Source organism: Myxine glutinosa, chromosome 1 (assembly GCF_964187855.1).
Source record: "Myxine glutinosa chromosome 1, kmMyxGlut1.1, whole genome shotgun sequence".
NCBI classification, from domain to species: Eukaryota; Metazoa; Chordata; class Myxini; order Myxiniformes; family Myxinidae; genus Myxine; species Myxine glutinosa.
In genome coordinates this window covers 324,781,611-324,925,789 of record NC_136261.1, presented here as the reverse complement: position 1 = coordinate 324,925,789, position 144,179 = coordinate 324,781,611, and the positions used below count along the sequence as shown (strand labels likewise).

Genomic DNA, 144,179 nt, shown 5'->3' with positions numbered 1-144,179 from the left:
CGACATCATATAGTGTGTATAGACTCAATAGACATCATATAGTTTGTATAGACTCAATATCGACATCGTTTTGTTTGAATAGACTCGATATCGACAACATATAGTTTGTATAGACTCCATATCGACATCAAATAGTTTGTATAGACTCGATATCGACATCATATAGTTTGGATAGACTCGATATCGACATCGTATATACATATAGTATAGATTGTATAGACTCGATATAGACATTATATAGTTTGTATAGACTCGATATCGACATCATGTAGTTTGTATAGGCTCGATATCGCCTTCATATAGTTTGTATAGACTCGATATCGACATCATATAGTTTGTATGGACTTGACATCGACATCATATAGTTTGTATAGACTTGAAATCGACATCATATAGTTTGTATAGACTTGATATCGACATCATATAGTTTGTATAGACTCGATATCGACATCATATAGGTTGTGTAGACTCGATATCGACATCAGATAGTTTGTATCGTCTCGATATCCACATCATATAGTTTGTATAGCCTCGATATCAACATCATATAGTTTGTATGGACTCAGTATCGACATCATATAGTTTGTATAGACTCAATAGACATCATATAGTTTGTATAGACTCAATATCGACATCGTTTTGTTTGAATAGACTCGATATCCACAACATATAGTTTGTATAGACTCCATATTGACATCATATAGTTTGTGTAGACTCGATGTAGACATCATATAGTTTGTATCGACTTGATATCGACATCATATAGTTTGGATAGACTCGATATCGACATCATATATTTTGTATGGACTCGACATCGACATCATATCGTTTGTGTAGATTCGATATCGACATCATTTAGTTTGTATAGACTCAATATCGACATCATTTATTTGTATAGACTCTACACCGACATCATTTGTTGTATAGACTCGATATCGACATCATATAGTTTGTATAGACTCGATATTGACATCATATCGTTTGTATACACTCGATATCGACATCATATAGTTTGTATAGACTCGATATCGACATCATATAGTTCATATAGACTCGATATCGACATCATATAGCTTGTATATACTCAATATCGACATCATATAGTTTGTATATACTCGATATCGACATCATATGGTGTGTATAGACTCGATATTGCCTTCATATAGTTTGTATCGACTCGATATAGACATCATATAGTTTGTATGGACTCGATATCGACATCATATAGTTTGTATATACTCGATATAGACATCATATAGTTTGTATAGACTTGATATAGACATGATATAGTTTGTATAGACTCGATATCGACATCATATAGTTTGTATAGACTCGATATAGACATCATGCAGTTTGTATAGACTTGATATGGACATCATATAGTTTGTATAGACTCGATATAGACATCATATAGTTTGTATAGACTCGATATAGACATCATATAGTTTGTATAGACTCCATATAGACATCATATAGTTTGTATAGACTCAATATCGACATCATATCATTTGTATAGATTCGATATCGACATCGTATTGTTTGTATGGACTTGACATCGACATCATATCGTTTGTATAGACTCGATATCGACATCATATAGTTTGTATAGCCTCGATATCGACATCATATAGTTTGTATAGACTCGATATCGACATCGTATTGTTTGTATAGACTCGATATCGACATCATATAGTTTGTATAGACTCGATATCGACATCATATAGTTTGTATGGACCTGACATCGACATCATATCATTTGTATAGACTTGATATCGACATCATATAGTTTGTGTAGACTCGATATCGACATCGTATTGTTTGTATAGACTCAATATCGACATCGTATCGTTTGTATAGACTCGATATCGACATCATATCGTTAGTATGGACTCAATATCGACATCATATAGTGTGTATAGACTCAATAGACATCATATAGTTTGTATAGACTCAATATCGACATCGTTTTGTTTGAATAGACTCGATATCGACAACATATAGTTTGTATAGACTCCATATCGACATCAAATAGTTTGTATAGACTCGATATCGACATCATATAGTTTGGATAGACTCGATATCGACATCATATATACATATAGTATAGATTGTATAGACTCGATATAGACATTATATAGATTGTATAGACTCGATATCGACATCATGTAGTTTGTATAGGCTCAATATCGCCTTCATGTAGTTTGTATAGACTCGATATCGACATCATATAGTTTGTATGGACTTGACATCGACATCATATAGTTTGTATAGACTTGAAATCGACATCATATAGTTTGTATAGACTTGATATCGACATCATATAGTTTGTATAGACTCGATATCGACATCATATAGGTTGTGTAGACTCGATATCGACATCAGATAGTTTGTATCGTCTCGATATCCACATCATATAGTTTGTATAGCCTCGATATCAACATCATATAGTTTGTATGGACTCAGTATCGACATCATATAGTTTGTATAGACTCAATAGACATCATATAGTTTGTATAGACTCAATATCGACATCGTTTTGTTTGAATAGACTCGATATCCACAACATATAGTTTGTATAGACTCCATATTGACATCATATAGTTTGTGTAGACTCGATATAGACATCATATAGTTTGTATCGACTTGATATCGACATCATATAGTTTGGATAGACTCGATATCGACATCATATATTTTGTATGGACTCGACATCGACATCATATCGTTTGTGTAGATTCGATATCGACATCATTTAGTTTGTATAGACTCAATATCGACATCATTTATTTGTATAGACTCTACACCGACATCATTTGTTTGTATAGACTCGATATCGACATCATATAGTTTGTATAGACTCGATATTGACATCATATCGTTTGTATACACTCGATATCGACATCATATAGTTTGTATAGACTCGATATCGACATCATATAGTTCATATAGACTCGATATCGACATCATATAGCTTGTATATACTCAATATCGACATCATATAGTTTGTATATACTCGATATCGACATCATATGGTGTGTATAGACTCGATATTGCCTTCATATAGTTTGTATCGACTCGATATAGACATCATATAGTTTGTATGGACTCGATATCGACATCATATAGTTTGTATATACTCGATATAGACATCATATAGTTTGTATAGACTCGATATAGACATGATATAGTTTGTATAGACTCGATATCGACATCATATAGTTTGTATAGACTCGATATAGACATCATGCAGTTTGTATAGACTTGATATGGACATCATATAGTTTGTATAGACTCGATATAGACATCATATAGTTTGTATAGACTCGATATAGACATCATATAGTTTGTATAGACTCCATATAGACATCATATAGTTTGTATAGACTCGATTTAGACATCATATAGTTTGTATCGACTCGATATTGACATCATATAGTTTGTAAAGACTCGATATTGACATCATATAGTTTGTGTGGACTCAATATCGACATCATATTGTTTGTATATACTCGATATAGATATCATATAGTTTGTATAGACTCGATATCGCCTTCATATAGTTTGTATAGACTTGATATCGACATCATATAGTTTGTATAGAATCGATATTGACATCATATAGTTTGTAAAGACTCGATATAGACATCATATAGTTTGTATAGACTCGATGTAGACATGATATAGTTTGTATAGACTCGATATCGACATCATATAGTTTGTATAGACTCGATATCGCCTTCATATAGTTTGTATAGACTCGATATCGACATCATATAGTTTGTATAGAATCGATATAGACATCATATGGTTTTGTATAGACTCGATATAGACATCATATAGTTTGTATAGACTCGATATCGCCATCATATAGTTTGTATGGACTCGATATCAACATCATATAGATTGTATAGACTCAATATCGACATCATATAGTTTGTATAGACTCGATATCGACATCATATAGTTTGTATAGACTTGACATCGACATCATATCGTTTATATAGACTTGATATCGACATCGTATTGTTTGTATCGACTCGATATCGACATCATATAGTTTGTATAGACTCGATATCGACATCATATAGTTTGTATAGACTCGATATCGACATCGTATTATTTGTATGGACTTGACATCGACATCATATCGTTTGTATAGACTCAATATCGACATCATATCATTTGTATAGATTCGATATCGACATCATATAGTTTGTATAGACTCGATATCGATATCATATAGTTTGTAAAGACTCGATATCGACATCATATAGTTTGTATGGACTTGACATCGACATCATATCATTTGTATAGACTTGATATCGACATCATATAGTTTGTGTAGACTCGATATCGACATCGTATTGTTTGTATAGACTCAATATCGACATCATATAGTTTGTATAGACTTGACATCGACATCATATAGTTTGTATAGACTCGATATCGACATCGTATTGTTTGTATAGACTCGATATCGACATCATATAGTTTTTGTATGGACTCGATATCGACATCATGTAGTTTGTATAGACTCGATATCGACATTGTATTGTTTGTTTAGACTCAATATCGACAGCATATAGTTTGTGTGGACTCGATATCGACATCATATAGTTCGTATACTCTCGATATCACCTTCATATAGTTTGTAGAGACTCGATATCGACATCATATAGTTTGTATAGAATCGATATAGACATCATATGGTTTGTACAGACTCGATATAAACATCATATAGTTTGTATAGACTCGATATCGCCATCATATAGCTTGTTGAGACTCGATATCGACATCATATAGTTTGTATAGACTCCATATAGACATCACATGGTTTGTATAGACTCAATATCGACATCATTTGTTTGTATAGACTCGATATCGACATCATATAGTTTGTATAGACTTGACATCGACATCATATAGTTTGTATAGACTTGATATCGACATCGTATTGTTTGTATCGACTCGATATCGACATCATATAGTTTGTATAGACTCGATATCGACATCATATAGTTTGTATAGACTCGGTATCGACATCGTATTGTTTGTATGGACTTGACATCGACATCATATCGTTTGTATAGACTCAATATAGACATCATATCGTTTGTATAGATTCGATATCGACATCATATAGTTTGTATAGACTCGATATCGACATCATATTGTTTGTATAGACTCGATATCGACATCATATAGTTTGTATAGCCTCGATATCGACATCATATATTTTGTTTAGACTCGATATCGACATCGTATTGTTTGTATAGACTCGATATCGACATCATATAGTTTGTGTAGACTCGACATCGACATCATATAGTTTGTATGGACTTGACATCGACATCATATCATTTGTATAGACTTGATATCGACATCATATAGTTTGTGTAGACTTGATATCGACATCGTATTGTTTGTATAGACTCAATATCGACATCATATAGTTTGTGTAGACTCGATATCGACATCGTATTGTTTGTATAGACTCGATATCGACATCATATAGTTTGTATGGACTCGATATCGACATCATATAGTTTGTATAGACTCGATATCGACATTGTATTGTTTGTTTAGACTCAATATCGACATCATATAGTTTGTGTGGACTCGATATCGACATCATATAGTTCGTATACTCTCGATATCGCCTTCATATAGTTTGTAGAGACTCGTTATCGACATCATATAGTTTGTATAGACTCGATATAGATATCATATAGTTTGTATAGACTCGATATAGACATCATATAGTTTGTATAGACTCGATATCGACATCATTTAGTTCATATAGACTCGATATCGACATCATATAGCTTGTATATACTCAATATCGCCATCATATAGTTTGTATATACTCGATATTGACATCATATAGTGTGTATAGACTCGATATCGCCTTCATATAGTTTGTATCGACTCGATATTGACATCATATAGTTTGTAAAGACTCGATATTGACTTCATATAGTTTGTATGGACTCGATATCGACATCATATAGTTTGTATATACTCGATATAGACATCATATAGTTTGTATAGACTCGATATAGACATGATATAGTTTGTATAGACTCGATATCGACATCATATAGTTTGTATAGACTCGATATCGCCTTCATATAGTTTGTATAGACTCGATATCGACATCATATAGTTTGTATAGAATCGATATAGACATCATATGGTTTTGAATAGACTCGATATAGACATCATATAGTTTGTATCGACTCGATATCGCCATCATATAGTTTGTATGGACTCGATATCAACATTATATAGTTTGTATAGACTCAATATAGACATCATATAGTTTGTTGAGACTCGATATCGCCATCATATAGTTTGTATAGACTCGATATCGCCATCATATAGTTTGTATGGATTCAATATCGACATCGTATTGTTTGTATAGACTCAATATCGACATCATATAGTTTGTATCGACTCGATATCGCCATCATATAGTTTGTATGGACTCGATATCAACATTATATAGTTTGTATAGACTCGATATAGACATCATATAGTTTGTTGAGACTCGATATCGCCATCATATAGTTTGTATAGACTCGATATCGCCATCATATAGTTTGTATGGATTCAATATCGACATCGTATTGTTTGTATAGACTCAATATCGACATCATATAGTTTGTATAGACTCGATATCGACATCATATAGTTTGTATAGACTCGATATCGACATCGTATTGTTTGTATGGACTTGACATCGACATCATATCGTTTGTATAGACTCAATATCGACATCATATCATTTGTATAGATTCGATATCGACATCGTATTGTTTGTATGGACTTGACATCGACATCATATCGTTTGTATAGACTCGATATCGACATCATATAGTTTGTATAGCCTCGATATCGACTTCATATAGTTTGTATAGACTCGATATCGACATCGTATTGTTTGTATAGACTCGATATCGACATCATATAGTTTGTATAGACTCGATATCGACATCATATAGTTTGTATGGACCTGACATCGACATCATATCATTTGTATAGACTTGATATCGACATCATATAGTTTGTGTAGACTCGATATCGACATCGTATTGTTTGTATAGACTCAATATCGACATCGTATCGTTTGTATAGACTCGATATCGACATCATATCGTTAGTATGGACTCAATATCGACATCATATAGTGTGTATAGACTCAATAGACATCATATAGTTTGTATAGACTCAATATCGACATCGTTTTGTTTGAATAGACTCGATATCGACAACATATAGTTTGTATAGACTCCATATCGACATCAAATAGTTTGTATAGACTCGATATCGACATCATATAGTTTGGATAGACTCGATATCGACATCATATATACATATAGTATAGATTGTATAGACTCGATATAGACATTATATAGTTTGTATAGACTCGATATCGACATCATGTAGTTTGTATAGGCTCGATATCGCCTTCATATAGTTTGTATAGACTCGATATCGACATCATATAGTTTGTATGGACTTGACATCGACATCATATAGTTTGTATAGACTTGAAATCGACATCATATAGTTTGTATAGACTTGATATCGACATCATATAGTTTATATAGACTCGATATCGACATCATATAGGTTGTGTAGACTCGATATCGACATCAGATAGTTTGTATCGTCTCGATATCCACATCATATAGTTTGTATAGCCTCGATATCAACATCATATAGTTTGTATGGACTCAGTATCGACATCATATAGTTTGTATAGACTCAATAGACATCATATAGTTTGTATAGACTCAATATCGACATCGTTTTGTTTGAATAGACTCGATATCCACAACATATAGTTTGTATAGACTCCATATTGACATAATATAGTTTGTGTAGACTCGATATAGACATCATATAGTTTGTATCGACTTGATATCGACATCATATAGTTTGGATAGACTCGATATCGACATCATATATTTTGTATGGACTCGACATCGACATCATATCGTTTGTGTAGATTCGATATCGACATCATTTAGTTTGTATAGACTCAATATCGACATCATTTATTTGTATAGACTCTACACCGACATCATTTGTTGTATAGACTCGATATCGACATCATATAGTTTGTATAGACTCGATATTGACATCATATCGTTTGTATACACTCGATATCGACATCATATAGTTTGTATAGACTCGATATCGACATCATATAGTTCATATAGACTCGATATCGACATCATATAGCTTGTATATACTCAATATCGACATCATATAGTTTGTATATACTCGATATCGACATCATATGGTGTGTATAGACTCGATATTGCCTTCATATAGTTTGTATCGACTCGATATAGACATCATATAGTTTGTATGGACTCGATATCGACATCATATAGTTTGTATATACTCGATATAGACATCATATAGTTTGTATAGACTCGATATAGACATGATATAGTTTGTATAGACTCGATATCGACATCATATAGTTTGTATAGACTCGATATAGACATCATGCAGTTTGTATAGACTTGATATGGACATCATATAGTTTGTATAGACTCGATATAGACATCATATAGTTTGTATAGACTCGATATAGACATCATATAGTTTGTATAGACTCCATACAGACATCATATAGTTTGTATAGACTCAATATCGACATCATATCATTTGTATAGATTCGATATCGACATCGTATTGTTTGTATGGACTTGACATCGACATCATATCGTTTGTATAGACTCGATATCGACATCATATAGTTTGTATAGCCTCGATATCGACATCATATAGTTTGTATAGACTCGATATCGACATCGTATTGTTTGTATAGACTCGATATCGACATCATATAGTTTGTATAGACTCGATATCGACATCATATAGTTTGTATGGACCTGACATCGACATCATATCATTTGTATAGACTTGATATCGACATCATATAGTTTGTGTAGACTCGATATCGACATCGTATTGTTTGTATAGACTCAATATCGACATCGTATCGTTTGTATAGACTCGATATCGACATCATATCGTTAGTATGGACTCAATATCGACATCATATAGTGTGTATAGACTCAATAGACATCATATAGTTTGTATAGACTCAATATCGACATCGTTTTGTTTGAATAGACTCGATATCGACAACATATAGTTTGTATAGACTCCATATCGACATCAAATAGTTTGTATAGACTCGATATCGACATCATATAGTTTGGATAGACTCGATATCGACATCATATATACATATAGTATAGATTGTATAGACTCGATATAGACATTATATAGTTTGTATAGACTCGATATCGACATCATGTAGTTTGTATAGGCTCAATATCGCCTTCATATAGTTTGTATAGACTCGATATCGACATCATATAGTTTGTATGGACTTGACATCGACATCATATAGTTTGTATAGACTTGAAATCGACATCATATAGTTTGTATAGACTTGATATCGACATCATATAGTTTGTATAGACTCGATATCGACATCATATAGGTTGTGTAGACTCGATATCGACATCAGATAGTTTGTATCGTCTCGATATCCACATCATATAGTTTGTATAGCCTCGATATCAACATCATATAGTTTGTATGGACTCAGTATCGACATCATATAGTTTGTATAGACTCAATAGACATCATATAGTTTGTATAGACTCAATATCGACATCGTTTTGTTTGAATAGACTCGATATCCACAACATATAGTTTGTATAGACTCCATATTGACATCATATAGTTTGTGTAGACTCGATATAGACATCATATAGTTTGTATCGACTTGATATCGACATCATATAGTTTGGATAGACTCGATATCGACATCATATATTTTGTATGGACTCGACATCGACATCATATCGTTTGTGTAGATTCGATATCGACATCATTTAGTTTGTATAGACTCAATATCGACATCATTTATTTGTATAGACTCTACACCGACATCATTTGTTTGTATAGACTCGATATCGACATCATATAGTTTGTATAGACTCGATATTGACATCATATCGTTTGTATACACTCGATATCGACATCATATAGTTTGTATAGACTCGATATCGACATCATATAGTTCATATAGACTCGATATCGACATCATATAGCTTGTATATACTCAATATCGACATCATATAGTTTGTATATACTCGATATCGACATCATATGGTGTGTATAGACTCGATATTGCCTTCATATAGTTTGTATCGACTCGATATAGACATCATATAGTTTGTATGGACTCGATATCGACATCATATAGTTTGTATATACTCGATATAGACATCATATAGTTTGTATAGACTCGATATAGACATGATATAGTTTGTATAGACTCGATATCGACATCATATAGTTTGTATAGACTCGATATAGACATCATGCAGTTTGTATAGACTTGATATGGACATCATATAGTTTGTATAGACTCGATATAGACATCATATAGTTTGTATAGACTCGATATAGACATCATATAGTTTGTATAGACTCCATATAGACATCATATAGTTTGTATAGACTCGATTTAGACATCATATAGTTTGTATCGACTCGATATTGACATCATATAGTTTGTAAAGACTCGATATTGACATCATATAGTTTGTGTGGACTCAATATCGACATCATATTGTTTGTATATACTCGATATAGATATCATATAGTTTGTATAGACTCGATATCGCCTTCATATAGTTTGTATAGACTCGATATCGACATCATATAGTTTGTATAGAATCGATATTGACATCATATAGTTTGTAAAGACTCGATATAGACATCATATAGTTTGTATAGACTCGATGTAGACATGATATAGTTTGTATAGACTCGATATCGACATCATATAGTTTGTATAGACTCGATATCGCCTTCATATAGTTTGTATAGACTCGATATCGACATCATATAGTTTGTATAGAATCGATATAGACATCATATGGTTTTGTATAGACTCGATATAGACATCATATAGTTTGTATAGACTCGATATCGCCATCATATAGTTTGTATGGACTCGATATCAACATCATATAGATTGTATAGACTCGATATAGACATCATATAGTTTGTTGAGACTCGATATCGCCATCATATAGTTTGTATGAATTCGATATCGACATCGTATTGTTTGTATAGACTCAATATCGACATCATATTGTTTGTATAGACTCGATATCGACATCATATAGTTTGTATAGACTTGACATCGACATCATATCGTTTATATAGACTTGATATCGACATCGTATTGTTTGTATCGACTCGATATCGACATCATATAGTTTGTATAGACTCGATATCGACATCATATAGTTTGTATAGACTCGATATCGACATCGTATTATTTGTATGGACTTGACATCGACATCATATCGTTTGTATAGACTCAATATCGACATCATATCATTTGTATAGATTCGATATCGACATCGTATTATTTGTATGGACTTGACATCGACATCATATCGTTTGTATAGACTCAATATCGACATCATATCATTTGTATAGATTCGATATCGACATCATATAGTTTGTATAGACTCGATATCGACATCATATTGTTTGTATAGACTCGATATCGACATCGTATTGTTTGTATAGACTCGATATCGACATCATATAGTTTGTAAAGACTCGATATCGACATCATATAGTTTGTATGGACTTGACATCGACATCATATCATTTGTATAGACTTGATATCGACATCATATAGTTTGTGTAGACTCGATATCGACATCGTATTGTTTGTATAGACTCAATATCGACATCATATAGTTTGTATAGACTTGACATCGACATCATATAGTTTGTATAGACTCGATATCGACATCGTATTGTTTGTATAGACTCGATATCGACATCATATAGTTTTTGTATGGACTCGATATCGACATCATGTAGTTTGTATAGACTCGATATCGACATTGTATTGTTTGTTTAGACTCAATATCGACAGCATATAGTTTGTGTGGACTCGATATCGACATCATATAGTTCGTATACTCTCGATATCACCTTCATATAGTTTGTAGAGACTCGATATCGACATCATATAGTTTGTATAGAATCGATATAGACATCATATGGTTTGTACAGACTCGATATAAACATCATATAGTTTGTATAGACTCGATATCGCCATCATATAGTTTGTATGGACTCGATATCAACATCATATAGTTTGTATAGACTCGATATCGCCATCATATAGCTTGTTGAGACTCGATATCGACATCATATAGTTTGTATAGACTCCATATAGACATCACATGGTTTGTATAGACTCAATATCGACATCATTTGTTTGTATAGACTCGATATCGACATCATATAGTTTGTATAGACTTGACATCGACATCATATAGTTTGTATAGACTTGATATCGACATCGTATTGTTTGTATCGACTCGATATCGACATCATATAGTTTGTATAGACTCGATATCGACATCATATAGTTTGTATAGACTCGATATCGACATCGTATTGTTTGTATGGACTTGACATCGACATCATATCGTTTCTATAGACTCAATATAGACATCATATCGTTTGTATAGATTCGATATCGACATCATATAGTTTGTATAGACTCGATATCGACATCATATTGTTTGTATAGACTCGATATCGACATCATATAGTTTGTATAGCCTCGATATCGACATCATATATTTTGTTTAGACTCGATATCGACATCGTATTGTTTGTATAGACTCGATATCGACATCATATAGTTTGTGTAGACTCGACATCGACATCATATAGTTTGTATGGACTTGACATCGACATCATATCATTTGTATAGACTTGATATCGACATCATATAGTTTGTGTAGACTTGATATCGACATCGTATTGTTTGTATAGACTCAATATCGACATCATATAGTTTGTGTAGACTCGATATCGACATCGTATTGTTTGTATAGACTCGATATCGACATCATATAGTTTGTATGGACTCGATATCGACATCATATAGTTTGTATAGACTCGATATCGACATTGTATTGTTTGTTTAGACTCAATATCGACATCATATAGTTTGTGTGGACTCGATATCGACATCATATAGTTCGTATACTCTCGATATCGCCTTCATATAGTTTGTAGAGACTCGTTATCGACATCATATAGTTTGTATAGACTCGATATAGATATCATATAGTTTGTATAGACTCGATATAGACATCATATAGTTTGTATAGACTCGATATCGACATCATTTAGTTCATATAGACTCGATATCGACATCATATAGCTTGTATATACTCAATATCGCCATCATATAGTTTGTATATACTCGATATTGACATCATATAGTGTGTATAGACTCGATATCGCCTTCATATAGTTTGTATCGACTCGATATTGACATCATATAGTTTGTAAAGACTCGATATTGACTTCATATAGTTTGTATGGACTCGATATCGACATCATATAGTTTGTATATACTCGATATAGACATCATATAGTTTGTATAGACTCGATATAGACATGATATAGTTTGTATAGACTCGATATCGACATCATATAGTTTGTATAGACTCGATATCGCCTTCATATAGTTTGTATAGACTCGATATCGACATCATATAGTTTGTATAGAATCGATATAGACATCATATGGTTTTGAATAGACTCGATATAGACATCATATAGTTTGTATCGACTCGATATCGCCATCATATAGTTTGTATGGACTCGATATCAACATTATATAGTTTGTATAGACTCAATATAGACATCATATAGTTTGTTGAGACTCGATATCGCCATCATATAGTTTGTATAGACTCGATATCGCCATCATATAGTTTGTATGGATTCAATATCGACATCGTATTGTTTGTATAGACTCAATATCGACATCATATAGTTTGTATCGACTCGATATCGCCATCATATAGTTTGTATGGACTCGATATCAACATTATATAGTTTGTATAGACTCGATATAGACATCATATAGTTTGTTGAGACTCGATATCGCCATCATATAGTTTGTATAGACTCGATATCGCCATCATATAGTTTGTATGGATTCAATATCGACATCGTATTGTTTGTATAGACTCAATATCGACATCATATAGTTTGTATAGACTCGATATCGACATCATATAGTTTGTATAGACTCGATATCGACATCGTATTGTTTGTATAGACTCGATATCGACATCATATAGTTTGTATAGACTCGATATCGACATCATATAGTTTGTATATACTCGATATCGACATCATATAATTTGTATAGACTCGATATCGACATCATATAGTTTGTATGACTCGATATCGACATCATATAGTTTGTATAGACTTGACATCGACATCATATAGTTTGTATAGACTCGATATCGACATCGTATTGTTTGTATAGACTCAATATCGACATCATATAGTTTGTATAGACTCGATATCGACATCATATAGTTTGTATAGACTCGATATCGACATCGTATTGTTTGAATGGACTTGACATCGACATCATATAGTTTGTATAGACTCGATATCGACATCGTATTGTTTGTATAGACTCGATATCGACATCATATAGATTGTATAGACTCGATATCGACATCATATAGTTTGTATAGACTCGATATCGACATCATATAGTTTGTATAGACTCGATATCGACATCATATAGTTTGTATAGACTCGATATCGACATCATATAGTTTGTATAGACTTGACATCGACATGATATAGTTTGTATAGACTCGATATCGACATCGTATTCTTTGTATAGACTCAATATCGACATCATATAGTTTGTATGGACTCGATATCGACATCATATAGTTTGTATAGACTCGACATCGACATCATATCGTTTGTATAGACTCAATATCGACATCATATCGTTTGTATAGATTCGATATCGACATCATATCGTTTGTATAGACTCGATATCGACATCATATTGTTTGTATAGACTCGATATCGACATCATATAGTTTGTATAGCCTCGATATCGACATCATATAGTTTGTATAGACTCGATATCGACATCGTATTGTTTGTATAGACTCGATATCGACATCATATAGTTTGTATAGACTCGATATCGACATCATAGAGTTTGTATGGACCTGACATCGACATCATATCATTTGTATAGACTTGATATCGACATCATATAGTTTGTGTAGACTCGATACCGACATCGTATTGTTTGTATAGACTCAATATCGACATCATATAGTTTGTGTAGACTCGATATCGACATCATATAGGTTGTATAGACTCAATATCGACATCGTATTGTTTGTATAGACTCAATATCGACATCATATTGTTTTTATAGACTCGATATCGACATCAAATAGTTTTTATAGACTTGACATCGACATCATATAGTTTGTACAGACTCGATATCGACATCGTATTGTTTGTATAGACTCGATATCGACATCATATAGCTTGTTTCGACTCGATATCGACATCATATAGTTTGTATAGACTCGATATCGACATCGTATTGTTTGTTTAGACTCGATATCGACATCATATATTTTGTATAGACTCGATATCGACATCGTATTGTTTGTTTAGACTCAATATCGACATCATATAGTTTGTGTGGACTCGATATCGACATCATATAGTTCGTATACTCTCGATATCGCCTTCATATAGTTTGTATAGACTCGATATCGACATCATATAGTTTGTATAGAATCGATATAGACATCATATGGTTTGTATAGACTCGATATAAACATCATATAGTTTGTATAGACTCGATATCGCCATCATATAGTTTGTATGGACTCGATATCAACATCATATAGTTTGTATAGACTCGATATAGACATCATATAGTTTGTTGAGACTCGATATCGCCATCATATAGTTTGTATAGACTCCATATACACATCATATGGTTTGTATAGACTCGATATCGACATCATATAGTTTGTATGGACTCGATATCAACATCATATAGTTTGTATAGACTCAATATCGACATCATTTGTTTGTATAGACTCTACACCGACATCATTTGTTTGTATAGACTCGATATCGACATCATATAGTTTGTATAGACTCGATATAGACATCATATGGTTTGTATAGACTCGATGTAGACATCATATAGTTTGTTAAGACTCGATATCATCATCATATAGTTTGTATGGACTCGATATAGACATCCTATAGTTTGTATAGACTCGATATAGACATCATGTAGTTTGTACAGACTTGATATGGACATCGTATTGTTTGTATAGACTCTATGTCGACATCATATAGTTTGTATAGACTCGATATCGACATCATATAGTTTGTATGGACTTGACATCGACATCATATCATTTGTATAGACTTGATATCGACATCATATAGTTTGTGTAGACTCGATATCGACATCGTATTGTTTGTATAGACTCAATATCGACATCATATAGTTTGTGTAGACTCGATAACGACATCATATAGGTTGTATAGACTCAATATCGACATCGTATTGTTTGTATAGACTCAATATCGACATCATATTGTTTTTATAGACTCGATATCGACATCATATAGTTTGTATAGACTTGACATCGACATCATATAGTTTGTATAGACTCGATATCGACATCGTATTGTTTGTATAGACTTGATATCGACATCATATAGTTTGTATAGACTCGATATCAACATCATATAGTTTGTATAGACTCGATATCGACATTGTATTGTTTGTTTAGACTCAATATCGACATCATATAGTTTGTGTGGACTCGATATCGACATCATATAGTTCGTATACTCTCGATATCACCTTCATATAGTTTGTATAGACTCGATATCGACATCATATAGTTTGTATAGAATCGATATAGATATCATATCGTTTGTATACACTCGATATCGACATCATATAGTTTGTATAGACTCGATATCGACATCGTATTGTTTGTATAGACTCGATATCGACATCATATAGTTTGTATAGACTCGATATTGACATCATATAGTTTGTATGGACTTGACATCGACATCATATCATTTGTATAGACTTGATATCGACATCATATAGTTTGTGTAGACTCGATATCGACATCGTATTGTTTGCATAGACTCAATATCGACATCATATTGTTTGTGTAGACTCGATATCGACATCATATGGGTTGTATAGACTCAATATCGACATCGTATTGGTTGTATAGACTCAATATCGACATCATATAGTTTGTATAGACTTGACATCGACATCATATCGTTTGTATAGACTCGATATCGACATCGTATTGTTTGCATAGACTCGATATCGACATCATGTAGTTTGTATAGACTCGATATCGCCTTCATATAGTTTGTAGAGACTCGATATCGACATCATATAGTTTGTATAGAATCGATATATACATCATATGGTTTGTACAGACTCGATATAAACATCATATAGTTTGTATGGACTCGATATCAACATCATATAGTTTGTATAGACTCGATATAGACCATATAGTTTGTTGAGACTCGATATCGCCATCATATAGTTTGTATAGACTCCATATCGACATCACATGGTTTGTATAGACTCGATATCGACATCATATAGTGTGTATGGACTCGATATCAACATCATATAGTTTGTATAGACTCAATATCGACATCATTTGTTTGTATAGACTCTACACCGACATCATTTGTTTGTATAGACTCGATATCGACATCATATAGTTTGTATAGACTCGATATAGACATCATATGGTTTGTATAGACTCGATGTAGACATCATATCGTTTGCTAAGACTCGATATCATCATCATATAGTTTGTATGGACTCGATATAGACATCATATAGTTTGTATAGACTCGATATAGACATCCTATAGTTTGTATAGACCCGATATAGACATCATGTAGTTTGCACAGACTTGATGTGGACATCATATAGTTTGTATAGACTCGATATAGACATCATATAGTTTGTATAGACTCGATATAGACATCATATAGTTTGTATAGACTCGATATAGACATCATATAGTTTGTAAAGACTCGATATAGACATCATATAGTTTGTATCGACTCGATATTGACATCATATAGTTTGTAAAGACTCGATATTGACATCATATAGTTTGTATGGACTCGATATCGACATCATATAGTTTGTATATTCTCGATATAGACATCATATCGTTTGTATACACTCGATATCGACATCATATAGTTTGTATAGACTCGATATCGACATCATTTAGTTCATATAGACTCGATATCGACATCATATAGCTTGTATATACTCAATATCGACATCATATAGTTTGTATATACTCGATATCGACATCATATAGTGTGTATAGACTCGATATCGCCTTCATATAGTTTGTATCGACTCGATATTGACATCATATAGTTTGTAAAGACTCGATATTGACTTCATATAGTTTGTATGGACTCGATATCGACATCATATAGTTTGTATATACTCGATATAGACATCATATAGTTTGTATAGACTCAATATAGACATGATATAGTTTGTATAGACTCGATATCGACATCATATAGTTTGTATAGACTCGATATCGCCTTCATATAGTTTGTATAGACTCGATATCGACATCATATAGTTTGTATAGAATCGATATAGACATCATATGGTTTTGTATAGACTCGATATAGACATCATATAGTTTGTATCGACTCGATATCGCCATCATATAGTTTGTATGGACTCGATATCAACATTATATAGTTTGTATAGACTCGATATAGACATCATGTAGTTTGTTGAGACTCGATATCGCCATCATATAGTTTGTATAGACTCGATATCGCCATCATATAGTTTGTATGGATTCAATATCGACATCGTATTGTTTGTATAGACTCAATATCGACATCATATAGTTTGTATCGACTCGATATCGCCATCATATAGTTTGTATGGACTCGATATCAACATTATATAGTTTGTATAGACTCGATATAGACATCATATAGTTTGTTGAGACTCGATATCGCCATCATATAGTTTGTATAGACTCGATATCGCCATCATATAGTTTGTATGGATTCAATATCGACATCGTATTGTTTGTATAGACTCAATATCGACATCATATAGTTTGTATAGACTCGATATCGACATCATATAGTTTGTATAGACTCGATATCGACATCGTATTGTTTGTATAGACTCGATATCGACATCATATAGTTTGTATAGACTCGATATCAACATCATATAGTTTGTATAGACTCGATATCGACATCATATAATTTGTATAGACTCGATATCGACATCATATAGTTTGTATAGACTCGATATCGACATCATATAGTTTGTATAGACTTGACATCGACATCATATAGTTTGTATAGACTCGATATCGACATCGTATTGTTTGTATAGACTCAATATCGACATCATATAGTTTGTATAGACTCGATATCGACATCATATAGTTTGTATAGACTCGATATCGACATCGTATTGTTTGAATGGACTTCACATCGACATCATATAGTTTGTATAGACTCGATATCGACATCGTATTGTTTGTATAGACTCGATATCGACATCATATAGTTTGTATAGACTCGATACCGACATCATATAGTTTGTATAGACTCGATATCGACATCATATAGTTTGTATAGACTCGATATCGACATCATATAGTTTGTATAGACTCGATATCGACATCATATAGTTTGTATAGACTTGACATCGACATGATATAGTTTGTATAGACTCGATATCGACATCGTATTGTTTGTATAGACTCAATATCGACATCATATAGTTTGTATAGACTCGATATCGACATCATATAGTTTGTATAGACTCGACATCAACATCATATCGTTTGTATAGACTCAATATCGACATCATATCGTTTGTATAGATTCGATATCGACATCATATCGTTTGTATAGACTCGATATCGACATCATATTGTTTGTATAGACTCGATATTGACATCATATAGTTTGTATAGCCTGGATATCGACATCATATAGTTTGTATAGACTCGATATCGACATCGTATTGTTTGTATAGACTCGATATCGACATCATATAGTTTGTATAGACTCGATATCGACATCATATAGTTTGTATGGACTTGACATCGACATCATATCATTTGTATAGACTTGATATCGACATCATATAGTTTGTGTAGACTCGATATCGACATCGTATTGTTCGTATAGACTCAATATCGACATCATATAGTTTGTGTAGACTCGATATCGACATCATATAGGTTGTATAGACTCAATATCGACATCGTATTGTTTGTATAGACTCAATATCGACATCATATTGTTTTTATAGACTCGATATCGACATTAAATAGTTTTTATAGACTTGACATCGACATCATATAGTTTGTATAGACTCGATATCGACATCGTATTGTTTGTATAGACTCGATATCGACATCATATAGTTTGTATAGACTCGATATCGACATCATATAGTTTGTATAGACTCGATATCGACATCGTATTGTTTGTTTAGACTCGATATCGACATCATATATTTTGTATAGACTCGATATCGACATCGTATTGTTTGTTTAGACTCAATATCGACATCATATAGTTTGTGTGGACTCGATATCGACATCATATAGTTCGTATACTCTCGATATCGCCTTCATATAGTTTGTTTTGACTCGATATCGACATCATATAGTTTGTATAGAATCGATATAGACATCATATGGTTTGTATAGACTCGATATAAACATCATATAGTTTGTATAGACTCGATATCGCCATCATATAGTTTGTATGGACTCGATATCAACATCATATAATTTGTATAGACTCGATATAGACATCATATAGTTTGTTGAGACTCGATATCGCCATCATATAGTTTTTTATAGACTCCATATACACATCATATGGTTTGTATAGACTCGATATCGACATCATATAGTTTGTATGGACTCGATATCAACATCATATAGTTTGTATAGACTCAATATCGACATCATTTGTTTGTATAGACTCTACACCGACATCATTTGTTTGTATAGACTCGATATCGACATCATATGGTTTGTATAGACTCGATGTAGACATCATATAGTTTGTTAAGACTCGATATCATCATCATATAGTTTGTATGGACTCGATATAGACATCCTATAGTTTGTATAGACTCGATATAGACATCATGTAGTTTGTACAGACTTGATATGGACATCGTATTGTTTGTATAGACTCGATGTCGACATCATATAGTTTGTATAGACTCGATATCGACATCATATAGTTTGTATGGACTTGACATCGACATCATATCATTTGTATAGACTTGATATCGACATCATATAGTTTGTGTAGACTCGATATCGACATCGTATTGTTTGTATAGACTCAATATCGACATCATATAGTTTGTGTAGACTCGATAACGACATCATATAGGTTGTATAGACTCAATATCGACATCGTATTGTTTGTATAGACTCAATATCGACATCATATTGTTTTTATAGACTCGATATCGACATCATATAGTTTGTATAGACTTGACATCGACATCATATAGTTTGTATAGACTCGATATCGACATCATATAGTTTGTATAGACTCGATATAGACATCATATGGTTTGTATAGACTCGATGTAGACATCATATAGTTTGTTAAGACTCGATATCATCATCATATAGTTTGTATGGACTCGATATAGACATCCTATTGTTTGTATAGACTCGATATAGACATCATGTAGTTTGTACAGACATGATATGGACATCGTATTGTTTGTATAGACTCGATGTCGACATCATATAGTTTGTATAGACTCGATATCGACATCATATAGTTTGTATGGACTTGACATCGACATCATATCATTTGTATAGACTTGATATCGACATCATATAGTTTGTGTAGACTCGATATCGACATCGTATTGTTTGTATAGACTCAATATCGACATCATATAGTTTGTGTAGACTCGATAACGACATCATATAGGTTGTATAGACTCAATATCGACATCGTATTGTTTGTATAGACTCAATATCGACATCATATTGTTTTTATAGACTCGATATCGACATCATATAGTTTGTATAGACTTGACATCGACATCATATAGTTTGTATAGACTCGATATCGACATCGTATTGTTTGTATACACTCGATATCGACATCATATAGTTTGTATAGAGTCGATATCGACATCATATAGTTTGTATAGACTCGATATCGACATTGTATTGTTTGTTTAGACTCAATATCGACATCATATAGTTTGTGTGGACTCGATATCGACATCATATAGTTCGTATACTCTCAATATCGCCTTCATATAGTTTGTATAGACTCGATATCGACATCATATAGTTTGTATAGACTCGATATCGACATCATATAGTTTGTATAGACACGATATCGACATCGTATTGTTTGTTTAGACTCGATATCGACATCATATATTTTGTATAGACTCGATATCGACATCGTATTGTTTATTTAGACTCAATATCGACATCATATAGTTTGTGTGGACTCGATATCGACATCATATAGTTTGTATACTCTGGATATCGCCTTCATATAGTTTGTATAGACTCGATATAGACATCATATAGTTTGTTGAGACTCGATATCGCCATCATATAGTTTGTATAGACTCCATATAGACATCATATGGTTTGTATAGACTCGATGTCGACATCATATCGTTTATGTAGACTCAATATCAACATCATATAGTTTATATAGACTCAATATCAACATCATATAGTTTGTATAGACTCAATATCGACATATAATTTATATATACTCCTTATCGACATAATATCGTTTATGTAGACTCAATATCAACATCATATAGTTTATATAGACTCAATATCGACATCATATAGTTTGTATAGAATCGATATAGACATCATATCGTTTGTATAGACTCGATATCGACATCATATAGTTTGTATATACCCAATATTGATATCATATCGTTTGCATAGACTCAATATAGACATCATATAGTTTGCATAGACTCAATATCGACATCATATAGTTTGTATAGACTCGATATAGACATCATGTAGTTTGTATAGACTCGATATCGACATCATATAGTTTGTATAGACTCGATATCGACATCGTATTGTTTGTATAGACTCGATATCGACATCATATAGTTTGTATAGACTCGATATCAACATCATATAGTTTGTATAGACTCGATATCGACATCATATAATTTGTATAGACTCGATATCGACATCATATAGTTTGTATAGACTCGATATCGACATCATATAGTTTGTATAGACTTGACATCGACATCATATAGTTTGTATAGACTCGATATCGACATCGTATTGTTTGTATAGACTCAATATCGACATCATATAGTTTGTATAGACTCGATATCGACATCATATAGTTTGTATAGACTCGATATCGACATCGTATTGTTTGAATGGACTTGACATCGACATCATATAGTTTGTATAGACTCGATATCGACATCGTATTGTTTGTATAGACTCGATATCGACATCATATAGTTTGTATAGACTCGATACCGACATCATATAGTTTGTATAGACTCGATATCGACATCATATAGTTTGTATAGACTCGATATCGACATCATATAGTTTGTATAGACTCGATATCGACATCATATAGTTTGTATAGACTTGACATCGACATGATATAGTTTGTATAGACTCGATATCGACATCATATAGTTTGTATAGACTCGATATCGACATCATATAGTTTGTATAGACTCGACATCGACATCATATCGTTTGTATAGACTCAATATCGACATCATATCGTTTGTATAGATTCGATATCGACATCATATCGTTTGTATAGACTCGATATCGACATCATATTGTTTGTTATGACTCGATATCGACATCATATCGTTTGTATAGCCTCGATATCGACATCATATAGTTTGTATAGACTCGATATCGACATCGTATTGTTTGTATAGACTCGATATCGACATCATATAGTTTGTATAGACTCGATATCGACATCATATAGTTTGTATGGACTTGACATCGACATCATATCATTTGTATAGACTTGATATCGACATCATATAGTTTGTGTAGACTCGATATCGACATCGTATTGTTTGTATAGACTCAATATCGACATCATATAGTTTGTGTAGACTCGATATCGACATCATATAGGTTGTATAGACTCAATATCGACATCGTATTGTTTGTATAGACTCAATATCGACATCATATTGTTTTTATAGACTCGATATCGACATTAAATAGTTTTTATAGACTTGACATCGACATCATATAGTTTGTATAGACTCGATATCGACATCGTATTGTTTGTATAGACTCGATATCGACATCATATAGTTTGTATAGACTCGATATCGACATCATATAGTTTGTATAGACTCGATATCGACATCGTATTGTTTGTTTAGACTCGATATCGACATCATATATTTTGTATAGACTCGATATCGACATCGTATTGTTTGTTTAGACTCAATATCGACATCATATAGTTTGTGTGGACTCGATATCGACATCATATAGTTCGTATATTCTCGATATCGCCTTCATATAATTTGTTTTGACTCGATATCGACATCATATAGTTTGTATAGAATCGATATAGACATCATATGGTTTGTATAGACTCGATATAAACATCATATAGTTTGTATAGACTCGATATCGCCATCATATAGTTTGTATGGACTCGATATCAACATCATATAATTTGTATAGACTCGATATAGACATCATATAGTTTGTTGAGACTCGATATCGCCATCATATAGTTTGTATAGACTCCATATACACATCATATGGTTTGTATAGACTCGATATCGACATCATATAGTTTGTATGGACTCGATATCAACATCATATAGTTTGTATAGACTCAATATCGACATCATTTGTTTGTATAGACTCTACACTGACATCATTTGTTTGTATAGACTCGATATCGACATCATATAGTTTGTATAGACTCGATATAGACATCATATGGTTTGTATAGACTCGATGTAGACATCATATAGTTTGTTAAGACTCGATATCATCATCATATAGTTTGTATGGACTCGATATAGACATCCTATAGTTTGTATAGACTCGATATAGACATCATGTAGTTTGTACAGACTTGATATGGACATCGTATTGTTTGTATAGACTCGATGTCGACATCACATAGTTTGTATAGACTCGATATCGACATCATATAGTTTGTATGGACTTGACATCGACATCATATTATTTGTATAGACTTGATATCGACATCATATAGTTTGTGTAGACTCGATATCGACATCGTATTTTTTGTATAGACTCAATATCGACATCATATAGTTTGTGTAGACTCGATAACGACATCATATTGGTTGTATAGACTCAATATCGACATCGTATTGTTTGTATAGACTCAATATCGACATCATATTGTTTTTATAGACTCGATATCGACATCATATAGTTTGTATAGACTTGACATCGACATCATATAGTTTGTATAGACTCGATATCGACATCATATAGTTTGTATAGACTCGATATAGACATCATATGGTTTGTATAGACTCGATGTAGACATCATATAGTTTGTTAAGACTCGATATCATCATCATATAGTTTGTATGGACTCGATATAGACATCCTATAGTTTGTATAGACTCGATATAGACATCATGTAGTTTGTACAGACTTGATATGGACATCGTATTATTTGTATAGACTCGATGTCGACATCATATAGTTTGTATAGACTCGATATCGACATCATATAGTTTGTATGGACTTGACATCGACATCATATCATTTGTATAGACTTGATATCGACATCATATAGTTTGTGTAGACTCGATATCGACATCGTATTGTTTGTATAGACTCAATATCGACATCATATAGTTTGTGTAGACTCGATAACGACATCATATAGGTTGTATAGACTCAATATCGACATCGTATTGTTTGTATAGACTCAATATCGACATCATATTGTTTTTATAGACTCGATATCGACATCATATAGTTTGTATAGACTTGACATCGACATCATATAGTTTGTATAGACTCGATATCGACATCGTATTGTTTGTATAGACTCGATATCGACATCATATAGTTTGTATAGAGTCGATATCGACATCATATAGTTTGTATAGACTCGATATCGACATTGTATTGTTTGTTTAGACTCAATATCGACATCATATATTTTGTGTGGACTCGATATCGACATCATATAGTTCGTATACTCTCAATATCGCCTTCATATAGTTTGTATAGACTCGATATCGACATCATATAGTTTGTATAGACTCGATATCGACATCATATATTTTGTATAGACTCGATATCGACATCGTATTGTTTATTTAGACTCAATATCGACATCATATAGTTTGTGTGGACTCGATATCGACATCATATAGTTTGTATACTCTCGATATCGCCTTCATATAGTTTGTATAGACTCGATATAGACATCATATAGTTTGTTGAGACTCGATATCGCCATCATATAGTTTGTATAGACTCCATATAGACATCATATGGTTTGTATAGACTCGATGTCGACATCATATCGTTTATGTAGACTCAATATCAACATCATATAGTTTATATAGACTCAATATCAACATCATATAGTTTGTATAGACTCAATATCGACATATCATTTATATATACTCCTTATCGACATAATATCGTTTATGTAGACTCAATATCAACATCATATAGTTTATATAGACTCAATATCGACATCATATAGTTTATATAGACTCAATATCGACATCATATAGTTTGTATAGAATCGATATAGACATCATATAGTTTGTATAGACTCGATATCGACATCATATAGTTTGTATATACCCAATATTGATATCATATCGTTTGCATAGACTCAATATAGACATCATATAGTTTGCATAGACTCAATATCGACATCATATAGTTTGTATAGAGTCGATATAGACATCATGTAGTTTGTATAGACTCGATATCGACATCATATAGTTTGTATAGACTCGATATCAACATCATATAGTTTGTATGGACTCGATATCAACATCATATAGTTTGTATAGACTCGATATCAACATCATATAGTTTGTATAGACTCGATATAGACATCATATAGTTTGTATAGACTCGATATCGACATCATATAGTTTGTATAGACCCGATATCGACATCATATAGTTTGCATAGACTCAATATAGACATCATATAGTTTGCATAGACTCAATATCGACATCATATAGTTTGTATAGACTCGATATAGACATCATGTAGTTTGTATAGACTCGATATCGACATCATATAGTTTGTATAGACTCAATATCGACATCATGTAGTTTGTATAGACTCGATATAGACATCATGTAGTTTGTATAGACTCAATATCAACATCATATAGTTTGTATGGACTCGATATCGACATCATATAGTTTGTAGAGACTTAATATCGACATCATATAGTTTATATAGACTCGATATCAACATCATATAGTTTGTATGGACTCGATATCGACATCATATCGTTTGTACAGACTCGATATCGACATCATATCGTTTGTGTAGACTCGATATCGACATCAGAAAGTTTGTATAGACTCAATATCAACATCATATAGTTTGTATGGACTCGATATCGACATCATATAGTTTGTAGAGACTTAATATCGACATCATATCGTTTATATAGACTCGATATCGACATCATATAGTTTGTATGGACTTAATATCGACATCATATAGTTTGTATAGACTCGATATAAACATCATATAGTTTGTATGGACTCGATATCGACATCATATAGTTTGTATAGACTTAATATCGACTTCATATAGTTTATATAGACTCAATATCGACATCATATAGTTTGTATGGACTTAATATCGACATCATATAGTTTGTATGGACTCTATATCGACATCATATAGTTTGCATAGACTTAATATTGACATCATATAGTTTGTATAGACTCAATATCGACATCATATAGTTTGCATAGACTTAATATCGACATCATATAGTTTGTATAGACTCAATATCGACATCATATAGTTCATATAGACTCGATATCGACATCATATAGTTTGTATGGACTTAATATCGACATCATATAGTTTGTATAGACTCGATATCGACATCATATAGTTTGCATCGACTTAATATTGACATCATATAGTTTGTATAGACTCAATATTGACATTATATAGTTTGTATAGACTTAATATCGACATCATATAGTTTATATAGACTCGATATCGACATCATATAGTTTGCATAGACTTAATATCGACATCGTTTAGTTTGTATAGACTCGATATCAACATCATATAGTTTGCATCGACTTAATATCGACATCATATAGTTTGTGTAGACTCGATATAGACATCATATAGTTTCTATAGACTCGATATCGACATCATATAGTTTGGATAGACTCGATATCGACATCATATATTTTGTATGGACTCGACATCGACATCATATAGTTTGTGTAGATTCGATATCGACATCATTTAGTTTGTATAGACTCAATATCGACATCATTTGTTTGTATAGACTCTACACCGACATCATTTGTTTGTATAGACTCGATATCGACATCATATAGTTTGTATAGACTCGATATAGACATCATATGGTTTGTATAGACTCGATGTAGACATCATATAGTTTGTAAAGACTCGATATCGTCATCATATAGTTTGTATGGACTCGATAAAGACATCATATAGTTTGTATAGACTCGATATAGACATCCTATAGTTTGTATAGACTCGATAAAGACATCATATAGTTTGTATAGACTCGATATAGACATCATATAGTTTGTATAGCCTCGATATAGACATCATATAGTTTGTATAGACTCGATATAGACATCATATAGTTTGTATAGACTCGATATTGATATCATATAGTTTGTATGGACTCGATATCGACATCATATAGTTTGTATTTACTCGATATAGACATCATATAGTTTGTATATACTCGATATAGACATCATATAGTTTGTATAGACTCGATATAGACATGATATAGCTTGTATAGACTCGATATCGACATCATATAGTTTGTATAGACTCAATATCGCCTTCATATAGTTTGTATAGAATCGATGTCGACATCATGTATGAATAGTTTGTGTTGACTCGATATCGACATCATATAGTTTGTATGGACTTGACATCGACATCATATCGTTTGTATAGACTCGATATCGACATCATATAGGTTGTGTAGACTCGATATCGACATCAGATAGTTTGTATCGTCTCGATATCCACATCATATAGTTTGTATAGCCTCGATATCGATATCATATAGTTTGTATGGACTCGATATCGACATCGTATCGTTTGTATAGACTCGATATCGACATCATATCGTTTGTATGGACTCAATATCGACATCATATAGTGTGTATAGACTCAATAGACATCATATAGTTTGTATAGACTCAATATCGACATCGTTTTGTTTGAATAGACTCGATATCGACAACATATAGTTTGTATAGACTCCATATCGACATCAAATAGTTTGTATAGACTCGATATCGACATCATATAGTTTGGATAGACTCGATATCGACATCATATATTCATATAGTATGGTTTGTATAGACTCGATATAGACATGATATAGCTTGTATAGACTCGATATCGACATCATGTAGTTTGTATAGACTCGATATCGCCTTCATATAGTTTGTATAGACTCGATATCGACATCATATAGTTTGTATGGACTTGACATCGACATCATATAGTTTGTATAGACTTGATATCGACATCATATAGTTTTTATAGACTCGATATCGACATCATATAGGTTGTGTAGACTCGATATCGACATCATATAGTTTGTATGGACTCGATATCGACATCATATCGTTTGTATGGACTCAATATCGACATCATATAGTTTGTATAGACTCAATAGGCATCATATAGTTTGTATAGACTCAATATCGACATCGTTTTGTTTGAATAGACTTGATATCGACAACATATAGTTTGTATAGACTCCATATCGACATCATATAGTTTGTGTAGACTCGATATAGACATCATATAGTTTGTATAGACTCGATATCGACATCATATAGTTTGGATAGACTCGATATCGACATCATATATTTTGTATGGACTCGACATCGACATCATATAGTTTGTGTAGATTCGATATCGACATCATTTAGTTTGTATAGACTCAATATCGACATCATTTATTTGTATAGAATCTACACCGACATCATTTGTTTGTATAGACTCGATATCAACATCATATAGTTTGTATAGACTCGATATTGACATCATATAGTTTGTAAAGACTCGATATTGACATCATATAGTTTGTATGGACTCGATATCGACATCATATAGTTTGTATATACTCGATAAAGACATCATATCGTTTGTATACACTCGATATCGACATCATATAGTTTGTATAGACTCGATATCGACATCATATAGTTCATATAGACTCGATATCGACATCATATAGCTTGTATATACTCAATATCGACATCATATAGTTTGTATATACTCGATATCGACATCATATAGTGTGTATAGACTCGATATCGCCTTCATATAGTTTGTATCGACTCGATATAGACATCATATAGTTTGTATGGACTCGATATCGACATCATATAGTTTGTATATACTCGATATAGACATCATATAGTTTGTATAGACTCGATATAGACATGATATAGTTTGTATAGACTCGATATCGACATCATATAGTTTGTATAGACTCGATATAGACATCATGCAGTTTGTATAGACTTGATATGGACATCATATAGTTTGTATAGACTCGATATAGACATCATATAGTTTGTATAGACTCGATATAGACATCATATAGTTTGTATAGACTCGATATAGACATCATATAGTTTGTATCGACTCGATATTGACATCATATAGTTTGTAAAGACTCGATATTGACATCATATAGTTTGTATGGACTCGATATGGACATCATATTGTTTGTATATACTCGATATAGATATCATATAGTTTGTATAGACTCGATATCGCTTTCATATAGTTTGTATAGACTCGATATCGACATCATATAGTTTGTATAGAATCAATATTGACATCATATAGTTTGTAAAGACACGATATAGACATCATATAGTTTGTATAGACTTGATATAGACATGATATAGTTTGTATGGACTTGATATCGACATCATATAGCTTGTATAGACTCGATATCTCCTTCATATAGTTTGTATAGACTCGATATCGACATCATATAGTTTGTATAGACTCGATATAGACATCATATAGTTTGTTGAGACTCGATATCGCCATCATATAGTTTGTATGGATTCAATATCGACATCATATAGTTTGTATAGACTCGATATCGACATCATATAGTTTGTATAGACTTGACATCGACATCATATAGTTTGTATAGACTTGATATCGACATCGTATTGTTTGTATCGACTCAATATCGACATCATATAGTTTGTATAGACTCGATATCGACATCATATAGTTTGTATAGACTCGATATCGACATCGTATTGTTTGTATGGACTTGACATCGACATCATATCGTTTGTATAGACTCAATATCGACATCATATCGTTTGTATAGATTCGATATCGACATCATATAGTTTGTATAGACTCGATATCGACATTATATTGTTTGTATAGACTCGATATCGACATCATATAGTTTGTATAGCCTCGATATCGACATCATATAGTTTGTATAGACTCGATATCGACATCGTATTGTTTGTATAGACTCGATATCGACATCATATAGTTTGTATAGACTCGATATCGACATCATATAGTTTGTGTAGACTCGATATCGACATCATATAGGTTGTATAGACTCGATATCGACATCGTATTGTTTGTATAGACTCGATATCGACATCGTATTGTTTGTATAGACTCGATATCGACATCGTATTGTTTGTATAGACTCAATATCGACATCGTATTGTTTGTATAGACTCAATATCGACATCATATTGTTTTTATAGACTCGATATCGACATCATATAGTTTGTATAGACTTGACATCGACATCATATAGTTTGTATAGACTCGATATCGACATTGTATTGTTTGTATAGACTTGATATCGACATCATATAGTTTGTATGGACTCGATATTGACATCATATAGTTTGTATAGACTCGATATAGACATCATATGGTTTGTACAGACTCGATATAAACATCATATACTTTGTATAGACTCGATATCGCCATCATATAGTTTGTATGGACTCGATATCAACATCATATAGTTTGTATAGACTCGATATAGACATCATATAGTTTGTTGAGACTCGATATCGCCATCATATAGTTTGTATAGACTCCATATAGACATCACATGGTTTATATAGACTCGATATCGACATCATATAGTGTGTATGGACTCGATATCAACATCATATATTTTGTATAGACTCAATATCGACATCATTTGTTTGTATAGACTCTACACCGACATCATTTGTTTGTATAGACTCGATATCGACATCATATAGTTTGTATATACTCGATGTAGACATCATATAGTTTGTTAAGACTCGATATCATCATCATATAGTTTGTATGGACTTGATATAGACATCATATAGCTTGTATAGACTCGATATAGACATCCTATAGTTTGTATAGACTCGATATAGACATCATGTAGTTTGTACAGACTTGATGTGGACATCATATAGTTTGTATAGACTCGATATAGACATCATATAGTTTGTATAGACTCGATATAGACATCATATAGTTTGTATAGACTCGATATAGACATCATATAGTTTGTATAGACTCGATATAGACATCATATAGTTTGTATCGACTCGATATTGACATCATATAGTTTGTAAAGACTCGATATTGACATCATATAGTTTGTATGGACTCGATATCGACATCATATAGTTTGTATATACTCGATATAGACATCATATCGTTTGTATACACTCGATATCGACATCATATAGTTTGTATAGACTCGATATCGACATCATATAGTTCATATAGACTCGATATCGACATCATATAGCTTGTATATACTCAATATCGACATCATATAGTTTGTATATACTCGATATCGACATCATATAGTGTGTATAGACTCGATATTGACATCATATAGTTTGTATGGACTCGATATCGACATCATATAGTTTGTATATACTCGATATAGACATCATATAGTTTGTATAGACTCGATATAGACATGATATAGTTTGTATAGACTCGATATCGACATCATATAGTTTGTATAGACTCGATATCGCCTTCATATAGTTTGTATAGACTCGATATCGACATCATATAGTTTGTATAGAATCGATGTAGACATCATATGGTTTTGTATAGACTCGATATAGGCATCATATAGTTTGTATCGACTCGATATCGCCATCATATAGTTTGTATGGACTCGATATCAACATTATATAGTTTGTATAGACTCGATATAGACATCATATAGTTTGTTGAGACTCGATATCGCCATCATCTTGTTTGTATAGACTCGATATCACCATCATATAGTTTGTATGGATTCAATATCGACATCGTATTGTTTGTTTCGACTCAATATCGACATCATATAGTTTGTATAGACTCGATATCGACATCATATAGTTTGTATAGCCTCGATGTCGACATCATATAGTTTATATAGACTCGATATCGACATCATATAGTTTGTATGGACTCGATATCAACATCGTATCGTTTGTATAGACTCGATATCGACATCATATAGTTTGTATAGACTCAATAGACATCATATAGTTTGTATAGACTCAATATCGACATCGTTTTGTTTGAATAGACTCGATATCGACAACATATAGTTTGTATAGACTCCATATCGACATCATATAGTTTGTGTAGACTCGATATAGACATCATATAGTTTGTATAGACTCGATATCGACATCATATAGTTTGGATAGACTCGATATCGACATCCTATCGTTTGTATAGACTTGATATCGACATCATATAGTTTGTATAGACTCAATATCGACATCATTTGTTTGTTAAGACTCGATATCGCTATCATATAGTTTGTATGGACTCGATATAGACATCATATAGTTTGTATAGACTCGATATAGACATCATATAGTTTGTATAGACTCGACATCGACATCATATCGTTTGTATAGAGTCGATATCGACATCATATAGTTTGTATAGACTCGATATCGACATCATATAGTTTGTATAGACTCGATATCGACATCATATAGTTTGTGTAGACTCGATATCGCCTTCATATAGTTTGTTTTGACTCAATATCGACATCATATAGTTTGTATAGAATCGATATGGACATCATATGGTTTGTATAGACTCGATATAGACATCATATCGTTTGTGTAGACTCGATATAGACATCATATGGTTTGTATAGACTCGATATCGACATCATATAGTTTGTATAGACTCGATATCGCCATCATATAGTTTGTATGGACTCGATATCGCCATCATATCGTTTGTATAGACTCAATATAGACATCATATAGTTTGTATAGACTCGATATTGACATCATATAGTTTGTATAGACTCGATATTGACATCATATAGTTTGTATCGACTCGATATCGACATCATATGGTTTGTATGGACTCGATATCAACATCATATCGTTTGTATAGAGTCAATGTCGACATCATATCATTTGTATGGACTCGATATCAACATCATATAGTTTGTATAGACTCAATATCGCCATCATATAGTTTGTATGGACTCGATATCAACATCATATAGTTTGTATAGACTCGATATAGACATCATATAGTTTGTTGAGACTCGATATCGCCATCATATAGTTTGTATAGACTCCATATAGACATCACATGGTTTATATAGACTCGATATCGACATCATATAGTGTGTATGGACTCGATATCAACATCATATATTTTGTATAGACTCAATATCGACATCATTTGTTTGTATAGACTCTACACCGACATCATTTGTTTGTATAGACTCGATATCGACATCATATAGTTTGTATATACTCGATGTAGACATCATATAGTTTGTTAAGACTCGATATCATCATCATATAGTTTGTATGGACTTGATATAGACATCATATAGCTTGTATAGACTCGATATAGACATCCTATAGTTTGTATAGACTCGATATAGACATCATGTAGTTTGTACAGACTTGATGTGGACATCATATAGTTTGTATAGACTCGATATAGACATCATATAGTTTGTATAGACTCGATATAGACATCATATAGTTTGTATAGACTCGATATAGACATCATATAGTTTGTATAGACTCGATATAGACATCATATAGTTTGTATCGACTCGATATTGACATCATATAGTTTGTAAAGACTCGATATTGACATCATATAGTTTGTATGGACTCGATATCGACATCATATAGTTTGTATATACTCGATATAGACATCATATCGTTTGTATACACTCGATATCGACATCATATAGTTTGTATAGACTCGATATCGACATCATATAGTTCATATAGACTCGATATCGACATCATATAGCTTGTATATACTCAATATCGACATCATATAGTTTGTATATACTCGATATCGACATCATATAGTGTGTATAGACTCGATATTGACATCATATAGTTTGTATGGACTCGATATCGACATCATATAGTTTGTATATACTCGATATAGACATCATATAGTTTGTATAGACTCGATATAGACATGATATAGTTTGTATAGACTCGATATCGACATCATATAGTTTGTATAGACTCGATATCGCCTTCATATAGTTTGTATAGACTCGATATCGACATCATATAGTTTGTATAGAATCGATGTAGACATCATATGGTTTTGTATAGACTCGATATAGGCATCATATAGTTTGTATCGACTCGATATCGCCATCATATAGTTTGTATGGACTCGATATCAACATTATATAGTTTGTATAGACTCGATATAGACATCATATAGTTTGTTGAGACTCGATATCGCCATCATCTTGTTTGTATAGACTCGATATCACCATCATATAGTTTGTATGGATTCAATATCGACATCGTATTGTTTGTTTCGACTCAATATCGACATCATATAGTTTGTATAGACTCGATATCGACATCATATAGTTTGTATAGCCTCGATGTCGACATCATATAGTTTATATAGACTCGATATCGACATCATATAGTTTGTATGGACTCGATATCAACATCGTATCGTTTGTATAGACTCGATATCGACATCATATAGTTTGTATAGACTCAATAGACATCATATAGTTTGTATAGACTCAATATCGACATCGTTTTGTTTGAATAGACTCGATATCGACAACATATAGTTTGTATAGACTCCATATCGACATCATATAGTTTGTGTAGACTCGATATAGACATCATATAGTTTGTATAGACTCGATATCGACATCATATAGTTTGGATAGACTCGATATCGACATCCTATCGTTTGTATAGACTTGATATCGACATCATATAGTTTGTATAGACTCAATATCGACATCATTTGTTTGTTAAGACTCGATATCGCTATCATATAGTTTGTATGGACTCGATATAGACATCATATAGTTTGTATAGACTCGATATAGACATCATATAGTTTGTATAGACTCGACATCGACATCATATCGTTTGTATAGAGTCGATATCGACATCATATAGTTTGTATAGACTCGATATCGACATCATATAGTTTGTATAGACTCGATATCGACATCATATAGTTTGTGTAGACTCGATATCGCCTTCATATAGTTTGTTTTGACTCAATATCGACATCATATAGTTTGTATAGAATCGATATGGACATCATATGGTTTGTATAGACTCGATATAGACATCATATCGTTTGTGTAGACTCGATATAGACATCATATGGTTTGTATAGACTCGATATCGACATCATATAGTTTGTATAGACTCGATATCGCCATCATATAGTTTGTATGGACTCGATATCGCCATCATATCGTTTGTATAGACTCAATATAGACATCATATAGTTTGTATAGACTCGATATTGACATCATATAGTTTGTATAGACTCGATATTGACATCATATAGTTTGTATCGACTCGATATCGACATCATATGGTTTGTATGGACTCGATATCAACATCATATCGTTTGTATAGAGTCAATGTCGACATCATATCATTTGTATGGACTCGATATCAACATCATATAGTTTGTATAGACTCAATATCGCCATCATATAGTTTGTATGGACTCGATATCAACATCATATAGTTTGTATAGACTCAATATCGACTTCATATAGTTTGTATAGACTCGATGTATACATCATATCGTTTGTACAGACTCAATATCGACATCATATAGTTTGTATGGACCCAATACCGACATCATATAGTTTGTATAGACTCAATGTTGTCATCATATAGTTTGTATGGACCCAATACCGACATCATATAGTTTGTATGGTCTCGATATTGACATCATATGGTTTGTACAGACTCGATGTTGACATCATATGGTTTGTATAGACTCGATTTCGATATCGTATAGTTTGTATAGATTTCATATCGACATCATATAGTTTGTGTCGACTCGACATAGACATTATATAGTTTGTATATACTCGATATCGACATATAGTTTGTATGGACTCAATATCGACATCATAAAGTATGTGTAGACTCAATATCGACATCATATAGTTTGTATAGATTCGATGTCGACATCATATAGTTTGTATAGACTCGATATCGACATCATATAGTTTGTATAGACTCGATATCGACATCATATAGTTTGTATAGCCTCGATATCGACATCATATAGTTTGTATAGACTCGATATAGACATCATATAGTTTGTTGAGACTCGATATCGCCATCATATAGTTTGTATAGACTCCATATAGACATCATATGGTTTGTATAGACTCGATATAGACATCATATAGTTTGTATAGCCTCGATATCGCCATCATATAGTTTGTATAGACTCGATATAGACATCATATCGTTTGTTTCGACTCGATATCGACATCATATAGTTTGTTGAGACTCGATATAGACATCATATAGTTTGTATAGACTCGATATAGACATCATACAGTTTGTATAGACTCGATATAGACATCACATAGTTTGTTTAGACTCGATATCGCCATCATATTGTTTGTGTAGACTCGATATAGACATCATATGGTTTGTATAGACTCGATATCGACATCATATAGTTTGTATAGACTCGATATCGCCATCATATAGTTTGTATGGACTTGATATCGCCATCATATCATTTGTATAGACTCGATATCGCCTTCATATAGTTTGTATCGACTCGATATTGACATCATATAGTTTGTAAAGACTCGATATTGACATCATATAGTTTGTATGGACTCGATATCGACATCATATAGTTTGTATATACTCGATATAGACATCATATAGTTTGTATAGACTCGATATAGACATGATATAGTTTGTATAGACTCGATATCGACATCATATAGTTTGTATAGACTCGATATCGCCTCCATATAGTTTGTATAGACTCGATATCGACATCATATAGTTTGTATAGAATCGATATAGACATCATATGGTTTTGTATAGACTCGATATAGACATCATATAGTTTGTATCGACTCGATATAGACATCATATAGTTTGTATCGACTCGATATCGCCATCATATAGTTTGTAGGGACTCGATATCAACATTATATAGTTTGTATAGACTCGATATAGACATAATATAGTTTGTTGAGACTCGATATCGCCATCATATAGTTTGTATAGACTCCATATAGACATCATATGGTTTGTATAGACTCAATGTTGACATCATATAGTTTGTATGGACTTGATATTGACATCATATAGTTTGTATAGACTCGATATCGCCATCATATAGTTTGTATGGACTCGATATCAACATCATATAGTTTGTATAGACTCAATATCGACATAATATAGTTTGCATAGACTCAATATCGACATCATATAGTTTGTATAGACTCGATATATACATCATATCGTTTGTACAGACTCAATACCGACATCATATAGTTTGTATAGACTCAATGTTGACATCATATAGTTTGTATGGACTTGATATTGACATCATATAGTTTGTATAGACTCGATATCGACATCATATAGTTTGTATAGACTCGACATCGACATCATATAGTTTGTATAGACTCAATGTTGACATCATATGGTTTGTGCAGACTCGATATCGACATCATATAGTTTGTACAGATTTTATATCGACATCATATAGTTTGTATAGACTCGACATAGACATCATATAGTTTGTATATACTCGATATAGACATCATATAGTTTGTATGGACTCAATATCGACATCATATAGTTTGTATAGACTCAATATCGACATCGTATTGTTTGTATAGACTCGATATCGACATCATATAGTTTGTATAGACTCAATGTCGACATCATATAGTTTGTATAGCCTCGATATCGACATCATATAGTTGTATCGACTCGATAAAGACATCATATAGTTTGTATAAACTCGATATCGACATCATATAGTTTGTATAGACTCGATATCGACATCGTATTGTTTGTAGAGACTCGATATAGACATCATATAGTTTGTGTAGACTCGATATCGACATCATATAGTTTGTATAGACTCGATATCGACATTGTATTGTTTGTATAGACTCAATATCGACATCATATAGTTTGTATAGACTCGATATCGACATCATATAGTTTGTATAGACTTGATATCGACATCATATCGTTTGTATCGACTCGATTTCGACATCATATAGTTTGTATAGACTCGATATCGACATCATATAGTTTGTATAGACTCAATGTTGACATCATGTAGTTTGTATAGACTCGACATCGACATCATATCGTTTGTATAGACTCGATATCGACATCATATAGTTTGTATAGACTCGATATCGACATCATATAGTTTGTGTAGACTCGATATCGACATCATATAGTTTGTATAGACTCAATATCGACATCGTATTGTTTGTATAGACTCGATATCGACATCGTATTGTTTGTATTATACTCGACATAGACATCATATAGTTTGTATAGACTCAATATCGACATCATATAGTTTGTATAGACTCGATATCGACATCATATAGTTTGTATAGACTCAATATCGACATCATATAGTTTGTATAGACTCAATATCGACATCGTATTGTTTGTACAGACTCAATATCGACATCATATAGTTTGTATAGACTCGATATCGACATCATATAGTTTGTATAGACTTGACATCGACATCATATAGTTTGTATAGACTCGATATCGACATCGTATTGTTTGTATAGACCCGAAATCGACATCATATAGTTTGTATAGACTTGACATCAACATCATATAGTTTGTATAGATTTGACATCGACATCATATAGTTTGTATAGACTCGATATCGACATCGTATTGTTTGTATAGACTCGAAATCGACATCATATAGTTTGTATGGACTCGATCTCGACATCATATAGTTTGTATAGACTCGATATCGACATCATATAGTTTGTATAGACTCGATATCGACATCGTATTGTTTGTATAGACTCGAAATCGACATCATATAGTTTGTATGGACTCGATCTCGACATCATATAGTTTGTATAGACTCGATATCGACATCATATAGTTTATATGGACTTGACGTGGACATCATATAGTTTGTATAGACTCGATATCGACATCGTATTGTTTGTATAGATTCGATATCGACATCATATAGTTTGTATAGACTCGATATCGACATCATATAGTTTGTATAGACTCGATATCGACATCGTATTGTTTGTATAGACTCGATATCGACATCATATAGTTTGTGTAGACTCGATATCGACATCATATAGTTTGTTTGGACTTGACATCGACATCACATCGTTTGTATGGACTCAATATCGACATCATATAGTTTGTATAGACTCGATATTGCCATCATATAGTTTGTATAGACTCGATATCGACATCATATAGTTTGTATAAACTTGACATCGACATCATATAGTTTGTGTAGACTCGATATCGACATCGTATTGTTTGTATAGACTCGATATCGACATCATATCGTTTGTTTTCGACTCGATATCGACATCGTATTGTTTGTATAGACTCGATATCGACATCATATAGTTTGTATAGACTTGACATCGACATCATATAGTTTGTGTAGACTCGATATCGACATTGTATTGTTTGTATAGACTCGATATCGACATCATATCGTTTGTTTTCGACTCGATATCGACATCATATAGTTTGTATGGACTTGACATCGACATCACATCGTTTGTGTAGACTCGATATCGACATCATATAGTTTGTATGGACTTGACATCGACATCACATCGTTTGTATAGACTCAATATCGACATCATATAGTTTGTATAGACTCGATATTGCCATCATATCGTTTGTATAGACTCGATATCGACATCATATAGTTTGTATAGACTTGACATCGACATCATATAGTTTGTATAGACTCGATATCGACATCGTATTGTTTGTATAGACTCGATATCGACATCATATCGTTTGTATAGACTTGACATCGACATCATATAGTTTGTATAGACTCGATATCGACATCGTATTGTTTGTATAGACTCGATATTGCCATCATATAGTTTGCATAGACTCGATATCGACATCATATATGAATAGTTTGCGTTGACTCGATATCGCCATCATGTAGTTTGCCCGCTTCAGTTGCTTCTCTTCCAATTACTTCGAGTTTTGTTTCACAGATGCTGAGAGTGAATCCAAAGTGTATATTGACTAATCCGTTTATTTCACGGCTCTCTCAACATTGTATGGGTGTAGATTCAGAAGCTCTTGCTGTCATTCTTGTATTTCAGATGTATTCTCACTTCTACACCATGAATATTTGGTCCTTCCATCTCTTTGACTTATTTCAACATTGCACAGCCAGGTATTTATAAAAGTTTAATGGAGTAATTGGCATGCAGTGTGCATGTCTCAGGCCATTGTTCTCTATCAGTGTCATCTATGATCATGCCATTTCAAGCAATACTTGGCCTGCATTATTTATTGAACAGATTTGATGGAGTATCTCCATTGTTGGATGAGTCGCTCCATTGTTGGAAGAGTATCTCCATTGTTGATGGAGTATCTCCATTGTTGATGGAGTATCTCCATTGTTGATGGAGTATCTCCATTGTTGATGGAGTATCTCCATTGTTGGATGAGTAGCTCTATTGTTGGAAAAGTATCTCCATTGTTGGAAGAGAATCTCCAATGTTGGAGGAGTATCTGCATTGCTGGAGGAGTTTCTTCATTGTTGGAGGAGTATTTCCATTGCTGGACGAGTATCTCCATTGTTGATGGAGTATCTCCATTGTTGATGGAGTATCGCCGTTGTTGATGGAGTAGCTCCATTGTTGATGGAGTATCTCCATTGTTGGAGGAGTAGCTCCATTGTTGGAGGAGTAGACGACTATCGAGTAGCTCCGAGTATCTCCACTGGTCATACCATGCTGTCTACATCGCAATACATGGCACGTCGTTGAAGGCCTCTTGAAGTCACTGAAGAAAATAACTCTTTTTGTTCTGTGCTCCGAAAGCTTTTCTTCCAGTTGGCAAGCAGTCAAATCATGGCTGAACATGGCTGCCTTTTTCTTAACCGCTTGAGACGCAAACAGTTCTTCAAGCTAACTCTTGTAATATCTTCAGTAATATCCTTGCAAACATTAAATCCCACAGTAGAATGACCTTCGATTTGTCCCATCTGCTCGGGTCTACTTTTTTTTTTTGTGGTAGCACATGTGGCTTTGTGTAGTTACCAGAACAGCATTAGTCACCCCTTTGGAGACCTTATTGTCCCATCACATTTTGTGTGAGTTCTCAGTCTCGTAGTCGGTAAAGGAAGTCAATCACACAGCATAATGCCTTCATCCATCTAAGAGAGGATGCACGATTTGCTCCCAGACTATATACTCATCCATTTCCCAACAATCATCTCTTCTGATTTCCACAACACACACATACACACATACATGCACACACATACACACACACACACACACACACACATACACATTTACGTCCGTCCCCCCGTCCCCCCATCCCCTTCCAGCACTCCACACCCAGAGATAGAGAGATTCTTGCCTTTTATGGGTTGAAATATATATATATATATAATGTCGACAGAAATATTTAACAAGTTGTCAAAAAGAGGGGGTTAAGTTATGTTAATGTTACACACTTTTAAGAGTTTATTGAGCATGTCTTCAGTAATTTCCGAATATCCATTTCATTTGTGGCATTTTAATTTGACACCCAGGTATGCTTACTTTTCATATCAGAGATTATATAAAAACAAATACCATACATAAGCCTGTATTTTCTGAATTAAATTTCCAATATAAGAAAATGGACAAAGGTGCTGGTCATATATTGTCTTGAACAAGCTACGACAGTTCAGAAAATGCAGGTAAATGTGTATTTTGCAAATAATTTATCACTGCATGTGTGGTATTAATGGGAAACATTCCTGGTGTCAAGATATATTCCGATATTACATTTGCATGGTCCATTGGCTTGAGACATACATGAGACATTTACAGAAGCAATGGAAGTGCTTACATTCATTCGTTGATGCAAGTGTTTGTTGGTTGCACAACTTGAATCACTCATGAGATTGCATGATTAAAAAAAAAAACTAGCGCAATGCAACTGCATCACCAATATGCCTCCGCATAGTCCCTGCCCTCGTTGCCCTCGTTGAGGTAGATGGGTAGATGCCCTCGTTGACTGTCCTAAGAATAAATAAGTTTGATTTAAATCTCTTCAGCTGTTCTCGGGTATCACATTTTTACCAGACATGACAGGTTTCACATTGATCGGTGAAGCGGTTTTGGAGAAGGTTTTTTTTTAAATATCAGCTTTCAAGGTAATATGGCTGCAAAACCATGTGACCTATGACATAAAAATGTACACTCTGCATATGTGTGGGTAGTGGATCACGGTTGTGAAGTTTCGTGTTGTATTGATCGGATAAGGTTCGTTTTTCTATCCAAGATGGCTGCCAAACCACGTGACCTATGACATCATTTTCAAACTAAATGCAGCAATGGTGTTGGATGATATTTGTAAAATTTCGGTTTCAGAGATATAATTATTTAGTATTTTCCTTCAATCCAATATGTCTGCCACACCATGTGACCAATGACGTTTTCATGATAAACTTTTAATCGCCATGCCTAGTCAATGACACCCGCAAAGTTTCGAGTCAATTGCTTCGGTGGTTTGGTAGAAGATGTTTTTTAAGTTTTACGTTAAATCCAATTTGGCTGCCAAACCATGTGACCTATGATGTCATAAATGTAATATTTCAATACAAATGGGTCATAAATCATGTGCATGCAATTTCTGATTTTTTGGATAAGGCATTCAATTAAAACATCTGTAGCTGGTATACCTCTTCACCGATGATGTCATCATTATCATGCTTTTGTTCCCCATTCGGAGTACTTAATAATGTGCCAAGCTTAAAATTTTCCATTCAGTTGTTTCTGAGAAATAATTTTTTAATTATCTGTCTTTATTCCAAGATGGCTGCCATATCACGTGACCTATGACGTCACAACTATAAAAAAACATTCCATGGATGTTGCTCTTACCCTGAAAGTTTTGTCTCAATCGGACATGTGGTTGCTGAGAAAAACGAGGTTTAGCCAGTAAGTATGGACGGAAGGACGGAAGGACGGACGGACGGACAACCCGAAAACATAATGCCTCCGGCCACCTTCGGGGGCAGAGGCATAAAAATAGGGGCAATACCCCTGGGCGCTCATCTGGTAGAATAAATCGGTATACTACATGACTAAAGGTATTTTAAACCAATTTCAATGGTTGCTAGAAGACCGGGCAGCATGTAGAACCATACTAACAAAATCATAAGACTTTAAACAAACAACCAAAAAAATACCTATTTTGGGGGGCCAACTCCCAATCCCCTCTCCCATATACCTCCTTCGACCCCGATTTTTTAAAATGTCTTGAACAAACATTGGTACATCACGGGTGATGAAGGTTGGGGTCAAGTTTCATCGAAATAGGTATGTAGTTTCAGAAAAAGAAAGCAAATACCTATTTTGGGGATCAAATCTGGATCCATTTTGACCCCCGGTAGACCCCCTTACACCTCGATTTTTTATTTATTCTGTGAACAAACTTGAGTTGCAACATACCAAATATCATTTGTGCCAAGTTTGGTTACAATCCCATCAGCGGTTTCGAACTACATTCCAGGTGAGGCAGGTGAGATTCATCAATGTGTGTGCCGTCCCTCGGATGGACGTTGAACTGGGTGTCCCGTCTACCGGCATTAGTCGGTGGAAGTTAGGGATCCAACGGTGTCCTCCGGAAAGAGTAGGCGAGCTATCGCTGGCACCTGGGCCAAATTCTAAATTCCTGTCCTAACCTTAGTAAAACGTCAGGCCTGGCCAGCCGGTTCCTGAAAGACTTGGAGCAAACTTTGGGGAGGAGCTAGAGCAAAAAACCGGATCAGTAGGTATAAGAACAAAATGAACAACAGAAAGAGAGGGGGAAGATACCAACAGCAGGATTAAGAAACAAAATAGAGAGACTTGGTCAATTAGTGGATGTGGGGAAAAATGAGGACTCAGGGAGGACTGGACAAGGTGGATACAGTCGAAAACTTTCAGGAAGGAAAAATTGGAAACTTGGAAAGTGGTGGGCGTGAGGAAGGGTAACTGGGGTCGACATGATCTTGGTTTTGGATGAGCGTAATCTAAGATGGTGGTGAACAGCTGTCTTAAAGACCTGGAGGGAAGAATGATATTGAAGAGGTGGAAGTTGATTCTGTCGGTGGGAAAAAGGAACAATTGATTGGAGGTGACCAATGATTCTGGATTTTGGGAGTTTCACCAGAAGGGGGTTTCTCGCAGACCATGTGCATCTTCCAGAAACCATGGGGGGACGAGGAGGAGTGGTGAATGCATTGTGGAAAGAGCACAGGGTGCAAGACCAGAAAGGAGGTCATAGAAGACAGAGAGACCACCGTGGTGATTGTCTGTGATGTTAAAGTGATAGGCCCAGAGACAGCTTCATCGCGGGAGATTCCAATGATCTTCAAGCCCTTGGTTTCCATGACGGCAAGCTGAGCAAGGTGTGAGGTAGGAGTGCCAGCCCAGAGGGGAAAGCAGTACTCCATTGAGCTGTGGATGAAAAACTTGGAGAATGTCGGTGGATAAGTGTTGAGGTGTGCCAAGGAAGGACTTTGCATGTTGGAGGATGCCCAGTCAGCGACTGGCTTTGGAGGGCAACTTGGAAATGTGGTTTGTCCAAGAAAGATCATGGCTAATTTGAGTGACAAACCCAAAATAGTGAGGCCCAAAAGTCTGAGAGACTGAACCTCATCATATTGAAAGACTGAACTTCTTCAGAGACTGTAATCTATTGCTTCCACAAATGGCTAGAAAAACGTTTTTGCGCTACCCAATTGCAAACTACGTGGAAATGGTTCTTTCCCATAAATTTTGATGCGCTGATTTAAAAAAATTACTTCCACAAGCGATATTCCCTCATGCAGAGGAGTTATTCGACTTTCAATGTATTAGGGTGGTGGCTAACTAATTTGTCGAGTACGGTAAATGTGCTTTTGGCCAAGAAGAAACATTTTTTTTTTTTTTTTGTATACAAGATCGAGGCTCGTGTGAGAGCTAACATTAATCACAAAAAGACAAACTGACACATAAAACATAAGATAAAGGGAGCGGGAGAACAAGATGGAGAGCAGGGACATCGGGAGATCTGTGGGAGGGTGAGGGCTTGGGGGGAGGAGGAATGGGAAGCAGGGGGTGTGAGGTGGGGGGGGGGGGGGGAGAGTTTAAAAAAAAACACATGGACACTGCTAGGACTTTTAGGAAAGAAGTCGGTATTTCAAAAAAGTGGATCTGGGGTGAATTAACGGGGGTAGAAAAGATCAAGGTCAAAAAATCTTTGCATTGACAGAGCCATTTGTTGCTGTCTGATATAAAGTAATAACCGTACCTGTACTAAAAGTATCACTTTTAGTACAGTACCGAGAACCGAGTACCAAGAATATACAAATGTAATGAATTGCACCATCTGGTGAGAAATTTCATGCCAAGAATCTTCCTCACTGTTGGACAAAGTATCGACTCCATCAGGGTCGTACTGCTCAGCCAAGTTTTCAAGTGGTATTTTTAAAATATAATTTATATATTTTATATTATTTTCAAGTTTTCAAGCCAACATCTCAAGTGGTACCCAAATTCTTCAGGATCTGGAGGTGAAGCTGAGAAATAGGGCCATAGGTCCTGGAGCACATCTGGATCACGAGCAACAGTCACTCAAACACCACGCTTTTTAATGCATTTTTAATGCTGTGAACAAACTTAGGTCCATCACGGGTGATGAAGGGTTTTTATATGCTAAGTCGAGGTTCGTGTAAGAGCCAACACATAGAACATATAATAAAGAGAGCCGGAGACAAGACGGGGAGAGAGAGGGAATCGCAACAATAGTAGAGAACAGGGACATCAGGAGATCTGTGGAAGGGAGAGGGCTGAGGCAAGGTACACGGGATCAACAAGATGGACACTTCAGGGGATTTCAGGAAAGAAAACAGGGAATTTGAAGGAGGTGGATTTGGGGTGTATTAACAGGGGTAGAAAAGATTAAGATTTTGGATGGGGGAAGATATGAGATGGTGGTGAACATCTGTTTTGAAGACATGGAGGGAGGAGTGGGATTGAAGAGAGTGAGGGAGTTTGTTCCAGAGGCGGGAAAAAAACAGGAATGAAAGAGTGCCAGCAAGCAGAGTCTTGCTTATGTAGTTTCATCAGAAGAGTGTTTTTGAGAGATCTTGTGCATCCTGCAGGAATGTTTGGGGGACAGAGCACAGACATAGCAGGGGGTGCAAGGCCAGAGAGAAGTCGGTTTTTTTTTTTTTGTATACTGAATCGAGGCTCGTGAAAGAGCTAACATTTATTTCACAAACAAATCAACCAGACAAACAAAACTCACAAAAAGAGGGAGCGGAAGACAAGATGGGGAGAGAAGGGGAAGCACACAACCACAACATTTGAGAGCCACATAGAAAGACCACCAACCTGCCTGTAGAGAGAGAGTGAAAGGCCCTCAGAATCAGCTTCATCACGGGAGATTCCAATGATTCTGAAAGCTTTGGTTTCTACAGCGTGAAGCTGAGCTAGGAGAGAGGCAGGAGCACCAGCCCAGAGGGGAGAGCAGTATTCCATCAAGCTGCAGATGAAAGCCTTGTATGTGGTGATTAGCTCAGAAGTGCCAAGAAAGGTCATCGCACGACGGAGGATGCCCAGTCGGCGACTCGCTTTGGAGGCCAGATTGGAAATGTGATTTTCCCAGGAAAGATCATGGCAGATAGTGAGACCCAAAAGCTTGAGTGTCAAAAAGTGCCCGTCAAAAATCGAAAGAGTATGGCATGGGCAACATCTGGGCCAAATTTGGTGCTTTTGGAAGAATTTGAACCAAACGGCCCCAAAATATCCCTAAGGGCCCTGACTATGCTTGACGCTCAGCATTTGAAAGCATAGAGCACATCAGGCTGGGAAGGCAATGGCAAAACATCTTATTATAATAGAGCAAACGTATATGGTTATGTATGTCGCTATGTATGTATGCGACGAAAACGTCTTTTTCTTCAAATAAAATTACCACCCTCTTAATTAACCCTCTTAATTGCGTTAAGACTGCTGAGATCCCTCAGACCTTTGATGACCTTTTAATTCCCCCAAGACCCTTCAGATCACCAAGACCCCTGAAGACCCAAAATATCCCGAAGACCCCCAAATACCCCAAATACCCAAAATACCCTTCAAGGCCCTGAGGCTCAAAAAGACCCTGAATACCCAAAGACCCAAAACACCCCGAAGACGCAAAACACCGCGAAGACCCAAAACATCCCGAAGACCCAAAACACACCGAAGACCCAAAACACCCCGAAGACCCAAAATACCCCGAAGACCCAAAACACCCCGAAGACCCAAAACATCCCGAAGACCCAAAACACCCCGAGGATCCCAAAACACCCCAAAGACCCAAAACACCCCGAAGACCCAAAACACCCCGAAGACCCAAAACACCCCGAATACCCAAAACACCCCGAATACCCAAAACACCCCAAAGACCGAAAACACCCCGAAGACCCAAAACACCCCGAAGACCCAAAACACCCCTAAGACCCAAAAGACCCTGAAAACCAAAAAGACCCCGAAGACCCAAAAGACCCCAAAGATCAAAAAGACCCCAAAGATCAAAAAGACCCCAAAGACCCAAAATACCCCGAAGACCCAAAATACCCCGAAGACCAAAAAGACCCACGAAGACCAAAAAGACCCTGAAGACCCCAAAAGACCCCGAAGACCCCAAAGACCCAAAAACACTTAAAGACCAAGAACCAAAAGAACCTTAAGACCCAAAAGCCCCTGAAGACCCCGAAAACCCAAAAGACACCGAAGACCCTTAAGACCCAAAAGCCTCTGAAGACACCAAAAGACCCAAAACACCTCAAAGACCCAAAATACCCTTAAAGGCCCAGAGGATCCAAAAGACCCCGAAGACCCAAAATACCCCGAAGACCCAAAATACACCGAAGACCACAAAGACCCACGAAGACCAAAAAGACCCCGAAGAGCAAAAAGACACCGAAGACCCAAAAGACCCCAAAGACCAAAAATACCCCGAAGACCCAAAATACCCCTGAAGACCCAAAAAGACCCAAAGATCCTTAAAGACCAAGAAGAACCAAAAGAACCTTAAGACCCAAAAGCTGCTGAAGACCCCGAAGACCCAAAAGACACCGAAGACCCAAAAGCCTCTGAAGACACCAAAGACCCAAAAGACCCTAAAGACCCAAAACGCCTCAAAGACCCAAAATACCCTTAAAGGCCCAGAGGATCCAAAAGACCCTGAAGACCCAAATGGCCCTGAAGACCCAAAACACCATGAAACCCAAAAGACACCGAAATGGTCGAAGATGCCTACTCCTCTGAAACGACGTGTGGTGAGGCACGCGGAGCGCGCCGAGTCACGCTAGTCCCCTGAATAACCGTTGTCAAGAAACTGCTTCAGCAGCACCAACGTGCACTGTAAAGAGTATGGCACATCATCATCACTTATGCTGGTTTCAAAAATGCGGAATTCCTTCTTTCAAGTATTGGTGTTACTGCTTGTAAGCTTTCATAGTTGTTGCTTGTTAGTAACTCGAGATATTATTTGCACTGTTTTTTTTTTAATGCCTCCGCCGACGAAGTCTCCGGATGCATCGTTTTCGGGTTGTCCGTCTGGCTGTCCGTCCGTCCGTCCGTGATAGGTTTTCATTACCATGATAACTTGAGAACGGCTGAATGGATTAAAATCAAACTTGGTACAAGTGTATGTATAATGATGTAATAATGTGGGCTGAGGCATGTCGGTTGACGTCACAACGTCGAAGAGTGCCGCTCTAATTTTACAATTTCCTTTCTCTCTTTTCTTCTTGTCTTCTCCCCCTTCTGATTAGACAACGTTCAGACATAAATATGGGTGTGGAGCCGCTGTATAGAGAGGTTCTGGAAGTGAAGAGTCGAAAAGTCGATGATGGACAGTTGAACCATTGCCAAATGATGGTGTGGTTAGCCACTGAATCAGGCATGTAGCGGTTCCCAGAGGATGATGCGAAGATCCACTGAATCAGGCAGGGTAGCTGTTCCCAGATGACGAGGCGAATAGCCACTGAATCAGGCAGGTAGCGGTTGCCAGAGTATGATCGGAGATCCACTGAATCATGCAGGTAGCGGTTCCCAGAGTATGATCGGAGATCCACTGAATCAGGGAGGTAGCGATTCCCAGAGGATGAAGCGGAGATCCACTGAATCATGCAGGTAGCGGTTCCCAGAGTATGATAGGAGATCCACTGAATCATGCAGGTAGGTAGCGGTTCCCAGAGTATTATCGGAGATCCACTGAATCATGCAGGTAGCGGTTCCCAGGGTATGATCGGAGATCCACTGAATCAGGCAGGTAGCGGTTCCCAGTGTATGATCGGAGATCCACTGAATCATGCAGGTAGCGGTTCCCAGAGTATGATCGGAGATCCACTGAATCAGGGAGGTAGCGATTCCCAGAGGATGAAGCGGAGATCCACTGAATCATGCAGGTAGCGGTTCCCAGAGTATGATCGGAGATCCACTGAATCATGCAGGTAGCGGTTCCCAGAGTATGATCGGAGATCCACTGAATCAGGGAGGTAGCGATTCCCAGAGGATGAAGCGGAGATCCACTGAATCATGCAGGTAGTGGATCCCCGAGGATGATGCCGTGATCCACTGAATCAGGGAGGCAGTGGATCCCCGAGGATGATGCGGAGATCCACTGAACCAGGGAGGTAGTGGACCCCCGAGGATGATGCGGCGATCCACTGAATCAGGGAGGTAGGGGTTCCCAGAGAATGATGCAGAGATCCACTGAATCAGGCAGGTAGCAGTTCCCAGTGTATGATGTGGAGATCCACTGAATCAGGCAGGTCACGGTTCCCAGTGTATGTTGCGGAGACCCACTGAATCAGGCCGGTAGCAGTTCCCAGTGTATGATGCAGAGATCCAGGGAATCAGGGAGGTAGTGGTTCCCAGTGTATGATGTGGAGATCCACTGAATCAGGCAGGTAGCGGTTCCCAGAGGATGATGCGGAGATCCACTGAATCAGGGAGGTAGCGGTTCCCAGTGTATGATGCGGAGATCCACTGAATCAGGCAGGTAGCGGTTCCCAGTGTATGATGCGGAGATCCACTGAATCGGGCAGGTAGCGGTTCCCAGTGTATGATGCGGAGATCCACTGAATCAGGCAGGTAGCGGTTCCCAGTGTATGATGCGGAGATCCACTGAATCAGGCAGGTAGCGGTTCCCAGTGTATGATGCGGAGATCCACTGAATCAGGCAGGTAGCAGTTCCCAGTGTATGATGCAGAGATCCAGTGAATCAGGGAGGTAGTGGTTCCCAGTCTATGATGCGGAGATCCAGTGAATCAGGCAGGTAGCGGTTCCCAGTGTATGATGCGGAGATCCACTGAATCAGGCAGGTAGCAGTTCCCAGTGTATGATGCAGAGATCCAGTGAATCAGGGAGGTAGTGGTTCCCAGTCCATGATGCTGAGATCCAGTGAATCAGGCAGGTAGCGGTTCCCAGTGTATGATGCGGATATCCACTGAATCAGGCAGGTAGCGGTTCCCAGTGCATGATGCAGGGATCCACTGAATCAGGCAGGTAGCAGTTCCCAGTGTATGATGCGGAGATCCACTGAATCAGGGAGGTAGTGGTTCCCAGTGTATGATGTGGAGATCCACTGAATCAGGGAGGTAGCGGTTCCCAGTGTATGATGGGGAGATCCACTGAATCAGGCAGGTAGCGGTTCCCAGTGTATGATGCGGAGATCCACTGAATCAGGCAGGTAGCGGTTCCCAGTGTATGATGCGGAGATCCACTGAATCAGGCAGGTAGCAGTTCCCAGTGTATGATGCGGAGATCCAGTGAATCAGGCAGGTAGCGGTTCCCAGTCTATGATGTGGAGATCCAGTGAATCAGGCAGGTAGCGGTTCCCAGTGTATGATGCGGAGATCCACTGAATCAGGCAGGTAGCAGTTCCCAGTGTATGATGCAGAGATCCAGTGAATCAGGGAAGTAGTGGTTCCCAGTCCATGATGCTGAGATCCAGTGAATCAGGCAGGTAGCGGTTCCCAGTGTATGATGCGGAGATCCACTGAATCAGGCAGGTAGCGGTTCCCAGTGCATGATGCAGAGATCCACTGAATCAGGCAGGTAGCAGTTCCCAGTGTATGATGCGGAGATCCACTGAATCAGGCAGGTAGTGGTTCCCAGAGGATGATGCGGAGATCCATTGAATCAGGCAGGTAGTGGTTCCCAGTGTATGATGCGGAGATCCAGTGAATCAGGCAGGTAGCGGTTCCCAGTGTATGATGCGGAGATCCACTGAATCAGGCAGGTAGCAGTTCCCAGTGTATGATGCAGCGATCCAGTGAATCAGGGAGGTAGTGGTTCCCAGTCCATGATGCTGAGATCCAGTGAATCAGGCAGGTAGCGGTTCCCAGTGTATGATGCGGAGATCCACTGAATCAGGCAGGTAGCGGTTCCCAGAGGATGATGCATAGATGCACTGAATCAGGCAGGTAGCGGTTCCCAGTGTATGATGCAGAGATCCACTGAATCAGGCAGGTAGCAGTTCCCAGTGTATGATGCAGAGATGCACTGAATCAGGCAGGTAGCGGTTCCCAGAGGATGATGCAGAGATGCACTGAATCAGGCAGGTAGCGGTTCCCAGAGGATGATGCAGAGATGCACTGAATCAGGCAGGTAGCGGTTCCCAGTGTATGATGCAGAGATCCATTGAATCAGGGAGGTAGTGGTTCCCAGTGTATGATGCGGGGATCCACTGAATCAGGGAGGTAGCGGTTCCCAGAGGATGATGCGGGGATCCACTGAATCAGGCAGGTAGCGGTTCCCAGAGGATGATGCAGAGATGCACTGAATCAGGCAGGTAGCGGTTCCCAGTGTATGATGCAGAGATCCATTGAATCAGAGAGGTAGTGGTTCCCAGCGTATGATGCGGGGATCCACTGAATCAGGGAGGTAGCGGTTCCCAGTGTATGATGCGGAGATCCACTGAATCCGGCTAGTCAATAAGCTGAAGGATCACGCGCCGTCTCCCTCTCATCCTCGCCTTACCTCGCTCTCCTTCAAAAGCCCAACCCCATAAATGGTTGAAGGACGTAATTAATAGATGAGCCTTGGCCCCTGTTTTCAAACACTCCAATTTGACGCAACGCTGCCCCCCACAGGCAGAGTATCGTCCGATTGTGTTTGATCAGTTTGTTTCGACATCACTTTATTTAAACTAAGATCGTTTATTTAATGCCAGATCGCTTTATTTATCCGCATTTAGATTGTTGAAAACATAATAAATATGTCCGAGAAGAAGAAGATCAAGAAGAAAATGTATTTTATTGAAAGCAAAGCTTCCTAAACAACAACAGCGAAATATTAATGCCTCTTCAACATGTAATAAAACTAACAAGTAAAGTTTGAATATTTTGCAATAATCAGGAAAAAATACTTAGGAAGTAAAACGATATTTGCGAAATCTCGCGCTATTTGGAGTCATCGTCTTCTCGCGCCGCGCATGGCATTGTGGGATAGAGTGATCGCCATTTTGCTGGAAGTGGGAAGCGAGGTGTTGAGTCCGTCTTTGTGGTCTCTGAACTCTGAGAGTGCTGGAAGAGTGTTTGAGACACAAGCCTCGTGTATAAAGGGCTGCAGAGAGTTCAAGGCGTCTTGAGGATAATGGAACGGGCTCTTTGAAAGGCTTGAATTCGCTTTGTTTACCTCACTGTCGAGGGAAGGCCTCGGCCTTGTCGCCTAGTTCTATTGGTCGGTCGTTAAGGAGCTCCCACAGAGGCGATTCTGTTCCGATTTTGCGCTGCCTAGCACTCCATTAATCCAGGTGTCTTTATACCTTCGGTGCGTGTTGCTGTGACCAGCTAACTGCTCGATCCTCATTCGGAATGCGTTTTGTTGCCACTCGCTAGCCCCCTCGGCTTACGGCTGCCTGCTTCGCGTTTGTTTTGCCTTCCACGCGTCTTGGCGCCTGCGTTCCAGAATATTCCAAATTCGATTGTATTTCTCACGTTCGGTATGTATATATATATTTGTAATTAGTCGAGGGTACGTTTTGGGGTGTTCGACGGGCTTGGTAACTAACTCAGGGTTCCTGATTAATTTTGCTGGAAGTTTCAATAATTATTTTTCGAAGATTTGGGTTTGTTGTTGTTGTTGTTTTTTGCAATTTGCATTTCTCTTGTTGACACGTTTTTCGAGCCTCTTCTTCTTCTTTCCCCGAACGAGTGCCGTTTTTGTGCGCTTGTTTATGCCTCGTGACCCGAACTTGGTGGTCTTGCTTCGTGGACCAGCGAAAGGATCACAGTGACCCATTCCATGTTTCTCTGTGGTTGTTCCAGCTCTAGAGAGGACGCCGCTTTGATTAATGGCGACTGCCACGCAAATGTAGCCGTCACACGGCCACACCTCTTTGCATGAGACGGTAAAGTTTTGTTGACAAACGTCCGAGTTTTGTGTTTGTAAGTGTCACGTTTTCGTTGAGCAGCACCGACACACCTCCCATAGGAATCTGACGATATCCATGTTTTGGATCCGTGTTCGAGTTGTCAAGGTCCTCGATTCACGTGTTCGGGTAACTCCGTCGGTCGCTCTGTTCTCTTAGTGCAGACCAATCGCAACCTCTGATGCAGTGACCAGCCAAGGGTGTTGCACATGGTGTCGTGCTTTGCGCACACATGGCGTAGCTTGTTTGAATTGATCTCGTGGACTGAACTCGAATCGCTTTTCGTGGTTTTCTTTGACTTTTCTTGCATTAGCTCGAACGAGGATGCTGGGATGATTCGATTCGACCTCTTGCGTAGAGGGGGCAAATCGTGACTGCCCTCTGAACTTGGCGATTTGTTGTATATTAAACGTGGGTTTAACGAATAAAAGGGATAACAGAATAGCAAGAGGTGGGGGGGTTTCCGGTAGTGTGGGCGGGGGGGGGTTGGGGTGGGATGAGGTTCACAGCCTGAGTCCCTACATCAGTGGGTCTTGGCCTCACCTGAAACCAAGCGGCGAGAGTCACTCGGGTTTGTGCCTCTTCTGGCTGAATCTTCTCTGCCTACTGGTAGGTTGCCACCCCCTGTTGGTGCACTTTGTCTCATCAGCAAAATATTTTATAATTGTTACACTTGAGAATCGAACGCAACATGTTTTGCTGTCTTTGTGGAATTGTTGCTGTCCGAAATCTGCCCATGTGTGGCGGCCAAGTAACTTTGATTTTTGCTTTCACATGCTGCACTTCTGTTTTTGTTTGTTTGTTTGTTTTTGTTTTTAATGCCCTCTTGAAAGAAGTTTCAGGAACTGAGTGGTGTGCTGACGAGGAGGGGAGTGTCGTCGAAGCTGAAGGGAAAGGTGTATGCTGCATGTGTGAGAAGTGTTATGATTTATGGGAGCGAGACATGGGTAATGAACGTAGAGCAGCAACGAAGGTTGGAAAGGGTGGAAATGCGAATGGTTCGGTGGATGTGCGGAGTATTGTTGAGAGAGAGGAAGACAAATGATGAATTGCGAAAGATGATGGGAATAGAGCCTGTGATGGATGCTGTGAAGAGAAACAGGTTGAGATGGTTTGGTCATGTGTTGAAGGATGAAAGTGACTGGTTGAGAAGAATGATGGAAATGAATGTAGAAGGAAGTAGAGGACGGGGAAGACCGAGAAAGACTTGGCTAAAGGTGGTGGAAGAATAAATGCGGGCAAGGGGGTTAACAAGGGGAGATGCAGAAAATAGGGCAAAATGGAGAAGATTGTCATGGGGACCGCAAGGCTAACCGTCACTTTCATCCTTCCTTGATGGATGAAGGACCATTGCGAGACTGTCTGGAGTATATTGCCTTAAAATGCCGGTTTTAAGGCAATAAACTCCAGACATGTAGCAGGGTAAATGCTACATGTCTGGAGCTAACTCGCTTTAGCTAACTTAACCCCCGGTAAATTGCCTTAAAATGCCGGTTGTTGTTGTTGTTGGTGGTGTTGTTTTGTTGTTGTTGTTTTAATGCCCTCTAAGTTAGGGCAGGAATTTTGAATTTGGCCATGGTGCTGGCGAAAGCTCACCTACTCTTTGCGAAGGACAACATGGGATCTTTAATATCTACCAACTAATGCCAGCAGACGTGATGTCCCGTTTAACGTCTTTCCGAGGGACGTCACGCACACATTTAGGAACCACCCTGCCTTGTGAAACACCGGGATGACCGTTTATAGCTGGATTAGGATTCAGACCCGGGCTAGACAGCTTAGAGGCGAGTGTACCACTAGGTCAGCCTTTTGTTTTCCATCTGTGTCAAAAGCCAATAGAAAAGCAAATAGACTACTACTAGTCTAGTAGGAAGACTAGGTCCCCCTGCACCCCCCGGAGATATACTTCTAATCAGTGTTTCTAGATTGGAAAAAATGTGTAGAAAATGACTAGCTATGGCCCCAAGCTGAAAAAATGTCCCACATACCATTTTTATGCAAATTACTGCTGCCATTATCAAAAAAAGACTAGGTCCCCCTGCACCCCCCGGAGATATACTTCTAATCAGTGTTTCTAGATTGGAAAAAATGTGTAGAAAATGACTAGCTATGGCCCCAAGCTGAAAAAATGTCCCACATACCATTTTTATGCAAATTACTGCTGCCATTATCAAAAAAACGATTTTTGACATATCTCAGCCAATATTGCAGATAATTGAAAAATGAAGGTGTCTAGACCCATGTTTTGAAGGGCATAGATCATGATAGAACTATTCATAACATGATTACATGTGTCTATGGTATACTAGTATGCTAATTAGTGCTTTATTTACAAAATAATCACAGTTTTACGAAATAATAGACTCATATTAAGGTCCGTCTACACAGACGTTAACACAAAGTTTTATTTTTCTAAATACCCTGTGAAATTCACCGAATGCCCTGTGAAACCTGGGATTCTTCTCCAGCTTTTTCAAGGGCCCGACTTTTCCCTTCCCTTTGAAGGCACTGGTGCAGTCTTCTCCGCTGAACACATAGTACCCCAGGAGAGTGGCACAGTAGTCCTCTCCCAGGGATTCTGCCAGCTCAGAGACGTTGACAAGTTGGCGATGCTTCCCTGACCCTGTATCCAGGTACACCGTCAGCTTGATGTTGTGGGCATGGTGGAGCAGGATCAGGAGGATGTCTGTGTCCGGTGTTCTGACTACAGCGTTCTTGTATCCGATGGTAGCAGCATGATGGAGGTACAGAACCACCCTGGTATCAGTCTCTTCCTGGTTGCTGTAGATCGTGGGGAGTTCACGTACCTCGACCTGAAACACAAAAAGGCACCGCATTTCAATCACCAGTCACTGCCAGTTTCAGTATATCTCCGGGGGGTGCAGGGGGACCTAGTCTTTTTTTGATAATGGCAGCAGTAATTTGCATAAAAATGGTATGTGGGACATTTTTTCAGCTTGGGGCCATAGCTAGTCATTTTCTACACATTTTTTCCAATCTAGAAACACTGATTAGAAGTATATCTCCGGGGGGTGCAGGGGGACCTAGTCTTTTTTTGATAATGGCAGCAGTAATTTGCATAAAAATGGTATGTGGGACATTTTTTCAGCTTGGGGCCATAGCTAGTCATTTTCTACACATTTTTTCCAATCTAGAAACACTGATTAGAAGTATATCTCCGGGGGGTGCAGGGGGACCTAGTCTTTTTTTGATAATGGCAGCAGTAATTTGCATAAAAATGGTATGTGGGACATTTTTTCAGCTTGGGGCCATAGCTAGTCATTTTCTACACATTTTTTCCAATCTAGAAACACTGATTAGAAGTATATCTCCGGGGGGTGCAGGGGGACCTAGTCTTCCTACTAGACTATACAGACTCGAGTAAATGCTTAACTTTACCCTCACGCTGCATATTTAGCTTTAAAAAAACAAAAACATTTTTCAGCCAAGCAGAGTGTTCCAACTTTTAGCTGAATCAGCCAAAAACTAACTTTCCTGTTTAGGTCATCTCGATTCTCAAACAGATGAATTAATTTATAAAATGGATCATGATGTCCGGATGTCTGTCCGTCCTTCCCTCTGTTAACTTTTTGCTATTTTTGTTACTCCTCCCTTATCACCCAGCTGATTGTCCTGAAGCTTGACTAGTGCATATCTCAGTCCGATTATATAGCACGATATCTCAGTCGTGGACTGATTCGAATGAAATTTGGTGGACAGGTTGGGTGTGTGACGAGGAAGAAATGATTCGATTTTGGTGACAATCTGAATCTGGTTCTGGATGCGATATTTTTTTGTGATTCTTCCCCATTGAGAGATGGGGCCAAAATCGATATCTAGCACGATATTTCAAATCTGGTCTGGAGGGAGAGGAGGGACATCCTTGATACTGAGAGGGCACCAACAGATCACCAAGCCACACAGCTTTAGCTGTCCATCCCCAACCCCACAATTGCTCAGTTAAAAAGCTATCCAATCAGACAATGGGAACACACCTCCACCAACTAAACCTCTCTAATACTCTTTCATACCCAATTACATTCAAACAACATCAGGACCAAGATTGATGCTGTTACTCAAATCAGCAGTTGGAGGCTGCAGTCTTTCAATGATGTTATTTTTGTCTTATCCGAGTTGTTAGTTCTACAAGAAGTTCCACAATTCTACAGTAAGTCAATGAAAGATAATTTTCGCACGGGATGAAGGCATTACATGGGATTAACCAAAGCTCAGTACAGCACTTTGCTTCCAATAATATAGCTTTGCACTTGAAGGTTAAACGATGTAAACCTCCTGTGATCCTGCCTCATTCCATCCAGGTTGTCCAGCTGACCCCAATCTCAGTTGATTCATCCAGCAGAATATCTCATGTAACCCCGTTTGGACACTTGTAATGTAGAAAAAGCAACCTCTGCCGCCATGTATTCCGTCCTCCTGGACCTAATCTATGACCCATGCTGCTTGGACCAGATCCACTGGACATATACTCCAGACACTCACAATGGGCCTTTGCATTTTTGGTGTGAACATATGGTGTAAAGCGACACACATGTACACATACACACATCACACATGTACACCGACACACATGCACACACATGTACACACACACACATGTACACCGACACATGCACACACACATGCACACTGACACACATGCGCACACACATGTACACTGACACACATGCACACACATGTACACTGACACATGCACACACACATGTACACTGACACACATGCACACACACATGTACACCGACACGCACACACACACACACGGAATAGCTTGTCCCTTCGCTTTCTTTAAATAATCCAGTCTTTTGGTCAAATTTTCACAAAGCTTCTTGCACTGAGAAATGTCAACATTGTCTCATTCATGTTTGACAGCTTCCCAAAGTTGATCAGAATTTGCAAACTTCTTCCAATAAGTTTGTGCTGAATATAATGGTGCCAAAGATTCTCTATGGGGTTCAAATTGGGACTCTGACTAGGCCAGAACATGAGTTTCAGGGACTTTTTCTCCAACCACATTTTGGTGGCTTTTGCAGTATGGGCTGGGCATTATAGTGTTGAAAAATGAATTATTTGCTTTTCTCTCCAGGAAAGAACTTTTGGAGGCTGGGAAGTAATCCTTTCTCTAATATTTTCTGGTATTTCTTGGCAGAAATTGACTGTTCACACCTGATTGGCTCACCAACACCAGCAGATGTAAATGCACCCCAGACTATGATTCCACCTCCTCCATGTTTCGCAGTTGTTGAAATGCACTCGGGGTTGAAGCACTCATCAGATCTGCGAAGGCAACGTTCTGGTGCATCACTGCAAAGTTGAGATCTTGATTCATCACTCCACAGAACTCTATGAAACTAGTCTGAATCACAGTGCCCATATATGGCCAAAAAGGTGCAATCTGTCTTGAATGTTTATTTTTGATAATAGAGGCTTCTTTCTTAGCTCATCTTCATGAGGCTAAACCAGCATCAGTCAACCGTCCTGTGATGGTCCTTCTGGAAACGGTCTTGTTTCAGCAGTTCTGCGCTCTTTTTTTTTTTTTTTTTTTTTTTTTTGTTGAAATGCACTCGAGCTCCTTTGACAGTTTACACAGGTTTTTCTTTCTTTCCTGGAGAGCTGCAATTTTCAATATGGCCGCCACGGCAGCCATCTGGGAGTCCATCAACTTTTGGTTTCCGTCAATTTCGAGCAGAACGGCTGTCTGATTAAATCCATTTTTGCAGTGTGTTGGGGTTGAGTACAGGAAGGTTCCTTTCGAAAATGGGCGTGCTGCAATTTTCAATATGACCGCCACGGCAGCCATCTTGAAATTGGTTTCCACCATGCATGGGCTGAGGGGTTTACGCCTGCTTTGCGGTGCTATTTATTTGGAACTGTTGACCAAAAATGGCTGCCTCTTCGTTAGGCAGAGAAATAGGGATGTTCTTGTTCCGGAGCTTGTGGATTCCAGAATATGTCGTGCCCACTTGATGAAGACAAGCAATTCGATTTTTAATATCCCCATCAGCATGGAACTTCTTTCTTTGGAGGCATCTCCAAATTGAAACACAAAAACTATGACCTACATGAAATGTGCAAGTCATAAAGTAGAGCAATTTAGGCATTGCATATGCACTAAACATTACAACACCTTAAAATGCATTGCTGATCTTAAGTATACTTCGAACAAGATTGTTTTTATATATATATTTTTTGTGACACAGAGCACCTCAAAACGGTCTTATCTTCCTTTTTATGTGTCAAATAAAAATTCTATTTTGTCTTGCCTGATATATTGGCCTTTACAGATGAAAGGTGAAAATACGGAAATGTCATATTTTCTGTTTTTGTGAGAACAAAACCTCTTAAAACACAACTTTTTTCATAAAAATTGCTGTAAACCGTGCGGAGGGCTTTTAGCTACTGTAGCATGGGTAATTAATTTAAACTGGAATATGTACCCCGCATCTATGGCTCCAAATCTGAAAAACAGTGGCAATACCCCGGGGCGCTCACCTGGTAGTATAAAGCAGTATACTACACAGACTCAAGGTATTTTAAACAGTATCACGGTATTTTAAAACAATATCAGTGCCTGCTAGGAGACGGGCAGCATGTAGAATCGTACTAAAATGTGATCATAAGACAGAAAACAAACAAAAAATACCTATTTTGGGGGACAACCCAACCTTCTCCCTGCCTGTAGACCACATTAGACCCCAATTTATCTAATGCCATCAACAAACGGGTATAACATGGGTGATGAAGGTTGTGATCAAATTTCATGAAAATGTGAGTAGTTTTGGATAAGAGAGCAAAAACCTATTTTAAGGATTAAGCCCCCCACATTCCCTTAAACCCTGATTTTTTTTTTAATTTATTTATATATGCCATGAGCAAACAAGATGCATCACGGGTGATGAAGGTTGTGGTCAAGTTTCATTGCAATTGTGTGTGTAGTTTGAGAAGAAAGCAGCAACAACAACAACAACATGCATTTTAATGCCATTTTCCCTGCGAGAGCGGGGGTTAGCCTTGCGGTCCCCATGACAATCTTCTCCATTTACCCTATTTTCTGCATCTCTCCTTGTTAACTTTCTTGCCCGCATTTCTTCTTTCACCCTCTTTAGCCAAGTCTTTCTCGGTCTTCCCCGTCCTCTGCTTCCTTCTACATTCATTTCCATCACTCTTCCCAACCAGTCACTTTCATCCTTCCTCAACACATGACCAAACCATCTCAACCTGTTCCTCTTCACAGCGTCAATCACAGGCTCTATTTCCATCATCTTTCGCAATTCATCATTTGTCTTCCTCTCTCTCAACGATACTTCGCACATCCACCGAACCATTCGCATTTCCAGCCTTCGTTGCTGCTCTACGTTCATTACCCATGTCTCGTCTCGCTCCCATAAATCATAACACTTCTCACACATGCAGCATACACCTTTCCCTTCAGCTTCAACGACACTCCCCTCATCATCAGCACGCTACTCAATTCCCGAAACTTCTTCCATGCACATCTCACTCGAGCAACCGTTGCCGAGTCTGATCCACCTTCTCCATTCAGCATGTCTCCGAGGTAGCAAAATGTTTTCACACCTTCCAGCTTCATGCCGTCTCCAAGATCCAACTCAACATTTCCTCCATCTGCAGCTCCCTCTGTGCACACATTACATTTGAATGTAGCTGCCACACTGGTTAATGACCCTCTCAGACCACTACATTTTTGATGAATCCACTCAGCACACATTGTACATTGAATGGAGTTCACTCCGACACCCTTCCTGCACACAGCACATGGCCACTTCCCAATTCTTTCCACCTCACCACATGCTTTACCACTTGCCATCACCTTCGTCTTTCCGATATTCACCTTCAGACCTTTTGTCTCCATACATTCCTTCCACTTGTTCATCTTTTCCTTCAGTCCATCCATATCTATTTTTTGTTTGAGAAGAAAGCAAAATACCTATTTTTGGTGGTAAACCTGGATCTACTTTTTTTTCTTCCTGGAATCGTGGCTTCCACGTGCATTAGTCTTCTACATTTACAACTTTGTAGCCCACCCCAAACGTAGTAAACGTTTATATCGGTAAGTGAGTGAGTATTTAGGTTGAGCTTTATATATTAATCCACTCATTTGGAAATCCACATTGTAGAAACGTTTTTTTTTTTTGCATCAAGTTTGAGCATTGTTAATAAATCATTTTGTTTTGATCATTCCCTTTATTTTACCTTCAATAAAGGTGAAGATTGCAGCTTTGCTTTGTTATAAATATATGGTATCATTACATTGCACACACAACGTGAAAAGCAGGATTAAGCAATTGGTTCTGTCTGTCCATCCGTCCACAAGCGGCAGTTTATGATCGAGGAACAAGTTTATTTAAATTGAATGTTATATTTACTAGTGAGATACCGGTGCTAGGCACGGGTGGGAGGCCAGAAGCAAATGGGCAATGCTAAAGCATGAAACCAATAAATTCCACATTCCTGTAGCACTTTCAGTTGCACGTCAGACTTGGACAGCAAGTTTGTGAAAGACTCCATGAAAAACGTACCCGTTTGCGAACAAACGGATACGTTCACGTATAAAATATCGATCGTGGGTCCGTGGCGAATCTGCATATGGCGATCCGCGAAGTTCACGTTTAGAAAGTAGAAACCATCACGGCATGTTGTCATTTACTTGAACTCGACATCTTTTTTCATTCCAAACAACATAACTCCAATCACACACTAGAACGCCACTCAGTAGAGCGCATACTCCCCAGATCCACCTTGTTTGAAATTCCAACTTCTTTCCTGGAAGTCCTGGCAGTGTCCATATGTTTTATACCTCTCCCACCGCCCCCTTCCCATGCCCCCCCCCCCCAAAGCCCTCGCCCTCTCTCAGATCTCTCGATGTCTCCATGTCTCTCGGTCCCTGCTCTCAAATGTTGTGTTTGTGTCCTTCCCCCTCTCTCCCCATCTTGTCTACCGCTCCCGATGTTGTATGTTTTATGTGTCGGTTTGTCTTTCTGTGTGATTAATGTTCGCTCTTTCACGAGCCTCGATCTTGTATAAAAAAAAAAAACCAAAAAAAAAAACCGTGGGTGGCTGCTGCTGAGCCCTATCTTCCAATGGTAAAAAATTCCTGGATCCGGAATAATATCCTGAGCTTCACCAAAAACTAATCAATTCTTCCTTATCCCAAGGGCAATCATCGCACCAACTTTCATCCAAATCCGTTCAGAACTTTCCCAGATATCTTGTTCACAAACATACGAACACACACACACACACACACACAGTCACACACGGACGGACACGATCGAATGCATTACTCCCTGGCGGGAGTAATAATCACAAAATAACTTTTAACAACATTGTTAATGTTTCCTTCATTGTAAAAACTGCCAAGTCAACAGTTAAAAGGATTTTGAGCCGATAGGTGTTACGGCCTTGGCAAGATCGATGGAGACAGCGATCTGTTAGTGTATACACCACCCAAATAGCTATGTGGAATTCTCTCACGTAGAGATTAAACCCACGTCGTTTGAACTTTGGCCGAGGTCATTATTTACTTTTAATGATGTTTAGATACGAATCGAAAAGAAGATAATTGGTTTTGGGTCGTCCTTTACGTCGTCCTTTACGCATATCTCATGGGATTGTGAGTTGGAGAAACGACCGTGATGGCGGGGAGTGGGTTGGCATTCTCTCAAGCAGGGATTCAACCCGTGTCCTTATAAAATGTCTTTGTCCGAGGTCACCGAGCCCGATCGGTGCAGCTGTGCAGCCGTTTGTGCGGCACCCGGGAATATAACGTTATGCGGGAGTCCAAACCTGAAAATGCTGGAGGCCAAAGCTGAAATTAGAAAAACAATTAATATACGCTATCTTACTCCAGGAGATCCCAGGATTACCCACCCAAAATATCGTTGCGATCGGTTTAGCCGTTTTTGCGGTACCTTCGAACGGACGGATGGACATTTGGTGAATTATAGTAAGATGCTTCCGCCCCCGAAGGTAGCCGGAGGCATTATGTTTTCGAGTTGTCCGTCCGTATGGGCTAAACCTCTTTCTCAGCAACCACATGTCAAATTGAGAATAAACTTTCTGGTATTGGGGTGACCCATGCAGAATGTTTTTTGAGAATTGTGGCGTCATAGGTCACGTGGTATGGCAGTCATCTTGGATTAAACACAAATAATAATAAAAATATTTCTCGGAAACCTCTGAATGGAAAAATTTGAAACTTGGCACATTTTCAAGTAATTCCAATAGGGAACAAAAGCATGATAATGATGACATCATAGGTGAAGTGGTATACCAGTCAAAAATGTTTAAATAGAATTCGTTATCCTAAAAATCTGAAATTGCATGCACATGATCTGACCCATTTGTATTGAAATATTAAATTTATGACATCATAGGCCACATGGTTTGGCAGCTGTATTGGATTTAACATAAAACCTCAAAAGCATCTTTTCCCAAACCAGCGAAGCGATTGACTCGAACCTTTACGTGTGTCATTGACTAGGCATGGCGATTAAAAGAAGAACCACCTTTAGAGGCCATTTTCCCCCGCACAGCGGGGGTTGGCGTTGTTTGGGCACCATGGTCCCCTTTTTGGAGCAATGTTTAAAGGGCCGGATGCCCTTCCTGCCGCCAACTCTGTTAGTCACCTCTTGCGACACACAGGGAATTACCAGTGAACTGGTACTCAATTTGCCCACCTCGGAAGGATGACAGGCTGAGTCAACCCCCCTGGTGTTAATTCAACGATCGACCGGGATTTGAACCCAGGATCCTAGGATCCTAAGCCAGCACCCTAACCGCGAAGCCAACACCAGGCTATTAAAAGATTACCACAAAAACGTCATTGGTCACATGGTGTGGCAGCCATATTGGATTGAAGGAAAATATTAAATAATTATAATCTCTGAAACCGCTTACCCAATCAATGCGAAATTTTACAAATATCTAATACCATTGCTAGTTTGAAAGCCTGGTGTTGGCTTAGCGGTTCGGGTGCCGGCTTGGGATCCTAGGATCCTGGGTTTGAATCCCGGTCGATTGCTGAATTAACGCCAGGGGGGTTGATTAAGCCTGTCATCCTTCCGAGGTCGGCAAATTGAGTACCAGTTCACTGGTAATTCTGTGTGTCACAAAAGGCGACTAACAGGGTTGGCGGCAGGAAGGGCATCCGGCCATAAAACATTGCTTCAAAAAGGGGACCACGGTGCCCAAAAAAGGCCAACCCCTGCTCTGCAGGGGAAAATAGCCTCCAACGGTGGTGCTATTGCTAGTTTGAAAATGATGTCGATCACGTGGTTTGGCAGCCATCTTGGATAGAAAAAGGAACCTTATCCGATCAATACGAAGTTCACAAACGTGATTCCCCACTCATACATATGCAGAGTGTACATTTTTTAAGGTCATATGTCATGTGGTATGGCAGCCATATTGGATTGAAAACAATCTATCTATAATTCCAGCAATCTGTGTGTGTGTGTGTGTGTGTGTGTGTGTGTGTGTGTGTGTGTGTGTGTGTGTGTGTGTGTGTGTGTGTGTGTGTGTGTGTGTGTGTGTGTGTGTGTGTCTGTGTGTCTGTGTGTGTGTTTGTTTGTTTGTCTGTGACCGCTGTTTCTCGACAACCACGGGTCCGATATACTTGAAACTTGCCAGGTATATTGCTGGGGACCCGAGGATGTGCCTTTTCAAGGTTTGAAATTAATCGGACAAGTAGTTACCGAGCTATGTCCAAAAAACGATTCAACCAATCAGAGAGCAGCGAGCTATCACGTGTGCCGAACGTGGCGAACAGACTCTGCCTCGGACGGCACATTTGAGAGCGTATTCATTTATTTCACGTTGGCAAACTATGTTGGCGTTAAACTATGTTTTAAAACTAATAAAAACTAATTTGCGATTCTTTCGCTTTCCTGCGCGTTTGTGCACGCTATGGCGATTTCTTTACCAAACTCCGCAAGCCGTTCGCTTTGGACCAAACCATTTCATGTAAATAGAGGGGGGGGATTGTCACCGTACTCGCAAGCCGTTCGCTTTGGACCAAACCATTTCATGTAAATAGAGGGGGGGGATATAATTTTAGATATAGATATAGTACGGGCATGCCCTAGTATTTAAAAAAAATCCTTCTCTGAAACTGCTTCACCGATCGATGTGAAACCTGTCGTGGCTGGTGAAAGTGTGATACTTGAAAACAGCTGAAGGGATTTAAATCAAATTTGTTTATTTTTAGGACTGAATGATTGCATCTTCCCATTGTGGGACTATGCGGAGGCATATTAGGGACACAGTCGCATTGCTCTAGTTTGAACATGAATCGGAACACAAATTGCAAAAGAAACCTGCAGTTTAGCAATACTTTGGCTCTGAATTCGTCCTGATCATACGTCTGTCTGCCTGCCTGGCAGTTAAACAAATTGGAAATAATTCAAAAGAGGAAATGTACTGTTTTAAGGATGTCATAAAGAACACAAACAACAGGCACGAATAACTAATGTGAGGTGGTTCAATGCCCACTGCATCAATGGTGGTAAACTCCTGGAATTAATTTATAAATACGACTTTTAGAATCTATTTTATTTCATACTTGAACACTATAAAACACAAATTGCCTTTTATTGCTTCCAAAAACGTCCTGTTTTGCAGTACTGTACTTTGTTTGGACACGTTATACAAGGTGGTGTACAAGACTGCATCAACGGCACTAATATTTTGTAATTATTTTTATACTATCTTTAAAATAATTAAATTTATTTGGTGTGAAATAAGGTTTTTGCTGCTGCCAAAGTGATCTCTGTATTTGTGTTGTGATAGGTTTGCTCAGTACGTTTGCCTTCTGTGCCCATAGGTCTCCAGTCATGCAGTTTCATGTCTGGCTCCAGTGACACGCAGACACGTGACCTAAATGGCGCAGCATGATTTTGCTCCTGCCTGGCTCAGTTTTCCAACACCACCTCCTTCCACCAAGGCAAGTTGCATGCAGAACAGTTCATCAACATCCTTACGTCTTCACATTTTCTTCTCTGGCTCTTTATTGCAACTGTATTTGAGATGTTGACATGGTGGAATGCATAACGGTTTAATGGCAGTCACATGTCCTGTATGTATATCGATGATAATCTGTGCAGGCCTGGACATTGTGCTCTGATGCAGAGAATGACGGTCTGTTCTTTTTAATAATAACATTTGTCTATGTTCAAATGAAGTTGGTGTTTATCTGCTTTGCGTTTTTATGCCTCTGCCGCCGAAGTTGCCGGAGGCATTATGTTTTCAGTTTGTCCACCCGTCTGTCCGGCCGTGATAGTTTTTCGTTCCAGCGATAACTTGAGAATGGCTGAAGGGATCTTGGTCAAATTTGGTGCAGATATGTATGAGGTAAAGATTAACTGATTAGAATTTGGGGTCAGGAGGTCAAAGGCAAAAGGTCAGAGGTCATGTCAGGTAAAAATGTAATAACTTGAGCACAGCTGAATGGATTTTAATCAAACTTGGTACAAATATTATAATGATGTTGTAATATGGGTGGAGGCACATCAGTCGATGTCGTGATGTCGAAGTGTCGTTCTAGTTGTCCCCGTCGCACCGCGGAGCGAAAGGGGGACTGGTTTTCCCCCCCGTAAGCGAAGGACCGAATTCTAATCTGGTGTGTGGGTGTATCTCGGCATAAGGAAGAACGCTATTGAAAATTGGGTCGCCACGTCAAAATCCAAGATGGTCGCCACCATATATATGTCCGTGCGTGCGTAAGCGAAGGACCGAATTCTAATTTGGTGTGGGTGCAACTAGGCATATGGAAGAACGCTATTGAAAATTGGGTCGCCACGTCAAAATCCAAGATGGCCGCCACCATATATATGTCCGAACCTTGTGAGCGAAATATCCTGAAAAATAAATGAACTACTAACTTCTAATCTGGTGTGTGGGTGTATACGCATAAGGAAGAAAGCTATTGAAAATTGGGTCGCCACGTCAAAATCCAAGATAGCCGCCTTGCGTCTTCCACTTTGTCAACTCGCATCACTTCACCGACGGGGGACCTAGGTGTAACACTTGTTTATTTTATTTTGCTTAGAATTTTTCTTCCTGCAAAAGTTAATTTACCTTGCCCCTTCTTGTTTCTTTCAAAAATCATTATTGGGATTATTGACACATACCATTTGCTATTGCACACAAGTGGATGCAAATTGACATCCTCGCATATAATAATTTTGTGCCTGCTGTAAGCACCCCGATTGCAGGCACACTGCTAGAACAGTCTTGTACTTTGGTTCCACGAGCACAGGACCATGTACAAACTGTTAAGAGATGCCTCGCTTAGCACTGCGTGCTGGGACTGAGCCAATCCCGCCATCACCTGTTGTTTGAATGTGCTTTAAACTACCCTTGGTGCAGTAACATTGACTTGAGAATGTGTCACATGTATGTCGAGCAGGAAATCCATCCATCCGGATGCTGTACAATTGTACATGATGTAATGATCTGTCCTGAAGTTGTTAATGGTGTGATGTGTGTGTGTGTTTGTGTTTTTTGTGGTGTTACTGTTGTATAGCCTGAGACAGTTCTCTCAAATTTGGTTATGGAAGCATTACCATTACCAAGGCATGGTAATGGTGAGCTTTCCACGCAACTAATTGTGGCACAGAGACATTGCAAGCCATCAAGTGGAAGAGACGGGGCTTTTGTCTCAGATGTATCTCTAAGAAGGCATACACCTACGTTTTTCTTTTTTGTATCATTGTTGCTACATCCATTGCTGCATGCGCACAGACGGCATGCTCTTGGCCCAACAAATTACCCCAGGAGCCACAAGCCAAATGGCTGTTCACACTAGCCTGGTACCATTTACCATCCTCTCTGCCTTTATCTGTTCATATTTTATAATGTCAGAACTAATTTTCAGCAAATGGTTTTTGTTGTCGATGCCACTTAATTTTCACAATTTAAGGGATGTAACACTGAATGTCACCATTCATTTATATGGGGGCAAAGAAGGAGGTTGAGGAAGAAGGGACAACAAATTCCATGCAGCTCTTGAACTGTGGGTCCCACACGGTCCACCCCAAGCTCTATGTTGTCATGCCAGCCTCATAAACACTGTACCACCGATAGCGATTCACTGCCTGGTGCCCATCCTTCCATTTTAACTCTTCCAAAAACAGGCACAAACAAAACATTCAGAGGCAACCCTGGTTGCAAGATAACGTTGGCCTACCTATTGGTTGACCTAGCAGATAATTACTCTGTTCGAATGTCCCCTTCCATTGTTGGGGTTAGGGTATGGAATTTGTCCGGGTGCTGTTCTGTAAATGGTAGTTTGATCTATAACAATGTGAACAAAAACAGTTGTCTCGATAAAATAAAAGTGCTGAGCTGAAGGAGTACTGCCTTGGAAAGGCAGAGAAAATGGAAGCAGTATGTGCTGCCTGCACTTGTGACCTCATGTTTAATTTGGAAGAGGTTAATTATAAATTTCTTTACATGGCCTGATATAATTTAAAAATACAAGGAAAGGGCGGAGCGGGGAGGGGGAGGGGGAGGTTAGGAGGAAGTGAGCCGATAATCCGAAATTTGTGACTTTGAACAATTATTGTGATGAATTGACTTCATCCTGCCTGTCTCTTAACTCTTCCTCCATACTTCTTTATTTTATTCATTTTCGTCCTTTTCGGCTCTTCTCTTGTCACCTAAGCAGCCGTCTTCAGCCAACCATGAGAAGGAGCGTGTACTTGATCATGTCCCTCGTCATGAGAGCAAAACGAACCCAAGCCGGCGACGTCACAACTCATCAGATGCTTTCCTTGAGCAGGCATTCCCACGTAGTTTGTCAGGTTGGTTTGGAGTTTTTTGAAGTTATGGGTTATGGCTTGAATTACATTTCGAAGGCAAGGTAACGCCATTTTATGTTCTTCAGCTACTGTTCAGTTTGTCTCAAAACAATCTTCATCTGTCGCTTTCGACCTAAAACAAATTATGTTGCTCTGACGCTTCATGTTACAAACGGGTTGTTAAGGGGCCGAGTGGGGTAAAATGCAGGGTTTTACACGCCATCAAACAAATGCACATATCTACACTCGCAGACAAGCTACCCCCTACAAACCATATATCACTGGAAAGCTGACAATCTGGAGAATACAAAAATTGAAGAATTGAGACAATACACCTTCAAATAAGGAAATTACGTTTATTTTCCTCAACACAATTGAAAATTAAAATTTTTGCATTTTGTCAGCAAAATTGTAACCCCATACAACTAACTCAGGCAATCTACTTTTTTTCCCTCAGTTTTACATATTATAGGGATGTCCTAATATTTCAATGATGGCTTTTCTTCAAATCAGTTTATTTCAGCTGCACACTGATTATTTTTTGTAGAAACAGAAAAAGGTGACATTTTACTTCATAATTTTTTTTTAAGTAGGGGTATCTCTAAAAGCCATCATTAATTCACTCAACACCTCAAACCTGACATTCTGACCAAATTTGGAAGAAATTCTGATGATTAGTTTTTGTTATAACAAGTTTATGAATATTCATGAGAGCACAGATGTTTCTGAAAACATACATCATAGAGTATTTTGACATGAAAAAATTAAAATATATATGTTTTACTCAAATTTTACCCCACTCGGCCCCTTGATCATGTCTGTGCTTTAATGATCGCTCGTTGCAGCAGATCCATGCCAACAAAATTTTAATTTTTATAAGAAATACAGAAATTCCATGTGGAAAATCTTGATCAATAACAAGCTCTCTTGCTTTTACCTCTTGATAGCTGATACCTGTAATTCCCAAAGATTTAGCTTCCACTTTGTCTTGGAATGTTAAGAATGCAAGAGCGCCATTTCAGAGAAGAGGGAAATATTTTTGTTTGATTGCGCACTCAGGTTGCTAAGTAAATTGTTCCGTGTAATGCCCGCCGCGCATTGGCCAACGTTCGACGATGTGAGGCAACAAGACCGTCGGCAACGAATATTGTACAATCTCGTTTTGCCGTCGACTGCCCCAAACAATGCTACTGTTGATGACACTATTGTCAGAAAACCTTGCGATTTTTGACCACAGGTAATGCAGTACTGCAATTTAAAAAAAAATTCAATAAAAAACATCGACTCCAAACACCACCACAAACCACACACACCACAACTATTGGGGATGCCTCTTCGCAGTGGTTTGTACATAGTGCAAGAAGTTGGGGGCCAATTCTTCCCTGCAACCCGGATTCATCACGGTGGGCGCGTTCACATCCAGAGTGCTGATCGGTCCCCATGGACCAGCCCTTTCCCTCTTGTCTCTGTCTCTTCTTTCTCTTTCTCTCTCTCTTTCTCTCTTTCTCTCTCTCTCTTTCTCTCTCTTTTTCTCTCCCTCCCTCTCTCTTTCTCTCTAACTCTGTCATGGCACAGGCTTCGTGAAGGCAAGGGTACACCATCCTGGATGTGGGGGATCTCTGGGTCGCACCTTGGAGATTAATAGGCTGTCTCCGTGCCGCGGGCCTGTTTGAGAGAAGTGTCTGGGGCTATACAACAGTAACGCCACAAAACACACGCACAACCACAAAACATCACAAAGCGCACGCGCCACCACAAACCACACACACTACACATTCAAAGGCAGAGACTTTGGCATTAAAATATTGTATAGCACAATGTACTCACAATTGCACTATTTTATTATTCCTGAAGTTTTCCTAAATACTTAAGGAAATGCAGGTCAGGCTCGGGCTACTACATTGAACTTGCATAATAGTTTTGAGCTTCAATGTTCACATTAGCACAACCTATTAAAAAAGATGTATGATTTTCATGTATTTAAAATGTCACCGAAAGTTTAATTAGCAACCATAGTGGACCACCACACTCAACACGTCAATGCAAGACTGTTCTGATAACTCGTAAAAGTTGAACACGTTTAAAACTTACGACGATCACAAACGCACCTGAAACGCTTGTTACCGACAATTGTCAGCCGCAGTCACATTACGTGATTATCAGACTTTCACAGACTAAGCTGTTGCCAACGGTCTTGCTGCATTGCGTGTGCTTGTGTGCGACGGATTTAAGAGTACTCCTTTGAGTTTTACATCCTCAATAAATGAATTCAATTTTTCATTTGTGCCCTTTAATTATTTTATTGTCTCTGCCATGTAGACTCTGGCAGCAGAGGGAGCAGTAACCATGGAAGCCAACATGGTTGCTGGCGGCCTTCTGGACGAGTTCCTGATGCAGGTGTGACACGAACGATCCATCCCGATAGCAACTCGGCCCGTGGCACGTCGTATCAAGGTGACAATGGAAGCCACCGTGGACTTTATCATTCTGAGTCGGCCAGTGATCGTCGAAGTGGGCGATATGGAGATCTTGACACTCCTCGGCGTAGCTTCCATACCAGTGGTTCCTCTCGTTCACGCAATGGTCATTACCATGGGGGGAAAAGTCGTCGTGCCGGGGATGACACAAGTGCTGGACCACAAGAAGATTCGGCCAGGAAAGAGGAAAAAGACACCCAAAAACAGTTTGAGGTCGAAGACTTTGTAAGTGTTACTTTTATTTTCGACATTTTGCCCAATTTTTTTTTTCTTATTGCTAGTTTGTGCTTTTGGTCCCATTTTTGTGATGTCTCTCCCCTGCCCATCCCCCTTTCTTCTGTCGACAGCCATCTTTAAATCCTGAAGCTGATAAGAGCAAAGGAGCTTCTGTCCCTGCAGGCGTTTGGGGTGAATGTTACACTCAGTTACAGGTCACACTGACTTTACAGTATTAACTATTCACTGGCATTTTTCAAACATCTAATCTCTTTCACTTGTTTTTTTTGGTGAGGATCAAAATTGGAGCTCATTCGATTCCTACTGAAAAATGGTCAGCTTTAATTTGATTGACCTAGATGTGTGTCATGACATGGATTGCAAGATTCACAGATTGTGGCTTTAAGTTGAATTTGGCTGGTCTATTGCTTCCTTTATAAATATATATTTATGTAAGGGTGGAGACAGCACAGCACTTGTCTCTGCAATCTTGAAGCAGGTGGCAGGGGGGGAAGTGGGTGGGGGGGCATTGGAGGGAGGGGGTGAAGGGAGTTGTGGGATTATCATGTGTGTGTTACTTGTGAATGTCTGCGGAACCCGTTAGAGTTTGAAACAGCAACGGGCTTATCTTGTGTCACTTTTCTTGGTTGCTTTAAGCAAATTTATTTTGGCTAGAAGAGCATGTTAATATATTGCTATTGGGTCATCGTTTGCAATTATTTAATGCTACAGTGCAGGAGTTATGAAAGTAAGTCTCTTAAAGTGCAAAGTAAGTATCAGTGGGGTGGGGTGGAACAAAAGTCAAATAGATGAAAGATGATTAAGGACATTGTGACAGAAGGAAGGAAGGAAGGAAAGAAAGAACAAGTGTGACGCCTCGGTCCCCCGTCGGTGAAGTGATGTGAGTTGACAAAGTGGAAGATGCAGAAAACATGGAAGAGTCGATAATATTTGCGAGTGGGTTGGAGACACACCCACACACCAGATTAGAAGTTAGTAGTTCGTTTATTTTTCCAAGATATTCTGCTCACGAGGTTCAGACATATATATATATATATATGGTGGTGGCCATCTTGGATTTTGACGTGGCGACTCAATTTTCAATAGCGTTCTTCCTTATGCCTAGATACACCCACACACCAAATTAGAATTCGGTCCTTCGCTTACGCACGTCCGCGCACACGGACGGAGGGGAAAACCATAGTCCCGCTTTCGCTCCGCGGTGCGACGGGGGACAATAAAGCGCGAGTGCAACATTTCCACGAGTCCAATGACCTACATTGGTGAAATCAGTTCAAAAATAAATCTCCACAATCTTAATGCAGATGAGACTGCTTGCTTTAATGTAATGTAGCACATTACATGCATGGAGTTAACGGTATACAGTGTCTATAGAAAGTCTACACCCCCTTTCAAAATTTTCACTTTTTGTTACCTTATAGTCTGAAAGTCAAATACATTAAATCGGACTTTTTCCACCTTTATTTACACATCGGAACACACAACTTCCAAGTGAAAAACAAATTCTACAAATTTCAGAAAAATAATATAAAATACAAAACGAGAATATCTTGGTTGGATAAGTGTCTATCCCCCTTATAATAGCGATTGTAAATTAGCTCAGGTATAACAAATCGCCTTCAAAATCACACACCAAGTTAATTGGCTTCCACCTGTGTTAAATTGTAGTGATTCTAATTATATCAGAATAAAATCAGCTGTTCCAGTCCGTTTCCTCTGCTGGGTAATGCATTTCACAGCAAAGACTCCCATGAGCACCAAAGACATTTTCAAAAGATCTCTGGGATAAAGTTGTGGAACACCACAGATCAGGGAATGGGAAAAAATATTCCTTGGATCACAGTCAAGAGAATCATTAAGAAGTGGAAGGCGTATGGTATCACCAAGACCCTGACGAGATCAGGCCGTTCCTCCAAACTGGATGACCAAGCAAGGAGGAGACTGATCAGAGAGGCCAGCAAGAGGCCAATGGCAACTTTGATAGAGCTACAGGCCTTTAAGGCAAAGACTGGTCACTGTGTGCATGTGACAACAATATCCCAAGCACTACACAAGTCTTGCCTGCACGGTAGAGTGGCAAGAAGGAAGCCATGAGTTCCGTTTGAGGTTATGCAAAAAAAAAAAAAACACTCCGGAGATTTTGAAGGCATGCGGCAAAATGTTTTGTGGCATGACGAAACCAAGATGTAACTTTTGGGCCGAAATGCAAAATGCTACGTTTGGTGCAAACCCAACACAGCACATCACACAAAGAACACCATCCCGACTGAAGCATGGTGGTGGCAGCATCATGTTATGGGGATGTTTCTCATCAGCAGGGCCATGTCGCACTTGTGTTGCCATCACTTCAAATGAATGTTGCATATCTGCACGCATGTGATTATTGAGCCATGTGCAGAAACCATGTTGCACAATCTTCAGTCGTCCTCTATCCCAGATATTTTGTTGGTTATATGGAGCAGGCTATAAATGCCTATAATTCCAGGGGATGAGGTGGGGTGGAAATTGTGCATTTCCAGTATAATGCTTCATTTCTGCTGCAGAATGGTGTTAAACTTTTGAGCTACGTTTCTCTGCAGTCACATTGGTTGGCCAGCTTGCTACATGTGGTGTCTTGGGTGTCCTCACAAACAGCCTAGATGGTGTTCACTCACCTCGATATGCTTTCATACAAGTGGGTGTATGATCCTCCAAAGCCTCCGCAGTAAGCTAACTGTTCTGCTGTTGAGGTCCTTCCAAACAGAACAGAAGATTTTATAATTGGTTGTACGTTCATGTGAGAAACAACCTGATTTTACAATGCGTGGTGCTTCTGTGGCAGTTCTAACCCACCGTAGCACCTGTACATTACCGCCACCTCGCGAGGACGGTTTGTATTACCTCCTCGTATGACAGTTTGAAAATCTCCAAGCAGTTCGATATTGCAAAGATGTCATGTAACATCGTAATTTTATTGCCTTTGTCTTCTCCAAAAAGGTCATGTTCACCAAATGTCAGCGGCTCACATTAAGGACGAAAACCGTTTTAACAGTTACAGCGTAACCATTCATACTGGGTGACTCGATCTAAAATTGGAAATTTCCTTTTGTGGACAGTCATTTCAGCATTTGTATGATCATCTAACCACACTTTCCTTTGAACACCTGCAGACCTGAAAATCCACACTGCTGAAAACCATTAATTATACTAGGGCAGTTCAAAGTTAACGTGGACTTTTTATTGTAGATCATGTCGAACTATAATGGCACTCGGTGGAGTGCATACCTCCACCAGGCTGAACAGTACGTTTTGTATCTCTCTGATAGGCCAGATCTGCATCTGTAATTTAACCAAAGTCTAATTGCTTGTTCTTGTCGCCTAAGCAACTCATCCACCCAGTTTTGTCAAAACTCATCATCATTCGACATAGGCATATGCCTGTGGTCGCCTCCTCAAATTATACAACACCGGAACTACGAGAGCCGCTTTCGACACAACCCGTCTTTCCAGCATTGTCACTTTACGTTCAGTGATATTGCACCCTGACCAGTCTCGGATGTTGTCAACACAATGATTGATAGGTCTACAGAACGACGACATACCTCCAGAAAACCATCCACCACAGCTGCTGCTCATCCATTGTACTAAATCACATACAACTCGCCCACAACTTTTTGAAATATTGTGGTATATATAGCTTTTAGCCCCATCTCTCAATGGTAAAGAATCACTTTGACTTTTGAGACTGCTCACAAACAGACAGGCATGGGTGAAACCATGACATCCATCCACCTTCAGTGGTGGAGGTTCTCATGGTTCACTGCTGAGATATTTTGCATACCCGGAGTGAGTTGTACAAGAATGGACATCAGTGCTGGTCAAATAATTCTGGGTAAAACCGACATTCCAGCCAACCTAGTCACCCATACTGTGGAAGACGTGTTATTTAGTTTATTTTGAAGGAGAGCATCAAAACAGCTCAAATTCAAAGAATACAGAATTTGATGATGCACACCTTGTCACGGAGTCATTTGTTTAAAAGTTTCAACCAGTTCAACAATGGTTATGAGTTGGTAAATAATCTTGAGCATTTTCACATGCAACAACTTCTGTCAAGCAAACATTAAATGCAGCGAATTTGGAAGAATTTCTGGATTGTTAAATGTGGGATTGCAGAACGATTGAATGTCACCGTTGGGAATATGGAAACATTTATTCGTGCTTAAAATGCAATAGGATTATTAGGAAGGTGTGTACTAAAAGATCTCCCATCTTATTCAAAATTCAACTCGTTTGGTCATCGCAACAGTCATCTTGGAATACTACCAGAGGGAGGAAGATGGTTTCTTGAAGGAGATTGTGACATGTGATGAGATGTGTGTCATGCCAAAGTCCAAGTGAGTCAGCATGGAGTGGTGGCATCCTTGGTTCTCACCACCACACATCAACCAAACCATCAGCCAAAAATCTTCTGGAAAATGTGTTTTGGGATGTTTTTGGTTTGATTCTTGTGGAATTTCTTGAACGTGGGAATAACTGTCATTGTACAGTCCACCGGTGACTTGTTCTGCAAGGAATTGACCAGCTGTCCACAGACTAACAGGTATGCAGTCTTAGGACATGATGTTACTGCATGGAAATGCTTACCCTCGCAAGGTACATTAGGGAACACGGTTTGGGAAGTTCTGATTAATCCACCATACAGTCCATTCTTGTCCCCTCATTATTTTCCTTTTATTTGGGCCTTTGAAATAAAATTTTGGTGGAATAATAAAGTTTATGAATGATAAGGATGTCAAAGCGCCCTCTCCTGAAATAGGTGCGCACCCCTCCCAACAATTTCTCCACAGTTTGGCATCAAGGCGCTGTCATATCGATGGGACAAGTGTGTACATATAGCAAGGTACATGTGTACCTTGAGAAAAAGGTGACAATTCATAAAATCCCCTGTACTTTTATGATTTTCTTTTGAAAATTTTTGACCTCTGGAATAAAAGGTCCACATCAACGTCCAACACTTCTGCCGTCGTGTGCGGAAAAGCAAAATGAGAACTTATTTTCTAGATGGGTGAATTGCCCAAAGTCACATTTCACACCTGCATGTTGCGCTTGCATGTTTCAGCAGGCAGACCACATGGCTGCTCTAACAACGACTGTCAGGTAGAGTTAACGGCTCTGTCGGTATTGACCTCCTCCAAAATGTCATTCAGGACTGAAAATGATATAAGCACTTCAAATTCTGAGTAAGTTTGTGCAGTCGTTCCATTAAGCAGACATCTGAAAGGAACCTGCAGGAAGCAGCACTTGCACTGCCAATGGGTATAGGGCATTCATGAATATGAACCTTACTTTTGTTTCACATAATTCTCCAGTATTTCCACCAAGTGGAAATCTTTAATCACACGCTGGGAAACTCGTTAATGGAAGCTTTTAGAAGTATCAATAGTTGAATCGGGGTGAGGGGGGTGTGTGGGGGGGTTATACTGGTATCGTGGCTTCGGCGATAAAATAGTTGTGGAGCTGTTTGGGATGTCGATTATAACAAGTAATGAGCGATTCCCCTCTGGATGGTAAACACTACAAAAATAAGTGAGCAATAATAATGGGATTGTTGTTGCCATCCCATGTTTAAGAGCTTTGTGCAATAGCCACCCTAAAATTTTTGCAGTCGACTTTCTCCGGAAGCCTTGTTTACGTTAGGCATTCAAGGAACTGTAGCAGCCAAGTTGCTGAGCGAGACTGGGGGTTATGTTGGCAGCTCACCCCGATTTGATTGGCTCATGAAGCTGAGCTTTGAGCTTTCTTGGAGGCATTGGAGTGGTTTGTCAAATCTCTCAGCTGAGTGGCCACGGCTGTTATTTTGGTGAACTTGCTCATAACGTTCAGAGAAAGGACAAGACAAATGGTGAATTATCCTGTAAATGGGCCGCCTGTGGCTGGAAGTAGGAGAGGTCAATTTTTGGGATGTGGCGCAAGGGAAAGCATTAGTGAAACCATGTTTTGTCCCCAAATGTGACATTCTGCTTCATGGTTGTCATCGCATATATATTTATACCTCGGAGAGAAGCCCATGATAACGCAGTTGTTTTGTAGTGCTGAGTCTCTTGGGCCGTAGCAGTTGGGGTCCTTCGGATGCTTAATTCTGTGTACTAAATGAGCCTTTATTGCCAAAAGGCCACTTACATGTTGATGATTAAAATACGTTTTTGGAATGCAGCATTTTCTGTACATAACTGTTCTTGAAAATTTCAGGCCATGGTGGTTGGATTGTGTGAAAGTTCATTGCAAACCTTGGAACAAAATTGTGTGATGCACTTGTTTTTATTCCACCGTGTGCTTTCAACGCCTTAGTAACGTTCAGGTCATCCTTTACCACCCTTCATTCAACACCACTCTTCCCTCCCTCCCTCCTTCTATGTGCCCTCTTCCTTTTTTCAGAGAACCCTCCCAATCCCAAGCCTCGTGCCTCCACTCTAATGATCATCAGGAAATTGAGTCGGGAAGACAGTACTACTGGATCTGGTACACCTATTCTTGGTTCTGTTGCCGTGGTGCGGGCACCACAGCTGACAACTTCTGCAACAATTGTTAGTGGAGTTTGTGGCAATGGAGGACTTGGGAAAGCAGCCCAGAGCACTGGTGGCATTACAGCTGTTGCCGGAAACAAAGTATCACCTGGAATCGCAGTGCCCGGGACTGGTGTCTATAAAATCCTTGTTCCAAAGCCAGTGACACCAGCAAGCAAGGTATGAGGTGTTTCTAAATTTATATTTATTCCTCATTGGCTGGAGAAGTACTTTTAAATGTAGAGGTTGAATAAAAAATGTAATTTATGAATACGACAGTTGTTAGCAAATGCATATTTGACTGGGATTCCATTCTGAATTTGTCGAGCTGGTTGCATCCTTGCCGAAGTCCGGCTGAACCGCTCCTGCACGTTTTGGCAAGAATTTCCAATTTGGCCAGGATGCCAGTGATAACTTGCCAATTTTGTTTTTCATAAAAGCCACTGTGGGATCTTTGCAATCCATGTACTATTATGAGCAGACAGGATACCCAGCTTAACATCCATCTGTTGAATGGTGCACACATTGATGTTCAGCGTGCATGTGAAACATGAGGATGGCAGTTTATAGTATGGTCAAGATTCAAAGTTCAAACCCATGCTAGACAGTTAAGAGGTGAGTCTGCATATTTCTAGGTTATATGGTAGGGAAGTATTTGTGCATGCCCACATAAATTGAACATTTGTTTACTCGACAAGCATATTGTTACATGGAGGGTTGAGGGCATAGTGGGGTGGGGGGGACACGCCAGAAAGTGCTTTGTCTTTTAGGAGGAACGACCATTACGAACTGTTTGGCCGAAAGGTCGACGAGATTGGCTGTGGAGCCCTGGGGGAAGGCGGAACACTTTTGTTCAGGCCATCCCACATGCTAGGACGGCCAGTGCTATGTGCTAGCAACATGCATGCCACCCACAAGCCTTTGCTTGCCCTTTTGTTGTGCAAGTCCTGGTATTTCTCAACGTCATGAGTAGGTTAGGCCTTGTTTATTTTGTGTACAAGATTGATGTCTCCTATTCTCCTTTTCTTGGGTATTTTCACTGCCAGATTTTCCTTCCTTGTTCATATTTATTTTGTAAATAACCATCCCTTTTAATAATAACTAGCTGAAACCCATGGAACATCCACGGAAGGGAGGATGTGGTGTATGGATAGAGTGTACCATTATGGATGGCATAGGGGATTTGCTTGTCCGAGTCGAGTAAGTGTTAGGAAGAAAGATGAGAATGAAGAGTGCATATATGAACAACGATCGCCGACACCGGCACAAATGCATGCTCTGGATTGTCCACTCAGTGGACGGCTTGCTTTCACCTTCGCCTGTCCAATCAGCGGACGGCTTGCTTCGCCTTCGCCCAGCAGACGCCAATACGATGGCGTCGTAAGATGGCGTCGTATCGGCAGTTAATCGGATGCTTTTGGGCCCCAACGTCAGCTAATTCAGATTTTTCGAGTATCGCTGTATGTGATAAACAAAGAGCGCGGTTCGTAGATCATAAATCCATTAGTGCCGTGGGCATCGGGTCACTGGGTGCGGCGTAAAAGGGATAACAAAGTCGAGTCCTTACGGTATTATTATATAGATTATAAGAAGCGTTTTCCTGTTTTCTTCCCTTCCCATGCAAGCACAACCAGGTTTGACTTTATTTGGATGATCCTTGTGCAAGCACCCAGTGGTTTTAGTAATTTTGCTGTATGGAGTTAAAGGCTGTCGGTTGGCCATCTTTGGCCTGATTACAAAACAAAATCTTCTGTGTATGTATACTTTCATGTATTGTCTTTGTGCCAAGTTTGAACAAAATCGGTCCAGGCATGTCCGATAAATGATTGGGCAAACGTTTAGGTAACAAAATGGCCGCCAGTCAGCTATCTTGGAAAGGACTAATCATTTCGATTTTGTTGAAGATCTGAGTATGGATTTGGCTGCAATAATTATTTAATTTTTAAGTGATTCTTCCACCATTGAGATTTATTTATTTATTTATTTATTTTTTCATGGCTATCGCCCCAGACAAGGCATATAGCCACTCTAGGTAAGGGGCTAAGAGAAAGTTAGACAAATATAAGGATAAAGCAAAACAAAATAAATTTAAAAAATATCAAGAAAACATCCAAGACACCAGAAGTAGCAGAGGTCGGGTAAAATGCGATTGAACCTCAAAATCTCCCACTTGGGTGATTGGGTGAAAAGCGATATCTAACATGATATTTAAAAAAAGTTATGGACGAGTTACGAATAAACTTTGTGGACAAGTTGGTTCGGTGACGAGAACAAGCTGATTAAATTTTGGTTCATGTCTGAATCCAGATCCGGCCTTTCAGTGGGATACAAAAGTAAACTGTTCAGCCTAGCGGAGGTATGCTCTCCACTGAGTGCCGTTCTAGATATCTTGGTAATTATTACAAGAACACAGGAAGTACAGAAGTGACTGAAACTTCTACACCAGTCGAAGATCCTCACGGTTTTTGCCAAAAGTAATGTGTATGATGTCCCCCCCCCCCCCCTCCCCTCCCCCTCCCACCCTCACTCCCCAAATCTCGCAACGAACCCTCCCTCACTCTCCCTCATGTCTGCCCATTATTAAACCGTTATTTTGTCCTGGTGGGATGGCAGTGGTGGAGCACTTTCCTTTGAGCTGTCCAGTTTTGGATCAATTCCCAGCCCCACTATAAACTTGTATTGGTGCTTCGCATTGTGGTGCATTGCAATATGTACCGTCCGTTGGATGGACCATCAGCTGGGGACCCATCTGTTGACATTAGCAGGTAGACATTAAAGATCCCTCGGTGTCTTTTGACAGTGTAGGCAAAGTATCACCAGCACATTGGCTTCTGCCTCAACCCACAGAGTGCATTGCATCAGCGGTGTAGTCCTGCCCCCACTGATGATGCATCTTGCAGGCCAAATTTCTAAATGACTCTTTACCCCTGCATACATATGAAACCACCCCTATTTCCATCCCATACCTCATGTAAAATGTATCTGAATACTGGCATATTTTTTGGGTGTTCTTGGTGCGACAGGATGTTTTATTGCTTTGTTATGCATCTGGTAAGCTGTGATGTTTAAAATACATTTTTTAGCAATTGTTGATTTACCTGACATGGTGTTGTACAAACTAATATCGTTATGATGTGCTTTGAAACTCTTTTATGTAGTACAATTGGAAAGCTACAGGAGGCGGTAAGGAGCATTGGCAGTCATCTCGTTTTGCCAAGGACTCTGCTTTCAAGCTGTACTCTCAGTTCCCCAAAGCACCAGGAGCCCCAGTCTCAGTTACGAGTCCACTGAGTGACAACAGTCAGGTATGTTCGACAAGCATTTATTTGAAAATATAACATACCTGACTTTTGACATTTTAAATGTTGGCACAGATGTAGGAAATGAAAAGATTGACGGGTGGGCTCGGAAAATAAGTGGGGTGTGGGGTGCGTGATACACTCCGCTGCTTAAACAATGATTTTCATAAATTAGCACTAAATGTCTCGTTTCACGTGCGTGCGTGTAATTTTTGTATGTGTTAAAATGTTGTCCACTCGCCTGACGAATCCACGGCAAAAGTCCGTTTTCTTTTTAAATCGGAGCTTTTTGAATTATCGTATACGCCGCAATGCTTCATGTTTGCTTGGTGAATTACACAGCCTTTGTCCATACATCCAACGACGTCCAACACAGCTTAAGCAAATTAATGACACATCGTTAATATTTTGTGTTCTTTAAAGCAGACTTATTTGGAAACGTATTTTGAAACTTATTGTTGTACAAAAGTGGTGTATTATCCTCGGCCATCTGCATGCATTAGCTTAGCTTGTTTAAAGCTTTGGTGAATGACACTTCAACCACTTCCATACTTTTTACATCCATCACTGATTGTGGCTGGAGGTTATGTTTTCACCCCTGTCTGCCTGTTTGCCTGTCTGTGAACAGGACATCTCAAAAAGTTGTAGATGGATTTGGACCAAACTTGGTGGACAGGTTGGGTGCTTGACGAGGAAGAATTTGTTCGATTTTTTGGTGAAGATTTGAACATGGATTTGGATATAAGAATTATTTAATTTTTTTAGTGATTCTTCACTATTGGGAGATAGGGCGAAAACCAACATATAGCAGGATATCTCAAAAAGTTATGGATGTATTTGGACGAAACTTGTTGGAGAGGTTTTGCGCGTAACAAGGAGGTATCGATTCCATTTTGGTGAAGATCCGGCTAGTATAATTTTTAAGTGATCCTTCACCATTGACCAATCAATCAATTGACCAATTGACCAATCTTCACCAATCCTGGTGTTGGCTTAGTGGTCAGGGTGCTGGCTTGGGATCCTAGGATCCTGGGTTCGAATCCCGGTTGATCGCTGAATTAACACCAGGGGGGTTGACTCAGCCTGTCATCCTTCCGAGGTCGGCAAATTGAGTACCAGCTTGCTGGGATGAATGATCCTGGTGTGTACCCCGATTTAGAATAGGTACACCGTATCCCTACGCATCGTAAGAGCGTGACCAAGGGTTGGCGTCAGGAAGGGCATCCGGCCATAAAAACATTGCCTCAAACAGGGAACCATGATTGTTATGGGGCCCGCAAGGCCAACCCCCGCTTTCGCAGGGGAAAATGGCCTCAAAACGATCATTCATTCATTCATTCTTCACCATTGAGTGATATGGCCAACCTGGTTGAGGTATTCTCTTTACCTAGTGCCGTTCGAGTTTGGATATGTTTTTATTATACGGAGTTTGTTAATATTTGCAGAGCATTATTACAAGGGTGCATTGACAGTGTGTGTATCGCCCTCCCAGGACTTAGGCCCCAGTCACACCAGGCCTGCGACCAGGTTACGACCTAGCTGTGACCGAAAAATGTTGGAATCGCGGGCAAATCATAGAAAGTGCGCGCGACTGGTCGCAGAGATCGTGGGTGATCGCCAGAGGAAAAATCAGTCGCAGCAAGGTCGATGGTCATGTTCAAAACTTCTGACCTGCGATTCCAAATCGTAAGAGGTCGCAGACAGGTCTTACATGGTCGTACCACCAGTCACGCATGGACGCACCACCAGTCGTGCATGATTGCGGGTCAAGTAGTCGCACGATTGGTCGTGCTACCGGTCCTGCCACCTGACGATTGGTGGTGCCACATGTCGTACGATCTCACGATCGGTAGTGCGACCAGTCACGACTTGTCCCGACTGGTTGCACGACCTTATGATTGGTGGTACCACCAGTCTTTAGCTCACAGACCAGTATATATGGAGTGGCTTCTGGGGTTCAGGTCACTCTCCACTACGACACCCGCGGCCCTTTCCCTTATTGGGAGGCATAGCGAATTATAGTTTCAGTTGAAAAGTTCGACGAAGTGTACTCCTTGAGAGGTAGGTGACTACTGATGCTGATGCACGGTCGCGAGTCTTTAGATCTGATCGAGCGACCCATCTCACGATTGGCTGCGATCGATCGTGCGAGCGGTCGAAGGTCGCCACGATTGATCGTACGATCGGTCGCTGATCGCCACCACTAGTCGCACGATTACCTACGATTGATCTTGCGATCAATCTTCTCCAATCGTTGGTCATCGCACGACCACGCGTACCACCAATCGTACGATGACCTACCACCAGTCTTAAGAGCAATCGCAGTATGCGATCGCAAATGGAGACCATAGCAAACATTGCCGATTGGTCGTACCTCGGCCAAATTGCCACCAATCGCACGATCCAGAAAACGTACGATCCAGTGTGACTGAGACTTTACCGACTCGATGGTCTCATATGTCAGTATGTTAATTTAATAATGAGTAATTTGGAAGAAGAAGAAGAATTTGGTGCCTATATCATAATGATTAACATGCATCGCCGTAAGCCATGCTAACCTGTGTGTCCCATGTGTGAATTTAGTAGTACATTTTGTTTTGTTGCAGTGAATCTGCATGGAAGAAAGGTCATTGAATAAAGACACGAATGAAAGATGTGACATCTGCTTCATCAGTGATCTTTGATAGGAGCATTTAAAATCGTCATGGGGTGATCAGCCAACCTATAGGTGGGGTATCACGAGCGTCTCTGAAAGAGCATGAATACCCGTAACATTAGCCTGCCATTGGAAGAAAAGGGAGATAATAGGGAAACGAACAAGTGAAAGAAAACAAAGAAGAAACGTGAGACAAATAACTTGAAACTACTTCTAAAAGTAGTAAAATATAAACGATACATAGTCACGTGAAAAAGTAAGTACACCCCATGTAAAGTTTTGACTTTTTCAACATATTTCAACATACAGCTATTTGATAGACATATATATATATATATATATATATATATATATATATATAGAGATGTATATGTATATATATATATATATATATATATATATATATATATATATATATATATATATATATATATATATATATATATATATATATATATATATATATATGTATATATAGATAGATAGATAGATATGTATATATAGATAGATAGATAGATAGATATATATATATATATATATATATATATATATATATATATATATATATATATATATATATATATTATGATATATATATAGATATATATATATATATATATATATATATATATATATATAGATATATATATATATATATATTATATATATATATATATATATAGATATATATAGATATATATAGATATATATAGATATATATAGATATATATAGATATATATAGATATATATAGATATATATAGATATATATAGATATATATAGATATATATAGATATATATAGATATATAGATATATATATATATATATACACACACACATACATATACATACATACATACATACATACATATACATATATATATACATATATATATATATACATACATATACACATACACACACACACATACATACATACATACATACACACACACACGTATATATATACGTACATGTATATACATACATATAAAAATACATCACACACACACACACACACACACACACACACACATATAGTCACGTGAAAAAGTAAGTACACCCCATAAAAGTAAGTACACAGTAAGTGAGTACAGTAAGTAAAAAGAAAAAGTAAGATAGAGATAGAGATTTGATGGTTAGATAGATAAAATTAAATAAAGTAAAACAAGATGGAGAATTCCTTTGCAATACATGTCCTTTACCGGTCCCAATGAATGCTATGGATACGAGAATTATTTTTTTTGAAAAAAAAAAATTAAAAGTAATTCTTTGCAATTGAGAAATGGGGCCAAAAACAATATCGCATGATATTTCTAAAGGTTGGGGCAGAGTTGAGACAAAACTAGCTGGACGAGTTGGTTAGGTGAGAAGTACAGCCCGATTTTGTTTCAGTCAGGATCCAGATCTGGCCGATCAGCAGGTTACAAAATGTAAACTGTTCAGCCTGGTGGATATATGCACTCTGCTAAGTGAAGGTCGAGTTTTTTTGTGTTGATTACAAATGGAAGATGCTCTTTTTACCTTCAACATTCTTGATTTAATTTTTGCTCTTCTGTTTCAATCCCTCAACCTTGCCCTTCCCATTCTCCTTTGCAGGTACCTCTGCGGTCGAGCTCGACATCCCCCATCGATGCGTCAGGGCCACGCTTGACGCGCCTCGGCCGAAGGGCCGATAGGAAGAGTGAGTTCTTGCGCGCTCTGAAGCAGGGTGGCCGTGATGATGAGCCGTATGGAGAAGAACGCTATGATTCTCCTTCATTAGAGCAGGTAATCCTAGCATGTTATTTGTGCTGCGATGGCAACTATTTTGAATATTGAATAACCTCAACCCAACCCTGGTGTTGGGCTAGCAGCTAGGGTGCCGGCTTAGGATCCTAGGATCCTGGGTTCGAATCCCGGTCGATCGCTGAATTAACACCGGGGGGGTTGACTCAGCCTGTCATCCTTCCGAGGTCGGCTAATTGAGTACCAGTTCACTGGTAATTCCCTGTTTGTCGTTAAAGGCGGCAAAAAGGGTTGGCGTCAGGAAGGGCATCCGGCCGTAAAACATTGCTTCAAAAAGGGGACCAAAAAAACAACAACCACGGTTCCCGAAAAAGGCCAATCCCGCTTTGCGGAGAAAAATGGCCTCTAAAGGTGGTTATTTTTATTTTTTTTAATAGCCTCAATTTTCTCGTATATATTTACTTGATACGGTGCATGTCTGCAAAATTGATAAGAGGATCCAACAATTCAAGCACTTTTGTGTAAGAGGAAGATTCGGCTCTTTATACCTTAAAGACCTTGTACAAATTATTTCATTGTTGAATACACGTGGTGGGAGAGAAACTTTGGGGGCAGGTGGAGTATAATCGAGATGTGAATCTGGCAAGGGATAGTATTTTTACGTCTGACACGATCCAAGCAATATTAAGGTTGTTAATGCCGCCACTGAAGGTGGATGGAAGTTATGTTTTGATCCCTGTCTGTTTGTTAACATATCTCGAAGTTATGGAAGAATTCAGAATAAACTTGGTGGGCAGGTTGGGTATGTGAGCAGGAAGAATCGATTTGGTTTTGGTGAATATTCGATTCCAGATCAGTAATTTTTAAGTGATTCTTCACTGAACGATATATAAAATATTGGGCCAAAAACGATATATAACATAATTTTTCAAAATGTTGTTGTCTTCTGACAACTTGGTGGATGAGTTGGGTAAGTGACGAGTACAAGCCAATTACATTTTGGTTCAGGTCCTGATCCAGATCTGACCTACCGGTGGGATACAAAACATGAACTATTCAGCCTGGTCGAGGTATGCACTCTACCGAGTGCAGTTTTAATTTCGGACTGATTTGCATGTTGGACCTTTTGTCATGATTTTAGCTTCAGCCCAGTGGTCAAACATCGAATTGGTATCTGTAAGGCCAAAGTTATCATTTGGTTGAGCTATGTTTTAAGCAGTGATCAGCAGATTTTTCCCACTCTCTGTGCTGTACCTCTTTCCTTTTCTAAAATGTTTTTTTTTTTTTACCAGTTTTTTTTCAACCTTTTTCAAACTAGTTTATTTGCTGCGTTTTGTTGCGCTCCTTTAACGTTGACCCTTGTGACACATCTAGAGCCCTGAAATAATTTATCAGAAGAATAATGTACACCATAAGGCTTGTATTTTCCGATACAGTAACCTTGCTTTCAGTGAATTTATTCCTCTTTGGAACGTGTACATTCCTTTTGCACTAGACAGTCGATTGATAAATATCAAATCTTTCGAAAGATGGGCTCCAGCAGGGGAAATATTTAATGAATTGCTGCATGACTAAATTTATGAATTTGTAACTCTGGCAACTTTCTTTAAATTGATTTATTTTCCCACTTTGCCAAATAAGAGTTTATAGAACACCGTACTCCACACAGGATTGAAGTATATAATTCAATTGAAAGAAAAATGATTTTAAAGGTCGTATTAATTTTAAAAAATCCGGAAGTGTAGCGCCGTGGATGCAGTGTCTTAAACACCACCTTATTTAACATGTTAAATTAGTTCTTCATGCCTGTTTGTGTCCTTTATAACATCCCTAAAAACTGCAAATTTCCTGTTTGGGATTATTTTCAATTTGGTTTGACAGGTAGGCAGAAAGAAGAAAAAATTAACTCTCTCTTCGCTGCACATGTGTGGTCTGGATGGAAACTCCCAAAATCCAGACTAACTGCTCACCTGCACTCATTTGTTTCACTATTTTCCACCTGTGGAACCAACTTAGTCTCTTCAAACTCAGTCTTCCCCATAGGGATTCAAGACAGCTGTATACCACATTCTGAGGTTATCCCCCATCCACAACAAAATTATATCTTCTACCCCAATTAATTGCCACCAGTAGTTGGGGCAATGCTCGGTGTTGTGCTGAAGATGGTCACACATTTCATCGGCACCGGCAAAATGAGTTCTGGGCAGTGGAGGAAACCTGGGTCCCGACCCACCTTGACAGGGATCCGAAAGCCAGACATCGTCAATTAAAAGAGGGACATGCCAGTAATTGAAAACACTCAGATCATATCTGATATGATTGGTGGTGCTGAAGGTGCATAAGTGAAAGCAAAAAACTATGACAACACGGAGATTGGGAATTGGGTGGGAACAAGGTTTGTTGTGAGCGGGCCCCACTGGTTTACACCATTGTGTTCATTGGATGCTTGAATCGACATAAGTGCTCCATGATGTTGGCTTGATGAATGGAGACATAGTAATTGTTTCCGTGAAGGTCATTGAAAGAACAGCTTGGTCGTACAGGGCTTTCAAGCAGTGCACAATAGGTGGTGCTCTGCTGCTATGATTGAGCATGCTGCAGGTGTGCTGTTGAGGATAGAATGGCTTTGTGGGTGCTGAACCTCTTGATGCTCCCATACCAGCTGGAAGGCGACTGGCCCATTGGGGCACAGCTTGTCATCTTGAGGCTGCAGCCTGCTGGCTTGTGCTGGTACACGAAAGCCTTTAGCGGACAGCGGGATGACCTGCACAAATGGAGTGAGAAGGCATGTGATTATGTTCAAGCAATCACTCTTCTCCATAAATAGGGAAAACATGTGAGCCACCTGTGATTCCTGCTGTTCATATCCACGACCAAGCGAAGCACCAGCTTGGAGTATGGATTTGGCAGAATCAGCTGGAAGACAGTTTTGAGATTGACTCTAGTCTGACTCCGTTGAAGGATTTGAGAGGCGTAGAATAATGAGGAATCCTGTGAGGGCTCATGGCATCCGACCACAAAGGACGTGCGTCCAGTCGCTGATGCGGAGCCACCGATGAAATATCATAGCTCATACCATCCTTTACCAGTCCAATTATAAGAATTTCATATGCGGCCTATGGCTGCTGGTTGCATCATGCTGGGAGTGTGTGTGCCGCTGATGCAGTGCTCCCTGTTTCCATTAAGCTGATACTCGTTTTGCTGACTTTGGAAGGATGACAGGCTGAGTCAACCGACCTGGTGTTATTTTGAACGACACGACAGAGCTCAAACTTAAGACCCCAATATCTTAAGGCAGCCACCTTAACCATTAAGCCAACACCAAGCTTACTGTTCCAGTTAAAGGAGTAGTACATGCCTCCTCGTGGGCCTGATTTTGATTACAAGTATACAGGCCGTGAAAGAATGGCTTCATGACCCTTTTGACATTTTAGTACGAGTTGACAGAAAAGTTACCATGGGTATAACTGCTTGGAGCTTGTATGAGCTATGCTTTCATTGGCATGAGACCAATTAGTTTCTGCCACACCGATGCTTTTGTCAACTGGACAGCAAGTCTTCTTGATACTGTTGATATCTCAGTGATACTGTTGTGCTTCCAGCTTCAGCTGGCACAATGTATTAATATTTAAGTTATCCTTGCCATTACAGAAAGATGAACATGCCTCTTTCACATCGTAAATTATCCTTTTCGTACTTGCAATTAGATTTGTAGAAATCATTTTCATACAAAAATAATTACCTTCCTTGGTGCTATCTTTGGCAAGCTATTAGCTTATGGGCTTGTTTTTTTAGCTGGTGTGCTTGTGTATGCCATTCTTCAACTGTTTATTAGTATCAGCAGTATGAGGGGTTTCATCATTAACATGAGGGAGATGAGACATTTCATCAGTCGCCCCATCACTGCTACTTTCACTGTCAAATAGCGAGCGCCAACAAAGTGTCCATCAACAGTGGCAATTTTCCATGGAAACTTCCTGGTTAGAACGTCTGACCTAATTCAGAGCATGGTTATCGTGTCACTGGAACTGCAGATGTACTTTTATGTCTGAACATGGTACCTATCCCAGTTCACATCAATGACTTGTGTTGTGAAAACCTGCTTTTTACATGAGAATGCTTCTGAACCTCCCAACGGTGCTAGCTTTGGAAGAGGCAATAATGTTCCACACTGTTGGGACTGCTGATAGCAAATTAGCGGTCAGGTCACTGTTGGGCAATTGTGATGTCATCCCTCGGGACAAGGTCAAATTTGTTTTTTAAAATTTAATACAAGCAGGAGTACCCGGCGTTGCACGGTGCTGTTCTTATCCTGTTGGTACTTTGAAGAAATCAAAATTGTTGTTTTTTTTCTATTTTTTTGTGGGTGCCTAAAACAATAATTCCTTACCCCCACTAAGGAAAAATTAATACAGTGGAACCTTGACTTACGAGTTTAATTCGTTCTGTGACCGAGCTCGTAACTCAATTTGCTCGTTTCTCAAATCAAATTTCCCCATTAAAATGCATTGAAATGCTATTAATCCGTTCCAGCCCGCCAAAAACCACACCAATTTTTTTTTAAATATGCAGTATATATAAAAACATCTCGCGCTTTATATTTCACCTGTATGCAGCATACAAGTTGGCAGGATGGCCTGGACTGGAGGTACGCACACTTGACTCTAAACTGTCCAGCCTGGGTTTGAATCCCGACCCAGCTATAACCTGTCATGTCGGTGTTTCACAGGCAGGGTGATTCATCAATGTGTGTACCGCTAAACTGGGCGCCCCGTTTGCGTCCCATTAGTTGTTGGATGTTAAGGATCTCACCGTGTCCTCCACAAAGAGAAGGCGAGCTATCGCCGGCACTCTGAACAAGTTGTGGCCTGGCATGCTCTTCTCCTCTGCCGTTATATACGTCTTCCTCGGCATCTTTTTCCAGAAGAGCCCTGTCTCGTCACAGTTGAAGATTTGCTGGGGGATGTATCGTTCGGCTTCTATCAATTCGGCAAAAGTTATAATAAAATCTTCAGCTGCCTTCACATCTGCCTCACCAAGTCGACAACACGCACACCTCGCTCATGTTTTTCGACGATTGCGTGTTTTATATCCAAGCACATCATCCTCTTCTTCTCAGTACTGCCCTTGGCACTCAATTACTTAGGACCCATGGTTAAAACTAAGAAATTTTCCAAAATAACCAACATGCGAAAACAAAACAGCAGCGATATACGGCAGATATGCTTGCACGGCAAGATAACCACGTGACCGGAACCCACCTGGTGGCGGCTGGCGTAAGCTCCAAAATAACCAACATGCGAAAACAAAACAGCAGCGATATACGGCAGATATGCTTGCACGGCAAGATAACCACGTGACCGGAACCCACCTGGTGGCGGCTGGCGTAAGCTCCAAAATAACCAACATGCGAAAACAAAACAGCAGCGATATACGGCAGATATGCTTGCACGGCAAGATAACCACGTGACCGGAACCCACCTGGTGGCGGCTGGCGTAAGCTCCAAAATAACCAACATACGAAAACAAAACAGCAGCGATATACGGCAGATATGCTTGCACGGCAAGATAACCACGTGACCGGAACCCACCTGGTGGCGGGTGGCGTAAGCTCGTAACTCAGATCTCGGCTCGCATCTCAAAGCAATAAACCGCCCGAGCGACGGCTCGTATCTCGGAAAACTCGTAAGTTGGTGCACTCGTAAGTCAAGGTTCCACTGTATTATAATAATGCGCGCGCACGCGCAACACCACACACCAATTTAACATTGCCTTTCACAAAGCTACAAAGGCTCAGGCACCGCACCATAGATCAATTTTTTTAAATCCCAAAAAACGAACTTTTTTTTTTCCCAATTTGTTTGCCCCAAACACTCCCCGACACTCACCGATGAACCTCTAAAATTTTGACGAAGATCCATTCAGCCATGTCTGAGAAAAATGGCAACACACAGACAGACAAATGGCTGTCTTATCGTAAAGATTTTGCAGGCCTTATGCCTTATGGCTTGTGGAGCTGTGACAAATCACACACACATTGGCAGACAGATACATGAGACAACAACAGACTTAACCTTCACACAAACACAACTGTTGAGATTGGGGGAAGTGGCATCACTTCCCACAGCACCCTGGGTACCAGCGAGATGTTTATGACATCACTTGTCTCGCCCCTCAGTGGGACAATCAAGTAGGAGTTCCTGTCTTCCCATGGATGCTACTGGGTTCCCACTGGGTTTTTTTCCCATGCTCTATCCTTTAAATGCTGAGCATCAAGCAAGGAAGTGACGCATTACATGCCATTTTTAGTCTTTGGTATGACTCGTCAGGGTTCTTCGGTATTTGCCACACTGCTTTTGCATTAACTATGAATCAATGTCATGCCTTTGTAGGATTTTTTTTATACATGTTACTTGCATTGTAGAACACGTGAATCCAAGCAAAGCGCAATCATGTTCTTGTTTGCTCATTGGCCAAACTTTTGCCATTTTCTCCTTTATATGTCACCAAAAGGCAATGTTGCGAATATTTAAGGTAGTATAATTAGCATAGGCAAAGTAGAGGAGCTCGCAATCGTACTAAAATACGCCATTTGGTGTCTGTCTGATTTTTTTTTTTTTTTTTTGACCGTGATACATTTGGTTATGATTTATCCAATCTCAACCAAACTTGACAGGAAGACTAAGGGTCCCACAATAGAGGTTGTAGCATCTTAATTCCCCCACCCCCCCCCCCCCCCCCACCCCCTGCCCATCCCTGAGGGGGTTGTCTGTCTTGGGCTAACTCTGTGTTGAGGTGTGTATCTGTGTAAAATGGCTTATTGTGGCACTTTTCCAAGGCCCCTTCTTAAAAACAAAAGTAACAACGCCAATGACAATAGCATAATATTAATGTAATTACACAACAATGTTAAAACGAATAATATTCCCCTTCCCCAAGTCCCCAAGAGTTGTTTCCTCTTTGAACAAGCATCGTGTTAACGTGTTTAAATAGCGTGTCGTTTTTGTGGGAGCAAAGGCTAATTTGGCGGACAGCGGGATGAGGATGACAGCTGTCCTTTTACCAGAGGTAAAAATACCTTTTTACCTTTTACCAGAGGTAAAAAAATATTATAAACTACAAACGTGTATGGTTACTTTTTGAAACAGTTGCTCCTGATGTTTAACAGCAACACCAAACTGAAAGGGAGGAAAGCCGGGTTGTGTTACACCGATGACAGCCGGAAAGCCGGTGACAGGTATGGAGGGGGGCTCCCTTCACTATTCTGGAGCCGTTGCTATGCTAGGTAACCAATCAGCTTAGAGATGGGATGCTCGTCCGAAAGCAAGAACACATAATGAACATGTGATTTTAAATGATGCTTGTTATATTGCTGCATACACACTTGTTCTATTGCTACATATATGCTTGTTATATTGCTACATATATGCTTGTTATATTGCTACATCTACGTTTACATACACACGACAATGCAACCGGGGCATAAACTCCACCCACCTTCAGTGGTGGAAGTAATAAAATACTCTATGAGAATGAAATTAATTTTACACAATCATTTTGTTCCTCCTTCATTTGCAAAAACGTGTTCCCCATGCAACATATAACAAGTGCCATTTAAACTTACGTGTGTAATTGTGGTTTTTTTTCTTTCGGACACCTCTTCCTATCTCTAATCTGATTTGTTGCCTGGCATAGCAACGGCTCCTAAGGATTTCCTTCACTTTAAGGGAATCCTTACCCTTAAGGGTTTTTTCTGCAACATAACTTAAGTAAATCCTTATCTTAGGAACTGCAACGTACCTTAAGGGAAATCTTTCCTAAAGGTTGAGGGTTTTTATGCAACCGGGATTATGCCGTTTTTCCAAGGCCATTTCAAATGTGATAACAACACTGATGATAATAGCATAATATTAATGTTATTACAAAACAATATCCCCCCTGCCCAAGGGGCTTTTGCGACGTGCAATATTGTTCCCCGACACCCTCACGAAAGTAAATTTTAGTAATAAAAATAAATGACGATCTATAACATAAGTAAAGGTTATAATTTATATTTGTAATAATAGGGATAATAACTTGACTTCCCCTGCTGCTCCCACAGTGAGTGGGTGTACTAGCCATCATGAAACGCAAAAACCTAAAAATTATGCCCCCTGCTTGCATTTTTTTCCCCTTGTGGTGAAAAGAGCTCCATGCAGCTTGCAACTAATTTTGTCAAGTCACCATTACATTCCACGAAAGTATTTTAATGCCTTGGCTGGATGCCTCCACATACAAAACAAACTTTATTTGTAATACCATTTTAAATGTTCAAGACAAAGCGTGACTGCTGTTTTATTAACCATGGTAAGCTTTTGCCCTCAACTATGCGATAAACATCCTAGCAATTAAGCCTTTTATGTATTTTTCTATTATTTTTTTTGGCACCCCTACTGTAATCTACATATCCTTGAAATCCTTGGACCCCAGCAGAATGAGAATCTATCTGGGGCAAACAATGGTCTCGTGTTGCACAAGAATGAAACCGAGACGGAATCGCAGGATGGGAGTCTGCATAGTGACCCAACTGATGATGCAGAGGGGTGGACTGTACAAGCCTGGCCTGATGGTGGTGTGTTGGCAGCCACAGCATCTGAAGGAAACTTCCTGTCCAGCTCTCTGGAGGCAGAGCACAGGCATGTATTGCTGTCTCAGTACCAATCGTCCACCATTGTCCCTACTAAGTTGCTTTGTTTATATCACACGGGCAGTGTTGTATAAAGCTGAGTTGCCACAGCCAAATCTGACCTAATGTATTCCTCATTTCATCGGAGCAAATGATTTTCCTCACTTGTGGAAAATGGATTGAATACATGGAATCTGTGACTTGAAATGGAATACTGTAAGACCCCGGTTTATGTTGGGGATGCGCTTCTGAAAGGTGCGCCAAATGTCGAACTGATCTCCCTTGATAAACTGATTTTTCCTTGTTCAGTACTTTGAGATTTCCTTGTATTTGAAAAGTACTTTGTAAATAAAATGTATTAATTTTTTTATTTTTTATTGTCTAATTAACCCTAAACCACTTCAGGAGCAAATCCTTTGTTTGAAAGGTTACAAAATATGTGTAATAGGTTTCACCTGTATGTAAGCAGTGGTTTAATTTAAACAATAAGACTCCCCACCCCCCTCTCCCCTCCCCACATAACTAAGGAGTTTTTAAGGGCAACTCACTTGGTCAACAAAGCAAACATGGAGACCAAGGAGCTATCAAAATAAGTCAGACAAAGTGGTGGAGAAGCAGGAGAGGGTTATAAAAATATTTCAGTCATTCATTATCCCTTTGAATATGGCGAAATCCATCATAAAGAAATGGAAGATTTATTATACCATCCAGACTCTACCAGGATCAGGTCTCCCATCCAAACTCAGCAGCCGGGCAAGCAGGAAACTCGTTCGGGATGTCACTGTAAATCCAACAATCACTTTGATAGATCTGCAAGGCTCTATGTCCAAGTTGGGGTTCAGTGTTCAACAATCACAATATCCTGTTCCCTTCACAAATCTGGCCTCTGTGGGCAGGTGTCAATAAAGAAGCCATTACTAAAGAAAGACTCGTCTAAAAGCTTGTATGGAGTTTGCGAAAAAGCATCTTGATACTGTGGACTTATGGAGAAAAGTTTTGCGATCAGACGACACAAAAATTGAACTTTTTGGTCTAAATTCAAAGCGTTGTGTCGGGCGCAAGCCTAACACTGCACATCACCCAGTCAACACCATCCCTACTGTCAAGCATGGTCGTGGTGGCATCATGTTATGGGGCGTATTTTGCAAGTATCGTGCTCCGCATGACGACTTCTTGTTGTCCCCCATCACACAGCGGAGCGAAAGGGGGACTATGGTTTTTCCGTCCGTCCGTGCGGGCGTGTTTGCGTGCATAAGCGAAGGACCGCATTCGAATTTGGTGTGTGACCGCATTCGAACCCACGTCAAAATCCAAGATGGCCGCCGCCATGTATGTCTAATGCCATGTATATCTGAACCTTGTGAGATGAATATCTTGAAAAATAAGTGAAGTACCAACTTCTAATCTGGTGTGTGGGTGTATCTAGGCATAAGGAAGAACGCAATTGAAAATTGGGTCGCCATGTCAAAATCCAAGATGGCCGCCAATATATATGCCTGAACCTTGTGAGCGAAATATCTTGAAAAATAAGCAAAGTACCAACTTCTAATCTGGTGTGTGGGTGTATCTAGGCACAAGCAAGAACGCTGTTTAAAATTGGGTCGCCACGTCAAAATCCAAGATGGCCGCCGCCATGTATGTCTGAACCTTGAGATGAATATCTTGAAAAATAAGCGAAGTACCAACTTCTAATTTGGTGTGTGGGTGTGTATCGGCATAAGGAAGAACGTTATCGGAATTTGGGTCGCCTCGTCAAAATCCAAGATGGCCGCCACCATATATATGTCAACCTTGAGCGAAATATCTTGAAAAATAAGCGAAGTACCAACTTCTAATCTGGTGTGTGGGTGTATCTAGGCACAAGCAAGAAGGCTGTTTAAAATTGGGTCGCCACGTCAAATTCCAAGATGGCCACCGCCAGGTATGTCTGAACCTTGTGAGATGAATATCTTGAAAAATAAGCGAAGTACCAACTTCTAATCTGGTGTTTGGGTGTATCTCGGCACAAGGAAGAACGCTATTGAAAATTGGGTTGCCACGTCAAAATCCAATATGGCCGCCTCCATGTATGTCTGAACCTTGTGAGCGAAATATCATATCATAGCATGTTTTCTGCGTCTTCCACTTTGTCAACTCACATCACTTCAGTGACGGGGGACCTAGGCGTAACGCTTGTTTGTTTGCTTTCTTGTTTTCTTGTTTTCTTTCTTGTTTTCTTGTTTGTCTGGGCGATATCTCAGCCATCCTTTGAACTCGGAAGCTTAAATTTGGGCACAATAGTGAGTAAGTACTTTGTCAACAACAGTATGTTTTGTGTTTTGATTAATCAATTAATTGATGTTACTTAATTATTATCGATTAATCAATTCCTTATACTTTTCCTTTCTCTTCTGGGAGTTATCTCAGGCACTTTTTGACCTAGGAAGCTGATATTTGGACACAATGACCAAGTGATTTGGCTGTAAAGGGTATTTTTGATTCATTGATTAATCAATTATTCGATTAATGATTGAATTCTTTGATGAATGTCTAAAAAAAATTTTCCCCAGGTACAGATTTGGATGAAATGGTGGTGGTTTATGTGTTCTATTTGCTGATTGAATAATTATTTCATTTTTTAAGGATTATTATTTATTTATTTTCATTATTGATCATTTATTTATTTTCTTTCTCATCTGGGCAATATCTCAGGCACCTTTTGAGCGAGGAAGCTGATATTTGGACACGACAATGACCAAATGATTTGGCTGTGAAGGGTATTTTTGATTTATTGATTAATCAATTGTTCAATTTTTTTTATTTTTTTTATTAATGACATTTAATTAAATTCTAAAAGTTACATCTTTGGATGAAGCACTAGTGGTTTAGTTATGCTGTTGGACAATTGATTAAGAAAATATTTTATGAAAATATTTAATTGATTTTAATTATGCAATTAATCAATTATTGTGCACCTCTCCCTCCAAATACAGTCTCTCTGAGCCAGAGGCGCCCCGGCAATGCTGCGCTGGAGGATATTTAATTATTTGGCATGGGGGCCATGTGCTTTGAATGTATCTGTACTTGATTACAAATATTTTTTTCCCATCAATATTTTGTTTACTGTTAACAACGCAGTGTTAATTTTAGTGATATGCGCACTTATTTGCTAAAAAAAAAAAAAAACATTGTTGTGAGAATGACTCCTAATGATTAACATTGCTTGGTTTAGTTATACTTGGTATAGTATAGTTACCTCCTTAATTAATGTCCAAGAGTAAGTGTAAAGTAATTAATTGTGATATTAGATATGTCTCGTTATATGTAATAGACGACATTCAACCCTCATGATGTGCAGTCGTGGCCAAAAATATTGGCACTCTTGCAATTTTTTCAAATAACTCACAATTTTCTCTAAAAATAAGTTGAAATTGACAAAAGTATTTTGTCTCTACAATTCTTTATTTCACTGTTAATATTACAGAACCTTTGTTTTTGATTCAGAACTTAATATATCCTTTTAAATCAGAAAATAAAAAGAAATGGCATTGACAAAATTATTGACACCCGAGCCTTAATATTTGGTAGCACAGCATTTGGACAAAATAACGAGTCAAGTGCTTCCTGTAGCCATGAATGAGCTTCCTTCACCTCTCTACTAGCAGTTTGTCCCACTCTTCTTGTGCAAACTGCTCCAGTTCTCCTAGATTTGAAGGGTGCCTTCTTCCAACTGCTGTTTTCAGATCTTACCACGTGTTCAATGGGATTTAGATCTGGACTCATTGCTGGCCACTTCAGAACAGTTCAGCGTTTTGTCTTGAACCATTCATTTATTATTATTATTATTATTGTTATAAACATAAAAGCATTTTGAAGTGTTTGGGGGCATTGTCCTGCTGCAAGACCCATGACCTTCGACGGAGACCCAGCTTTCTGACACTGGGTTGAACATTGTGCTCCAAAATGCCTTGATAATCTCCTGATCTCCTGATTTCATGATGCCATGTGCACATTCAAGGCACCCAGTGCCGGAGGCAGCACAGTAACCCCAACACATCACTGAACCTCATGTTTGACTGTAGGGAAGGTTTTCTTTTCATTGAAGGCTTTTTTTCTTTTTTTGTCTGTAAACATAGAGATGATGTGCTTTACCAAAAAGTTCTAATTTGGTCATCTGTCCACAGGACATTCTCCCAGAAGGATTTTGGCTTGTTCATGTGTCTTTTCGAAAACTCCATTTGGGCTTTCTCAGCAGTGGGGTCCTCTTGCGTCTCCTACCATAGAACTCCCTTCAATTGAGTTGGCGATGGATGGTGTGAGTTGAAACTGTTGTACCTGGTGTCTGAAGATCAGCTTGAATCTGTTTGGCAGTTGATCCTGGTACTTTCTCCACCATTTGGACAATCCTTCGCTGCAATCTTCAATCAAGTTTTCTCTTGCGGCCACGTCCAGGGAGGTTGGCTGCAGTGCCATGGGCATTAATTAAACTTCCTGATAACATTGTGCACGGTGGATACAGCAACATCAAGGTCTCTGGAGATGGACTTTAGCCATGAGATTGTCCATGCTTGGCTACAATATTGTGTGTGACCTCAGACAATTCTCTGGTTTTCTTTCTTTTCTCCATGCTCATTGCGGTACACACAGTGACACAAAACAGCAGAATGGCTCCTTTTCTCCATTGAAACTGGTTGAATGAGTGGTTTTCATATTGCTGGCACCTGCAACTCGCCCCAGGTGAGTTCAATTTCAAAGTAAAGGAGAATCACCTGCTTGAAATCTAATTATTCCTAAACTTCTAAAAGGTGCCGGGCCATTTTAGGATTTCTGTGTGGAATAAGCTAAGATTTAGTAATTTTTTCAACCTTTTTTTGTTTTGTTCCACTGCAAACCAAAAAAATACACATGTGGATACCAAAAGATTTTTATTTGAAAAAAGTGCAAGGGTGCCAATATTTTTGCCCACGACTGTACATGGCCTCCGGGTAAATTTGGGCCGCAGCGATCATTTGTAGGAAAGCCCGTTAAGGGTTTATTAGCTATGGCTATTAATGCCACATATCCAGACCATACCACATGGGCTGCCGCGCGCTCCTTTGTTAACTAAAGACAAGCTGTGCAGTCATAGTTAGCATAACGTCCAACTGTTTTAATGATTCCACCGGCACTGTATCGCACTATTGGAATGAAAATACCTGTAATCTGGTCCCAGACTGCCGACCCAGCTGACCATTATGGTCATGTTGAAGTGGGCAACTGAAACAAACCCGTGTGACTACAACATGATGAAGTTGTCTTGTGTTCCATGGTGTGGTGTTGCACCTTTTTTTAAATTATTATTATTTTTATTTTATTTTTTGCAATTTGAAAAATGCATTTCACCGTGTCATTAATAATACACTGCCGTAAAACCCCAGCGGTAGACGTAGCACCATAATTACATCCCAACCATAGCGCCATCTACTCTGCCATTTAACTAAATCTTTCATTCCAATGCGTTACGTCTGCCAATCATTCACCCTGTTGCCTACAGAGGTCAGATATATATATATATATATATATATATATATATATATATATATATATATATATATATATATACACACACACACACACACATTACATTTACATTTACATATATATCTATATTATAATAGCCGTAGATGATTGTCTGTCTGTCCGGGGTGTGGCTTACTCGGTTTGCAGAGTAGCTCCACCCATTCTGTAAGTGGCTTCATATAATTATAAACAAATATCCACCATTTTATTAACTCGCATAGCTTTGAGGCCTGTTTTGTAGGCCCGTGGTGTCTTGCTCTCTCTCCCAGTTTTATTTCAAATCAAATTCGATATATCATTTCATTTTTCACAGTCGCTAACATAGTTTGACTCGGTTGAAAAAAAACGGGAAGAAAATCCGATGAAAGTTGCCGTTTATAGAACGAAATGAATTCTCAAAGGCCTGTAACTTCAAGGCCATTGAGTCTCTCTCACGCCTTTATCTCCAATCTAAATCTAACTCACCATCTGATTTCATTTTGATCGATGGTTTTGGACTCGGTGTCAGCAACGCGGGAAAATGCAGAGATATATTTTGAAATGCAGAGATATACTAGTGGGTGACCCCACTAGTATATATATATATAGTTTCAACTGCCATCAGCAAAGCAATGGAGTGTTGAGTGCTGGCATTGGTGCTAACATTCATGTCCGTGGAGGCCTATCCTAGCAATAGGTGTAATGCCATTCCAGATGTAACGCCGTAATAACGTTTGAGCCAAAGTAACGTGACAGACGGGGATGGACCAACGGAGAAATCGGGCTACTTTAACATATCGATAAGAAACATCGGAAACGTAAAATTAAAACTTGTGAAGCCCCGTGGTAAAAAATCTGAAGAAATGACTTGAACTACTCATAATGGGAAAGATATGGAAACGTGCATGGGAAGCGATGGCAGCCCTCCTGGTGTATTGATGATGTACATACTGCTCTCTGCAGATGTCCTTTGTACATGAGCATACATGGAGAGGTTTTTTTGGTCTTTATCTTGAGATTAATTTGGAGTGCCATGTCCCACAAATCCAGCTTCCACATTTTCCCCACCGGTCGTTTGTAATTTTATTTTCATTGTGTCCGCGTCACCCTGCTAGCAAAATACACCACCTTGGGGCGCTGCAGGGTATTTGAGGTGCAGAGACCTAAGGGAAATTGATTCCCCCCCAGCACCCCTTCCCCCCTCCTCACTTCCCGCCCTAATGCAAGTGTTCAAATAAATGCTTATTTTTCCATCGCCAACATGAAGTGGAATCTGTCCCCTGAAGCAGAGTTTATGGATTTTTATAATGGAAAATCAACAGGTTATTCCTTTTACAGCAGCATAGAAAATTTCATCGATGGATTGATTCTCAGATACCGTGTTATGACATGGACAATACAAGGTCACACACAAGATGATGTTTTGCACAGACTAACAGCAAGGAGTCTGAAATGTACAATTTAATTTCTTTTGCAAATAGTCATGAAGGAACTGATATTCCAAAGTGTTTTATTCTATAATCTCGTATCATTTTGGAGAGTTTTGGTTTTTGCAACTCATTGAAATGTTGTCATCAGTTAAGTGATATTCCACTTTACTATATGCTCTACTACATATATCTTAGGAATATTTAAGCCATCTACAATATTTGGTAAAAGGCTTTTCAGTGCCGTTTTCATTTGTACATCCTGTAGTTAATTGCAAATGTTTATGTGAACAAGTTGCACTTGCGTTTCAGCTCCACCCATGATATCTATAGCTATACAATGCTAAGTCTGCAATAAAGGTGAAATCTGATGAAGCTTGAATGAATGAATGAATGATCGTTTTAAGGCCATTTTCCCCGCTAGAGCGGGGGTTAGCCTTGTGGGCCCCATGACAATCATGGTTCCCTGTTTGAGGCAATGTTTTTGTGGCCGGATGCCCTTCCTGACGCCAACCCTTGGTCGCCTCACGATGCGCAGGGATACGGTGTACCTATTCTAAACCGGGGTACACACCGGGATCATTCATCCCAGCAAGCTGGTACTCAATTTGCCGACCTCGGAAGGATGACAGGCTGAGTCAACCCCCCTGGTGTTAATTTAGCAATCGACCGGGATTCGAACCCAGGATCCTAGGATCCCAAGCCGGCACCCTAACCGCTAAGCCAACACCAGGCTATGATGAAACTTGATTAGTAAATATTGCCTCCTATTTTATTATATTACCTCCGCCACCAGAGGTGGATGCACGTTATGTTTTCACCCCTGTCTTTGTCTGTTTATCCATTTGTGAACAAAATATCTCAAAGTTGTGGATGGATTTCAACGAAATTTGGTGGAGAGATTGGTTGTCTGACAAGGACGATTCCATTAGATTTTGGTGAGAATCTGAATATGGATTCAGATATGAGAGTTATTGAGTTATTTTTAAGTGATTCTTTGCCATTGGGAGATAAGGCCAAAAACGAACTTATTTAGATAAGGCCAAAAACGGCCAAAAACGAAAGATAGGGCCAGCGAGATGGGGCCAAAAACGAAACATAGCAGGATATCTCAAAGTTATGGATGGATTTGGACGAAACCTGTTGGACAGGTTGTGTGTGTGACCAGGAAGAATCTATTCAATTTTGGTGAAGATCTGGATCCGGATCCAGCTTGTATAATTTACCTGTGCTCGTGAAGCGAAAACCTGGGTTAAGCATTCAGTTACGTACGTGTGCCATGTGCCGTGTCTGTATTTTAAAAAATCATTTTCTCGGCAACCTTTGGTCCGATTGACATGAAAATTTGAAGTATACCTGAAGAAAATTTTAATGATTATTATGACGTCATAGGTCACGTGGTACAGGCCCCATCTTGGAAAAACCTCACACCTCTATATCTCTGAAACCACTCCATGGAAAAAATTGAGACCTGGCTCGTCAACTACTCCCCATGGGGAATAAGATATGTTAGTCATCGGTGCCTTCGTTATGACGTCATAATTCGACAAATACAACACTTATCCATCCGTTCATTATTTAAAAAATTCAGCAACTGTTGGTCTGATGGACATGAAATTTTCATCATAGGAGCGCCTCCACCCTTCGAACATTTGAATGATAATAATGACGTCATCAGTCATGTGGTACAGGCGCCATCTTGGAAAAACCCTAAAATGTTGAACCTCTATCTCCAAAACCGCTGCATGGAAAACATTGAAACATGGCTCATTGTAAAGAACTCCATATGGGGAATAGATGTTAACGATGACGTCATTGGTGCCATAATTATGACGTCGTAATTCGACAGGGGCAACGCTTAGTCTGATCAATTTGAAATGTATCGAGCATGATCTATGCAACAATTATATTAGAGAATATATATTTATGATGTCATCGCTCACATGGTCTGGCAGCCATATTGGATCAAAGGAAAAAAAATGTTCAAAAACATAAGCGTTGGCTCGCAACAAGTTGACTGCAGGGTAAGTATTCTATGAATACCATCTAGTTATTTAAGTGATTCTTCACCATTGGGAGATGGGGTCAAAAATGATATAGCAGGATATCTCCAAAAGTTGTGGACGGATGATTTTGATTAAATGTGATTCTGTATTGTGATTTTTCTGGTCTTCTCTAGGATACAAAACGTAAATTGTTCACCTGGTGGAGGTATGCTCTCTACTGAGTGCCGTTCTAGTTTTTTTTTCAGCAACGATCCAAGGCTCTTGGTGGGGCATGCACAAAAGGTGCAGGACGTTACCTTTTGACATCAGTGCAGTTGACGTGATTTACGATGTTGGTAGACAATGTATGTGGTCCACACATTATATGGGAATTGAATCTATCTTGGCAACATAAGCCATGTGATTTGATGAGACCACAAAATATGTCAATCCCTTTGGTGTTCTCATCTTGGCACATAGCTCATTGATGATGAGAGCTTATACCTTGGAGCTGTGTGTATTACAGTAATGGAAAATATGATTGAGAAATTTAATCATCTCTGTCTCTCACCCCCCAATTCTTTCCTTCAAACTATGCATTGATTAAATTAATTGGGGGGTAAACTCCAGTTCATGTTTGTACTACTGTTGTGTATGTATATATATGTATATCGACTGTGATTTGTACTTTAGCAACTCATCAACCCCTCTACTCCTGCATGGATGTAACAAATGGATGGCCTACTTTTATTTTGCTGGTTGGAGATGCCATTAAATCTTAAATTTCCTCTGAATATGCACAATAAATTTAATGTACACTTTGAAAAAATGGTGTGACTGTTTGTACTGTATATACAATGTATACCTAATTTGTTACAACCATCATCTGAGTAAAACAAAATGTCTGTAGTGCACCTCTGAGCTGATCAATGTGCTCTCAAGACTGCTGGGCCTTGTATAAATCTAATTGCATGCTTTCATTGCATAGACTGCTGAAGGAGATGGGCTGGCAGGAGTTTTGTGATGATGAATGCTCGACTCCGCTAACTGAAGATGAGATGCGTGAATTTCAGCGTATTAAGGAGAAGGTACAGTGATGCGTGCTCTCATTGTGCTTTTTCTGCATTACCCATTTCCCCACATGCATGCAATTCTCATTGCTGTATTTTAACCCCTTTCTGCCTTCACTCACTGTGAAGGCTTGCTTCAATCCTCTTCTATTCATGTCCCCCCCCCCACCCCACACTTCCGTGCATCTTATCGTTCTTCTTCCTTGACTTTACATATCTGATGCACACTGAAATTGCAAGTCAAATAGATGCTGAAAGTGATGGTAAAATAAATAAATAAAAATGTACCCTGTATGCCATCAAAAAAAACAAGATTTATTCCCAACTACATTAAAACAAAGTTTGCTGTGAAATTGTTTATAACAAGTTGTCACTCACTCAAAATCGGGTTGCCTAAATTTTGTTAGGAGTGTGTTATTTGAATCGACTCGTAATCGTCCAACGCCAACACGTCACTATGGCAGAGCTTGGACTGGACATTCAGTTCGGCCAGAAGACGGGAGGTCGCTGAAGTGGCCATTATTCCTTTCGAATTAATAAATGAAAGTTTTAATTGTGACATTTGCCTACCAGGTTTGAAAATATTGCTGTACAGCAAATGTCGGTGAAATTCACAGAAGGGTTTGGAAACTAATATGGAAACAAACAAGCAAACAAACTGACTAACCTTTGTATGTTTAAATGTTGATTATTCGGCCTTATCGCCTCGTGAACATTGGCACATTGCTAGACAAGCTCCTCAAATAAAATAGAAGAGCCAAGAAGGGACAAATTTTGTTTCAACAAACTCCCATGCTCTGTCATTGCACTTTATTATTATTTCCAGTAATGAAATTTGTTTTTTGAGTTGTCCATCGCGGTATGAATGTTCCCTTTCAAGGAATTTATTTTCAAGTTGCGGTGTCATTGATTTTTGGCACTGTTTGCTCCAAATTGAACAGTCTTGATGAAATATTGGGAATGCTGTACATTCGATTATTTTTGAATATGGAGTCTGTCTTGCTGGTGTACCAAATTGCAGCCCAAACCGTCACACCATACTTACTGTGTTTGGCTATATTTTGCCTCTAAGTAGTTTTGTCAGTATTTTGTTATTTTTTAGCTCTACCCATGTGGTCTGACTCAGAGATTTGTGGGAATCTGCACTGAATTGAGAACAGAACAGGACAATCTGGTTCAAAGAAAATCTGACCCAGGCTGCAATTTGTGAATATCATTCAGTTGTTGGATTTGCATTGGGAAAACCTGGAGAATCATTTTTGTGCTGTGCTGTGCTGGCAAGCTCAGGTATAGCATGTTCACCTTGACCTTTGTCGAGTTATCTCTGCCAAAGAAGGTGGACGGAGTTTGCTGTCTGGCTGTCTGCATGTCAATCGCCTACAGGTCACAATTTTAAACCGATCTTCACAAAACTTCACCATATGGTGGAGTGGGTCGTAAGCAAGAAGCCTATTGATTTTGAGTTCTAAAGGTCAACAACTTGGGTCTTGTTTTTAAAATCCTTAATTTTCATCTGAATTTGAAGAGGATATGCATATTAGGGTACGATTTTCAACCACCCATTATTTTTGAGGTCAACGTAGGCTAAAAGGTCAATCGATGTATGCTAAATTTCTAAAATTGTCAATGTTTAACTGATTGAAATTTGAAGAGGATTTGCATATTTGGTCATCTAATTCAACCAATTATTTTAAGGTCAAAATTGTTTTATGAATTTCGCAAGTATTGTGCTCTCCACGATATCTTGTTTGTTTGTCTGTGAGCAGAATATTTCAAACCGTTTTGGACGAATTTGGATGAAACTTGGTAGACGGTTGGGTGTGTAACAAGGAACAATATAGTGAATTTTGGTGAAGATCCATATACGATAATCGTTTTACTTTTTTTTGAAGTGATTCGTCACCATTGACAGATTGGACAAAAACGAGAATAGTACAATATCTCAAGTTGTGGACGAGTTATGACAAAACTGGGTGGATGAGTTTGTTCGGTTATGAGAACAAGCCGATTCGATTTTGGTTCAGGTCCGAATCCATATCTGGCCTATCTTTGGATACAAAACGTAAACTTTAATATAGACATTAACAGAGACATTTGAAGGACATTTCCATAACACAGAATTAAAACTAGGACGGCACTCAGTAGAGCGCAAACCTTTTGCAGGCGGAACAATTTGTTTTGTATCCCACCGATGAGCCGGATCTGTATCCGGACCTGAACCAAAATCTAATCGGCTTGTTTTGTCACCGAAACAACTCATCTTCCAAGTTGTCATAACTCGTCCATAACTTTTTAAAATATCATGTGTATATCACTTTTCGCCCGATCCCTCAATGGTGAAGAATTGCTTGAAAATTAAACAATTCTCGTTTCCGAATCCATATTCAGATCTTCACCAAAATCGAATCGATTATAGTATGCTCACTGGACACAAGATGCGTGGTTCTGGATATGCAGAGATTCTCTTTGAGGCACAACTAGTAACAAGTGGATCTCTCAAAGGTGTTCTCAGTGGAAAGGCCTACGCAAAGTCCCTCTTTTGCCTCAAAACAGTGTGTGAGGCAATGGAGAGGCTGTTGATGGAGAGATTCACTGAGGAGGAGAACATCATGATCTCTGACCCTGCTGTGCTTCTCAGAATGACCCAGTCTTGCAACCGAGAGCACCTCGATGAAGCCCTCAAAGACCCCTCAACTCTACTCCTCATCAAAAATTTGCATAAAATTTGCATAATTTTGCATAAAATTTGCAGCAGTAATTTGCATAAAAATGGTATGTGGGACATTTTTTCAGCTTGGGGCCATAGCTAGTCATTTTCTACACATTTTTTCCAATCTAGAAACACTGATTAGAAGTATATCTCCGGGGGGTGCAGGGGGACCTAGTCTTCCTACTAGACTATAGTCCTTGTCACACACACAACCTGCCCACCAAGTTTCGTCCAAAACTTTTTGAGATATCCTGCTATGTATCGTTTTTGTCCCTATCTCCCAATAGTGATAAATCACTTTTAAAAAATTATAGTAGCCAGATCCGAATCCGGATCTTCACCAAAATCTAATCATGCCGTCCTTGTTATATACACTACCCTCTCTGCCAATTTAGTCCGAATCCGTCCACAGCTTTTTGAGATATCTTGTCACAGACAGACATACAGCGAAAGAGACGGGTGAAAACATAACCTCCATCCACCTTGGGTGGCGGAGGTAAAGAACCACAAAGCTTTTAGTTGTGCACTCCTCAGGTTCTTCAATGTCATTCACTTTGTGTGAATTTCACTTATCTATGTAGTCCACCTATCAACAAGACCAATATCTGACACCTGTGTATTCGCTGCTGCATTCTGAGGCTTCCTGCATGATTTTACCAATGTTAAGGCTATTCGTTTTTGTTCTTGGAAAATATTTTTGCTTATTTTTTTCCCACAAATTTCCATTCTTTGTTTCATCACTACCGTCTCTTCTGCCAGTGTTCTTTAATTTCTTGGCTTAATTTTTGTCTAATTGTGTGACACATACATTCATTTTTGCTGATTATTTTCTGTTGAAACTGGCTTCTCATTTTCCCCCAATGTTCTCCCACTTTTTCCTGCGGTCTTTACTTTTCTTCTTGTCCAGTTTGCCAATTTATTTTCTTCTGCATTTGTCATTTATTTTCTCCACCCCATCCCTTCCCTCCCCAACAATTTCAGTTGCAAATGAATGGACTGCGGCGGAACGGGCTACGTAAGAATGGGCCTGTGGCGGTGTCACCTGGGGTAGCATTTGCCTTCCCATCTTGGAAGGCAGCTTTGAGCATGCAAGGAGAGGTCGAGACAGATTCCACCAGCAGCGATACTTCTGATGATGACATTTGACCTTTTTTCATTGTCTTGTCCATTCCTGATGCAGACATCTTGGTCATGCGATATCTTCTGCTGACCCGAAACGCTCGTTGTGTTTCCTTTTGCCGTATTGCATCTCAGTGGAGCCCATGGCCGCCATTATGGTACAACTTGTACTGGTTTTTCCTGCTGAACGCTTGAGTAGATACGTGGCATTTGGATGTCTTGGGTTCCATCAATGTCCTCGTTTATTTTGTTTTAGGTTTTCTATCTCTTGTTTTTTTGTCCTTTTTGGTGCCTGAGCACCGATGGTTTCGAGTTTGTATTTGAGCTCTAACATGCCACAATTGTGGGGGATTTTGTTTGTCTTACTCCACGAAAAGCCGGCAACTTCTGGACAAAAATGACGTGTTTGAGGACCTTTTCACGACTGCTGCTTCAGGCATCTTTTTAGGGCCATTCCGCTTCCATAGACCCTCCAGCACCAGCCTCTGCCCTGTTGCCTGCTTATTGTTGCGTCTGCTGTTATCTACAATGCCACCAGTTTTGTCTTTTGCCATGAATCAGGACAGAGCTGACGTTTTGCTTTTGCCTCGCACAACACGCGATACAACGAAACACGAGGGATGTTTCCTGAGTCTTTCAAACTGGACTGTGCGCAAACAGCAGTGACATTTTCATTTTTGAGGGTTTGTTTACCATTTGTGCTTTTTATAGGTAATTCCCTCTAGTTTGTTTAATTTCTCTGGAATTGCTAGTGTTAAAACACTTAAGAATGCTCTACTGGTACCTCTGTGAAATAAAATAAGCATAGGCTGTGGATATGGGTATCAGCCAGGAGGCGTTTTTATTATTTTTTTTTATTGCAGGCTTCAAATGAAGATTGTACTCTGGCTGTTTCCAGGATGTTTGTCGATGTGAGCTTCTTTTCCTGGCTGTTTCCCAGTTCCTCTAATAGCACTACCATATGCTCTGTGCATCTGTTGGCTTCCTGTCCTGTGTTCAAATTAAAGTAATCCTGCATTGGGACAATGCACTAGCTAAATATTCCGCTGCAGGATTGTAGTGGGTAATGTACCTTCACAACCGCATTGCGTTGCAGTTTTACCCACGTTTTATGAAAAATGTTGACTTTTCTAGTCCACAAATGCCCTTTGTGGCTTTTTGATCCGGAGCTTTGGTTCAGAAGCAATCCTGAGCTAATCGGAGCCTGAACCGCTGTTCTCAAAGTACTCCGCTCACGTCGGCAGAAGAATTATTTTGATAAAGCTTTATTTACGTTGGACGTGATTTGGGGGAAAATCAGATCCGAGGCGCTGGGTCTTCACTGAAATCTGAGAAATAAACCTGGATTTACAGATCTTCTTTTTTTACTGGTGTTTGTGTATTTGCTCTTTTGTATCATTTGCTGTGTTTTGCATTACATTTTAACTTGTAACGAAATGAAGTTTGTTTGAAACGAAAGTGTTTTTTTATTATTATTTTTTGTCGGCAGTTTAGGCTTGTGGAGGAGCAAGAGCAGATCAGGATGTAACAGAATGAAAAGTACAATATAAAGAGTTGGAGGTGGGGGGGGGGGGGGGTAACAAAATAGTGGGAGATTTGAAGGGATGTGCAAGAAGAATGAGCAAGGCAAGGGGATGACTGGATAAACATGATGGATATAACAATGAATTCCAAATCACAGATTTGAAAGGAAAAACCAAACGTGGAAAGAGGTGGGGGTTGACTGAAGATGAAAACATGGTTTTGGATGGGGGTGAGGGGGTTAAATCTGGAATGGTGGTGAATAGTTGTCTTGGAGCCCTGGAGGGAAGAATGAGAATGAGGAAGTTTTTGTTCCACAGGTGGGGGTCAAAGAGAAGAACGATTGAGTGGAGGTGAGCAGTGACTGGATTTGGGGTGTTTCACTGGAAGGGGGTTACTGTGTACCTTGAAGAAACCTGGGGAAAGGGAGGAGGCTGGGGTAGATGAGGGAGACAGAACACAAACAGCAAAGAGTGCAAGACCAGATGGGAGCAGTGAGGAAACAGACCACCGACCGATCTGATAGGAAAGCGATCGGCCCAAAGACTGTTCTCTTTGAAGAAGAAGAAGATTCCGATTTGAAATTCTTGGTTTCCAGGGCATCAATCTGAGCATGGCACGAGGCAGGGGCACCACACCAGAGTAAAGAGCAGTACTCCAAGTTGTGGATTAAGGCCTTTTATGTATATAGGAGCTCAAGTGTGAAGGAGGATGCACAGTGTGGCACTGCCTTTGTAAGCCAAATTTAGAATTGTGGTTTGTCCAAGAAAGATCATGGCTGATGTTGAGGCCCAAGAGTTTGAGTGACTGAACTTTGAGAGGGAGTAGAGAGGGGGGAGGGTTTGCCTGACAGCCCTTTGGGAGAGAGATAGTGAGAATGTGAGATTTGTCAGGATTGAAAAAGGACAAGGTGTATAGAACAGCTTAATAGGTCCCTCCACAGCTTGGCATTATAATTACCAAATAAATAATAAAAAAATCTATATAACAAAGCATGTAATAATTAATACTAATGCAGTATTAACAAGTAGATGGTATATTCATATAATTCTTAAATACTTACCCTGCGCAATCGACTTTGTGTGAGCCAACTCATTATTTTTATTTTTATTTGATCCAATATCTGCCAGGGCAGCGACCGATGACATAAATTCCCATTTTCCAATATATTGCTGCATTGATCATGCTCAAGAAATTTCAAACTGATTGGACTAAGTGTTGTACTTGTCGAATTATGTCGTAATGAAGGTACCAATGACGTCATTTCTAATGACACAGGTCTCGTGTGTTTTTTTTTACAATAAGCCACGTTTTAATTTTTTTTCTATGGAACGGTTTTGGAGATATGGAGGTCCAATATTTTTTCGTTTTTTCCAAGATGGCGCCATACCATGTGACCTATGACGCCAGAATTATCGCTAAAAAACTTCTACAAGTAGACGCATACCATGGTGAAAATTTTGTCAATCGCACTAACAGTTGAGAAAATTAATTTAAACAAGATGGCGCCTGTACAACGTGACCTATGATGTCATAATTATCACCTTAAACATCATACATAAGTAGATGCATACTATGGTGAAAATTTAGTATCAATCGGACTGACTGTAGCCAAGAAAATGAATTTTTAAAATGCAGACATGGAGAACATACGCATGTACGCACCCGATTGGCTAACCCCACTTTTCACCCCGTAAGCATAGGGTAGCAATAATAATAGTAGCATAATTTGGCAGTTATAGCAATCGTACAACCCTCCCCTTAGCCCCGCTCAACCCTGTCCCCACTCCCCTCTCCCCAACAAGGCAAGATGCGCTTGTGCAGTTTGCTCTGCACCTCCTTTCCCAACAATGGAAAGACATATTTTGTGATCTTCAAAGCCATCCCACAACCAAGTTGACCGAATAATAAATGTGTGTAATGGTAAGTTACTTCATGCAAAAAGTTACACGATTGGATGGAAAATGGAGCCAACATTCCAAAGAAAAACAAATATCCGTATTCTGCATGCATCGGTTGGTGTTTCACATAGTAGCAACTTGTGTTTTCTTCCACCCCTTTCCACCTTTAAAATAGCTTTCTCCGCAATGACTTGGCACAAAACTTTCGACTTCGGGGCACCTTCCCATGGAGACGTTTTGCAGGTCTGCAAGAGCGCGGCATGGTTGTTGGTGCTGTTGTGGTTCTTGTTGGGGGAGGAGGAGCTTGGTTGATTTTTGAAATGTGCACCTATTGGTTGGACGGCTGCTGGACCCCACCCACATTTGCTGCTCAACTCCACCCACCATGACACCCAGACGAAATAGGGCCGCCATCTTGGTTTTATGGTGGTCCAAAACATTTTGCTCATAGGCCTGTGCTGATTTACACTGCCCAAATTAGTATCGTCAGATTTCCATTAGCTTTGTTTGGGTCGAGTGTTATTCATGGAGAACGCCCCTCCCCCTCCCCCCCCCCAAAAAATCTAATCAGTCGCATAAAAAAATTTGTAAGGTTTAACCAAACCCGTCAGTTCACACCTCCCTTAAAAAAAAAATGTTACGTCTTTTTGAATGGCTCTATATTAGGGTTAAACAAACAATGATTGATGAATCAGCTCGTTCTAACCGTGGCGGAGGCTGTCGTGGATGGGAAGTGTCACGTTAATCTGTTAATAGCGCATTAAATGTGTTTTCAGTCCCACTCTTCTTTTAAGAATGCTTTAAGTATGCGTTTCCTAATGGGCCGTTACCAGTTGTGAGTATAACATGGTCGCTCATTAAGAAACTTGCATGGTGATGTTATTTAAAATGTGGCAGGAGTTCCAAAAAACAATCCGTTTTGTGCAAGCATGGGTTGCAGGGTGCTTCACATACCAGGAATAGATTACCACAAACACTTCGATTGGCATTGTTCGAATTACAAATCGAAAAGTAGGGTTAACACCAACATTAGTTCTTGACCTCAAATGTTTAGTTTTGGCCCCTACATCTAAGTAAAGGCATAACTGCCAAAGAGTGTTTAGCAAAGAGCAGCTAGATAGATTTCAGGGCAATGTCGACTAAGCCATGAACAAAGGAGGTCGGAGACAGGAATAGTTGTAGTCGTAAGTTGGAGTATAGCCCCAGACAGTTCTCTCGAATAACCTGCGTCATGGAGACAGCCGATCCATCGTGCAGGAGCGACGGAGATCCCCCACATCCAGGATGGTGTACTCTTGCATTCACAAATTCAGGTGTGTGTGTGTGTGACAGAGACAGAGACGTGCTGCCCTGACAAAGCCGGGAGGCAGGGAAGATTTTGGACCCCGACTTGCATTGGGGGGCGGTTGGGTACAACCACCACGAAGAGGCGTCCACCTGTCACCACGAAGTTGCAGGACAGGACTTCAGACATTAGGAGGTGATCACGAGTAAATTTTTATTGCGATGTTCAAGATGAAGTGCAGATCAAAATCGATTTACTACCACGACTAATTTATGACCAAATTGTCCTATCCCCAACTTTTTACCAGGGAACATTTGTTAGCAGTTTTTTCACAAACCAACTGGTTACACCCGATGTTCGACAAAAGGTAACAGGAATACCATTTGTTCAGGGTGGGAAGCAAGAAGCTGCTTATGGTTTGGGTGTTAACTATCTGTGCAAAAGCACCGGGTTAACGGCTGAAGCCTTGTGCTCCGAAAGGGGTTAATGCCCTCACCAACTTCCAACTTCTTACTTCCGAGAGCTGAGATTACCTAAATGTTCTGTTGATTCAATTCACCATGCAGACACTACTCAAGACCCGAAGAGCTTAAGCCGGTCACCTTAACCGTTAAAGGTCCACAGACAAATAAATTTTTTTGGGGGGTTGGACCAAGTTGGGGGCCAAAGCTACATATATACCCTTTATTGTGTGTATTTAATATCAAGATGGCCTGTTATTATAGATGGACCCTTAGTATTGTTGCACCCTATCCCAAAAGCCCCAAATCGTCAAACTGTTTCAATTTATGCTGGGTAGACAGGTCAATGACTTCTCACAATGTCTCCTCATGATATAAGTTGCTGGTGATGTGGAATTAATTTAGCCTTGAATAATTGAGACTCAATAATTAAATTTTCCAAACTTTTCAGAAGATGATTGACTGATTTTTAATTCAACGTGGGAGATCTCACTCAGGTTACAAGAAGGGACTTAACAGAGACTTTCCTCCTTCAAGATGTCTCTGATTCCTTCATATCTCTTCCTGGTTACTCCCTCCTCCGGTATGATAGACCTGAGCCTCGTCCTGGTGGTGGGGTGGCTATCTTTATCAAAAACTCTCTTCCTCACTCTCCTTGCACTGCTCTCTCTCCTCCTCACCCCCAGGAGTACCTCTGGCTACGGCTTCCTCTCCACTCCCACCTTTTGTTCATATGTGTTCTGTACCGTCCTCCAAACAGTGATGACTCCATTTACATTTCACTGTCTGACAACATGGACCAACTTCTATCCACTCATCCCAACTCTCTCTTCCTCATATGTGGTGACTTCAACTGTCATCATGCCAGCTGGTTGGGTGTGGGTTCCTCTCTCACCAGTCATGGCACCTCAGCAAAGGACTTCTGTGACTCACTGGGATTGACACAATCTGTCAATTTCCCGACCCGGATCTCAGCCAATGGAGTATCTTCTCTTCTAGACTTGGTTATGACAAACTTCCGTGCTAATGTCTGCTGCTCTTCTTCTGCTCCAATCGGTTCTTCTGATCATGTGCTTGTCAAAGTGGACATCTCTGGCCATTCTCAGAGAGCCTCCTCAGCGTCGACGAGTCTGGCATTTCACTCAGGCCGATTGGGACGGTCTTCAAGCAACCATCAATCGTCTGGATTGGTCTCCCATCTCCAGTGCCTCTGACATCAATTCTTCCTGGGAATTCTTCCAAAGCAAACTGCTCTCTCTCTCAAGCACAGATTTATCCCATCTCGCCTTCAGTTGTCTTACCCTTCCTCCCGTCCATGGTACACTGAATCTTGTGGTGAGGCAGTTGCCCTGAAACAACTTGCCTTTGCCTCTTGGAAGGCTAATCCAACTGAAGGCAATCTCAGTTCCTTCCACCAAGCTCGAAACAAGTGTGTCTACCCTCAGGAGTGCCAGGAAGCACTATCTCTCCTCACTCAAGAATGAACTCTCAAACCTGTCTCCTTCCTCCAAATGCAGGTGGCATCTGGTCAAATCCGTTTCTGGTGTTTGTTCCCCCTCCATCCCCTCCCTTACCTCAAATGACCACACAGTTGACATCGCACGTGACAAAGCCGAATGCCTCAACTCTGTGTTTGCCTCAAAATCTTTAGTCCCAAACCCATCTCTCTCTGTTCCCACCTTTCCCAGTCGAACCCAACTGCTCCTGGACTCTGTGTCCTTCTCTCCTGACAAGGTGGAGGAGTTTTTGTCAAACCTCGACTCTGATTCTGCAACTGGACCAGATGGCATCAGCCCACGGGTCCTAAAATCCTGCTCTGCCGCTCTATCTCACCCTCTCTCTGTTCTTTTCACCCTCTCTTTTGCTCAAGGTCATCTGCCAGCATCCTGGAAATCAGCAAACATTACTGCTTTACACAAAAAGGTGCAAAAACAGATCCTTGCAACTACAGACCAATCAGCCTGCTCCCAATTATCAGCAAAGTCATGGAATCCATCATTGCTTCGGATATGAAATCTTTTCTCTTCTCCAATGGCTTGATCTCTGATCATCAATTTGGTTTCAGACCAGGTCGCTCTACTCTGGACATGTTGCTTCTGCTGTTTCAACAATGGATGGAGGTCCTCAATGCCAAACAGGAAATCAGAGAGCTGTCTCCCTTGACATATCACGTGCCTTCGATACGGTCTGGCACCCAGCTCTGCTCACCAAACTCTCCTCCTATGGTATCTATGGAAATCTCCATGCATGGCTTGCGGACTTCCTCTCTGGTCGTAGTCAACGTGTGGCCCTGAATGGATTTCTCTCATCTCCCCCTTCCTGTTCAGGCTGGAGTTCCCCAAGGCAGTGTTCTGGGCCCTGTGCTTTTTCTGGTCTTTATCAATGATCTCTCCGACTCTCTGGAAAAATCCTCTCTATCTCTTTTCTGATGACTCCACTCTCTGCCACTCCATTCCTCTTCCCTCAGATCGGCAGTCTGCAGCCTCCTCACTCTCTGAAGACCTGGACAAAATCACAGACTGGTCAAACAAGTGGAACATGTCTTTCAATCCTAACAAATCTCACACTCTTACTATGTCTCCCCGAAATGATCGACTGGACAACCCTCCCATCTACTTTCTCAACAATCCTCTCCAAGAAGTGCTGTCGCTCAAGCTTTTGGGTCTCACTATCTGCCATGATCTTTCTTTGGAAAACCACATTTCCAAGCTGGCCTCCAAAGCCAGTCGCCGACTGGGCATCCTCCGTCATGCGAAGTCCTTCCTAGGCACACTTGAGCTCCTCACCACATACAAGGCTTTCATCCGCAGCTCAATGGAATACTGTTTTCCCCTCTGGGCTGGTGCTCCTGCCTCACACCTAGCTCGGCTTCACGCTGTTGAAACCAAAGCTTTCAGAATCATTGGAATCTCCCGCGATGAAGCTATCTCTGAGGGCCTTTCACTCACTCACCGCAGGCAGGTTGGTGGTCTTTCTGTCTTCTACCGACTCCTCTCCGGCCTTGCTCCCCCAGCTCTCTGTGCTCTGTCCCCCAAATATTCCTACAGGTCGCACAAGATCTGCCAGCAACCCTCTGATGGTTAAACTGCCGAAATCTCGGCTCTCTGCTCACCTTCACTCTTTCATTCCTCTTTTCTCCCGCTTCTGGAACAAACTCCCACACTCCCTTCAATCCCATGCCTCCCTCCAGGTCTTTAAAACAGCTGTTCACCACCATCTCTTATCTTCCGCCATCCAAAACCTTGATCTTTTCTACCCCCACTAATTCACCCCAGATCCACATTGTTTGAAATTCCAACTTCTTTCCTGGAAGTCCTGGCAGTGTCCAGATGTTTTATACCTCTCCCCCCCCCCCCCCCCTTCCCATGCCTCCCCCCAAAGCCCTCTCCCTCCCACAGATCTCTCGTTGTCTCCATGTCTCTTGGTCCCTGCTCTCAAATGTTGTTTGTGTCCTTCCCCCTCTCTCCCCATCTTGTCTACCGCTCCCGATGTTATATGTTTTATGTGTCGGTTTGTCTTTCTGTGTGATTAATGTTCGCTCTTTCACGAGCCTCGATGTTGTATCAAAAAAAAAAGAAAAAGGAAAGAAAGCAAGTAAGAACACACACACACCAATGCCCATACGCAAAATCTCAACACAAACCCAAGTAAGAAATCTCCGCAGCTTGCTTCGACACGGCTGTCTTATAGTTGAAGATCAAAGAGGGAGAAGGGGGGGGGGGTGTGAAGGAGAGGGGAGAGGAGAGGAGAGGAGAATAGATTTGGGGGCCAAAGGAAAAGCTAATTAATAGATCGGACATGGATCAGGGAACTTTAGCAAGCGTAACAGTAATTCGTGGTCTCTCAACGCCATCTGTTGGATCCATCCATGGTACTGCAGGTCTTTTCGTGATCGATTTGAAAACACAGTATACAAATCGTTATCTCTTAACCCAGCCATAAACGTCAAACAGCTTGATTTAAATGTTATTACAAAGAATCTGACTCGTCTTACAATTCAGGACAAACAGGGTCTACTGATTTTAAGACAACAACTCGATTCCGTGACGAAGGCCATCTGGTTTGTCCAATCTCACCAGCTTGATGAGAGGAGGGTCACAGAAAGTTAAATTCTCTAATTGTGAAGATGCAGTTATATCTTAATGGTCTTAATACATATGTTGTACTAAATTAATAGAATTAATTCCAGTGTGAACAAGAAAGTGAACATTCATTTAGATTCCCCAGGGAACGGTATTTCTCCAAACCCCGTTGTTCGGTGACAATCTAATCTTTTGCAATTGCGTCTCGTGCAATCTTGCACAAAAAGTCAACACTTATTAATATAACTTCAGGGCTGCTCTACAGGCTTATACAAACTTACTAAAAATTAAATGTTTTGTTCTATCGTTTAAGTCATTGAATACATGAGTTTGAAGGAGCAGCGCTCCTGCTTGAGACGGACGAAGTGACGGACAAGACACAAACTCGTCCGAGAAGATGTTTATTGTATAAGCATCTCGGGAACTCTGAAAACCCGTTTATCGGGTTCGCATATATATATCAAACCAAAAAGCATACATCAGAACCAAAGCCCCGCCTCTCAGACGAGGCACGCTTTGGTGGTCATGTGACCGACAGGTGCAAAGGAATATAACCTCGGCGCCGCAGTTTGGCCGCCGGTTACGTCACCGGCTTGGGCCAGGAGATTCTGTTGCTGGTCTCGAGCTTTGGGGGACCCATGGGTCGCTACACACGCCCCCGCATAATCGACTTGGTCCAGGAAGGTCAACCTGAGGGGGGTCTGGATGACCCGACCGAAACGACCCCTGGCTGGTCACGGGGGGGGGGGGGGGGGGGGGTCCGGTGTGGTGGCGGGTGGCCGGACGGGGGGTGCAGTGGTCGGGGGGCGGCCGCGCCGCGGTGGGGGAGCCAGCCGTGGCGGCTGGCCGACGTCCATGTGGGCCGGCTTGAGACGGTCCACCGAAATCCGGTCCGCCCGGCCGCCGATGCTGACGACGAAGGACTTGTTGTCCCGTCGTAGGACCCGGAAGGGTCCGTCGTATGGTGGCCGGAGCGGCCCCCGGTGCGCGTCGTGGCGCACAAAGACGTACTCCGCCGTGCGGAGTGCTGGGGGGACGTAGGATTGGGGGTCGCCGTGGCGGGACGTGGGCACCGGGGCGAAACGTTGGGCGGCCTCCTGGAAGTCCATGCGCTGGCGCGCGGCGGACCAGGGGCTGGTGGCGTTGGGCACGAACTCGCCCGGGACGCGGAGGGCCTGGCCATACACCAGCTCGGCGGTGGATGCCTGGAGGTCCTCCTTTGGAGCCGTGCGGAGGCCCAAAAGGACCCACGGGAGCCGGTCGGCCCAGCCGTCGTCCTGGAGGCCGGCCATGAGTGCGGCCTTCATGGAGCGGTGGAACCGCTCGCACAACCCGTTGGCCTGGGGGTGGTAGGCCGTGGTGCGGTGCAGGGTAACGCCCAACGTGCGGGCGACCGCGCCCCACAGTTCGGACGTGAACTGTGGGCCGCGGTCCGACGAGATGTCCGCCGGTGCGCCGAAACGCGCGACCCAGGTGGCGATGAACGCCTGGGCCACGTCGGCGGTGGTGGTGGAGGCGAGGGGCACGGCCTCCGGCCACCTGGTGGTCCTGTCCACCATGGTAAGCAGGTGGGTGAACCCCTGCGATGGGGGCAGGGGACCCACCAGGTCCACGTGGACGAAACGTCACTCGGGCACGGTGAAAGGAGCCAGCGGAGCCTGGGTGTGACGGTGGACCTTGGCCCGCTGGCAGGGTGTGCAGGCGTTGGCCCAGTCGCGGACGTCCCGTCGCAACCCGTGCCAGACGAAACGTGCTGACACCAGCCTCTGGGACGCCTTCCGGCCCGGATGTGAGAGGCGGTGGAGCGAAGCAAAAATGCGATGCCACCAGGTGACCGGCACAACGGGGCGAGGTCGGCCTTGGGAGACATCACAAAGCAGGACCGTGTCCGCGAAGGGGACGTCAGCCAAGCGGAGGCCCGTGTCCGCCACCCGGAGCGCCTGCACCATGCCGTCGGTGGCCTGGTTCCGTCGCCATCAGGGTGAAATCGACGCCGAGGTGGACGGCGTTGGCGCCGGCTCGAGAAAGGCAGTCGGCCACGGCGTTGTCCTTTCCGGCGACGTGCCGGATGTCCGTGGTGTATTCCGACACGGCGGAGAGGTGGCGCTGCTGGCGGGCCGACCACGGCTCCGTGACCTTGGCCATGGCGAAAATCAATGGCTTGTGGTCGCCAAAGGCCGTGAACGGGTGGCCCTCCAGGAGGTGGCGAAAATGGCGGACGGCCAGGTACAGCCCGAGGAGCTCGCGGTCGAAAGTGCTGTACTTCAACTCATTGGGCAGGAGTTGCCGGCTGAAGAACGCGAGCGGCTGCCAGGCCCCGTTTACCCATTGCTCATGAACCGCGCCCACGGCGTAGTCGGAGGCGTCCGTGGTGAGGGCGATGGGAGCATAGGGTACCGAGTGGGCCAGCAGCGTGGCGTTGGCGAGGGCCCGTTTCGCGCCGGTGAAAGCAGCGTCCATGTCCGTGGACCAGACGACGTCGCGCTTCGCCGGCTGGCCGTGGAGGGCGGTGTACAAGGGCCGCATGAGTTGCGCAGCTCGGGGCACGAAGCGGTGGTAAAAGTTCACCATCCCGAGGAACTCCTGCAGCGCCTTGACGGAGCGGGGGCGCGGGAAAGCGGCAATGGCCTCGACTTTGGCCGGTAGCGGTACGGCGCCGTTCCGGGTGATGTGGTGGCCCAAAATGTCGATCGTCGCTGCACCAAAGTGACATTAGGCCGGGTTGACGATCAAGCCGTGCTCGCTGAGGTGGCCGAACAGCGTCCAGAGGTGGAGGAGGTGCTCGGCTCTGGACGTGCTGGCGACGAGGATGTCGTCCAGGTAGGTAAAGAGGAACGGCAAGTCGCGCAGCACGCCGTCCATCAGGCACTGGAACGCCTGTGCCGCGTTTTTGAGGCCGAAGGGCATCCGGAGGAATTCGAAGAGGCTGAAAGGTGTCATAACGGCCGTCTTCGGGATGTCGGCCGGGCGGACAGGCACCTGGTGGTACCCCCGAATCAGGTTCACTTTTGAAAAAATGGTCCGCCCCGCCAACCGGGCGGAAAAATCCTGGATGTGCGGGACGGGGTACCTGTCGGGGGTAGTGGCGTCGTTGAGGCGGCGGTAGTCGCCGCATGGCTGCCATCCGCCCCCCGGCTTCGGGACGATGTGCAGCGGCGAGGCCCAGGCGCTGTCGGAGCGCCGCACGATGCCGAGGCGCTCCAGCGCGGCGAACTCGGCCTTGGCGACCGCGAGTTTGGCTGGGTCGAGACGGCGAGCTCTGGCGTATACCGGCGGGCTCGTAGTGGGAATGTCATGCTCGATGCCGTGACGCACCGCGACGGCCGAAAACGTCGGTCGCGTGAGGGCCGGGAACTCCGCGAGGAGACGCGCGAAGTCGTCTGCCAACGGGAGGACGCAGGAAAGCTCGGTGGGCGCGGAACGGCTCAAGGTGCACGCCAGCGAGCTGAAAGTTTAGGTGTTGACGAGACGCCGACGTTTAACGTCGACCAGCAGCCCATGGGCGCAAAGGAAATCGGCCCTGAGCAAAGCCATGGGGACGTCCGCCGTCATGAACTCCCAGCGAAAGAGCTGGCTGCCTAAGCGGAGGGCGACGGTGCGTGGGCCGAAGGTGCGGATGGCGGAGCCGTTGGCCGCGATTAAGCGGGAATGGCGGCCCGCCTGTCCTCCGCCGAAGCGGGAATGACGCTCAGCTGAGCGCCGGTGTCGCAGAGAAAATGCCGCCCCGACGCTTGGTCCACGATGAATAGCAGGTTTCCGGAACGGCCGGCGCTCATGGCTGGTAGTGAGCGCCAGCCCGACCATTTCCCGACTTGCCGAACGTGCACGGGGGTCGACATGATCGGGCCTGCCGCCCGAACCTGGCGTGGAAATAACACCAGGCCGGGTCTGGCGGGGGCTCCGGTCGACGTGTCAGGACCGGGTGACGCGGCGTCGCCGCTGCCAGTCACGCCGGTCCGGCGGCCTCCGGGAAGGAAGCTGCATCGCGGGCGTCGGGCGGGTGGGCGGGAAACCGCGCCGCGGGCGCCGACTGGGCGGCGGGCGGGCTCCCGGCAGCCACCCCGACGAGCTGGCTCGCCGCTCCGATGAGCTGGCTTGCCGAATCAATCTTGTCGGCCTCCCTGGCGAGGTCGCGGGGGTTTGTGATGGTCGTGCTTGCCAGGGCGACCCGGACCTGGGCCAGGAGCTGGCGGAGAAAAAGCTCTTGGAAAAGGAAATCCGAGGGATGCTCGCCGAGCAACGCGAGCATGTAGTCCATACGTTCGGACGGGCGCGTATCGCCGAGCTCAGGAAGGTCGAGCAGGCGTCGTGCGCGTTCAGCCGGGGAGAGGGCGAAAGCGCCCAGAGGAAGTGCCTTGATGGCGTCGTACTTGCCGTCAGCGGGCGGGCTCTGGAGGAGGCTCAGGCAGCGGGCGGCGGTCACGGAGCCGAGCGCGGCGACCACGTAATGGTATTTCGTGGTGTCCTCCGTAATGCCACGCAGGGCGAACTGGGAGTCCGCCTGAGCGAACCAGACGGCGGCATGTGCTTCCCAGAAAGTGGGCAGTTTGAGGGACACTGCCGTGTCCATCGCGTGTTGTAAACTCGGGGTCACCAGTGAAGGAGCAGCGCTCCTGCTTGAGACGGACGAAGTGACGGACAAGACACAAACTCGTCCGAGAATATGTTTATTGTATAATCATCTCGGGAACTCTGAAAACCCGTTTATCGGGTTCGCATATATATATCCAAACCAAAAAGCATACATCAGAACCAAAGCCCCGCCTCTCAGGCGAGGCACGCTTTGGTGGTCATGTGACCGACAGGTGCAAAGGATTATAACCTCGGCGCGCGGTTTGGCCGCCGGTTACGTCACCGGCTTGGGCCAGGAGATTCTGTTGCTGGTCTCGAGCTTTGGGGGACCCATGGGTCGCTACAAGTTAAAGTTTTACATTTATTTCGAAGGTGGTATGAAATCGTAGACGGTCTTTTGGCAAACAAAGAATGCTTATGAAACTCTAATTATTGGTTAGTACGTCATGCAACACGGATTTGACCTTGATAACTCGATAAGAAAGCATATTTATTTGTCCTACGAATATTTAATTAAAAGAACTGTTCTTCAGATCAAACTGGTCGATTTGATTGAAGAGAGCGAGGGACGTGCAGGCTGGTCGCCCCAGGCAACGGTTTGCACACGAGCCAGCCCTGCTAAAGTTCGTCAGCTGCAGACAGATTTACGACTTTGTCCAAAGCTCTCAGACAACTAGTTAGACTGGTAGATTTTATAGAACACACTTAATGCTGATTAATATATGTATTAATGAAGCTTAAGCAAGCAATTAAAACTTGTGTTTGCAATAAGCAGTCGAGGCCCAAGAAAATCCACAACTTACAAATTAAGTATGCAAATAATTAATTTTCTTCAACACTGAGCGATGGAGAGGGCAAAGGTATGGTCTTCCCATCATGTAACGAAAACTTTCACGCAAGACCAGATAATAATGACATTTGGTATTGTTATGTCGGTGGGGAGGGCATATATATAGATTTAGGTAGATCTGCATAGGTAGGTGCTTCATCTGTCGTGCTCGAGAATCTCGATGTAATAAGTCCTGTTAGCCCAGTTTATCGGATCAAGTGTGTGTTGTGAAAAATCAATCAGGTCCACAACTTTGTCCCATAGGTAGGTTTAATCTCAATTAGATCTCTGGCATCATCCTGTAAAAATACATTCATGCAATAGATATCAGGATCTTGGTATCATACAGAGAGGACCGATAATAATAGTCAAAGCAAGCGAGTCTAGCATATATGTGCGAGCCTAGCATATACGTACCATTCAAGACTACATGTAAAGTAACTGTCACAGGAGTGGCTCAGCATCGCGGATGTCCCAGGTTTTATAGACGCCCTTCAGTGGCTGAAGCGAGTATCTCTCCTGGGTTCAACTTTGGTATAATTTCACTACATTCTCCCCGCCGTTAGAACTATACTGCCGCTAGGCAGATCGCAAGCGTGCGTCAGCGTTAATTGATTGGGTACGTCATTCCATGTCAGTCGGTCCACCCATAGCGGTCGGGGTGGCGAACTACCCTGCCAGCCCGTGTCCGGAAACTACCGGGTACGGCGTCCCCAAGCCCGGAGTCCCCTGCGTCGGAGTAGCCGCTGGAGGCAGGTGTCGGAGGGGGCACCTCAGAGCCTTCAGGCAGGGGTGTAGGTGACGACAGAGGTGACGGCAAAGGTTCCATAGAGGAAGCTTCGGTAGAGTCCATAGACTCGTAGATCGGTTCGTCGATATCCCTAGAAGGGTCGATGACCCCACAAGGGGCGAGATGGCGTACGGAGACAGTGGACTCGCGTCCATCTGCCGTCATCACACGCGCATGCTCGGGATTAGCCTGGAGTACCTGCACCTTATCCACAAAGGGGTCGTACTTGCTTGTGCGCACCGCTCGTTTGAGATAGGCCGGCCCCGGCTCAGTGAGCCAGCTGGGTAAAGATCGGATACTACCCGAGCTTCTAGGGTGGTGGAACAGTCTTTCGTGAGGAGTCTGGTTGGTGGCCGTACATAGGAGAGCCCTGATCGAGTTCAGGGCCGCAGGTAGCGACCAAGCCCATTTATCGAGACCCCGGCCGAGGGTCCGGAGGCTTAGCATGACGGCCCTCCATATAATCCCATTGAAGTGTTCGATCTGCCTATTCGCCTGGGGTCTGTACGGTGTGGTGTAAATCGAAGCAACATTATTTTGGAGCAAATAACCTCGCACCTCCTGCGACAGGAACACCGCACCCCGATCGGTATGCACGTAGGCCGGATACCCAAACAGAGAAAACAAATTCTGCAGGCACCGTATGACCGTGGCTGCCGTCATATCCCCGCACGTATAAGCAAAAGGGAACCGCGAGTACTCATCAATGATAGTGAGCAGCTAATGAGAGTTGCTCGACACCGGCAGTGGTCCTTTGAAATCCATTGCCAATCTCTCCCACGGCCTAGTAGCCCTAACCAGCGTCCCCATGGGAGGGTTGTAAAAATGCGGCTTGAGTTCCGCACATATAGCGCAGTCTCGGCAGATCCAGCGGATTTCTTCAATGGAGTACGGCAGATTACCACTATGCACAAAATGAGTGAAACGCGCCACCCCTGGATGACACATAGTGTCGTGCAAAGCGCGCAGCCCCTCCAAAGTTACGATCCCCGCGCACGTAGCCGGCCTCGATAAAGCGTCGGCGACCAGGTTATCCTTCCCCGGGCGGTATTTGATGGTGTAGCAGAAGTCGGCGAGTTCGATACGCCAGCGAGTGATTTTCTCATTCTTAATACGTTGAGCATGTAAGGTGTCGTACATGAACGCAACGCTTTGTTGGTCCGTGATGATTTGGAAGCATCGCCCGAGTAAGTACGGTCGCCATCGCCGAATCGACTCGACGATTGCGTACGCTTCCTTTTCGACAGACGAATGCCTCCGCTCAACGGAGGGGAGAGTCCGCGAAAAGAAAGCCACAGGGCGCCCCCCCTGGGAGAGAGTCGCCGCTATTGCATGATCCGAGGCATCACTTTCCAAGACGAAAGATTCGCTCTCGTCGATCGTCGCCACAGCGGCGCCCGCGATGTCGGCCTTAAGGCCCCCGAAGGCCGCCAAGGCGGCCGGGCTCATGGGGAACGTGTCGCAGGCCACGAGTGGGCGGAGCTTCGCAGAGAAATTTTGCACCCACTTCGAACAGTGGGCGAACAGCCCGAGAGCTCGCTTCAGCGAAGCTCGATCGCCGGGTGGGGCCATATCAAGCAAAGGTCGCAGACGCTCCTTATCCGGAGAGATTGAGCCATGGGTCACGGTGTACCCCAGAAGATCTATCGTGCGTTGAGAGTAACGACACTTAGCCTCATTCATGGTTAGGCGATACCTATGCGCGACCTCGAGGAAGCGCTTCAGATTAGCATCGTGATGCTCCTGGTCATACCCACAAACCGTAAGATTGTCCAGATAGACAAAGACATCTGTCAAGTTCTCCTTAATAACGAGGTCGTCCATAGCCCTCTGAAAACAGGTGACCCCGTTCGTTACCCCAAAAGGTAATCAGGTGAACTGGTATAACCTTTGACCCGATTCGAAGGCGGTATAGATGCGATCAGCCCTAGAGATGGGGATCTGATGATACGCACTAGGCAGATCAAGAGTGCTGTAGATGGAGTACTGGGCCACCTGTCGTACTAGCACGTCCATCCCCGGTAAGGGGTAGGCGTCCAGCTGTGTAAAGCGATTAACCGTCTGTGAGTAGTCGATTACCATGCGCCGGCGATGGGCCTCATTTCGCACCACTAAGACCTGTGCCCGCCACGGCGACCGGCTAGGTTCGATAACACCGTCCTTCAAGAGTTGGGCCGTTTCTTCCGCAATGAATTGCGCGTCCGCTCGTGAGTAGCGCCGCGATTTTACCGCGACAGGAGTGCAGTCAGTGGTCAGGTTGGGGAACAGCGAAAGAGGCTCAATTTCCATTTTCGCGAGTGCACACACAGCAAGCGTGTCCGTCCCACCGAATTCAATTTCCAAACGTCCATGTCGCTTAAGAAAATCGTGTCCTAACAGGATGTCCGCACATAATGCAGGTAAGACCATGAGATGTACATCGGAAAACATGCGTCCCTTTATCACAAGTTTCAATCGACATTCCCCCTTCGTGCTGAGCCGAAGTCCTTGGGAGGCCATGAAGATCCGTCGTGTAGTCCCGATGACCGGCCACCCATGTTGACGCACCAGCCGCTGATCGATGAAACTATCCGTAGATCCTGTGTCGATTAGGGCCAGCGCAAAAATGCCTTCGACCAAGAGCGGGATAATGGCCTGATCAAGGCCAGAAGATCCGGCAGGTATTGCGCCGTCCGAGCGAGAAGATCGCGCCTCGCGCGTGGATCCCACACCGGCTGCAGTTTTCCGGTCGTTCGAGGAGCCTCCGGAGGGCCCCCGTGCCAAACGCATAGTTGGTCGTGCCGGAGCAAGAGCGTGTAGTTCGTACGAGCTGCCGTCAGATGGCGCTCGTGTCCCGTGCGAAAGATCGCAGTCAATTGTACTTTCACGTGCTGGAGCAAGAGCGTGTAGTTCGTACGAACAGCCGTCAGATGGCGCTCGTGTCACATGCGGCGTTTGTTGCTCAACAGGAGGAGCTTTCAAAGCCGGAACTTTTTGTTTGTTTGAGGAAGGCGTTCGAACGCCAGTCAAGGTCGGTCGCTCCGCGGCCGGTCGCGTTTGCGCCATTTGTTTCGGCGGCCCGGTGTATCTCACCAAGGACGTGCGTGCAGCCAGGGGCCAGCCATGCAGCCAGGTGCAGCCAAGGAGGAGGACCGCTCACCAAAGCCGGGTGAGGCGCCCCGCTCTGTGCTCGGTCCGTTGGCTCAGCGATAAGCCCATTCAAGGTCGCGCGGGCTCGTGTGCCCCACGCGGTCTTCTTGCACACTTTCGCAAAATGTCCTTTAGTAGAACACAAATGGCATATGGCTTCCCGAGCCGGACACGCTGACCTAGGATGCTGCCGAGTGCCACAAAAATAACACGTCGCGTTCCAGTCAGGCCTGGGCCTGGCTGCTGTAGCTGCTGCCAGGCCGGAATCCGAGTCCACCTCGGGAGCGGCCAGGGGCTCGGCCGCAGTCGAGCCCGCACCCGTATCCTCGGCGGTAGCCCTCTCCGGTCGCGCGAGTTGAGAAGTCCCCGCGACGACCCGTGCGTGGTCATAAGCGGTGGATTGTTTCCGGGCCTCAGTGTAAACGTTGGCCAACCGTAGGGCCTCCGCGAACGTTAGGTCAGCTGTCTCCAAGAGCCTGAGCCTCAGATCTGTAGAGCTGATCCCAGAGACGAAAGCGTCTGGGACAAGATCGTCCTGGACTTGCTCGTGTGTCCGTACCTCTTGAGTACTGTCCGCGAGGAGGTGCCGCAGCTCCTGAGCGAAGCGATCGATCGACTTGGTTGGCTGTTGACGTCGCGTGGCGAGCAGATGCCTGTTGTACACCACGCTCCGTTTCTTAATGTAGAGTCGCTTTAGCTCTTCCACGGCGGCATCGTACATCGTACATCAAGCGATGCTCCTGTAAACGTGGTGGTCGACTTTGGTCTATAGCACAGACAGCTTCGTTTCAGCGGTGGGTACGGCATCCTGGGCGCCGAACTGGTTCTCCAGCGTTTTGAGCCAGTGAGTGAACACCAAGCCCGAATCCTCAGCTTGTGGGTCGGAGCCGAGTGTCGGTACATTGATCATCTTGTGTCCCGCCATTTCCGTAGATCGTAATTGAGATTAAGTGTTGTAAAAAATCAATCAGGTCCACAACTTTGTCCCATAGGTAGGTTTAATCTCAATTAGCTCTCTGGCATCATCCTGTAAAAATACAGTCATGCAATAGATATCAGGATCTTGGTATCATACAGAGAGGACCGATAATAATAGTCAAAGCAAGCGAGTCTAGCATATATGTGCGAGCCTAGCATATATGTACCATTCAAGACTACATGTAAAGTAACTGTCACAGGAGTGGCTCAGCGTCGCGGATGTCCCAGGTTTTATAGACGCCCTTCAGTGGCTGAAGCGAGTATCTCTCCTGGGTTCAACTTTGGTATAATTTCACTACAGTGTGTACCTGTGATCATACGAGGATGATCCGGTGATAGGTAGACTAGGGACTAAGCTAATTCCCCTGTGTGTCACACCTGGTGATCATCCCTTTGTCCCGTATGGCAGCACATCACACACATTAGCTCGGCCCAATAGCACACCACATTAATTAATTCCCCTGCCACCACAAGACTTACAGGAATAACCGGCAGGAAGCCAGTTTGGGGCACCGCCGATGGGGCCGCAGTCAGCCACATCACCAGTGCCATAGCAGGCAAACATCATGCAAGGCAGGCAAAGGCCACACCCACTTCGTGCGTGATTGTTAAAAATGGTTTTGATGGGAAGATCACACCATGGGGTAAGAAGCTGGCCACTGATTGGTGGAGAGCGCTGACGTCACACCACGGCCGGTAAAACCACTGACTGGCCGACATTTTCTCTCTCGTTTTTGTGTCTTCCTACTTGGCTGGACCTGTTCCCTTTGCTGCCTCGTGATTCCGCTCCCTCGACCGCTGACTCCTTTCGCCACCTTCGCCCTTGACCCTCTCTCCTTCCTACTCTGCAAACGTTGAAGTCAGGTTCACTATGTTTTTTCGTTCAAAATCATCGTAGATTAGCAAACCTATACATTTTTGGAAACGTTATTACATGGAAAATCTGAAAATCAATGTTTACATTTGCCAATTCCGACCAATTCGATTCGACCAATTCGACCAATTCCATTCGACCAATTCGACCATTCGACCAATCGCTTCGATCGACCATTCGACCATTCGATCGATTCGATTCGATTCATCGAATTCGATTCGATCGACCATTCGACCAATTCGATTTGCCAATCAATTTGACCGACCTTTGCTTGTGTGGAACGGACTGTGAAAACGATGCGGACTATATTGTCGGATACGACACACAGGACAGTGATGACGAACTCTAAATGGCATATTCTGTAATCGTGTATGTTTGATGCCATTGACTGCCTGTGTATATTTTGTCATTGACTGCCTGTGTGGATGTGAAGTTATACTGACTGCATGTGTTTATATGATTTTGCTGACTGCCTGTGTATGTTTGGTGATATGAATTATTGTGACACATTTTGATGTTATTAACTGCCTGTACAAAATGATAACATGTATTTGATTATGCAACTTATCGCGAATATAAAGACAGTATTTTGCAATTCAAAACCTTTGATTCGTGTCTTACCATTCCCCATAGCACTAATTTGATACTTTCATTGGATTCCTTGTCCCTGAAAATATAGGTTTAGTATATTTTTTAAAGTTTTAGGGTAATTCGAGGCAGAAATAGAACAAAATATGTATTTTACAGTGGCCATTTTGAAAATCCAAAATGGCCGCCATACAGGTATCTCTCCAAATGTAAACATTGATTTTTAGTTTCCTTATGCTATAACCTTTCCAAAAATGTATAGGTTTGCTAATCTACCATGATTTTGAACGAAATATAATTTATTGACATAGTGAACCTGACTATTGGGTGCATCGGAGTTTCGTGACAAATCGAGGAAGACGTTGCACGACTGAAGGGGCAGGTTGCACGCACACCCGCTCGCTTCACGCGAAGGACGCGTCAGGGCCTAGCGAATGCCGAGCGTACGAGCGAGGCTTGCCGCTGGAGTAAGCGGGACCTTGCATGCGAACAACAAGCACGGCTTGCCGCTGGAGCAAACAAGGCCGGCGCGAGAGAGGGGCTCGGTGAGGCCTGACGGAGCGTGCACACCGGAGCCTGGACGATCCCTGACGGACGCTACATCCAGACACAGTTAATAATAATAATAATAATAATTCATTTATTTTGTATAGCGCTTTTCATGAAGCCCAAAGGCGCTTTGACAGAGTGCAAAACATAATGCATAACAAAACATGGAAACAACAATTGCAAAAAGACAAGAACCAATAGGGAAATATTTAAAGCAAAAGGAGGGAGAAGGAGAAGTGATAGTCAGGGGTTAAATGCTGTGGGTTGAATGTTGAATGCAGTGCTGAACAGGTGGGTCTTGAGTGATGTTTTGAATGTGGTGAGTGAGGAGGAGTCTGATGGTGTGAGGTAGTGAGTTCCAGAGGGGGGGAGCAGCGATGGAGAAGGCCCTGTCCCCCCAGGATCTGAATTTGGTCCGGATGGGGGGGGGGGGGGGTCAGGAGGTTGGTACCAGCAGAGCGGAGGTTGCGGGTGGGAGTGTGTCTGGAGAGGAGGTCAGCCAGGTAGGATGGGGCCAGGTTATGGAGGGCTTTGTAGGTCAAGAGGAGGATTTTGTACTGGATTCTCTGGGAGATGGGGAGCCAGTGAAGCTTGTAAAGGACGGGGGTGATGTGGTCACGGGTCCGGGAATGGGTGAGTAGACGGGCAGCGGAGTTCTGAATGTATTGGAGTTTATTGGTGATTGTTGAGGGTGAACCATAGAGGAGGCTATTGCAGTAGTCCAGACGGGAGGTGATGAAGGCGTGGATGAGGGTTTCTGCAGCCGTGGAGGAGAGGGATGAGCGGAGACGGGCGATGTTTTTCAGGTGAAAGAAGGCTGTCTTTGTGATCTGTTTAGTGTATTTGTCGAAGGAGAGGGTTTGGTCAAAGATGACGCCAAGATTCCGGATGAGAGGGGAGGTGGATACTGGGATACCGTCGATGTTGAGGGCAAAGTTATGGGTGGATTTTGTGAGCGTTTTTGGGCCAATGATGATTATTTCAGATTTATCACAGTTAAGTTTGAGGAAGTTGATTTGAAGCCAGGATTTTATTTCAGAGATGCAGTTTGTCAGGATAGAGTGGGTGTCGGTGGAGACGGACTTGGTGGAGATGAAAAGCTGGATGTCATCGGCGAAGCAGTGGAATTGGAGACCATGACGGCGGATTAAGTGACCGAGGGGGGACAGGTAAAGGATGAAGAGGAGGGGGCCAAGAACTGAACCTTGGGGGACACCTTGGGGGAGGGGAGCAGTGGGGGATTTGCAGTTATTGATGGAGATGAACTGGCGTCTGTCAGAGAGGTATGATTTAATCCAAGAGAGGGCAGTGCCGGTAACGTTAAAGGTGGATTCAAGTCGGGTGAGGAGGATGGTGTGATCGATGGTGTCAAATGCAGCGCTGAGGTCGAGGAGGACGAGAATGTTGAGGTTGCCAGCGTCAGAGGAGAGGAGAAGGTCGTTGGTGATTTTGAGGAGAGCAGTTTCAGTACTGTGGTTGGAGCGGAATCCGGATTGGAATGTTTCATACAGGTTATTGGCAGAGAGGTGATGTTTGAGTTGAGTGGCTACAGCGCGTTCCAAAACTTTCGACAGAAAGGGTAGGTTGGAGATGGGTCTGAAGTTGTTTAGGGTGTCAGGGTTTAGACCAGGTTTTTATAGAATGGGGGTAACAGCAGCAATTTTGAGGGATGGTGGGACGATGCCTGTAGACAGGGAGGAGTTTATTGTTGCAATGATAAGTGGAGAGAGAGCAGGGAGGGAGGCCTTGACAAAGCTGGAGGGGATGGGGTCAAGAGTGCAGGTGGCAGTTTTCATTCCTATGAGGAGTTCGAGAGGTCAGTAGGGGAGACTGGGGAGAATTGAGGCAGGATAAGGGGGGGGGGCAGGTGGTTGGAGGGGGAGCGGGTGCGGCGGTGGTCAAGCTGTTGTAGATGTTGTCAATTTTGCGTTGGAAGAAAGAAAGGAAATGTAGTGAAATTATACCAAGGTGAACCCAGGGGTGCTCGCTACGGAAGGGGCCGTCTATAAGACCCGGGACAACCGGGGCGTGCGGACACTTCAGCGGAACTCACTGTGACATTATCCAGTAGTTTGAATGGTATGTACGCCCCAAATGCTGCGCTGACAATGCGCTGCGCTAACCATTGTTATCTTGAAACTACCATTGCTGCTCATGAAATGCTCTGATTTAATGCCTGTTGCATGCATGTATTCTTACAGGATGTACTGCAGATCTAAATGATATTAAAACCTACCCAGAGGTCAAGTTGTGTCTGAGCTTGATTTTCACGACATTTAATATCATTTAGATCGCCGGAATGGCTGACCACAAGATGATCGTGGTACCGATTCTCGGAGCCGACCCGCAAGCGGAGGGATCTGCATCGGAGTTTGCTCATTGGCTCAACACGCTGCAGAATTACTTTGCGGCTCACGAGACAGAGCCCACCGCTGCGATAAAGCTGTCCGTGTTACAGTCCAAGGTCCATCACACTGTTTTCAAGAACATTTCTCGATTTGGGACGTACGCTACGGCCCTAGCCTAGCTGAAGTGCCTCTACGTAAAGACACGGAGCGCTGTGCACGGCCGGCATCAACTTTCTCAGCGGCGACAGCAACCGTCTGAATTGATCGATCGCTTCGCGCAGGAGTTGCGCTACCTATTGGCAGACTGCGTGCAGGACGTCCGGACCCACGAGCAAGTGCAGGACGATTTGCTCCGAGATTCATTCATCTCCGGAATTAGTTCTGGAGTCTTGCGGCTCCGTCTCTTGGAGGTCGCGGAGCTGACATTTACAGAAGCACTACGGCTGGCACGCGTATACACAGATGCCCGAGAACAATTGACCGCATATGATCACCCACGGGTCGTGGCGGGGACCTCGCAACTTGTGCGACCTGAGAGGGCTACCGCCGAGGATACGGAGGAGGACCCGACCACCACTACGGCCGAGTCTCTGGGAGCTCCGGAAGCGGACTCCGCTTCCGGCCTCACTGCTGCCGCCGCTGCCCGGCCACGGCCTGCCCGGTATGCAAAATGTTATTTTTGTGGAAATCGGCAGCATCCTCGCTCTGAATGCCCGGCCCGAGAGGCGACATGTCACCTGTGCTCCACCAAGGGCCATTTTGCAAAGGTCTGCAGAAAGGCCGCTCGGGGCACGCATTCCCGAGCGACCTTGAATGGGCTCATCGCGGAGCCAACGGATCGAGCGCCGGACGGGGCGCCTCGCTCTGCTTTGAAGAGCCGCTCTCCCCCTCGCGGGCCTCTGGCTACTCGCCCGACCTTGGTGAGATACATCGGGCCGCCGAAACAAATGGTGCGAACGCGACCGGTCACAGCGCGTCCGACCTTGACTGGCGTTCGAACGCCTACTTCAAACAAGCGACATGCTCCTGCTTTGGAAACACCTCTCGAAGTGCGGCAAACGCAGCACGTGACACGAGCCCCATCTGACGGCAGCTTTTGCGAATTACATGCACCCACTTTGGCATGTGAATCTGCAGACGGCAGAAATCTTTCTCACGTGACTCGAGCCCCATCTGACGGCAGCTTTTATGAATTACATGCACCCACTTTGGCATATGACTCTGCAGACGGCAGAGACCTTTCTCACGTGGCTCGAGCGCCATCTCGCGGCTGCTCTTACGACCAACCCACACCCACTCTGGCAAATGACTCTGCAGACGGCAGAGACCTTTCTCACGTGGCTCGAGCGCCATCTGGCGGCTGCTCTTACGACCAACCCACACCCACTCTGGCAAATGAAACTGCTGACTTCAATGCTCCTGCTGAGGCCCAACCTGCCGACGCTGCCCGAAGGATTGCAGCCGGCGTGGGATCCACCCGCGAGGCGCGATCTTCTCGCCCGGCCGGAACTATACCTGCCGGGTCTGCCGGCCTAGCGCAGGCCTTCATTCCGCTCACGGTCGCGGGCGTTTTTGCACAAGCTTTGATTGACAGGGGGTCCACGGATAGTTTTATTGATCAGCGACTCGTGCATCAACATGGGTGGCCGGTTCTCGGGACAGCCCGCCGGATCTTCATGGCCTCTCAGGGACTTCGGTTGAGCACAAAAGGGGCGTGTCGATTGAAACTTGTGATAAACGGACGCACGTTCTCGGACGTGTATCTCATGGTATTACCGGCCTTATGCGCTGACGTTCTGTTAGGACTTGATTTCCTTAAGCGGCATGGACGTTTGGAAATAGACTTCGGAGGGCCGGACACGCTCGCTGTGTGCGCCCTCGCTCAAATGGACATGGAGCCACTCTCACTGTTCCCCAACCTGACCACTGATTGTACCCCTGTAGCCGTCAAATCGCGGCGCTACTCTCGCGCGGACGCACAATTCATTGCGGAAGAAACGGCCCTGCTCTTGAAGGACGGTATCATAGAACACAGTAGGTCACCGTGGCGGGCCCAAGTCTTAGTGGTGCGGAGTGAGGCCCACTGCCGGCGGATGGGAATCGACTATTCGTAGACGATTAAGCGTTTTACACAGCTGGATGCCTACCCCTTACAGGGGATGGACGCCCTGGTACGCCAGGTGGCCCTGTATTCCGTTTATAGCACTCTCGATCTGCGTAGTGCGTATCATCAAGTCCCCATCTCTAGGGCTGATCGCGTCTTTACAGCCTTTGAATCGGGTCAGCGGTTGTACCAGTTCACGAGACTTCCCTTTGGGGGTAACGAACGGCGTCGCTTGTTTTCAGAGAGCTATGGATGACCTCGTTGCGAAGGAGAATTTGACCGATGTCTTTGTCTATCTGGACAATCTTACGGTTTGTGGGTATGACCAGGAGCATCACGACGCTAATCTGAAACGCTTCCTCGAGGTCGCGCGGAAATATCGCTTAACCATGAATGCGGCGAAGTGTCAATACTCTCTACGCACGGTAGACCTATTGGGGTACACCGTGACCCATGGCTCCGTCTCTCCGGATAAGGAGCGTCTGCGCCCTTTGCTGGATATGGCTCCGCCTAGCGATCGGGCTTCGCTGAAACGCGCTCTAGGGCTGTTCGCCCACTACTCAAAGTGGGTGCAAAATTTCTCCGCAAAGCTCCGCCCCCTCGTGGCCTGCGACACTTTCCCCATGGGCCCGGCCGCCCTGGCGGCCTTCGAGGGCCTTAAAGTCGACATTGCTGGCGCCGCTGTCGCGACGATTGACGAGGGTGCCTCTTTCGTTTTGGAGAGTGATGCCTCGGATCATGCGATAGCGGCGACTCTCTCCCAAGGAGGCCGCCCTGTGGCTTTCTTCTCGCGGACTCTCACCTCCGCCGAGCAGAGGCATTCGTCTGTCGAAAAGGAAGCGTATGCGATCGTCGAATCAATTCGGCGATGGCGTCCGTATCTGCTTGGGCGGAGTTTCCAAATCATCACGGACCAACAGAGTGTTGCGTTTATGTACGACACCTTACATGCTCAGCGCATTAAGAATGAGAAAATCACCCGTTGGCGTATCGAACTCGCCGACTTCTGCTACACCATCAAATACCGCCCGGGGAAGGATAACCTGGTCGCTGACGCCTTATCGAGGCCGGCCACTTGCGCGGGGGTTGTAACTTTGGAGGGGCTGCGCACTTTGCACAGCACTATGTGTCATCCCGGGGTAACGCGCTTCGCGCATTTTGTGCGCGCGGGCAATCTGCCGTACTCGATGGAGGACATCCGCCGCATCTGCCGTGATTGCGCGATCTGTGCGGAACTCAAACCGCGTTTTTATAGCCCCCCTCTGGGGACACTCGTTAGGGCTACTAGACCGTGGGAGCGCTTGGCGATGGACTTCAAAGGGCTGCTGCCGATGTCGAGCAACTCTTGCTATCTGCTCACTATCGTCGATGAGTATTCCCGATTCCCCTTTGCTTACACGTGCGGGGATATGTCGGCTGCCACGGTTATTCGGTGCCTGCAGAATTTGTTTTCTATGTTCGGGTATCCGGCCTACGTGCATACCGATCGGGGTGCGGTGTTCCTGTCCCAGGAGGTGAGGGGCTACTTGCTCCAGCATAATGTCGCTTCGAGCTACACCACCCCGTACCGGCCCCAAGCGAATGGACAGATTGAACGCTTTGATGGGATTATATGGCGGGCCGTTATGCTAAGCCTTCGGACCCTCGGCCGAGGCCTCGATAAATGGGCGTGGTCGCTACCTGCCGCTCTAAACTCGATCCGGGCTCTCCTATGTACTGCCACCAACCAGACTCCTCACGAACGACTGTTCCACCACCCTAGAAGCTCCGGCAGTATCCAATCTTTACCCAGCTGGCTCGCTGAACCGGGGCCCGCCTATCTCAAACGAGCGGTTCGCGCTAGCAAGTACGACCCCCTTGTTGACAAGGTGCAGGTCCTCCAGGCTAATCCCGAGCATGCTCGCGTGTTAACGGCGGATGGCCGCGAGTCTACTGTCTTCGTACGCCATCTTGCCCCATGTGGGGACGACGACAGGGATATCGACGAACCCGTCTACGAGTCTATGGACTCTATCGAAGCTTCCCCTATGGAACTACCACTGTTACTCCCGTCGTCCCCCGCTCCCGTGCCCGAAGGCGCAGGGGCGCCCCCTCCGACTCCAACCTCCGGCGGCTATTCCGACGTGGGGGACTCCGGGCTAGGGGACGCCGTGCCCGGTAGATTCCGAACACGAACTGGCAGGGAGGTTCGCCGCCCCGACCGCTACGGGTGGACCGACTGACGTGGATTGACGTGACCCATTCGTTTATTGCTGATGCTTGCTTGCAACCTGCCGAGCGGCAGTATAGTTCTAACGGCGGGGAGAATGTAGTGAAATTATACCAAGGTGAACCCAGGGGTGCTCGCTACGGAAGGGGCCGTCTATAAGACCTGGGACAACCGGGGCGTGCGGACACTTCAGCGGAACTCACTGTGACATTATCCAGTAGTTTGAATGGTATGTACGCCCCAAATGCTGCGCTGACAATGCGCTGCGCTAACCATTGTTATCTTGAAACTACCATTGCTGCTCATGAAATGCTCTGATTTAATGCCTGTTGCATGCATGTATTCTTACAGGATGTACTGCAGATCTAAATGATATTAAAACCTACCCAGAGGTCAAGTCGTGTCTGAGCTTGATTTTCACGACAGGAAGCAGATGCAGTTGTCTACTGTGAATGACTGGGTGGTGGTGTCCAGGGGGCGGAGGAGTTTGTTTATTGTCGAGAAGAGTGCTTTTGGGTTTCCGGAGCCAGAGTGGATAATTTGAGAGTAGTAGGCAGAGCGGGCGTGGGAGAGGGCATCTTTGTAGTGTTGTAGGTGGTCCTTGTAGGCTTGGGAGTGAACTGTGAGACCTGTTTTATTGCGGAGTCTTTCAAGTTGGCGAGCACGAGTTTTCATCAGGCGGAGTTCAGGGGTAAACCAGGGAGCAGAATGGGTGAAAGAAACTGTTTTGGTTTTTACAGGCGCAAGCTGGTCAAGGCAGGAGGAGAGAGTGTGGTTGTAGTCGTCAGTGAGGTCGGAATGGGTGTGGAGGTCAATGAAGGGAGAAGTGGACATTTTTTCAGAGAGGGTGGATGAAAATGAGGTAGGTGAAAGAGCGTTTAGCTTACGGAAGTTGATAGTGCGATAATGTCTTGGTGTTGGGGTGGGGATGTTGATGGTCATAGTGATGGCTAAGTGGTCAGAGAGGGTGAGGTCGGAGCCAGAGAGATGGTGCAAAATTAATCCAGTGGAGCAGACAAGGTCCAAAATGTGACCACGGATATGCGTAGGAAAGTTGACATGTTGAGTGAGGTTAAAGCAGGTGAGTAAATCAGTGAAGTCAGTGGTTATTGTGGAGTCAGTGGTGTTGTGGAAGTGTAACTCAGTGTAACATATTGATTGGCCCTGGTAACTTATTAATTAACCTGGTAACAAAGCAGATACATTTTATGTGTATGAACAATGTAATCTCTTGAAACACCTGGTCAAGGCCCCAGGCTAGAGCACCCCCCCCTGCTGTGATTTCCATTTACACAGCAGGAGGGGAGCGAGCTGATGCCAGGACTCGGTGCGATGCATGACCCCGGGACATTAGCGGAGAGGAGATTAAGTCCAGTTTGGCGATATAACGAGAGCAAACGTTGAGTAAAGTACACTGGTCCTCAGAAGCCCTGCCCGACGGAACGATGGAATGAACGAGTACTTGCTACGTGAAGCGCTGACCGAACGGGAGTGTCGGATGGAGAGAAGGACCAGCGAAAAGAGTTAAACCTGATCCATTATATTATGCGGTATCATTTTGGTAATTGGATGAAGTGAATACAGTTTAATAAACGAGACCTTTTGTAACCTGTGTCCGGTCTTTGGAGTCCTGTGAGTCCCCCAGTAAATTCCCTGACAATCTTGGAGGCACCGCTGCGATCAATTGTACAAGCAAGTCTTCTTTAAAAGGTGAGTGTGTCTTGTCTTGCCCAATATGATTACGAACTTGGAAGTTATGGGTACATACATGGGGGAGCAGGTGATCTGGGGCTTCTTTGCGCTGGTTATTAAAGGGCCTTACTGTGACCTGGAAGCGGGCGGAGCAAGTGTGCACCTTGCGACCGCTTGTTTCAAGGACGTGTAAGGCCGGTACACTCGTTTACCCACTCGCACACGGATAAAGTACTACTTTTTTTTGCACTTGTTCGAAGCACTTGACTTGATCGGCGCTCGGCGAGCGACAGGGAACCGGGAAACGGAATTATATTTATATATATATATATTTCCAATATGGTACACCGGCCACAACGATTTTAGCGATTATCCGAGTTTTTTTTAACGATTTCTGTAAATACGTATTTTTCCTGCGCTGTGTAATTCTTCTGACACGCGCCACGAAGAAACGCACCACTGATGTGCATGAAGCGACTTGTTTGCCGGTTCGGTAAGGTCCGTCCGTACACGTGTACAATCGTGTACACCCGTTTTAAATAGAGAATTTTGGGAGCAGTGCTGTTGTATTTTTTTTGACGAAATTTGCCAGATAAATAGCATGGGTGACACGGAACCAGTGCTGTTGTATTTTTTTGACGAAATTTGCTAGATAAATAGCATGGGTGACACGGATTAAATGATTTTATGATTATGAATTAATGAGAAAATGATTTTATATTTAAATATAAAAATTGATCTGCTTGGTGTTAATTTAAGGGCTGTTCCAAATTTATCTTGATTATGAGACAAAAACAGCAGAATGGGAATCAACAGACAATGGAACAGCTCGCGACGAGTGTTTGTGGGTAGCAACCACTCTCTGGTCGAGGCTCATAGAAAAAAAATTGATACTTATTGATTTGGCACGCTTACAATAGATATTAATGGCGAGGGTTCTGTGGTCGTTCGTTTTGGCTTTGCGAATGGACCAAAGAGACAAAGTGAGAAAGAGAGACAGACAGAGAGAGATAGACAGAAAAAGAAAGAAAGAGAGACATAGAGACAAACAGAGATAAAGATGATAGTCAGAGTCAGACACATAGAGAGAGACAGACAAAAAGAGATAGACAGAGTGAGACAAAGTGAGAAAGAGAGACAGACAGAGAGAGATAGACAGAAAAAGAAAGAAAGAGAGACATAGAGACAAACAGAGATAAAGATGATAGTCAGAGTCAGACACATAGAGAGAGACAGACAAAAAGAGATAGACAGAGTGAGACAAAGTGAGAAAGAGAGACAGACAGAGAGAGATAGACAGAAAAAGAAAGAAAGAGAGACATAGAGACAAACAGAGATAAAGATGATAGTCAGACACATAGAGAGAGACAGACAAAAAGAGATAGACAGAGTGAGACAAAGTGAGAAAGAGAGACAGACAGAGAGAGATAGACAGAAAAAGAAAGAAAGAGAGACATAGAGACAAACAGAGATAAAGATGATAGTCAGAGTCAGACACATAGAGAGAGACAGACAAAAAGAGATAGACAGAGTGAGACAAAGTGAGAAAGAGAGACAGACAGAGAGAGATAGACAGAAAAAGAAAGAAAGAGAGACATAGAGACAAACAGAGATAAAGATGATAGTCAGAGTCAGACACATAGAGAGAGACAGACAAAAAGAGATAGACAGAGTGAGACAAAGTGAGAAAGAGAGACAGACAGAGAGAGATAGACAGAAAAAGAAAGAAAGAGAGACATAGAGACAAACAGAGATAAAGATGATAGTCAGAGTCAGACACATAGAGAGAGACAGACAAAAAGAGATAGACAGAGTGAGACAAAGTGAGAAAGAGAGACAGACAGAGAGAGATAGACAGAAAAAGAAAGAAAGAGAGACATAGAGACAAACAGAGATAAAGATGATAGTCAGACACATAGAGAGAGACAGACAAAAAGAGATAGACAGAGTGAGACAAAGTGAGAAAGAGAGACAGACAGAGAGAGATAGACAGAAAAAGAAAGAAAGAGAGACATAGAGACAAACAGAGATAAAGATGATAGTCAGACACATAGAGAGAGACAGACAAAAAGAGATAGACAGAGTGAGACAAAGTGAGAAAGAGAGACAGACAGAGAGAGATAGACAGAAAAAGAAAGAAAGAGAGACATAGAGACAAACAGAGATAAAGATGATAGTCAGAGTCAGACACATAGAGAGAGACAGACAAAAAGAGATAGACAGAGTGAGACAAAGTGAGAAAGAGAGACAGACAGAGAGAGATAGACAGAAAAAGAAAGAAAGAGAGACATAGAGACAAACAGAGATAAAGATGATAGTCAGACACATAGAGAGAGACAGACAAAAAGAGATAGACAGAGTGAGACAAAGTGAGAAAGAGAGACAGACAGAGAGAGATAGACAGAAAAAGAAAGAAAGAGAGACATAGAGACAAACAGAGATAAAGATGATAGTCAGACACATAGAGAGAGACAGACAAAAAGAGATAGACAGAGTGAGACAAAGGGAGAAAGAGAGACAGACAGAGAGAGATAGACAGAAAAAGAAAGAAAGAGAGACATAGAGACAAACAGAGATAAAGATGATAGTCAGACACATAGAGAGAGACAGACAAAAAGAGATAGACAGAGTGAGACAAAGTGAGAAAGAGAGACAGACAGAGAGAGATAGACAGAAAAAGAAAGAAAGAGAGACATAGAGACAAACAGAGATAAAGATGATAGTCAGACACATAGAGAGAGACAGACAAAAAGAGATAGACAGAGTGAGACAAAGTGAGAAAGAGAGACAGACAGAGAGAGATAGACAGAAAAAGAAAGAAAGAGAGACATAGAGACAAACAGAGATAAAGATGATAGTCAGACACATAGAGAGAGACAGAAAAAAAGAGATAGACAGAGTGAGACAAAGTGAGAAAGAGAGACAGACAGAGAGAGATAGACAGAAAAAGAAAGAAAGAGAGACATAGAGACAAACAGAGATAAAGATGATAGTCAGAGTCAGACACATAGAGAGAGACAGACAAAAAGAGATAGACAGAGTGAGACAAAGTGAGAAAGAGAGACAGACAGAGAGAGATAGACAGAAAAAGAAAGAAAGAGAGACATAGAGACAAACAGAGATAAAGATGATAGTCAGACACATAGAGAGAGACAGACAAAAAGAGATAGACAGAGTGAGACAAAGTGAGAAAGAGAGACAGACAGAGAGAGATAGACAGAAAAAGAAAGAAAGAGAGACATAGAGACAAACAGAGATAAAGATGATAGTCAGAGTCAGACACATAGAGAGAGACAGACAAAAAGAGATAGACAGAGTGAGACAAAGTGAGAAAGAGAGACAGACAGAGAGAGATAGACAGAAAAAGAAAGAAAGAGAGACATAGAGACAAACAGAGATAAAGATGATAGTCAGAGTCAGACACATAGAGAGACAGACAAAAAGAGATAGACAGAGTGAGACAAAGTGAGAAAGAGAGACAGACAGAGAGAGATAGACAGAAAAAGAAAGAAAGAGAGACATAGAGACAAACAGAGATAAAGATGATAGTCAGACACATAGAGAGAGACAGACAAAAAGAGATAGACAGAGTGAGACAAAGTGAGAAAGAGAGACAGACAGAGAGAGATAGACAGAAAAAGAAAGAAAGAGAGACATAGAGACAAACAGAGATAAAG

General features: G+C 41.5%; 1 protein-coding gene across 4 annotated transcripts; it reads left to right on the top strand.

The window, feature by feature from the left end:
- Positions 1 to 54,392: 54,392 nt before the first annotated feature.
- Positions 54,393 to 111,945, top strand: LOC137411438 (vasculin). Of its 4 annotated transcripts, none has more exons than XM_078769712.1 (11): positions 54,393 to 55,930; positions 68,178 to 68,297; positions 71,022 to 71,157; positions 73,474 to 73,856; positions 73,979 to 74,039; positions 80,286 to 80,593; positions 83,572 to 83,718; positions 87,969 to 88,139; positions 96,570 to 96,772; positions 106,680 to 106,779; positions 110,453 to 111,945. In XM_078769712.1, the coding sequence occupies exons 2-11, from the start codon at positions 68,235 to 68,237 to the stop codon at positions 110,615 to 110,617; spliced, it is 1,737 nt and encodes a 578-aa protein (XP_078625838.1). In that variant the 5' UTR covers positions 54,393 to 55,930; positions 68,178 to 68,234; the 3' UTR covers positions 110,618 to 111,945. The 4 variants fall into 4 exon arrangements, with proteins under 4 accessions (XP_078625838.1, XP_067952894.1, XP_067952899.1 ...); XM_068096793.2 differs by having other exon boundaries at positions 96,567 to 96,772; XM_068096798.2 differs by having other exon boundaries at positions 71,019 to 71,157.
- The last annotated feature ends 32,234 nt before the right edge of the window (positions 111,946 to 144,179 follow it).

Bases quoted from the DNA above. Each gene is read 5' to 3' on its own strand.
- LOC137411438 (XM_068096789.2), top strand. From the start codon at position 68,235: ATGGCGCAGCATGATTTTGCTCCTGCCTGGCTCAGTTTTCCAACACCA. The intron at 73,857-73,978 runs GTAAGTGTTACT...TTCTGTCGACAG, and splicing joins AGTTTGAGGTCGAAGACTTT to CCATCTTTAAATCCTGAAGC. The intron at 88,140-96,566 runs GTAATCCTAGCA...CTTGGACCCCAG, and splicing joins ATTCTCCTTCATTAGAGCAG to CAGAATGAGAATCTATCTGG.